The sequence below is a fragment of the Pongo pygmaeus genome, chromosome 12 (genome assembly GCF_028885625.2).
Source record: "Pongo pygmaeus isolate AG05252 chromosome 12, NHGRI_mPonPyg2-v2.0_pri, whole genome shotgun sequence".
NCBI lineage: Eukaryota > Metazoa > Chordata > Mammalia > Primates > Hominidae > Pongo > Pongo pygmaeus.
Genome location: NC_072385.2, coordinates 58,545,161 through 58,689,339, shown reverse-complemented (window position 1 = coordinate 58,689,339; position 144,179 = coordinate 58,545,161). Strand labels below are relative to the sequence as shown.

Below are 144,179 nucleotides of genomic sequence, written 5' to 3'. Positions count from 1 at the left end.
CCCCGTCTCTACTAAAAATACAAAAAATTAGCCAGGCATGGTGGCGGGCACCTGTAGTCCCAGCTACTCGGGAGACTGAGGCAGGAGAATGGTGTGAACCCAGAAGGCGGAGCTTGTAGTGAGCCGAGATCGCGCCACTGCACTCCAGCCTGGGCGACGGAGCAAGACTCCATCTCAAAAAAAAAAAAAAAAAAAAAAAATTCTAATGTTTAAGATAACCATATCCCACCCTATTTAGAAATTCTCTTTTGCTCACCAGCATTTAAGAGCTACCAATACGGTGGCACAACACTGCAAATGTAATGTATGCCACTAAATTTTACTCTTAAAAATGAGTAAAATTTTAAATTACTCATTTTGTAATTTTTATGTTATGTGTATTTTATTACAAGAAAAATGATAAATTGAGATAAAATATAAAAGTGCATATTTATGTTACATTTATTTTACCACCACCAAAAAAAAAAAATCACTGAACTGGACAACAGGATGTGAACTCTGTGTGGATGTGGGCATTTAAAGAATTACCCTTTTACTCTCTAACAGGAAGGTGGGTGGACAATTCCAAAGAACTTTTGCTTGTCTGCAGGAGTTATTCTATTCTGCTTTTTTTTTTTTTGACGGAGTCTGCAACCTCTGCCTCCCAGTTTAAGTGATTCTCATGATTCAGCCTCCTGAGTAGCTTGGACTACAGACATGCACCACCATGCCTGGCTAATTTTTGTATTTCTAGTAGAGATGGGGGTTTCACCATGTTGGCCAGGCTGGTCTTGAACTCCTGACCTCAAGTGATCTGCCCGCCTCAGCCTCCCAAAGTGCTGGGATTACAAGCATGAGCCATCACACCCAGCCCTCATTCTGGCTTTTTTCTTTTTGAACTTTTTACTATGGAAATTAAAAACAAAACAAAACAAAACAAACAAACCAACAAAAAACACTCAAATAGTGAAGAGAATCCAGCAATGCACCGTCTTTGAGTCTAGGACCCAGCTTCAACAACCATTAAGGTTTGTTCTTTTTTTTTGGAGATGGAGTTTCACTCTGCTGTCCAGGCTGGAGTGCAGTGGCATGATCTCGGCTCACTGCAGCCTCCGCCTCCTGGGTTCAAGCGATTCTTCTGGGTTCAAGCGAATCTTCTGCCTCAGCCTCTCTAGTAGCTGGAACTACAGACATGTGCCACCACACTCGGCTAATTTTTTTTTTGTGTGTTTTTTTTTTTGAGACGGAGTTTGGCTCTTGTTGCTCAGGCTGGAGTGCAATGGCATGATCTCGGCTCACCGCAACCTCCGCCTCCCAGGTTCAAGCAATTCTCCTGCCTCAGCCTCCGGAGTAGCTGGGATTACAGGCATGCACCACCACCATGCTCAGCTAATTTTGTATTTTTGGTAGAGATGGTGTTTCTCCATGTTGAGGCTGGTCTCAAACTCCTGACCTCAGGTGAGCCTCCTGCCTTGGCCTCCCAAAGTGCTGGGATTACAGACGTGAGCCACCTCGCCTTGCGTTTTTTTGTGTTTTTAATAGAGACAGGTTTCACCATGTTGACCAGGCTGGTCCTGAACTCCCGACCTTAAGTGATCCACCTGCCTCAGCCTCCCAAAGTGCTAGGATTACAGGCATGAGCCACCGCACCCGGCATGTTGTTATTGTTAATGTACCCCTCCAATGTTTTTCAAAATTCTCTCACTCCATCCAGAGCATGTCAGGAAAAGCTCAAGCAGAGGTCTAAGGTGTGAGCGGGTGAAACCTATTCTGCAGGGAGGTAGATGAAAAATGATCTGAGCTGGGAATAGAGTGAATGCCGGTAGTCACTGGGCAATGGGACATAGAATCCCAGCTGTCTACATCACCCAGCTCCTGAATCTAGACACTTTCAACTTCGAGTGTGGTCTTGGGATTGGCAGCATCCATACAACCTGGGAGGTTGCCAGTCTTGCAGAACCTCAACCCCTGCCCAGACCTGCTGAATCGAAAACTCTGCGGGTGGGGCTCAGAAACCTGTTTCCACACACCCTTCGGAGATTCTGTTGCTTGCTCAAATTAAAGAGCATCTTCGACAGCAAGTGAGGCATATGGGAATGCAGGATAATATCCCCAACTACATGATTCATAACAAGTTGCTGATAGATGAATAAAGAAAAGACAGTTGGAATAAATCAGCAGTTGAAGTAAAATTACTGCATTATTGGGGGAATAAATGAGCAGTTGGAGTAAAATTACTGTATTATTGGGGGAATAAATGGGCAGTTGAAGTAAAATCACTGTATTATTTATTCATTTATTTAACACACATTTGTTGGGCCAGGTGTTATTCTGGCACTGTGGATATAACTAAACAAAATGGACAAAAACTCTTGGCCTTGTTCTCGTGGGGAAACTTAATAATTGAGATAAAAGAATAAAAGATGTGGGCCAGGCACGGTGGCTCATGCCTGTAATCCCAACACTTTGGGAGGCCGAGGTGGGCGGATCATGAGGTCAAGAGATCAAGACCATCCTGGCCAACATGGTGAAACCCCGTCTCTACTGAAAATACAAAAATAATAATTTAAAAAAATACAAAAATTAGCTGGGCTTGGTGGTGCGTGCTTGTAGTCCCAGCTACTCGGGAGGCTGAGGCAGAAGAATCACTTGAACCCGGGAGGCGGAGGTTGCAGTGAGCCAAGATCCCGTCACTGCACTCCAGCCTGGTGACAGAGAGAGACTCCATCTCAAAAAATAAATAAATAAATAAAATAAAAATAAAAGATGTGGTATTTAAAGGGTGAAAAGTGATAGAGACAAACAAAGCAGGGAGGGGAAATGGGCAGCATGTGGGTGGGGACAGAGAAAGGGTTTGCTGTGTACCAAAAAGTGGCTAAAGAAGGCCTATGGAGGCTGGGTGCGGTGGCTCATGCCTGTAATCCCAGCACTTTGGGAGGCCGAGGCAGGCAGATCACGAGGTCGGGAGATTGAGACCATCCTGGCTATCACGGTGAAACCCTGTCTCCACTAAAAATACAAAAAATTAGCCGGGCGTGGTGGCGGGCGCCTGTGGTCCCAGCTACTCGGGAGGCTGAGGCAGGAGAATGGCGTGAACCCGGGAGGTGGAGGCTGTAGTGAGCCAAGATTGCGCCACTGCACTCCAGCCTGGGCGACAGAGCGAGACTCCATCTTGGAAAAAAAAAAAAAAAAAAAGAAGGCCTGATGGCCGGGCGCAGTGGCTCACGCCTATAATCCCAGCACTTTGGGAGGCCGAGGCAGCTGGATCACCTGAGGTCAGGAGTTCAAGACCAGCCTGGCCAACATGGTGAAACCCACGTCTCTACTAAAAATACAAAAAATTAGCGGGGCTTGGTGGCGTGTGCCTGTAATCCCAGCTACTCGGGAGGCTGAGGCAGGAGAATCGCTTGAACCCAGGTGGCAGAAGTTACAGTGAGCCGAGATCGCACCACTGCATTCCAGCCTGGGTGACAGAGTGAGACTCTGTCTCAAAAAAAAAAAAAAAAAAAAGTTCTGAGTAAGAAAGTGGCAATTCAATAAAATCCTGAAGAAGTGAGGGAGGAGCCATATGTGTACCTGGGGAAGCTCATTTCAGGAAGCAAGGGGACAGCTGGTGCTAGAGTCCTGAGGCATAGCACTAAGGAGGCAAGTGTGGCTGGAGCACAGTGAGTAAGTGGGGGAGAGCTGCAGGAAGTGTGGCCAGATTGCTAACAGCGGATGTGCCATAAAGGGTCTCACAGACATTACGAGGACTTTGGCTTTTACACTGTGTGAGATGGGAAGTGTATTCATTTTCTTGTTGCTGCTATAATAAATTGCCACAAATTTCGTAGCTTAAAGGAATGTAGATTTATTCTCTTTCAGTTCTGGAGGTCAGAAGTCCAAAAACGAGTCTTCTCGGGCTAAAAGCAAGGTGTCTGCAGGGCCAGTTCCCTCTGGAGACTTCAGGGGATGATCCAGTCCTTGCACTTTCCAGCTTTGAGAGCCCACTGACACTCTTTGGCTAGTAGCTGCATCACTCCAAACTTGGCTTCTGATATATCTCCTCTGACTTGGACCCTCCTGTCTTCCTCTTATAAAGACACTCATGATGACATTAGGTCCACCTGGATAACCCAGAATAATCTCTCCATCTCAAGATCCTAAATCACATCTGCAACATTTTTTTTTACTGTGTAAAGTGACATCATCTCAGGTTCTGTGAATTAGGATGTGAAAATATTTGGGGAGAGCATTATTCAGCCTACCACAAGAAGCCATCAGAGCTGTGACAGTGTGATGTGCTTTCTAAGAGTCATTACAGATACTGTGTTGAAAATTGTTTTGGGCAGGCAAGAGTGGAAACAGGAAAATTAGTTATTATATCAAAGTCTATCTACTCTTTAACTCCTAAGGACCTTGTAGGCTGTTCCCACACAAATGAGCATGTAATTCTGTTATGGGCTGAATTAAGTTCTCCACCCCAATCCATATGTTGCAGCCCAATCCCTCAGTACCTCAGAATGTGACTGTATTTGGAGACTGGGTCTTTGGAGAGGTAATTGAGTTAAAATGAGGCCATTAGCTAGGGGTTCCTAAAACACTCTGACTAATATCCTTATAAGAAGAGGAAATTTGGATACACAAAGAGACAGCAGGGATACGAGTGCACAGAGAAAAGGCCACATGAGGACAGGGCGAGAAGGCGGCCATCTGCAAGCCAAGGAGAGAGGCCTCAGAAGAAACCAAACCTGCCAACCTACACCTCGGTCTTGACTTCCAGCCTCCAGAACTGTGAGAAACAACTTTCTGCTGTTTAAGCCACCCAGTCTGGGTATTTGTTTATGGCAGCCCTAGCAAACTAATACCAATTTTAAATGCTTTCCTGAAACCCAGACACAGACCCTCCTCTTAATCCCCTAGTCCAGGATTCCTGTCAGGAAAGGAAGTCACCTAGTTGGCCAGATATTTTTGAAGCAATCCTACCTACAGCCTAGGAATGAACAATTGAAAAGTCTTTTGCTCTTCAAAAGACACTGTTCAGAAAATGAAGACAAATCAGACTGGGAGAAAATATTTGCAAAACACGTATCTGATAAAGCACTTGTATCCAAAATACATAAGCCACCTAAATAAAACACCTAGTTAACCAAGTAGGTAAAAGATCTCTACAAGGAGAACTACAAAACAATTCTGAAAGACATCAGAAATGACACAAACAGATGGAAATACATCCCACGCTCATGGATTAGAAGAATCAATATCATGAAAATGACCATATTGCCCAAAGCATTCTATAGATTCAATGCAAATTCTATCAAAATGCCAACATCATTTTTCATAGACTTAGAAAGCAATCATAAAATTCATATGAAATAAAAAAAGAAGAGGTTGAATAGCCAAAGCAATCCTAAGCAAACAGAACAAATCTGGAGGCATCACGTTACTTGACTTCAAATTATGTTACAAGGCTGTAGTAACCAAAACAATAGCATGGTACTGGTATGAAAGTAGATACATAGACCATTGGAACAGAATAGAGAACCCAAAATAAAGCCAAATACTTACAACCAACCAATCTTTGACAAAACATACAAAAACATAAACTGGGGAAGGGATACCCTATTCAATAAATGTGCTGGGAAAACAGGATAGTCACATGTAGAAGAATGAAACTGGATTCATCTCTCTCACCATATACAAAAATCAAGATGGATTAAAGACTTAAATCTAAGACTTGAAACCATACAAATTCTAGAAAAAAATCTAGGAAAAACTCTTCTGGACATTGGCCTAGGCAAAGAATCTGTGACTAAGACCCCAAAAGCAAATGCAAAAAAACCAAAAATAAATAAATGAGATCTAATTAAACTAAAATGCTTCTGCACAGCAAAAGAAATAATCTTCAGAGTAAACAGACAACCCACAGAATGAGAGAAAATATTTGCAAACTATGCATCTAACCAAGGACTAATATCCAGAATCTACAAGAAACTCAAATCAGCAGGAAAAAACAAATAATCTCATCAAAAAGTGGGCAAATGACATGAATAGACACTTTTCAAAAGAAGATATACAAATGGCCAACAATATATGAAAAAATGCTCAGCATCACTAATCATGAGGGAAATGCAAATTAAAACCACAATGAGATACCACAGCCAAAATGGCCATTATTAGAAAGTCAAAAAACAATAGATGTTGGCATGGACATGGTGAAAAGGGAATGTTTATACACTGATGGAATGGAAATTAATACAACCTCTATGCAAAACAGTATGAAGATTTCCCAAATAACTAAAAGCAGATCTATCATTCCATCCAACAATCCCACCACGGGGCATCTACACAAAGGAAAATAAGTAATTGTATCAAAAACACGTCTGCACTCATATGTTTATCACAGCACAATTCACAATTGCAAAAATATGGAACCAACCTAAGTGCCCATCAATAGATGAGTGGATAAAGAAAATGTAGTTTATATATACCATGGAGTACTACTCAGCCATAAAAAAGAATTAAATCATGTCTCTTGCAGCAACTTGGATGAAGCTGGAGGCCATTATTCTAAGTGAAGTAACTGGGGAATGGAAAGCCAAATATGGATGTTCTCACTTGTAAGTGGGAGCTAAGCTATAGGTACACAAAGGCAAAGAGAGTGGTATAATGGACTTTGAAGACAGGAGGAGGGAGGATGGGAAGGGGATAAGGGATTAAAAACTACATATTGGGTACAGTGTATACCACTCAGGTGATGAGTGTGCTAAAATCTCAGACTTCACCACTACAAAATTCATCTATGTAATAAAAAACCACTTATATTACAAAAGCTATTGAAATAAAAAATATGTATTTAAAAATGTGGGCAAAAGGTTTCAACAGACACTTCACATTAGAAGAGATATGGCTGGCAAATAAGGGCAGAAAAATGCTCAACATCGTTAGTAATTAGCAAATTGAAATCATAATGAGATATCATTACATACCTACTAGAGGACATAAAAAAATCTGATGATATCAAGTGCTGACAGAATGCAGAGGTGCTGGAATTCTCATGCATTGCTTATGGGAATGCAAAATGGTATAGCTGCTTTGGAAAAGCAGTTTGGCAATTTCTTATAAAGTTAAAGATATTCTTTACACGTAACCCAGAAATCTCAGTCTTAAATATTAAACCAAGAGAAATAAAAATATATTTTTACTGTATGGGAATAGCAGCTTTACTCATAATATCTCAGAACTGGAAACAAACCAATGTCCCTCAACTGGTGAATAAAGAAACCATGGTACATCCACAAGATGGAATCCTACTCAGTAATAAGAAGGACTGAACTATCGATAAGTGGAACTACATAATCTCGAAAGCAATATGCTAAATGGAAGAAAGCAGACATAACTGGCAGCATACTGCATGTCCCATTTATAAGATTTTTTTTGAAAAAACAAAACTATAGGGGCATAGCTCAGGTTATTGGTTGCCAGGGGCTGGGAGAGGATAATTACCCTAATTAAGACAACATACGCAGCCGGGTGCGGTGGCTCATGCCTGTAATCCCAGCACTTTGGGAGGCTGAGGCAGGCGGATCACCTGAGGTCAAGAGTTCAAGACCAGCCTGGCCAACATGGGGAAACCCTGTCTCTACTGAAAATACAAAAATTAGCCGGGCGTGGTGGCACATGCCCGAGGCTGAGGCAGGAGAATCGCTTGAACCTGGGAGGCGGAGGTTGCCGTGAGCCGAGATCATGCCATTGCACTCCAGCCTGGGCAACAAAAGCGAAACTTCGTCAAAAAAAAAAAAAAAAAAAAGGCAACATATGCAAAAGTGTAAAATGCTACATGAGAAGATATTATAGTATTGTGAAACATCGACAAACCTTCCTCAGGAAGGCAATCCGTGGGAGAGAATGTCTTTTACCACCTTTCTTGAGGCAATGGTGCCTGCTGTCTTACACTTTGGCATTTAAAAGGAGGCCCTTGAGAGATTTATTTGCAAGCTTTGCGCCAAAGTGACTTACTAGCAACTTACAAGGTAACTTCTTTCACTAAGTTCTTTCTTTCCAGGCAGTTATCCTGTGGCAGTTATCCTCCATTTCTGCTCCTCTGAGGAGCAGAATTAGAATTGATTCTTTTTTTTTTTTAATTTCTTTTTCTCCCTATACTTCAATGGATGCAAACCTTATTTTATTTTTTATATGGCTCTGCATTTAAAAAAACAAAAGCATAGAAATGCATATAGTTGGGGAGAGTTTGGGAAACCTCAAGAAGTCAGGTGTGGCTAGAAGTTGGATATATGGGGAAGTGGCAGGAGATACGGCAAAAGCTCCATGATGGCCGTAAAGGAGATTGTGTCAGTGGGGTCCTTTTTGCAAGGTCCTTACAGCCATTCTGCTCCGGGTTTAAAGCAGTGGATCTCAATGTGTTACACCCAGACCAGCAGCATTAACCTTGCCTGAGAGCTTGTTAGAAATGCAAATTCTCAGGCCCCACCTCAAACATTTTGCATCAAAACTCGAATCAGGTTCAGCTCTGTGTTTTAATGAGCCTGCCAGGTGATTTTTATCCATGTTGAAACCTGAAAACCATTGGTTTAAAATATTTCCAATTTGAGATTGGAAATCTCCCAATTTGGCTAGCTCCCCAGTGAGCTAGCCAAAAAGCCAGCTGCCTTCCTGATCTCTTAGCCCATCCTCTTGTACAGGGTCCCCTGTCTTGGTTCTCTAAACCCCAGAGAAGCCCTCTTCTCTGAAATAATGGCAAGGAGGTAAGGACTTGCCTCTGAATGAATAGATGTGATTTTATTTACAGGCAAAGAAGCGTCTGGGAGGGCCGCACTTCACAGTGCTTGCCCAAATCCAGATACTTCTCTCTTTGGGTTAAAAAGACCTGGAAGTAACCCAGAAGAGGTGCTCAGGAGGCACTGGGTCATCTAGTGCTAGGATGTTACAATGTGTTCTCTGCTGTTTCTCCAGATTATGTGGCTCTTTTCTGTCTGTTCCCATTATCTAAGGACAGAGCATCCACCCTGACCTCCCTGCAGAACAAGGAGGCCGTGGCTGTTTGAAATTGCCGTGAACCCTCAGGGGTAGCTCCAATGCCTTTGACTTTCAGACCCCTCACCTGGAAGCCATCTCTGCTTCACCAGAACTTACTCTACTCCCAAACTCTACCTGGGATTACCGCCTGTGTGTCTTGTTTTCCTTACAGTCTAAAGTGCTTAGCATATGGGAAAGAACCCAATAAATGATAATTACTATTTTTGGTGGTTTTTTTTTTTTTTCTTCATTAAACAGGGAGAAAAGAGGGAGGAAACCCTAAGGAGAGGGACCATTAGGGCCAGCTACATAATTTGCGGGGCCCAGAGCAAAGTGAAAATGTGAAGCTTGGATGCTGGAAAAACACTCTGTCCTTCCCATGAGCCCACTCTTCCAGGCCATGTCTAATAGGTAACCCCCAAGAGGTTGCAACCTCCTTGCAAGGACATGCTTGGAAACTGAGATGGTTGAGAGGACCCACTGAGTGACTTGCCAAACACATCATCACCAGGGCACTTGCAACCGAGGGCACTTGCAACCCAGGGCAGGGTTGGCTGTTACCTTGTCCGGCAAGGAGCATGCCCAACTCCGATCCTCCCCATTTATGCACCCAATCCCTTGCTGAGGCTGGAGGGCAATGGAAAAATAACATGGTTGTCACTCCGGCAGAGGGTGGTGGCTGTCACAGAATAGGAAGGAAAATATTGGCCTCAGGTTCAAGGATCAGGTGGCTAATAACTCATCCCAGGGAGGTGCTGGGAGGGGACCACACATGAATCATCTGACCATATCACCTTGTCTCATTAGTGACATCTATGGCTTACCAGATAGAGCCACCCTCATGGGCATATGCCCCTGGTAGTCACACAGGGCCATGCTCAGAAGGGCCCCATGCTTGATGTAATACTCTGCTGTTGCCATCTTGAAATTCTAATGATTTTATCTTTGAACTTGTGTTTATTTAGTGAAGTCCAACAGGACAATGAAGCACACGTGTAAACAGAGGAGGAACGTGTGTCCGCCATTCCTTTCTGCCCCATTTGCCTGTAGTATTCACGAGACCCCATGAGCATAGAATCTGGTGGACTCATGGCATGTAGGAGTTTAACGAATACAAGGAAGTGCACGTGAGTGCAAGTTAAGTGTGGTATATCTATAACTGAGTAAGTGGGGATATTACAGCCCTAGATGCCACACCTTCTGTTCCAACTAGAACTTGCTTCAAATACAGACAGAAGGCATTTTAAGAAACAAAAACAATCAAGGAATCTATCATCTTTTCTTACTGTACCAGTCAACCACTTATGCTGAAGAAGATGACATAGAAGGAAAGGAAAAGATTGCACAACCCATAGTTCCTCTTCCCTTCAGTCCTTCCTTCCCCATCAGTAAGCCTAAGATAGAGTATTAGTAGAATGTGCATGTATTGAGAAGTGATATAAAAATAGTTGAGTTCGTTTTGCACAGCATTTCTACTGTCCTGGTAAGAATGAAATACACATGCACATTTGAGCTTTGAAATACAAACTGTGGGCCGGGCGAGGTGGCTCATGCCTGTAATCCCAGCACTTTGGGAGGCCAAGGCGGGCGGATCATATGGTCAGGAGATCGAGACCATCCTGGCTAACATGGTGAAACCCCGTCTCCACTAAAAATACAAAAAAAAATTAGCCAGGCATGGTAGCAGGCGCCTGTAGTCCCAGCTACTTGGGAGTCTGAGGCAGGAGAATGGCATGAACCTGGGAGGCAGAGCTTGAAATGAGCCAAGATCGCGCCACTGCACTCTAGCCTGGGCGAGAGCAAGACTCCGTCTCAAAAAAATAAATAAATAAAATAAACAAACTGTGTAATTTTAATGATTTCGAATATGAGTTAAATGTGCTTCTTTGCATTTAAAACTGGCATTGCCGGGCGCGGTGGCTCATGCCTGTAATCCCAGCACTTTGGGAGGCCGAGGCAGGTGGATCACAAGGTCAGGAGTTCAAGACCAGCCTGGCCAACATGGTGAAACCCCATCTCTACTAAAAATACAAAAATTAGCCAGGCGCAATGGCAGGTGCCTGTAATCCCAGCTACTTGGGAGACTGAGGTGGGAGAATTGCTTGAATTCAGAGGGTGGAGGTTGCAGTGAGCTGAGATTGTGCCACTGCACTCCAGCCTGGGTGACAGAGTGAGACTCCGTCTCAAAAACAACAACAACAACAACAAAAACTGGCATTGCATAATATAAAGATGAACAGTAAAATTTATGCTAATAATTTAAATTTTCAATTTTCTGTACTTAGAATGACACTAGTAGTAAATGAAAAACACCATGATGAATCAACAGAGAAAGTGCAAGAAAAAAAAAGCCTTATATTTTATTATCTTTAATGGCCCTTACTCTTTGAACAAAGGGTCTACATTTTAATTTTACACTGGGACCCACAAATTATGTAGCTGGCCCTGCCCCAATCATCCAGGACTTACCCTCATGTCCCACAGGCTTCCTTTCTACCAAGACCTGGCATCATGCTCTGCAGTTTCGGCACTCATTTGACTGATCCATATTCTAGGTACATAATGCTTTGGAAAAGGGAATGTGTTATATTAAGACACAAAGTTGTATATGCATGAAAAACTTATAAAAACGATCTGATTTTAGACAAGGATATTTATCTCAACACTTTTTATAATAGCAAAAATTTGGAACAACATATCTGTTACAATATGGGAGATCAATTTATTAAATGAATTTATATCCATGCAGTGGAATATTTTGATCCTTTAAAACTGATGTCAAACTACGTATTTATTGAATGGAAAAACATTCTTGCTATATTAATAAATTTAAAAAGTAGGTTACAAACCAGTAAGGATAGTGTGCTGCCAGTTTGCTATAAAAGTACAACTGTGGCTGGGCATGGTGACTCATGCCTGTAATCCCAACACTTTGGGAGGCCCAGGTGGGTGGATCATCTGAGGTCAGGAGTTCTAGACTAGCTTGACCAACATGGTGAAACCCTATCTCTACTAAAAATGGAAAAATTAGCTGGGTGTGGTGGCCCATGCCTGTAATTCCAGCTACTTGGGAGGCTGAGGCAGGAGAATCACTTGAACTTGGGAGGCAGAGGTTGTGGTGAGCTGAGATCACGCTATTGCACTCCAGTGTGGGTGACAAGAGCAAGACTCTCTCAAAAAAAAAAAAGGAAAACTGTAACCATACGCTACATATGCATTTAAAGTATCTGAAAGGACAAATATAAAAATATTTACAGTAATTGTTCTAGATTATAAGGTTATAGCTTTTAAAAAATCTATGTCTTCTAGCTTTTTCTCAATGAACATGTATTACTTGCATAAATAAATAATATGTTTGGTTTTTGGTTTGAAGTCTCTGTTTCAGCTTCATTAGGCTAAAGATGTTTGTACAAACTATTCTTTCTTTTTTTTTTTTTTTTCTTTTGAGATGGAGTTTCACTCTTGTTGCCCAGGCTGGAGGGCAATGGCACAATCTCAGCTCACCGCAGCCTCCGCCTCCCAGGTTCAAGCGATTCTCCTGCTTCAGCCTCCCACGTAGCTGGGATTACAGGCATGTGCCACCAAGCCCGGCTAATTTTGTATTTTTAGTAGAGACGGGGTTTCTTCATTTGGTCAGGCTGGTCTCAAACTCCCGACCTCAGGTAATTCGCCCGCCTTGGCCTCTCAAAGTGCTGGGATTATAGGTGTGAGCCACTGCGCCTGGCCAGACAAACTATTCTTTTAAATGTGATTATCACTTAAATCAGTAGACTTTGAGTAAAGCAGATTACCTTTCATTATGCAGTGGGCTTCATCCAATTAGATAAAGTCCTTAAAATTTAATAACATAAGGCCGGGCGCAGTGGCTCACGCCTGTAATCCCAGCACTTTGGGAGGCCGAGGTGGGTAGATCATGAGGTCAGGAGATCAAGACCATCCTGGCTAACATGGTGAAACCCTGTCTCTACCAAAAAAAAAAATACAAAAAATTAGCCAGGCGTGGTGGAGGGCGCCTGTAGTCCCAGCTACTTGGGAGGTTGAAGCAGGAGAATGGCGTGAACCTGGTGGGGGCGGAGTTTGTAGTGAGCCGAGATCGTGCCACTGCACTCCAGCCTGGGTGACAGAGCAAGATTCCGTCTCAAAAAAAAAAAAAATTAATAACATAAAATTAACTATCCTAGTTGAGTAGCTGAAAAAATTCACATTTTTATTAAGAAGTATTTATTAAGCACATAGAATATGTGATGTGTTGAGAGCACAAAGTTGGATAAAACGTAGTCCTTTCCCCCAAGAAGCTCCTCATTTTTTAGAAGAAGGTGGTCAAAGAAGCAGACAATAATAATACAAGATGATAAGGGCAATGGTGGAAAGGCTCCTGGAAGTGAGTGGGGTATTATCCTTTTTTTGGGGGGAGCTACAAAATTTGATATTAGTCTATGAAATGAACCATAAGATCGAGGAGCTTATGTCTGAATCCAGACACAGAATGAGCCAACCTCATGACTAAAGTTGTCTAGGATGACACAGAACTTGGCTTAGACAAAAAGGTGACACTGAACTGCATCTAAAGAATAAGTAGAAATGCTAATGAAGGGGGAAGAGGACAGTGCATTCCAGGTTGAGAATGGGACGATGGGGTAGCACACAGCATGAGTCATGAATCAGAGATAGCATGGTGCATCAGGAATTTGTGTTACTCAAGTGGGAAAAGTGGGGAGAGCCACAGGAAAGATTCTTGAGATCCACGAAGCAACCTAAATTTACTGGGAGTCTGCTATTGCCAGGTACGGAGTGTGTGTGTGGATGTTGGGGAGGGGGGATGAAGTATGAAGAAGAGTGTGGTGTTTCTGCCTTCAAGGAGTTAACAGATAGGCCGGACACACGCACACACACACACACACACACACACACACACACAGCATTCTGCATAGGCTGGGGTGATCAGAGATGGTTTTGTCCATTGTAGTTATATATGTCTTGTGTCTGGGGTGGAAGATGGGAGTAGACCAGGGTGAAGGGGAGGGACAACAGAGAAAGAGTGCAGCCATACATAAGCAAAGGTTCAAAGAAGGCTCAGAGGAGCCCAGTTTCCACTACCCTGGGAAGAAATCAAATTTGCTGGATGGAAGAGTTTGCATCAGGAAGGAGGCTAGGGCAGGGTGGAACTGGGAGAGTGATAAACACCAGCTGAAGTAAGTTGGACTTCATCCCGTGGGCAGTAAGGCTTGATCAAAACAAGAGTGTGGCAAAATTTTAGGTGTGTAAGATGGTGATGTGGGTGTAGGAAGAGCAGCTGAAGTGTAGGGATTTTGAGGGAGGGAGCAAGATCAGGGATGGGGCAATATTATAAAGAGCTTTGAACAATAAGCTAAAGGCTTTGAAGTTTATCCTTCAGACTACTAGTGTTTTTCCAAAAAGTTTTAAAGCAGTGGCACCCGCCCCCCTGTTTTTTTTCAAAATAATCTTAGCAGAAGTTCAAAATATCAAACAGAAACCAGCAGCCATCAAGTTTGCTTGGTTCAAAAACTCCTGCTGAAAGCAATGGAGATTCCACGAAGTTGTAAACTCTGATGGCAGTGTAGGATCTGATTGACAGGAGAGAAGCTGAAGGCTAGAGGCAGGTTAGAAAGAGATCATGAAGGTGTGGATGGTGGAGAAGAAGGGAGCAAGATGGATTTGAAGGGTTTAGGAGGGAGAAGCAACAGGGAGGAGAGGGGAAGAACCCAATCCCAGCCAGGAAAGAGAAAGCAGAGCCCTTGATGGTGGTTGTGGGGTGCGGTTCTTGGCTGCTATCAGGGAGGGTAACTTGAAAACATCTGGTCCAGTTGTGTGGCCTCTGCTACGGATGGACAGTACTGCCTGTCCCCTAAACTTTGTTCAGTGCTGAGACTTTTTGGAGGAACTTTTGGAAGAAGATTTGAATTTTGAGTCTTACAAAAAGTACAATACTGTGCATGTGTCCATGCAGCCTGACAATCAGAAGTAAAACAACTCTTCCATCTGGGCTGTCAGAAAAGTTTTGTTTGAAAATTCCAACACAGCGCCTTTTTTTTTTAAATTTTTATTTTAAGTTCAGGGGTACATGTGCAGGATGTGCATGCTTCTTACATAGGTAAACGTGTATTAAGGGAGTTTGTTGTACAGATTATGTCATCGGCCAGGTATTGAGCCTAGTATCCATTAGCTATTTTTCCTGATCCTCTCCCTTCTCCCACCCTCTGCCCTCCAGTAGGCCCCACCCAGTGTGTGTTGTTCCCCTCTGTGTGTCCATGTGTCTATGTGACACAGTTCTTGGTGTTGCTAACAACAATAATCTTGAGTCCTGGGCTAAAATGACCTATACAGATCCCTGACTGTCGAGAATTGTGAAGGACTTGAGATTTTGCTGTACTTGCAAGCTAACAAGCCTGACTCACAAATGCCAACAGAAGACAGAAGACTCCTGGGTCAGAGGCAAAGAACAGCTTAGTACTTAAGTAATAGCAGCAGCCTAGTATCCCTATTTTTGCGTTGGTTCCTCAAACCCCAATTTCCACAGGGTGACAAAAGACCAAGACCCAGGTAATTCTTGCACTTATTGTGAGTTACATTATAAGAGAGGAATTCCAGGCTTAGTGAACTCAAATCTTTTGTGATGGGCCAGGTGCGGTGGCTCACATCTGGAATCCCAGCACTTTGGGAGGCTGAGGTGGGAGAATCGCTTGAGCCCAGAAGTTGGAGACCAGCCTGGACAACATGATGAAACCCCATCTCTACAAAAAATACAAAAATAGTCAGGGGTGGTAGCATGCACCTATGGTCCCAGCTACCTGGGTGGCTAAGGTAGGAGGATGGCTTGAGCCAGGGAGGTTGAGGTTGCAGTCAGCTGAGATTGCACCACTACGCTCCAGCCTGGGTGACAGAGGGAGACCCTGTCTCAGAGAAACAAAATGTTTTGTGACAGACAATAAGCCTACCTGAACTTTGCCGTGAAAAAAGATACTATCTTTGTTATACTGGGCGTAAACAAACCTGACCCTGCCCTGGAGGGAGACACTATACCTTCCAGGGCTGTTAGCTGCACAGACATCCTTGAAAAGATAGTCTGAAATAAAGGCAGGGAGTGCTCCGACTCTAAGATATGCACAAATGCCAGAGACCTGTGAAGAATTGTCTCCTAACATGACAAGGCCCTGATAATGCTGAGCTGAAGAGAAGACACATTTCTTTCACTCCTTATCTTTTTCCTCCATGGAACCCATAATACTAGATGACTTTTCCAGTTGACCTAAAAGGTCAAGTCTTCTCTCACAATGGAATTCTTTGAAGTGTCTCAGATATCTGACCACTAGGTATTTGAAGTTCTACCCTAAAGGGAAGTTCTACTTGTCTATGCGTGGCTAGTTTAATGATTTTTCACTGACCATGCCTTTAAGTTACTTTGATTCTTCTTACCTCAAAGCTCTCAGCTTCTTTAGTAGCTTGAAATTTTGTAAAACTGAACTGATCCTATTTACTTGGACCAAACTGCTAAACTCAAAATTAAGAGGTCTATGTGGAATGTTCAGAAACTCTCCTAAATAATTTTCTCAAGTTTGAAAGAAATAAAATGCATGTAGAGCTTTGCAGAAAGCTGTTGTAAAATAGAGCAGCCAACACATCGTGGTGAAAGATTTAATGAGCCAATTGGAGAAAGTACTTCCATATCTTGTGGGTTCTTCTAAGCTACCAGTCTTGTTACTTTATAATCTCACCACACTGAAGAGTCACACTCTGGCACCTACAGATATGATGAGTTTTGTCAAAACAGCTCTGCAGATGGGACGAGGAACTGTAGTTCCTTTGAGCCAGATCTCTAAAGGGGATTCCCTTACCCGCTTCTGAGTCTAGAGGTCTCCAGCAGAGGCTGCATCTTATTGCAGTGGACCTGCCTTGTATATCAAGTGAAACTAACTTTGTTTCTGCTACAATAACTGATTGAACCAGGGATCATTACCCAAACCCAAAGGCAACTGGGTATAGATTGGACATCATGGAGCTCAACCCATTGTGAGGTGGCTTGGAGAAAAATTTAGCTCTTAGTACAGGTGACCCACATTGGATGGGACAGAAAAACCCAACCAAATCTTCTCTATAAGGCGTATAAATGTCAGATCCACAGAGGGATGTCGGCATACCCTTAGTAAACAAAGCTGTCGGTGGTTCAGTTCTCCTTGAGTCCTGGTCATCAAACCCAGGATACACTGGGACTCAGACAAACAGAAGAGTTAAGAAGAATAAACAGATCCCGCATGCTCTCACATTCCCTTGTATGCTCATCTCTATTTCCAAGCCATCCTTGAAATAGAAAAACATCATTATGTCCTAAAACAATTTAAGGACCTTTTAATCAATGTGTAAACAGACCTAGGATTGGAGTTAAAGAGGTGGAAAGTAAATCCCACATGCAGAAGATCTGAGACCCTGGAGAAGAGTCACTGTGCTCTAGCCCAGCACTCTATAAGCATCAAGTTAGGCAAACATCTGCTGATGAGGAGAGAAAGGTAGCTTCCCTGTCGGTACTGCCAAAGACAAAGGTGAAGACTTGCTCCCAGCTGCTGCAGGAAAACATTCTATAGTGTGGTCCACAATGTATGAGAGACTAAAAAAGTTCAAGCACATTAGGAATGAAAGCTTCTTTGTCTACACCCCCTCAATAGAGGACCTCATCCTTTCCCATGCCTCTAAATATAAGTTAACTTGACAACTCCCAAATTTTACCTGCAGCCAGATTTCTGATATGAACAGAAACTCATGTAACTGTCCACTTGTGATCTCCACCTGAGTTATCACAGGCATTTCAGTTTAGCATGCCCGAAATGGAACTCCGGATCTACCCATTAAATCCATTCTTCCCCATATTTCTGTCTCAATAAATGGTACTTCTCACTTGCTTACATCAGGAACCTGGAGTCGCTCTTCATTCTTCATATCCAATCCACCAGCAAGTGCTATCAGTTCTATCTCCAAAACATGTCTTGACTCCACCCGCTTTTCTCCCTCTCTACAGCCATCATCCTTTGCCAGACCACAATCATCTTTTGCCTGGTTGGCTCAGTGGCCTCCCAACTGGTTGACCAGTTCCCCTTCTGCTCTTTTCCAGTCCATGTTCCAGACAACAGCCTGAGTGATTAAAATATCACCCTCTGTATCTGCAGATTCTGCATTCAGAAATTCAACCAACTGCGGATCAGAAATATTTGAAAAAAAATTTAAAATAACAATATGACAATAAAAATAATGCAAATTAAAAAACCAATACAATACAGTATAACTGTTTGCATAGCATTTACATTGTATTAGGTATTAAGGGTAATCTAGGGATGATTTAAAGTATATGGGAGGATGTGTGTAGGTTATATGCCAAAACTATGCCATTTTATATCAGGAATTTGAGTATTTTGGTGTCCCTGGGGAGTTCTGGAAACAATTCCTTGAAGATACCTAGGAATGCTGTATATATACACAGTCAACGTGTCTCTTAACAATGAAAATATGTCCTGAGAAATGCATCATTAGGTGATTTTGTCATTATGGGAACATCATTGAGTGTTCTTACACAAACCTAGATGGTAGAGCCTACTACACACCTAGACTGTATGGTATAGCCTCTTGCTCCTAGGCTACAAACCTGTACAGCATGGTACTCTATTGAATACTGTAGGTAGTTGGAGTACAATAGTATTTGTGTATCCAAACATAGATAAGGTACAGCAAAAATGTGATATTATAATCTTATGAGACTGCTGTTGTATATGCGGTCTATTGTTGACTGAAATATCATTAAGTGGCACATGACATGTATATACACACACACATACACACACACACACACTGAACCATGCCACTGACCTGCTTAGTACCCTTTAGAGGCTTCCCATTGAACTTGGAATAAAAATCCCACCCTCCTCTCATAGCCTTTCAGATTCTCCCTGCAGCTGAGGTTCATCTCATGCCCCCTTCATGAGATGCTGGCCCCACTCTACTTCTCGCAGCAGCATGTTCTTGCCAAGATCTTTCCTGCTCCAGTGCCTGTGAGCATGTGGTTCCCTCTCCTGAAAGGCTTTTTGGCCCCCACTCTGCCTGGCACTGGGGCATGTCATGCACATTGTATTTTCATGAGCAATGTCCCTTAGAGCTGTCCATCAAGGCAGCCCTCTTTCCTGACCACACAACCTAAAATCAGCTGCCAGCTTCTCACTCTCAGAGCACCACATTTTTTTTTCCCTCATAGCCTGTAACACAACTTGTAATACATATTTATTTGGGTATTTACTTTTTAAATCTCTCATGCCTCCTTAGACTGTAAGCTTCCTTCAGGTAAGGATCACACTTGACATGTTAACCACTGTATATCTATGGGCTTGATCCAGTGCTTGGTGTAAATCGGTGTTCTGTAAATTCTTGTGGAATGAATGAATGAAGGAAAACCCACAGGGCAAGGGGAACAGGGTCTAGTAGGGCTGAGTGAGAGTGAATTAAGCAACAATATGACACCAATACTGAGCAAACTCCAGGCTTGAGGGCATGGCATGCTGGTGCTTCTCTGAGAGTCCCATCTGCCAAGGCTCTTAGAACTGTGTGGTGATAGCTCTTTAAGTGAGGGTAAATATTAACACACCAGGATTACCCCAACTGTGAACTCAACTTATGTGGTCCGAGTTAAAGGCCTTATCTCTTGCTACGATCACCAGACACAAATGAAGAGAGATCAGTATTCTCTGCTTCTCTCCCTCCTCCCACACTTCCACTCCATATCCTGGTATTCTTTGCCCTTTCAAGCTTCTGTGCTCTGCCTTCACTATTTATTTATTTTTTTGCTTCTCCTTTCTCCATGCCCAGGAGGCTGCCCTTTCTTTTTGGCCCCTGTATTCCAGAGGGATCTCAGGCATTCTAGCCCTTGACTTGGGTCACCACTGCTGAATCACCCGCCCCATTCTCATGTCTTTCCTTCTGGTCTTTCGGACAGTCTTGGCTAGAGAGCCACCTGCATGCCCCTGCTGACCAGCACAGGCTCCCACCGATCAGTCTGTTATCTTTGCTCCCTGATCCTCACTCTCTGAGGCTGCACGTACCTGTCTCTCTAGAGGGAGGGAGAGCCATTTCTCATGCTCCTGTGATTTAAAAAGGCAGGCATTACTTTATCACAAAGCGCCCAGAAAAACCATAGCCCAGAATAAAAACAGATCCCTTTCTCTGCAGTCTCTTTCTGCTTCCTTTTTAAACTTCTCTTTTTTTGGTTGTACATATAGTCAACAGAAATTAAAACCATCAGTCAGTGGATATCAAGTTACTATTGGAAAAACTACTGGTAGCATTATGTGTATATACTTTTATTCAAAATGTCATTACATGTTATCATGATGCACATACTATAAACTTCAATGGGTGTGAAAGGTAGACATGAAATGTTAAATTTCCCTTCTATGTCCACACTGCCCCACTTCCCCTTAGCAAGTTTCTTGCATAACATTCTGAAGATCTTGTGCATTTACAAACATGCATATAGCTGCACTTTCCTTCCCCTCCTCCCACTCTTCCATTGTTCTGCACCTTGCTCTGTTCTCTGAACAATATGTTCTGCATCAGGAATCCAAAAGTGTTCTAACTTTTTTTTTCTTTTCAAGATGGAGTCTTGTTCTGTCACCCAGGCTAGAGTGCAGTGGCTCAATCTCAGCTTACTGCAACCTCTACCTCCCAGGTCCAAGTGATTCTCCTGCCTCAGCCTCCTGAGTAGCTGAAACTAAGGGCACGTGCCACCATGCCCAGCTAATTTTTGTATTTTTAGTAGAGATGAAGTTTCGCCATGTTGGCCAGGCTGGTCTCGAACTCCTGGCCTCAAGTGATCTGCCCGCCTCAGCCTCCCAAAGTGCTGGGATTACAGGCCTGAGCCACTGTGCCCGGCCTCAAAAAAGTGTTCTAAGTTTTTATAGCTACGTAGTATTTCATTTTTTGGACAAATCATAATTTACATTAAGAAAATGGCATGAAATTTCACACATATATTACAATATGTTTATGAATAAATTCCTCAAAATCAAAGGGTATAAATACATTCATTTTTAATTTGATAGAGATTGTTGAATTGCCATCTGGAGTAATTTATGACCATGCTGTTCTATACATCTTTGTCAGTATAGTTTACAAAATTTTTCTATTTTGCTAATCTGTGAACTGAATAATGCAGTTATTATAATTTTAATTTGCATTTTCTTTTTTTTTTTTTGAGATGGAATCTGGCTCTGTCTCCCAGGCTGGAGTGCAGTGGTGCGATCTAGGCTCACTGCAAGCTCCGCCTCCCGGGTTCACGCCATTCTCCTGTCTCAGCCTCCTGAGTAGCTGGGACTACAGGCAACTGCCACCATGCCAGGCTAATTTTTTTCTGTATTGTTAGTAGAGATGGGGTTTCACCATGTTAGCCAGGATGATCTCGACCTCCTGACCTTGTGATCCGCCCACCTCGGCCTCCCAAGGTGCTGGTATTACAGGTATGAGCCACTGCACCCGGCCGCATTTTGTTATTTGACCTTAAGCATATATTTGTATGTTTAGAGCAGGGGTGTCCAATCTTTTGGCTTCCCTGGGCCACATTGGAAGAAGAAGAATTGTCTTGGGCCACACAGAAAATACGCTAACACCAACAATAGCTGATGAACTGAAAAACCAAACAAAACAAAAATCACAAAAAAATCTCATAATGTTGGCCGGGCGGGGTGGCTCACGCTTATAATCCCAGAACTTTGGGAGGCCGAGACGAGCGGATCACCTGAGGTCAGGAGTTCAAGACCAGCCTCAACATGGAGAAACCCCGTCTCTACTAAAAATACAAAATTAGCTGGGCGTGGTGGTGCAGGCCTGTAATCCCAGCTACTCGGGAGGCTGAGGCAGGAGAGTTGCTTGAACCTAGGAGGCGGAGGTTGCGGTGAGCCGAGATCATGCCATTGCACTTCATCCTGGGCAACAAGAGCGAAGCTCTGTTTCAAAAAAAAAAAAAAACTCATATTTTTTTTTTGAGATGGAGTCTCGCTCTGTCACCCAGGCTGGAGTGCAGTGGCGCGATCTTGGCTCACTGCAAGCTCCGCCTCCCGGGTTCACGCCATTCTCCTGCTTCAGCCTCCCAAATAGCTGGGACTACAGGCGCCCACCACCACGCCCGGCTAATTTTTTGTATTTTTAGTAGAGACAGAGTTTCACTGTGTTAGCCAGGATGGTCTCGATCTCCTGACCTCGTGATCCGCCTGCCTTGGCCTCCCAAAGTGCTGGGATTACAGGCATGAGCCACCATGCCCGGCCCTCATAATGTTTTAAGAAAGTTTATGAATTTGTGTTGGGCCACATTCAAAGTTGTCCTAGGCCGCATGTGGCTTGTGAGCCGTGAGTTGGACAAGCTTGATTTTGAGCATTTATATTTCCTTTTCTATGAACACTTCATAATCTATTTTTTCAAATAGAACAATAATTTTTTCCTTATTGATTTGTAAAAGTTATTTATATTTTCAGGAAGTTTGTTTATGGTGGGCTTGTCTTGAGTAGTTAAAAAAATTTTTAATGTAATTCAATTCAGCTTTCTTTTAAGGCATCTGGGTTTTTGTGTGATACTTAGGAAAGCTTTAATTGGAGGGTATTACGTACATTCTCCCATGATTTTTTCTAATAATTTGATTTTTTACACATAAATCTTTGCTCCATCTGTAATTTATCTTGTTGTAACCAATAAGATAGGAATCCAAAATAAATTTTTCTTCCCAGATGGTCACCCTGATGTTCCTGATGTTCCAACACCCTGATGTTCCAACATCATTTACTGGTTAATCCATCTTTTCCCTGATGACTTGAAAAACCAAAACTTTATCGTATACTAAGCCACTACATGGCTCTGGGCTTTTTATTCTGTCCACTAGTCTGTCTAATCATGTCTGGTGTCATGCCTTAAACTCTTTAACCTCTACTATTATGTCAAGGGGGTTACAACAGTTTTTAGGCTAGCGTTGGGGATGGTGTTGGTATCTGGCAAAGCTAACAGGGGGCTATATGGAGACTGAATCCTTAATTCTGGCCTAAATAACTCTTCATTCAGCTCAGTGCCAACTACTATAAAACAGGTCCTGATACTTTTAAGGAACACACTGGTCTGAGATGTCTAGACACCACATCCTGCTTTCAGTTAAGCCCCACAACCATCCTATGAGGTAATGTGTTCTTTGGATTATTTTAGTTTCAAGAAACAGATTCACTGAGGCTGGTTCAAATACTAAGAGATATTATACTGATATGTGTACATGGGAGACAAGAATCTCAGCCATTTCATCAGAAGCCATGTCACAAGACCTCATAGGAAGGTCTCTCTTTTATTTCTTTATTTATTTTTATTTTATGAGCTTGAATACTTGAATATAGTTTTTTTGTTTGTTTGTTTTTTGAGATGGAGTCTTCCTTTGTCTCCCAGGCTGGAGTGCAGTGGCCTGATCTTGGCTCACTGCAACTTCTGCCTCCTAGGTTCAAGCGATTCTCCTGCCTCAGCCTTCCGAGTAGTTGGGATTACAGGCACGCACCACCACACCCAGTTAATTTTTGTATTTTTAGCAGAGATGGAGTTTCACCATGTTGGCCAGGCTGGTCTCGAACTTTTGGCCTCAAGTGATCTGCTCGCCTTGGCCTCCCAAAGTGCTGGGATTACAGGCATGGGCCACTGTGCCCAGCCTTGAATACAGTTTTGAGGCAGAGTCTGGCTCTCACCCAGGCTGGAGTGCAGTGGTGTGATCACTTCTCTCTGCAGCCTCAACCTCCCTGGCTCAAGTGGTCCTCCCACCTCAGCTTCCTGAGTAGCTGGGATTACAGGCATGCACCACCATGTCCTGCCAATTTTTGTGTTTTTTGTAGAAATAGGGTCTCCCTATGTCTCAAACTAGCCTGGGCTCAAGCAATCCACCTACCTCACCCTCCCAAAGGGCTGGGATTTCAGGTGTGAGCCATTGCACCCAGCCTGAATAGATGTCTATTTAAAGACCTACTTGAAACATATTAGAATTCTAGCCTATGACAAGGGATAGGAAGAAAAAAGGGTACAGGTATCAGATTTGAAGGGTAAAAAGAAAAAAAATGAAAAGAAATAACTACAAATAGAGGGGCCCTCCCTGGGCAGATGACAGTGTGCTATGCATTAAAGAATAGTGAACCACTTACATCTGAGGTCTTTTAAAAAATTAAAAGTCAAAATGTAAAACTCCAAATGTTGGGATATGAAAAGAGAAGTAGGAAATTAGACAGAGGAGAGCAAAAATGGGGCAATACAGGGAGGAGATGTAGGAGGAAGCAGATGACTGGAGGAGAATCAGCATTTCAGGTATTGTATCAGTCATGATAAAATAGGTTATACTGAGTTAACAAATGACCTCAAATCTCAGTGGCTTAAAATTAAAAGGATTTATTGCTACTTGTCCATTGCAGGTGGATGGGGACTCTCTTCCATGTTGTCCTCACTTAGGGATCCAGGATGACAAAGGCTCTGTCTCTGTGCTTCCACGATAGCCAAAGCTCAACTTTTTGTGTGCACTTGCTCAATTTTTCATTGGCCAAAGCAAGTCACATGACTGTATCTAACTATAAAGAGATATGATTATGCAATCCTACCATGAACTTAGAGAGAAGACTAGAAATATTTGGTGAATAGAACTAATGATTACTACAGGTAGTGACTATAGCTTTTAGGGATGTGAGACATAGGGTGAGTTAACCTGACTTTAAATGTTAGGACAGAACTCTGGGATGAAGTCATGTTGGCTCAGAATCAGCTGATGTCCACTGGGGAGCGGTTGAGTCCTGGTGACACCAGCTGTCTGCACCTGTTCTATAGGCATGAGTTAGTCCTCAAGGCCTTGCCAAAGGCTTAGCAATCAGTAATACACACATGCATACACAATTCCTAGGATGGCATGTCAACCCTGATCTTTGCCCTAAAAAGCTGGTCTCTATAATTAATGATTTTGTTTTCAGTCTAAAGAGATAGTGGATAAGTAACTGTCGCAGAAAAAAAAAAAAAAAAAAAAAAGAACAGGGACATATTGTTCTTTTGGGTGTTTCAGCTGATACTTTAGTCTTAACTCCCTGAGCTCCCATGTCCCCTTGGGATACCAAACAATGCTGCAAATGGGAGCAGCCAACCCCACATTTTCCTTGCTGGCTAAATTCTACCAATAGTGATGTCATGCTTTGCTCTCTGATAAGATTAGAGAAGCAATTTTGTAATGTTCTCAGACTGGCCAATAAGTAAGTGTCTCAAGGCCATTTTGAGCGACTGTCTTCTCGTTCTGCAGAAGTATAAATATTAAATAAAGAATGTTAGCCTCACTGGGTTCTGGGATGATAGAGCCATATAATCTGTTGTAATTAACCACCAATTTCTAAATTTTCTGTCTGGGTTACCCTGAAGGAGGCAGATGCTGAACCTCAGCAACTGTGAAGCACTGACATGGGGGACATTGCTGGCTGTCTACTACACCCCTTCTTCTCTCTAAAAACCCTAATATTGTTTGGGGTCCATCAGATCACTAAGGGGAAGGTGACCCCATCCTCAGCTCTCGGGGTAGGTCCTGATTAGTCTAAGCCAGGGTGTTTCAGTCTCAGCACTGTTGACATTCTGAGCTGGATAATTCTTTGTTGTGGGGGCTATAGTAGGTATTAGAGGATGTTTAATAGCATCCCTGCCAGGGGCATGCCCCAGTGCAGTTTAACAGCCCAAAATGCCTCCAGATATTGTCAAATGTTCCTGGGAGTCAAACTCTCACCGAGTTGACAGCCACTGGTATAAGCCCACCATGGTAATCCTTTTCCTCTTTCCAGGTAACTGGTTTAAAAATGGGTATGTGACAATTTGGCTAATGAGATTAACGAGAAAGAAAGCTGCTGAGGGGTTTCAGGAAACATTTTTTTTTCCTTATAAGAAAGAGACTCAGGAGGAGATGGTGTCCTTCTCTTTCTCTGGATCTTGTTGTTTACATTCGAAACCTGGTCACACTGCAGTCGTCTTAGCACCGGTTTGAAGATGAAGCCAACTCAGAGGGAGGCAGAGCCAAGAGATTCTCTGAGAAGCAGGGCCAGAGCCCTGATGCACCAGCCTGGAGCCTGGCCTGGAGCCTGGCCCACTGCTGGGCAGCTTTTTGTTTGAAACAACAAATATCCTTATTGTTAGAAGCAAAGTGTCCTGTTACTTGCATCAGAAGTGACATTCTAACTGAAGTCATTGAAAAGAAGTGTCACAGAGAGAGGTCCTGCTGGAGCTGCCAGAAACAGGGCCCTGGCTCATTCCTGCTGGGACAAGTGCCTTCCTAATTAGAAGCAATACATTGCCCATCTCTAAAGTGACAGGAGGTTAGGAAATTAACTTGGGTTTTGGCAAGTTCATAAGAAGGAAACTGAGCTCCCACTGTCTGGAGGGGAGGGATGAGGCAGCTACGAAGATAAGAAGCAGATGCTACTTATGCAGGAAGAGATATGGGCTCAGAGAAATGCAAAGGGATCAAACTAGTGCTTAGGGGGTGGAGGAGTCAGATTTAGATGCTAAGACTGACACTAACTCGACAGATCTCCCAAACTCTGAAACCAAAACACTCGCAGTCATGTGAGAGTCCTGGTTTTTACCACTGGCTGCACTTTGGAATTGCCTGGGGAGCTTTAAAAATATTGATGCCTTGGTCCCACCCACAGAGTTACTTATGTATTGGACTGGGGTGTGGCCTGGATATAATCTTTTTTAATTTTTAAATTATAATTTTTTGTGGATTCAGATGTCTTTACTACTCTCGTCCTTTCTACTCAATTGTGCTGCCTTCACACCAGTAGGTCCTTTTCTTAATTTACTTCAATTCTGTGTGTGTGTATGTGAAGAGATAATACTTGTGACTCATACAAGGCTATACAATAAGATCTCTCTCCCATGCCTGTCTCCCAGTCCCCTAATTCTTCCACCTAGAAGACAGTTTATGACTATACACAGGTATATGTTTATTTTATTTTCAGTTACTCTGTATATACCAATGGTGACTTCCTATGCACATTGTTCTACATCCCCTTTTTAAACTTAACTGTATTTTATAGATCATTCTATATTAATATTTTGAGAGCTTCTTTTTATTTTATGTGATGACAAGTTAATTTTGTGAGTATGCTGTAAGCTACCTACCCAGTCCCCAAATGATAGCATTTAGCATGGTCTCAGTCTTTCTATGGCAAAGGATGTTGCAATGAATAACCTTACACAGCATGTATGGGTGTACCTATAAGAAAAATGGAGGCCAGGCGCGGTGGCTCACGCCTGTAATCCCAGCACTTTGGGAGGCCGAGGCAGGCAGATCACGAGGTCAGGAGATCGAGACCATCCTGGCTAACATGGTTAGACCCCGTCTCTACTAAAAATATAAAAAAATTAGCCGGGTGTGGTGGTGGGCGCCGGTAGTCCCAGCTACTCGGGAGACTGAGGCAGGAGAATGGCGTGAACCCGGGAGGCGGAGCTTGCAGTGAGCAGAGATGGCGCCACTGCACTCCAGCCTGGGCGACAGAGCGAGACTCCATCTCAAGAAAAAAAAAAAAAAAAAAAGAAGCTTCTGAGGTTCAAGTGCACAAGAGTCTACAAAATAAATTCTCTTATTTGGCTGGGCGCGGTGGCTCATGCCTGTAATCCCAGCACTTTGGGAGGCCGAGGCGGGTGGATCACCTGAGGTCAGGAGTTCAAGACCAGCCTGGCCAACCTGGTGAAACCCCATCTCTACTAAAAATAAAAAATTAGCTGGGCGTGGTGGCACATGCCTGTAATCCTAGCTACTTGGGAGGCTGAGGCAGGAGAATTGCTTGAACCTGGAAGGCGAAGGTTACAGTGAGCCGAGATCGCCCCACTACACTCCAGCCTGGGCAATAAGAGCAAAACTCTGTCTAAAAAAAAAAAAAAAAAGAAAAAGAAAAAAGAAAAATGGGATTGCTGGGTCAAAGGGCAGGTGTACTTATAATTGATAGTGTCAAACTGACCTCATGGAGGCTGTGTTCTCCCACCTACAATGGATTCTTCCATTATAATAGTGAACAAGACACAATGCTTGGGAATTTAAACTGTACAAGGAACTCAGAAGGCTAGAATAAGTAGAGAAGGTTAACAGTGCTTCACGAATTTCATTTCCTCTTAGGGAAATCTGTTTACTTTAAAGAGTGCCTCTTTCCCTATGGTAAGGTATGTTGTCATTATTTGATTTTTGTTCAGCTGATGGGCAAAAAATGGTATGTCGATATGGTTTAAATTTGCATTCATCATTATTCTGGGTGATGTTAATTATCTTTTCATATATCAAAAAGACATTTCTTCCTTTCCTGTTAACTCTCTAATGTGTCCCTTACTCAAGGGTTGGATTTCTTTTTCTTAATAATTTGAAAAACTCTTTTATATAGCAGGAAAATGAGCCTTTTGTTTCTGATATATATTTTTGTCTAGGTTGTTTTTTGACATTGCTTAATAGAGACTCTTTTGTGGGTCTTTTATGACACTTAGGTTTTTAGTCTTAGAAATGACTTCACCAGTCTAATATTTATTTATGTATGTATTTTTTTTTTTATCACCAGTCTAATATTTAAAAAGCAAATGAACAAGCTTCTTGCTATGGTTTGCAGAAATTTTGGGGGTAGTCCTACTTGTTTACTTTTCCATAGGAACATTATAATCAGCCTGGTTTCTTTTTAAGTTCATTATTTTTACGTGGATTGCATTTAAAATTTACAGATTAACCTAAGAGGAGGTGAAATTCATGAAGTACTGTTGGGACTCCCTATTTGTCCTAGTTTTCTTCTGAGTTCATTGCACAGTTGAAGTCCCCAGGAATTTAATATATTTTTCCACTATTATAATAGAAGAAAAGATGCTATTAACATCTTAAAAAAATTTTTTTTAAGAGACAGGGTCTCACTCTATCGCCCAGTCTGGTGTGCAGCGGCTCGATCATAGCTCACTGCAGCCTTGAACTCCTAGGCTCAAGCGATCCTCTCAGAGCCTCAGCCTCTAGAGTAGCTGGGACTGCAGATGCACACCGCCACGCCTGGCTAATTTTTAAATTTTGCGTAGAGATGGGAGTATTGCTATGTTGTCCAGGCTGGTCTTGAACAATTGGCCTCAAGCTGTCCTCCCACTTCGGCCTTCCAAAATGCTGAGATTATAAGCATCAGCAACCGCACCCAGCCCTCATTAATATCTTTTGGTTATTAATTTGGCATCAGGATTATTAAAAGCTCTTCAGGTGATTCTGATACAGTAAGTGGACAAGGAGCAGGAAGGGAGGGATAAGCCGGGTGCGGTGGCTCACGCCTGTAATCTCAGCACTTTGGGAGGCCAAGGCGGGTGGATCACAAGGCTAGGAGATTAAGACCATCCTGGCTAACACGGTGAAACCCCGTCTCTACTAAAAATACCAAAAAAACCAAAAAATTAGCCGGGCATGGTGGCGGGCGCCTGTAGTCCCAGCTACTCGTGAGGCTGAGGCAGGAGAATGGCATGAACCCGGGAGGCAGAGCTTGCAGTGAGCTGAGATCACGCCACTGCACTCCAGCCTGGGCGACAGAGCGAGACTTGGTCTCAAAAAAAAAAAAAAAAAAAAGGAAGGGAGGGATACTCTGGGTCAGCTGGCTGTAATTCAGGAAGAAGTATTTTGTCACTGATATTGTTTAGAATTGCCAGCCTATGGTGATAATTAAAAAAATCAGACAGGGTAAAGATTTTATTATTGTTTATAAATTCTCTGCAGCAAGGCACCCATCATTGCCTGTACCCAGGGCCAACCACTCACTCCCCTTTGTACAGCCTGTTCCAAAGAGCAGTCAGGGTTGAAAAGTGTTGTCTTGGAGTCTTCCAACTCTCTCCCACGTCTCTCCACACTCAATCACTTCATGTGTCCCGTTCAGGCTACCTCTTATATTTTCTTCACTTTTTTCCCCTCTTCTCTGTCCTTCTGCCATGAGTCTAGTAGAGGCCTCCAGCATCGTTTCTCAGGACTCTGGTTTCACTCTTTACTAATCTATCTTCCACATTGCTTCCAGCCCAGATACTGTGTCTTTAAGCACTGATGGGATTCTATTACCTCCCATCCTTTCAGCTGAGCCCTGTCTACTTGCCCAGCATCCTTCCTGCCATTCCCCACTAAATTATCTCTCTAGACCACAGCACTGCATTTCCATTTGGAACAAACCAGTCTCTCCCATGTACCTGAGACTCCACATTTGCTAGGCTTGACACCTGGACTTTTTTTTCTTCTATTCTTTTGAGACAGAGTCTCCCTCTGTTGCCCAGGCTGGAATGCAGTGGTGTGATCTCAGCTCACTGCAACTTCTGCCTCAGCCTCCCGAGGAGCTGGGATTACAGGCACCTGCCACCATGCCCGGCTAATTTTTGTATTTTTAGTAGAGATGGGGTTTCACCATGTTGGCCAGGCTGGTCTTGAACTCCTGACCTCAAGTGATCCAGACACCTGGGCTTTTAATCACTGAGTTCTTATAGAATAGGGGACTTGATATTACAAGCAGTGTGTTTAGGAAACTAGATTCAGGATCTACTAGGTACCAGGCTCTGAACTAAAGATTTTGCCCATTCTACATCATGATATCCACTGTGCTGATGCAGAAACTAGGGCTCAGAAAGGCCCAAGACCACAGTGTTTCCATGCCAGCCTCAGCATGCCACCATATGGCCCTTCTCATGCGGATTGTTGGAGGGGTATACCTATGGCTCTATGTCCATTAGGATGAGAAGATCAGGCATGACAGGCATCACATTTGGGATGGCCTTGGATGGGACCCCCTGGCAATATTTCACAGTGGCCTTTTCCTTATCTTCTGTGACACTGACGGCATCTGTGGACAGGTGCTGGGTTACACCTTGTGTGTGGAGAGGATAAATAATCCAGTTCCGTGTCAATTGATTTATAGTCAGATTTCCTGGTGCTGATTTGCCTGCTGACTACTTTTCCCCTGAATTTAACTCCAATCAAGTACAAATGTCTTATTTTTTAATCTTTCTGATATATTTTGGATGTCATAAAGCCAGTTTGTCTAAGGGCATTTTAAACTTAGCACATTCAGTGACTGTTGCGAGTGGTGGAGGTTTGCCAGGCTTTGAGACTGGCCAGCCCCTTTGAACATCTTTCTTATGTTTTGGAACTTTTCTGCATTATGGCTCCTCACCCCCTGAGCCCACTTTCCCAGATTCTCTTGCAGCGAGGGCATGGGAATATGATCCAAGCTCTGCCAACCAGCTGTAAAGTGCCAATTTGGAAATAAATACCATAAAAAAGGAGGTGCCATGCGGAATTCCTTTTATCAAGGGTGCTGAGAGACAGATATTCAGCTGTCAAAGGTGGCTGTGGCACCTCCAGGCTAAATAGCATCCCATGTTCAGTGTCAGGAGTGTGGGCAGAGATGCCAGCCCAGTAGCCATAGCAATAGGATCTCCCCTGGCAGAGTTTCGTGGTATAACTCGAGCATCACTCTTGGCTCAGTTAGCCACTGAGCCTGATCCTCTGGCCCTCCTGAAGAGCCTGCAAGGGACTTAAATATTCTTCAAGGGACTTAAATATTCTTCAATAAACTCATTTTCTGTATAAATTAGCTAGCCTGATGGCTAGGCTCAGGTCAGTCATACGTGGAACCAGCACCAGCAGTAGCCTTGTGTAAGATCAGGAAGCTGCATTTGCATTTGTCAGACCACCCTTGGCCAACTCTAGCCTGTGGCTGTGTCTCTTCCTCCTTCAGAACTCCACCATGTATAAAGACAGATACATGTTTGGCTCTTAATGATAGGCTTTTCTATTCTGTAATATTTGTTTCATGTGTTCGTTTATATCTCTGACTAAACAGTTAATCTCTCAGATGCAAGACCCACATTTTGTGTTTCTTTTTGTATTTCACTTTGAGGAGAGTGTCCTGAACACCGTAATGGTTTACTAATCTTTGCTGACTAATTTCCTTCCTAGGGCTGTGGAATATAAATTACATGACTGTCTGTCTCTTCAATTTTCAACACCTCTGTGTGTGCATGTGTGTACATGTGCACGTATGTATAAGAGAGAGAGATTTGAGATTCAATAAATAGTAAACTTGAGGAATGGAGTTTGGAGGCAGAAGAACCACAGAAACAAGTCAGCCTTATGTGGGTAGCCTCCCCTCAGTTTGTTGTGTATCAGTTGGGGTTTATAACAATTTTTTTTTTTTTTTTTTGAGACCTGTCTCGCTCTGTCCCCTAGGCTGGAGTGCAGTGGCGTGATCTCTGCTCACTGCAAGCTCCGCCTCCCGGGTTCACACCGTTCTCCTGCCTCAGCCTCCTGAGTAGCTGTGACTACAGGCGCCTACCAACATGCCCGGCTAATTTTTTTGTATTTTTAGTAGAGATGGGTTTCACCGCGTTCGCCAGGATGGTCTCGATCTCCTGACCTCATGATCCGCCTGCCTCGGCCTCCCAAAGTGCTGGGATTACAGGCGTGAGCCACTGTGCCTGGCCTATAACAATACTTATTCCAACCACCTACCAGGATTACTGGGAACTTTGTAAGAGATAACATGTACTTAAAGTTCCTTATGATTATTATCCGGTTCACATGAAATGGGACCACAGAGGGGAGTGGAGAAGAAGCATTAAAACTAGTGTGTGAAGAAAGGATCATAGCTGACCCAACCCCACTGGCTTTGGTTCTACCTGCCTGGAGACAATGCATTTTGTAGCACCAGGCTATTGAATTTCCATCTGATTCTAGGCAGCAGGCATCCTCCTCTTCATTTCCTTCCACCCACCCCAGCCAAAGCCATCAGTTCTACCTCTGACTTCACAATACCTAAACCCATAACCTTCCTCCCTGCCCCACTCTCATCTTGGCTTAGGTCCTAGTCTTACCTTATAGCTTCTGCCTCTTTCTGCCTTTGGTCTCTGACCTCTTTCCCTCCCCATCCACATGGAGGGCAGTTATGGCCCTAAAAAAGCAAACGTGATTGTATAATTTCCTGCTTTGAGAATCTTTGGGTCGGGTGTGGTGGCTTATGTCTATAATCCCAGCACTTTGGGAAGCTGAGATGGGCGATCACTTGAGGTCAGGAGTTTGAGACCAGCCTGGCCAACATGGCAAAACCCTGTCTCTACTAAAAATATAAAAATTAGCTGGGCATGGTGGTGAGTGCCTGTAATTTCAGCTACTTGGGAGGCTGAGGCAGGAGAATCGCTTGAACCCAGGAGGCAGAGGTGGCAGTGAGCCGAGATTGTGCCACCGCACCCCAGCCTGGGCGATAGAGCAAGACCCCATCTAAAAAAAACAAAAAACAAGCAACAAACAAACAAACAAAGAATCTTTGTTAACTATCTAAGTCTATATATTTATGGTGTGTCTATATCTGAAGAGGGAAGCCCAGTTATGAGACTGTTCCAGTCAGGTGAGAGATATTGGGCATATGATCTAGGGTAGACAGAGAAATGGGAAAAGATTTGGGAAGTAGTATATAAAACTATAAACTCTATGTGTGTGTGTGTTGTTACACAACATGTGAACAGTAGTCATCTCTAAGATTCTTCTATGAATTCATTCAATAAATGTTTATTGCATGTCTGCCATGCGTCAGGCACCATTTTAGGCATTGCAAACATGAAGGAATGACATAGACACAGACCGTGCCGTCTTTTAGCTTATCATCTATTGAGGAGAGGAAGAACATAGCGAAAATAAATAGGAAATAAACTAGGGCCAAGTGATAGTGACTTGGGGAACTATTTGAGATAAACTGGTCAAAGAAAACCTTCTGATGAGGCAGAAGGTGGGGACTTGACTCTGGAGGTGGGGTCTAAGACTCGGGACCAGACTCTAGATTAGAGTTCCAGATTTAACACCTAGAAGTCACTGCCCCTTTCCATGGCAATGACTCAACAACCCGTTACCAACCTTTTTCTAGAAATTTCTGTATAATCTGCCCCTTAATTTGCATGTTAACTAAAAGTGGGTAGAAATATGAGTGCAGAACTGCCTCTGAGCTGCTACTCTGGGCACATGGCCTATGGGGTAGCCCTGCTCTGCAAAGACCAGTGCCTCTGCTCCTGATGTACGATGCCACTTCAATATAAGCTGCTGTCTAATGCCACCTGCTTGCCCTTGAATTCCTTTTTTTTTTTTTTGAGATGGAGTCTCTTTCTGTTGCCCAGGCTGGAGTGCAGTGGCGCGATCTCGGCTCACTGCAACCTCCGCCTCCCGGGTTCACGCCATTCTCCTGCCTCAGCCTCCCGAGTAGCTGGGACTACAGGAGCCCGCCACCACGCCTAATTTTTTGTACTTTTTTTTAGTAGAGATGGGTTTTCACCGTGTTAGCTAGGATGGTCTCGATCTCCTGACCTCGTGATCTGTCCACCTCGGCCTCCCAAAGTGCTGGGATTACAGGCGTGAGCCACCGCTCCCAGCATCCCTTGAATTCTTTACTGGGTGAAGCCAAGAATCTTCCCAGGCTAAGTCCAAATTTTGGGGCCTGCCTGCCCTGCATCATGAGGAGGTATCTGAGTGGAACCTCAATGAGGAGGAAGAATGAGTTGGAGACAGGCCTGGAGAAGAATATTCTAGATAGAAGGAAAAGGAAGAGCAAAGACCCTTGGGTGAGAAAGAGTTTGCATTTTTGAGGAAAGCATGCTAGTGTGAATGCCAAGCAGTGTTCTGTGGGAAGATCTCAGGAGGTGTCTAAGGGCATGGAGAGAAGTGGTCAGATGCAGGGTCTGTTTTATAGGTGGAATTAACTGCCTGCTGATGGATTGACTGGCTGTGAGGGTGAGTGGCAAGAAGGAATTGAAGATGAGTTAGGGTGGATGGCGATGCCATTTGCTGAGACAACTGGGAAAGAAAAAGATTTGGGAAAAAAAGTTGAGTTCAGCTTTGGACATGTTAAGTGTGATATGCTAATCACTTCAGTGGAGATGACAAATGGCAAGCTGGAGAAATAAGCCTGCAACTCCAGGAGAGGTCCTCGCTGTAGATTTACTATGGTGAGTCATCAGCATGCAGATGATATAACAGTCATGGCGCTAGGAAGTTAGTTTCTCCTCAGGGAGTTTGAAACTGTAACTAGTTCAGAGAAGAGGGTGGAGGGCATCCCCGAATACCCCAGCATTTACCAATAGAGCAAACAGGGACTCAGAAGCCTGGGGAGTGAGGTTAGCCGGAAACCAGCAGAGTGGAGCACTGGTGCTCTTACTGAGCGAGGAAGGTGTGTCCAGATGGAGGATGTGATTAACTGTCCTCAACATCCCTGAGAGGAGGAGTAAGACAAGGGCAGGGAAGAGAAGAGAATGCAAGATTTGGCAACATGTAGGTCATTATGATGACTATGACAAAAGCAGTTTGAGCTCAATTCTGTCTGGAGTATAGGGAAGGAGGGTTGAGGACGTGCATTTAGAAGGGTACATAGTTCTCAGGAAGTTTTGCTGAGCACATGTGTAATCCCAGCTATTTGGGATGCTGAAGTGGGAGGACTGCTTGAGCCCAGGAGTTCAAGACCAGCCTGGGCAACATATCAAGTTCCTGCTTTAAAAAAAAAAAAAAGGAAGTTTTGCTGAGAGGCTGGATGGATCATGATTTTTGTTTATTTTTCCTGTTTATCCATATATTATTTTTTAACAATGAGTATTGATTACTTATATAATAATTTTAAGCCTGTACACATTGCAGACAGCACCCCACTGTTTGAAAAACTCCTCAGTAGAACATGGCAGACCTTCATCTTCCTTCCCTGAACCTTTTCCAACCTTAGGCTTGCCATTCTCCACCAGTGCTAATGTCATGTCTCTTGAAATCAGTATTGAAGTCAGTATTTCATTCTTGCCAGTTTCCACTGTGTGTTTAAATTTGGAGTCTGGTGTCTAGCATTAGCCGGGGTTGGGGCTTCCACTCCTCTCAGCATTGGTAAGCTCCCTCACCCACCCCATCCCATGTCCAAGATCATCCAGTTACACACTTAAGATCTACCCAGTTCATTCACATCATCAGTCCCAGAGCTGCAGAGATGCTCTTTTTCTACCTCCTACTTCTCTGGCTCTTAGAGATGCAGCATGGGATAATGGGGCAAGTGAATAGGGCCTTAAAGTAGAGGGACAGGTGTTCTCTTCCCTATCTGCCACTTATTAGCTATGGGACCTCGTGCAAGTCTCTTTTTTTTGAGACAGGGTCTCCCTCTGTCACCTAGGTTGGGGTACAGTGGTATGATCATAGCTCACTGCAGCCTCGAACTCCTGGGCTCAAGCTATCCTTCCACCTTAGCCTTCTGAGCAGCAGGGACTACAGGCACACGCCACCGTGTCCAGCTGATTTATTTATTTTTATTTGGGAAGATGGGTGTCTCACTATGTCGCCCAGGCTGGTCATGAACTCCTAGTCTCAAGCAACCCTCCAACCTTGGACTCCCAAAGTGCTGGGATTACAGGTGTAAGCCCTGGCCTTGCCTCAATTTCCTCATCTGTAAAACTCACATCCTATCAGTGGTGTGAAGGATGGGCCAACTCTTGTATTGCCTGCTCTAGTACAATCAGCAGCTAAGGCGGCTCACTTGCCGGCCGTGCTACGATAGGTAAGAACTAGGATGCTTTAGACGTGTGACTGGGCAGTGGGAGCCCCTCACATGATCCCGAGATGCCAGACAGTGTCTCTCCGCACAGGGCGTGTGCTGGTCCAGTGGCCCGTTTTTCCAGTTGCCCCACACCCCGGGTCTGCGATCACGCTCCCCCCACCCATAGCCGAGCCTGACGCGGCGGTGGCTCATGCGCCTTTCCGTCCCAGCCTTTAGCCACGGACCACACGTCCCATCTCAGGCGCCCCGCCCCTCCCCCGCCCCCCGCCCCCGGCGCGCCTCCCCAGGCTGCCGGCTCCGGTGTCTGAGCGGCCGCGCCCGCGAGCCGTGAGCGATGATTGGCTGCGCCGCGGCGGCGGGCGGCCCGCGGGCGCACACACCCTCCCCGCGCAGCCAATGGGCGTGCGCACGTCACTGATCCGGAGGCCCGCGGGCCGGCAGCCCCTCAATAAGCCACATTGTTGCATGAAACTCCGGCGCAGGAGTCCCGGGCTGCCGCTGGCAACAGCGTGTCACCCAGCTAAGAAAATCCGCGGGCCGGAGCCACGCGCCTGTGAATCGGAGAGGTCCCATTGCCCGAGTGGAGCCGGGCTGAGATTCTTCTCAAGTTGAGCCTCAGTGATCCTGTGGCCGAAGTTAGCGCCTTGACGTGGGACAACCGGACACGTCGCCAGGAGAGAACTGAGACGCCTTCTAGCAGTTGTGACGCCAAAATCACGTCTCTGGAGACCCGCGCTCTCCGCCAGCCGGGCGCACCCTAGCCGGTAGCCTTCTTTGTGCGCCGTCCGGACTCCCAGCTCCCGGCTCGGCAGCCGAGCCCCAGCACAAAGCAGTCGGACCGCGCCGCCCGCCTCCCCGCTCGCGTCCTCGCCTCGGTTTCCCAACTCTGCGCCGTCGGGCCGCGGCAGGATGATTGCCTCGCATCTGCTTGCCTACTTCTTCACGGAGCTCAACCATGACCAAGTGCAAAAGGTAAGTCAGCGCGGGCGGGGCGGCAGGCTGGGCTCTGGCAAAGTGGCCTGGCCTCCAGCAGTCTCTTCCTCGACCCTGCGGGGACCCGCTTCCTCCCTATTTGGGGCCTGGGACGCGGAAAAAGTTTGGGCAGCCGGGACACTCCTGGGCGCCAGGAGCCACGTCCGCTAGGCACAGCCGGCGAGTGCGCGCGGGCGGGGAGCCGAGGTCGCGCTCCGCCTGGCTCCCTCCTTTCCTGAGCTCCGGCACGCGCTCACGCTCTCTCCCCCAGTCCCTTTTTCCCTGTTACTGGAGGGGCGGGTCACCCCGCAGGTAGTCCGGGATTGCTGCGCCCACGTGGGAGGGAGCCCCCTTCTGCAGCGCGAGTTCCGGCGAGAGCACGTGGAGAGAATCGTGGCTGCTGGAGGCTGCTCCGCTGCCGCGTGGGGCCGCCGGGGGCCGTCCGTGCTCGCGGACCGCGTGTAGGAGATGAGCGGTTCCCTTCTCCTTCCCCGTGGCCCTGCGGGGGTGGGCTCGAGGAAAAGCTGACCCGGGAAGGAGTAGGAAAGGGGCAGAGGAACTCCGCCCGCCGCGCCCCCTCCCCGGAACTGTGGCGCCCGGAACTGAGGCTTGGCGAGGGGCGTCCCCCATTAACCCCCGCCCTTCCAAATCAGCCTCGAGACCGCCCAGCCTGGTGTCCTCAGGGCCTGCCTCCGAGTAAGGGGAGGACTTTGGTTGTTACTTTCTGATTTGCCCCAAGAGTTACTCGGAGAGGGCCAACGCGCCGCGTTCCTGGATTACTTGAGATTCTTTTTTTTTTTTTTTTGACGGAGTCTTGCTGTCCCCCAGGCTGGAGTGCAGTGGCACGATCTTGGCTCACTGCAAGCGCTGCCTCCTGGGTTCACGCCATTCTCCTGCCTCAGCCTCCCGAGTAGCTGGGACTACAGGCGCCCGCCACCACGCCCGGTTACTTTCTGTATTTTTAGTAGAGACGAGGTTTCACCGTGTTAGCCAGAATGGTCCCGATCTCCTGACCTCGTGATCCACCCGTCTTGGCCTCCCAAAGTGCTGGGATTACAGGCGTGAGCCACCGCGCCCGGTCTACTTGAGATTCTTGAGATTTATGTCCTTCCCAAAACGAGCTTTTTTTTCCTTAAGCCTCGACCTGTCTGTTCCCACCTCGCTCCGCGGCTCCCTACGGCTGAGCGCTCACCGCGGCCGGGTCATTTACATAAGACAGAGCCTCAGGCCAAGCCGGGAATCTCTCATTCCCCGCCTCAGGGTATGGGGGTGGGGATGGGGCCGGGCAGGGCCAGGGGCGCGCTCAGAATTAAGTTTCTGAAATGCCCGGGATTAGGGGATTGGCTCCTGGCCCGGGCCTGGGCTACGATTTGAGGTAGGGGACAAGTTGGGAAGGGATTAGAGGGAGGGAGGTTGTTTTAGAGCTGTGAGGCAACGGAGCGTTGCTCAATTACATACTTGGGATTTCAATATCTGATGGGAACACGTTTTTGGGAAAATGTCTTGCCATTACCGTTCTGTGCGACAACCTGCTTATATTCCCATTCTGGCGGTCCCGAGGGCATAGGAGGCATATTAATGTAGTGATGGCGCGTGAACCTCCAAGAAAAGCAGGAGTTACCCAGCCTCAAGTCTGGAGGAGCGAGCAGAGGCGGTTGATTTACTTGGGTTTTACTGTTTGTAAATGGCTGTTATTCTCTAATTCCTGAGATGTGGCTCTGCACCTTGATTCAGTTTACTTAAAAACGTGCCTTTGATTTGAGCTGGCAGGATCTTGGTAACTTCTCAATTTCTAAGAACTCTTGGGGAAGGCTATCATCTCTTGGCAAGTCCTAAAATACACAGTGGAGCATCATTAATCTCAGGGAGTTCTTCTCTTTTGGGTATTACCCCAGGACATTTGAATCCTTGCATAAATTTACTCTTCCTCAATCCAGAGGAGGGCAGTAGGGTTGGAACCCCGTTGGAGTTATACCACTCTCAATCTTGGAATGGGGGTCATCTCTCTGCCCCCAGAGTGGAACGGGAATTAACCAGGGTATCTGGAAATGAGTTGTAATCCCTGTCTTGTGGTTTATTAACCATAGCACCCTGAGCCTCTTTGGACAGCCCGTTTCTTTTTTGTAAAATGCAGTAATAACAGTAGGCTTGTCCACTTTATGGAGTTGCGATGATTAGGCACTGCAGTGTGCAACTGTCATTCCTGTAGGCTTCTTTTCTCTACCCTTGCAGCCACCTGTCAGTTTGAGAAGTGTCCCTGAGGACCTTTGGGTGTATTTCCTCTAAACTACCAATAGGGGCAGAATTGAATCAGGCCTTTAACTCAGTAGTTGTCAGAACCTGGGATTTGACTACCAGCTTAGGTGAGCGAAGCTGTTTGATTCCAGTGGCAGTTACATAGAAAGCAGAGAAAGACTCAGAGAGTATCTTGCAACCATCTTTCTGAGCTGCCATTGGAAAGAAGAATTAAGAGAGAAGAATGAAAATTTCGTATAACTTTAGAGTCTTTTGAAAAGACCTTTTGATTTGGACCCTTCTGAAATCCCCCTGTGATAAGATAATCTTACATATTCTGGGTTGTAGTCTGAGGACATGGAAGGCTTGGGTTCACCTGCCCAACGAGGTCACTTGTCATCTCCTGATGGACAAACTCAGTGTTTTGGGGCATTAGAGATGAGAATAAGGGTTATTTCCTCACTTTTGCCAATTGACACTTTGGAACTCAGGAGCGACTGCAGAGCACCTACTGTGTACCTGGCACTGTTCTAAGCTCTTTAGGTATGTCAGCTTATTAACATTCAAATCAGTCCCATGAGGTGAAGACTGATTGTTATTAGCATCCCTGTTTAACTGAGGCCCAGGGGTAACTTGCCCAAGGTCACCAGCTTTTCTGTACGAGCTGGGAATCGAAGCCATTCATTTGGCTTTAGAGCACCACACTCTTGAGCACGTACTCGCCTGTCTCTGGGGAACGTGAGCGGGCTCCTGGCCCGGGCCTGTGCCCACTCCTGGCTGCTGGTAGCACCCCCACCCATCATGACCACAGATGGAACTAGCTCTTCTGTTGGTTTGATCAGTGGCACCAGTACCCTTTGTCTATTCCAGCTGAGAGTCCTGGATTCATTTTCATCAACTCTCTAACTTTGTCAACTGGTCTCGGGGTTACTTTGGAGGCCTGCTAAGGGTGTCCCTAAAACTCTTTCTGGAGCCAGACTGGATCATTTCAGGAGCTGTCTACAGCTCTTAATTGCCTCCCACTTCTACCCCCCAGCGTAGCCTCATCTTCCTCTCCATCCTTTCACTCCTCTGTCCTGCCTGTTCACACTAGGTCCTTTTGCCCTTGCCTTTTTTTTTTGAGACACAGTCTCACTCTGTCACCAGGCTGGAGTGCAGTGGCGCTATCTCGGCTTAGTGCAACCTCTGCCTCCCAGGTTCAAGCGATTCTCCTGCCTTAGCCTCCTGAGTAGTTGGGACTACAGGCATGCGCCACCATGCCCAGCTATTTTTTGTATTTTTAGTAGAGACAGGGTTTCACCATGTTGGCCAGGATGGTCTCGATTTCCTGACCTTGTGATCCGCCTGCCTCAGCCTCCCGTAGTGTTGGGATTACAGGCGTGAGCCACCGCGCCCGGCCTGCCCTTGCCATTTTTGTGGCCCTGAACTCTGCTTGGCTTCTTTCCATTTAACCCCTTCCAGCTCAAATACGGTTTACTCTCTTAATTTTCTTTCTGCTTCCTTCTCCCCTTCCTGTGTGCCAACATTAGTGTGTTTGAACCTTGCATGACATTTGTTTCATTCCACCATCTGTTAGAGTTGATGATTTTCAGTTTGGGTTCCTTCCTCAGGGCAGGGAGAATCTTGGCTGTTAGGTTTGTCGCTGCAGTTCCTGGCCACTGGTGAGGTGCTCAGTGAGTACAAGAGTAAAGGAGGAGAACTTTCTGGAGAAAGAAGCTAAACCAGGGCTGCAGGAAGTGGAGGAGCTGGGCAGGGGCAGCTAGTCTTAGGCTAAAGGGATGGTATATGGGTGGACACTTAGAGGGAGGGGCAGTTCGCAATTATCTCTTGATCCAAAGCATGACCTGAGGCCAAAGCATGACCTGAAGCCGGTCCTGAGGAGGGAGAGAGAAAGGGAGGAGAGTTTCCTGTCCTTCAGCAATCAAGACTTGTGTGTCCTGCCTGTGGAGAGACAGAAGATTCTATTTTTTTTTTTTTTTTTTTTTGAGATGGAGTCTCGCTCTGTCGCCCAGGCTGGAGTGCAGTGGTGCAATCTCAGCTCACTGCAAACTCCGCCTCCCGGGTTCACGCCATTCTCCTGCCTCAACCTCTCAAGTAGCTGGGACTACAGGCGCCTGCCACCACGCCCGGCTATTTTTTTGTATTTTTAGTAGAGACGGGGTTTCACTGTGTTATCCAGGATGGTCTCAATCTCCTGACCTCGTGATCCGCCTGCCTCCGCCTCCCAAAGTGGTGGGATTACAGGCGTGAGCTACCATGCCCGATTCTTTCTATTGATTGAGATAAGTTAGTATATAAGATGCAAGATTTTGTCTCTTAAGAATGGAGAATCAGGGTTAACCATAGAGATAAAATGAAGTATATACTCCTTCCTCTGACCATTGACCAAATTGTTTTAATATGCATAGACTGGTGACATTTGCACTGGAATCCTGTAATAGACATGGCTCATGTAGATTCCTTGTTGTATGAGCAAGGGGTGACCTTCAATGCTGGGCTTGAGAGGAATATCTTGGAAGCAAAAAGATTGAACAGAGACCCCAAGAGTCAAGAAAGCCAAGAATTTTAATGTTTTTTTAAGAACGGCCCTCTGAGTGTGATGTGGGAGACAGAAACCCAGACACTTTTCAGTTGTCTAGAGAGATATGGCCACTAAGTCAAAAGAGTGAATTACCATGGGTGGGGCTGGAGTTAGAGGCCTCAAGGAACCTTGGCACATTTTGGACACCTACTGTGTGCCAGTAGTCTGCACGTATGGGATTAGAGTATCAAGAGTAAATTGCTGATTGAAACCTTAATAATATTATTTTTGTCTATGTTAATTTTGATTGGGCAAACTGACATTGACAGGTATAAGTCACTCCATTTGTTCAATTTGTAACATCTTGGTAACCTAACTCTGTCCCTTTCTCTGCTCAGAAGACAACTGATAGTAGTAGGAATACTTTGTAGCTTTTGTTAACCATCCATTTGTTTTATATTGCCAAACTTACATTTCAGAGAGAGCTAAAAAGCACTTTTTCCTCTACCTTTGAATGAATTAACTCCCCTGAGCTCAGCCAAAGCCAAATTTTTTTTTTTTTTTGTGAGACAGAGTTTCGCTCTGTCACCAGGCTGGAGTGCAGTGGCACAATCTTGGCTCACTGCAACCTCCACCTCCTGGGTTCAAGTGATTCTCCTACCTCAGTCTCCCGAGTAGCTGGGACTACAGGTGCGCACCACCATGCCCAGCTAATTTTTGTATTTTTAGTAGAGACGGGGTTTCACCATGTTGACCAGGATGGTCTCGATCTCTTGACCTCGTGATCTGCCCACCTTGGCCTCCCAAAGTGCTGGGATTACAGGTGTGAGCCACTGCGCCTGGCCTTTTTTTTTTTTTTGAGATGGAGTCTCGCTCTGTCGCCCAGGCTGGAGTGTAGTGGCGTGATCTCAGCTCACTGCAACCTCAGCCTCCTGGGTTCCTGCCATTCGCCTGCCTCAGCCTCCCGAGTAGCTGGGACTACAGGCGCCCGCCACCACGTCCGGTTAATTTTTTTATATTTTTAGTAGAGATGGGGTTTTTCACTGTGTTAGCCAGGATGGTCTCGATCTCCTGACCTCGTGATCCGCCTGCCTAGGCCTCCCAAAGTATTGGGATTACTTTGGCGTGAGCCACTGCACCAGGCATTTTTTTTTTTTTTTTTTAAACATCACTTTTCAAAGTTGAAGTTTTCCAGTACTCTGGGGAGTTTGGGGAAATTGGAGGTCCTTTTCCAAGGGGGGGAATCAGAGCAACACAAACCACAGTTGGCAGTGGGAGTAAGGAGATCTGATGAACTGAAAGAACTTGCAGCCCCAGAAAACTGGCTTCCTTTGTTCAGATACTTCCAGTTGAAAAGACCAAATCTTGATAAGACGTTCCTCATTATCATCGTTGAGCTTTGAAGTCAGCAGGTTTGGTTTGTTTTCCAACACTGTACCTAGTCTGTCTTTGCCTTTTCAAAGCTGTGGGGTTACGCCGGGCGCGGTGGCTCACGCCTGTAATCCCAGCACTTTGGGAGGCCGAGGTGGACGGATCACGAGGTCAGGAGATCGAGACCATCCTGGCTAACACGGTGAAACCCCGTCTCTACTAAAAATACAAAAAAAAAATTAGCCGGGCGTGGTGGCAGGCGCCTGTAGTCCCAGCTACTTGGGAGGCTGAGGCAGGAAAATCAGTTGAACCCGGGAGGTGGAGCTTGTAGTGAGCCGAGATGGCGCCACTGCACTCCAGCCTGGGTGACAGAGCGAGACTCCGTCTCAAAAAAAAAAAAAGCTGTCGGGGTTGGGATGTGGCAAATTAAATCCCACAGCTCACTGGACACGTCTTCATATCACACTCTGTGGATCACGCACCATGCTTCCTTGTGCTGGAGTGGCTCTTTCTGCTTATCTTTGAAGCAGTTTTCTCAGCCTTGGTGCTATTGACATTTCGGGACAGATACGTTTTTTTGTGAGGGGCTATCCCAGCCTATCATAAGGAGCAAGAATTTCCACCTTACTCAAATTTCCAGAGACAAAGCCTATCTTTTAAAAATTCTTCATTTAGAGCAGTAGTTTTCAACTACGAGTGATTTTGCCCCCCAGTGGACTTTGGCAATGTCTGGAGACATTTTTGGTTGTCACAAAGGTTTGGGTGAGTGTGTGTTACTGACATCTAGTAAGCAGAGGCAGGTTTGGGCGAGTGTGTGTTACTGATATCTAGTAAGCAGAGGCTAGGAATGTTGCTGAGTATTCCACCATGGATAAGATAGCTCCCCACAACAAAAAATTACCTGGCCCAAAATGTCTACAGTGTCAAGTTTGAGAAACTGCTTTAGAAGAACATGGTCCTTCCCCCCCATCCCCTTCAGTTTTCAGGTGTATTGCTGATGGTCATACAGCAAGTTAGTAGCCCTAGTTGGGATCAGAGCCCTGAGTTCTCAACAGTGTGCCATGTCATGGGACCGTCATAGTGGGAAATGGGCTTCTACAAAAGATGAACTAAAGATGAGGTCTACAGTTCACAGCAGTCTGCAGATGCCCACAGTCCCTTGCTGGGGGGCAGGTTTCCAGGGCACGGGAGCTAGTTGCTGTTTCTGTATTCTCAACCAGAGAAATGTGGGCAATACAAGTGCTCCAGAAAGCCAGCAAGAGAAGTTTACTCAGTTGCCCTTGGAAGATGCTCACCCTGGTGCTGCTGTAGTTTCCATGGAGGCTGGGCATGAGCCAGGCTTCCCAACAAGGCAGGCATGTGAGCTGGTGTAATGCGAGCTCAGAAGGCACTTGAGCTGGGGAGCAGAGGAGATAGGCCAGTGACATCCACTGAGGGACAGCCTGACAGTTACTGGGAGAGGCTGTTTGATGAGCTGGAGTCAGGCTCCCTGGGGTTGAACTCTGGCTTTCTGCATAACGCGCAGTGTGAGCTTGGGTCAGTTATTCTACCTGTCTAGGCCTCAGTTTCTTTTCCCTATAAAATGCAAAGATTGTTTTGATAACACTTTAATTGAGTAGTTGTCAGAATGAAAGAGAAAAGGGTTAACAGGTGTGAAGCTCTGAGATCTGTGCCTGACATATAGTCAATGCTTTACGTATTATTAAGTATTGGTACTTAACAGCGGTTCAACTTAATGATTTTTTTTGACTTCACAATGGCGCAAAAGTGATACGCATTCAGTAGAACCTGTACTTTTAGTATTCATATAACCATTATGTTTTGTACTTTCAGTACAGTATTCAATAAATTACATGAGATATTCAACACTTTATTGTAAAATAGTCTTTGTGTTCAATGGTAGGTTAGGTGTATGAAATGCATTTTTGACTTACTAATCGGGACATAACCTCATTGTAAGTCGGAGCATCTGTACATAGGGAGAGACACAGTCTTAGATGTCCCACTGCACCGTCCGCCTGGACAGGAGCAAAAAGAGGCCCTGCTTTACCCTGGATAATTCCCAAGAGCTTCTTTTAGAGTAAGTGGTTTCAGGTCCATTTGTGTCTCTGTGTGACATTGGATTGAATCAGAGGACACAGAAGTCAGAAGGATGGAAAGTTCCTGAAGCCAGGGAAGAAGGATGCGTCCACCCTGCTTCTAAAACCTTCTCTTTCCTGGGCGTAGGAGATCCATCCTTAAGCTCTTCCTCTAAGTTGCTTTTCTTCTGGTCGTCTACAGAGGTGGCTCCTCCATTCGAGGTCTCTGGGATGCCTGGGACATTAGTGCACTTCAGGTTGAAGCATCCTTGTGATGCCGCAGGAGACACAGCTGTGCTGAATGATCACAGGGTTAGTTCCAGCTCCTTTTCCCTGGAGAAGCCTAACCTCTCTCTCCCCGATAACTAACCCAGAGAAGAGCAGAGGCTTCAGAGGGCATTGTGGAGGCTGCTTACTTGGGATTTCATATTCTTCTGCTGTGGAGTTTGTCAGTTAAATACTTGCTCACTCATCCTCACAGCTCTCCCAGACCCTGGCTTTCCACAGGGGAAATCCTTTGCAGTGCCCTGTGCTGAAGAGTCATAGGACCCGCCATGATAGGTTTGGCCCCACTGACCCCTGGAATTTCACAGAAGGGAATGGCCATTCTCACATTCTTTCAGCAGATTGGGTGAGGTTCCCTGGGCATCCTGGGCTTTGGCAGACAGCTCTTTGCCCCTCATATACAGACCCTGGGCTGTTGAGTGTGTTTCCTCCTGCTGAGCCCGGGGTGCCCTGGGTTCTTCACGAAGCCCAGGGGGATTCTGCCTGTGGAACCCATACCCTCCATCCCACCTCTTGAACAGCCATTGCCTTATCCACGTCAGGAGTCAGGAGTCTTGGCCCTGTTCCTGTGAACAGAGAATCTCATTTCCCCTAAAATGCTGCCCTCTTTTAGGGTGGTCACTCATTTTGTTTGCAGATGGATCTCTAAGCATTTCCTGGACATTCTTTCCCGCCTTGGTTAAATCTTATCTCAGCGTTAACCAGGAGAGTGAGTCAGGCTCTGAGAAACTGGCTCTGGAAGCCCTTGGGGCCCACCCACCTCCCTCCCACTCAGCCTTCCTGCCTTTCCACCATTTCTGCCCTGGATGCTTGGAGGTGGTCCATGTTCTTAAAAGGCCTTTTTCCCAATCCCTTCCTTCTGGCATCTCCATATTGTCTGAAGGAATAAAGCCAGATGAACCATCTGACAGCTTTAATTAGGGTTAAATGAGGGCATTCGAAGCTGCCACTTTTCCTTCTTACCCATTTGAGGGACTTCCTCTTCCTGCTTCCTGTTTCCTCCCAAACTTTTCTGTCTCAGTCCCCTCCACGAAGTCCTGTAGCCTCTTCCCATCAGCTCTATGTGTAGTAACTCAGGCCACCCTCAAGCTGCCCTCCAGGTAGGTCCTGTTATTATCTGTTATTCAAATGAAGAGACCAGGCACAGAATAGGATAGTACCTTGCCCCAGGGCAAGCCAGAATCCAGACCCAGGCAATGTGACTCCAGAGCCAGTGCCCTTAACCCTCAGCACAAAGCTGCTGGGACAACTATGTTTCAGTTTCACTTATGTTTCAGTTTCATGGGGTTATGAGTCAGGTGTCAGCTGGGAAGGGAACTTTGGGACCATGTAGTCTAAACAAACCCTTCATTTTACAGTTAAGGAAACCAGATGTTGTGTACTAAGGGACCAGCCCAAGCTCACATAAGATAAGCCCCAGACCTGGAACCCAGTTTCTTGATCCCCATAATGTTTTTTTAAAACACCGTTTGTGCAGCATGAACTCTTATCATTTTAAGTGTCAGTTTCCCAAGATCAAAGGCAGGATTTACTTAGCTGTATCTAGGGGGATGCCCTAATTGTCCAAACTGTGCCGCTTTTGAGAATGGAAGAAAGCACTATCAGTAGTTATGCCATGAGCACAGGTGTAAACTGAGATTGTCTTGGGTAAGCAGGGAAGTGTGGGTACCTTGCCTGTGGTGGGTATGATCTTGGGGTGGATGGGGCAGACTGGGACAGACCCAGAGGTATTTGATCCACCAAGTGGACCGCTGGCAGCAGACAGGAGTGGTGAGTTCAGATGCCACTGTGGGGCAAGAGGCTCAGAGGCAGATTCTGGTCCCTGGCCTGGGGCTGTCGAGGGGTAGGCAGAGTCTGACTTCTAGGGACCTAGCATCCTAGGCAGGGCAGACAGGTAGACTGGGAGGAAACCGTGCTGCTGCGGGGATCCCATGCAGTGTGGGCACTGGCCTGAAGAGCAAGGTCCGACACAGAGCACCTGGTCAGTTGGGAGTAGCCAGCTCTTCCCCTTCACCAAGTTACTTGTCCAAATTTTCTCTTTGGTGTTCCCATAGCCCCTTGTGTATAACTATAACAAAGGTTTCTTGAGCACCTATTATATCCTAGTATTGAGATAGCTGCTGCTATGACTGCAAAGAGGCCATTTGTGCTGGGCTGTGGAGGGTCAGTGGGAGTTTGTTAGACAAGGGGAGGGGACATTCTGGGCAGTGAGGCCAACACATATGCATTTCTAACCATTTCAAGACAAACACTCCTCAGATTCACATTGATGTATGTGATTTAAGTGATTGTAAATCCATATTTTATTAATGTAAAAGAAACTGCCCACTGTTCTGCCCTTCCCGTCAGTTTGTAATTACTTGTTAATGTATCTGTCTTCTGCCAATAGACTGAGCCCCTTCCTGGCAGAGGCTGGTTTCTCCTTTATCCCAGTATCCTCAGTGCCCAGCCCTGGCACATTCAACTTGGCACTCAGTCAATATCTGTTGGCAGGTGAACTGTGCCAGGGTCACGTGCATCTGGGACATAATCCCCCTTTGCTCTGCTGCTCCGCAGTCAGAACAGAATGTCTGAGGACAGGAGGACCCCGGGCCGGGTGTCCCAAATGCCCATCTCCTGGACCCTGGACAGGTGCTGCTGCCTAAGGTCTATCTGGCTGTAACTTGATGCAGCTGAGAGTGAGAACTGGAAGAACAGGAAGCCCTGTGACTCACAATGCTGCAACAGGATCTTGGAGGAGTGGCCCGTATGCCTCCCTGGTCAGCTCTGCGCTTACCCGCCGCCTTGGGTTTGTGAGTCTGCAGTGTGTCAGAGCTGGCATTGGCCTGAGGTGGCATGGCTGCCCTGGCAAGGATAAGTTCCTTGTCCTGTCTGAAGAAGTGGCATAGGAGATCTGTCAGTTTCAGTCCGTGGGCTTTCAGAGGACAGGAGACTTACAGAATCCATGTTCTGCTGTATGTCTTCCCCCCGGCTCATCTTTTTTTTCTTTTATCAGAAACATCTGGCCCTGCCCTGGCAACTTTGTAGAATAAACTTGCTGCTCTTTGTACAGCCTCAGACTTCCCAGGAGGAGTCTGTGAGGGCATTATTATTAATGAGGTTACTGACAGCAGTTGCTTGGCTTTCCCAGGATGGGCACACCTGTGCCCTAGGTTAGGGCACTCGGCTGGTCACTGGATGCTGTGGGCCTTCAGGGACTAGGCCTGTGATTTGGGGAGGCTTCTTCAAGCCTTGGTTTCCTTGTCAGAGATTTGTGGTAAAACACTGGCAAAGAAATAATGCAAAAATATGAAATTCTTTTGAAATTAAGTTGCAAGCATGTGTCAACACAGAGTCACTGGAAGCCTTTGTGTGGCCAGATTTAAATGATGGATCTCTCTTTGTTTGGCCTCTTTTGACTTCTTTAATCTTCTTTGGCTCCTTGACCGTGTATAGTGGGTAGACTTGGGCCAAGTCAGTGCCACCTGCCTTTTTTTTTCCAGCGTCTTTTGAATTGAAGTATAATGCACATGGGAAACTGAAAGCAGCAGGTAACCACCATCCAGATCCAGTAACAGATCATTACCTGAACCAGCCCCATGTTCTCCTACCCACCACCACCATCAAGTGTAATCACCGTCCTGACTAACAGCATAGGTCTGTTTTTGTACTTAATATAAATAGACTCATACAGGATATAAAAGACGCCTTTTGTGACTGGCATTTTTCACCCAGTGTTTTACTGTATTTTGAGATTCACCTGTGTGGTTGCATGTGGTGGTAGGTAGGTGCATTCTGGTTGCTGTATACTATCTCTTGCTCCACTCTGGCTTGTTTGTTTGTTTTTTTTTTAAGAGGCAGAGTCTTGCACTGTTGCCCAGGCTGAGTGCGGCAGTGTGATCATGGCTCAGTACAGCCTTGACCTCCTGGCTTCAAATGATCCTCCCTCCTCAGCCTCCCAAAGTATTAGGATTACTGGTGTGAGCCACTGTGCCCATCCCACCACCCTGTTTTGACTGTGGTTGATTAAAAGCAGACGAAAGTAGTCATAATAAGGCCCCTGACTTGCAGAAGGTATGGTCCTTTCTAAGTTTCTGTCAAAGGGGCCAAATAGGAGTGTTGACCTAATATATAGATGACCTGATTGTATCTTCAGGACAAGAACATGCATGTTAAGAAAGGTGAAGTTCAATCAGTTGGTCTTCTAGGGTCTAGAAATGAAAAGGTAGGATTTTTAGCTGTGGTCATCTAGGGCGCCTGGAGAGATGGTTCTAGATAATCAATTAGAAATATCCCAAGACTGGAGAGACGAAGTTCAGCTGTGCCACAGGCATCCTGCATCCTTTGCTTTGATGCTTCTATGCTTGTGGAGTAACTTTCTTATCCTATTTGATCACTTGAATTCAGCCCTCTACCAGGAGGGTGTGCCCTGCAGACACAAGTGATGAACATTTGCTTATTCATGTATTATGTATTTTCTGCTTGCTTACTAAAAGGATTTGGTGATTTGGTTCAGCTTTCAGTAAAAAGATTTCTAGAACAAGAGTCATCAAACTGGCGAGATGATTACTGAAAAACTTGACAGGCCGGGTGTGGTGGCTCATGCTTGTAATCCCAGCACTTTGGGAGGCCAAGATGGAAGGATTGCTTAAGGCCAGGAGTTTGAGACCAGTCTGGACAACACAGTGAGACTCTGTCTCTACAGAAAAAATAAAATAAAAAAATCAGCTGGGTACGAGGGTGCATACCTATAGTCTTAGCTACGTGGGAGGCTGCAGTGGAAGGATCATGAGCCCAGGAGTTTAAGGCTGCAGCCTAGGAGTTTGAGGCTGCAGTGAACCATGATTATGTCATTGCACTCCAGCCTGGGCAACCGAGCAAGACTCTGTTTCTAAAGTTAAACAAATGTGACGGAGCTCCAAGCTTCCTGACAGTCAAGGCAAAAAGGATAGTTAGTTCTCTTTGAGTCAGTCGTTTTCATCCCATAGGCCTATAACAGATAGCACAGTGTGTCTGGGCAGCCAGACTTTCTCCTGACACTAAACCCTACTGGGGACTGAATGGCTAGGGAAGCATTAGTGAAAGACACAGCAGCTTTACGTGGTGCGGTGGTCTTTATAGTCTTTCCTGTGAGCCCTTGATTAAAAATGATAGAATTAAACCTATGAAGCATTTCATGGGGAGCTAATGTAAGGTTGTGAAGATGAGGAGCTTTCTGTTCCTGGAATTGGTAATTTCCCAGGGTCTTGGGGGCTTGCCCACGCCTCCTGAGCCTTTTCACACTGCTGTCTCTAGGTGAGCATTTATCTGCTAAGATGGCTGAGCTCCAAAAGCATCCCCTTTGATTGCCAGTCTCTCAGGCCACTTAAATCTGTGACACTTCCCATGGGCTGCCTTGTATTGTGCCCGACATTCTTATTAGACAAGATTCATCTCTCCACGCATTCTAGAGACACTCATTGGTCTATAATATGAGCCAGCTTCTTTGATATAAAGTCCTAGGGAGCAGGGCTGTTGATTTCTTAAAATTTTTAAAAATTGTAATAAAATATTAATCACAAAATTTACCATTTTAACCATTTTAAGTGTACAATTTAGTGGCATTAAGTGTATTATTCACATTGCTGTGCAACTACCACCACTATTCATTTCCAGAATTAATTTCTTGTAAAATTATGTTTCTGTACATTAGTGCTTTGTATATAATAGCTGTTCCATAAATGCCATAACATGGAAGATGCTGGGGTTGCAACAGTAGTCAGGATTCAGGGATTGAATGATACGGATCTTACAGACTCAGACATTGAAATTTAAGGTTTCGTTTCTTCTACACTTCCCTTTTAAACCCCTTGAGTACCTTACTCAAGGTAGGATCTGTAGTACTTCATATAAAAACTGTCAAAATTGGAATATTGCTGTCTTCTGGATGTAAATAATTTGATCAAGGCCAGGTTCCCACAGGGACCAGATGGGGTGGGCTCAGGATCCAGGCAGTGGCACCAGTCTTTCAGTTGCATTGGGCCTGCAGAATGAGATGGGTGCTTCTGGACCAGAAGGGTTGATATTCATCCAGGTAATCCAGATTCTAGTTTCAACTGTGTGACCTGGGTTGAGGCTGCTCCCCGATGGGCCTGGTTTCTCTGAGATCCCTTTCTTGCACTCACCTCCAGGCCTTTCCTTCCTGGGCTTCCCCATACCTGGCCAGGACTCTGTATGGCCCACCCTGCACACTGCATGCTTCGAAGTGGAGCCTCCATGAGTGTCCCCTTTTGTTTTCTCCATTTGCTGCTTTGTGACAGTGACACAATTTCCTCTCCTTTTTTAAGTGCTGGTCTGGAGGAAAATGCAGGTACTTAAGGGGATGGGTGTTAATGGCTTCCCATTTTGGGTATTATCTTATTTCCTAGAGAGTATGGGGTTAATTTGTCTTTAGGGCTTCCCCTGACACCAACCCCAATTCTGTAGAGGAAGTGGGCATGTCAGACTGATATGTTATGGGAAAAACTGAAACTGACCAAAATTACCCAATGAGGAAGCTCTGATCTAACCCTTCCTGAAGAGATATCAACTAACAGTGCTATCTCTTTCTGTCTAACAAGCCCTCGCTTCCTGGGCTGGCAGCTTGGCAGGCAGATGGGAAGGTAACCCGTTCCTCAGCCAGGCTTTGCTCTGGCCTGCCTCTGATTCCCCAGCCTGGAATGCCCCCTCCTTCTCTCCTCCTCTCCCAGATAGAGATTTAAAGAGAAGCAGCCTCGTCCATGCCCATCACAGAAAGAGAGGGAACAGTTTGGGGAAACAGCCTCTGCTTTGTGACTAAGGAGGGTTGAGAAATGTCTGTGATTGCCTGAAGGTACCCCTGGATGGAGAAAAGCCTAGAAGAAAGAAGGGGTGGAAAGAAAGCGGGGGTGATAGAGAACTCTTTTGTCCCCACAGTTATGCTAATGACTCTGTCATGTGGGGCTATTCATCTTGTTTTGTGGCGAGGAAGCTGGGGTTCAGATGAAGAGTCCTCTAATGTCACACACCTGTACGAACGGTACCACTAGGATTTGCATACTGGTGTTTCTAATGCCAGAGCACTCCCTTCACCACCACCAGCTACAAATCAAGGGCTGACCTGAATGAGTCTGCTTCGATAGTATCCAGAAACTTACATCTCTTAACAACAAATGCGGAGTTTGTCTTCCCAACTCCCAGCAGGCTGGATCAACACAGGATTACTTCACAGGGTCACACCTGGCCTAATATCTTAACCACCGACTCTCAAAGATCCCAGGCAGAAAAGTGGTATGCAGTGTTGATCAGAACAGGGCCGACCACGATCACGTTATTGGCATATTGGAAACCTGCCAGAGGAGAGGGGAAGGTGTTTGAGCCCCAGCCCTAGAGGTGTCATTTGGTTAGTCTGGAATGGATCCTTGGAATTCTTACTGTTTTTTTTAAAAGCTCCTCATGTGATTCTATGTGCAGCAAGTTTGGAAACTCTTATCAGAAGTGACAGAATGGAGATTAGGCAGAAGTATCAGAAAGCAGATTTATCTTTGATTGAGGAAACTCTTTGAAACAAGTAGAGCTGTTCAACAATGGAATTTAGAGAAATAGTGAGCCTCTCAGGCTTGGAAGTATTCAAACCTAGGCCACATGACTATCAATTGGGTGGAGAGAGACAAACTAGATAAACTAGTTACCCTAAGGGCCTTTCCTTTCTAAGGATGAATACTTTTCAGCTGCAGTCCCACTGCTGTACATTTCCTTTCTAAGGGTGAATGCTTTTCAGCTGCAGTCCCACTGCTATGTGTACATCTGCTATCAACTGCTTGGCTTTCTCCCTTGTCTTTGGGCCTGGTGCTCCCTCCCACTGATGGCACTGTGGGTGAAAGTTGGCAAGATTCCGAAAATTGCATTCATCTCCTTCTCAATCCAGGAAAATCGTCTTTGTATGGTGGCTGCTTCTTGTTTCTGACTTCCGCTTCCCTTGGCTACCAACACAGCAGTGCCCACCAACACAGCAGTGCCTATCAGGGCTGGGTGGGCTCCACTGGTATGTTTAGGAAACTGTGGAATTAAGTGATTAATTATTAATTATCCCTTCCTGAGTGGCCCTAATAAGCTGAGTGGACACATCATCATGCCCTGGTGCCATCTATTCTCAAGTTTTGAGAGTTCAAAGAGCTCCGATGTGAAAGAGGGGAAGTTTGGGCCGAACTGCTGGCCACAGCTGTTTCATATCCTCTCTCTTAGTCTCCTAAGATGGAGAGGAAAGTAAGGTCCCAGGGTCATCCAAGAAACCACAGGGCAGGCAGGGAGTGCCCATCCACACTAAGAGGGGCCCACAGGACAGGCGAGGGTGGCTGTCCTGAGGGCCTGGCATTGGGGCCAGACAGACCTCTGTGGAATCCCATCTCTGCCCTTTGTCACCCAAGTGATCTATAAAACAGAGGTGCAGAAGTTTTACAAAGACAATGGAGAACAGGTCAGGAAAGCAGGAAATGCCTGACAGGTGAGAAATGCTTGAGGAATGCTTAGCCGCTGTAACTATCACTCCACTACTGTTTTCATCTGTCATTGAACTTGTGGAAGATGGTTATCTATGGGGCAAAAGGCAACGTGGATACAGGGTGACCGTTTAACTTGATTCTTAAAGGGTTAAGGATGAGAAGTGTCTGACTGGATTTCCAACAAGTCTTGAAGCAGTTTAAACATCGAAGATAAACTAAGATTGGCTGCTGTAGAATTTGCTCTTTTGTGTGCATAACCTCATGCTTCTGGACATGATGATAGGACCATTTAATGAGGTGGAACAGGCTCAGCTCCTCAGTGCAGGAACTCCTGTGCCCTTTGCAAACACGTGAAGCCTTCTATAGAGGCTGGAGCTGAGGCGGGGGTGGGGGCATCAGTGAAGCTTCTGGGCCTCTCTTCTCTTTGGGAAAGTAGTGAGGTGGGAATGTCTTTGTCAGGTGTCACCCTCATGACAATGTTCAGAGACATGTCTGCTGCCCCAGACCTGCTCAGTCACCTCTGTGGGCCTCACTCTCCACTGTGTGCCGTTCATGTCTGCATTGGGAGGTGACTGGAATAGAAGATGGCCTTTTGATGGATATGGCCAGCCTGCATTCACTGCAATGCTGTTTGACCTGTATAGACCCTGCTGTATCCAGGCAGGCAGGGAGCAGTCATCTAGCAGAGTGGACAAGAGCACAGAGCAGCCAGACTTCTCTATCAAGCCAAACATGGCCCCTTGTGTCTGTGTGACTTACCCTCTCTGTAGAATAGAGGTGCTGGCACATCCTACCTCAGAGGGCTGTTCTAAGGATGAAATGAACTAATGGGAGCAAACCTGGAGAATAGGATCTGGCACAAAGCAGGAGCCACGTGAGGGCTTGCCATTACTACTGTTGCCCACGAGGGCATCTCAGGCTTTTCCTGGATGTGGCCTCGCATTGGCTTCTGGTCTGGGTAGCCCCAGACTTTGTACATTAGCCCTGAGATGTGAAAGTTGTGACGTAGCATTCCTGGGCCAGTCAGTGTGTCATTGGATCTGGAGTGGGAAGCCTCTGGGGTGGTCAGAGTTACCCTTGAACTAGGGTCACTGGAGGTGGCTAGAGACTTGTCTGACACTTCACCAAAAAGAAAGGGGGGCTTATCTAGTGTCAGGCTGAAGCTGTACCCTTTTTCCTCCTGGGGAGCCTCAAATGTCCTCATGGGGGAGGCCCAGGCCTCCTCAGGAGCACCTTGGCTCCCAGATATTGTAGGAAGTAGAGGTCAGAGACCCAGCCTGTGGGATGGAGGGTGGGGGGCTAGTGCCACACAGCCCTGGAGGTTGTGGTAGATTCCAGGAGTTGGAAACAAGCTGGGCAATATAGCAAGACCCTGTCTCAAAAATAATAAATAAAAGATTAAAAAAAACAAAAAACAAGTGAGAGTTATCTGATGCTTCTCATTCTTCTGGTATTAAATCTGGGAAAAGTTCATGTGAATTTATGTGGGAAACAGGATCAGTGAAAGAACTAGGGAAAGTTGCCTCCGCATGAGCACAGAGGCTGCATTATCGTTTACATAGAGCCTCGCCATTGTGCCAGGCACCGTGCCAGCCTCCAGGTATGCAAAGGTGAACAAGTAGACATTGTTCTTCTAGCCTTTGGTGCTTATGATTTGGACCATAATAAATATTTAGTTCCAAATTGTGGATAGTGTTGTGAAGGGAAAAGCTCAAGTTCTTAGAATAACAGGGAGGCCTGACTGTTGTGATCTGGAGGATGAGAAGAGGCCTCTATGGAGAGAGGCCTGAAGGAGTGGTAGCAGATTGGCAGGGCATATACCTGGAGGGCCTGTGTGCATGAGCTCCAAGGCAGGGATGGGCAAGTTGGGGAAGTTGGGGAACTGAACCAGGGAGAGAATCTGCACAGAGTCCAGACCTTACCATAAGATTAGGAGATGGGGCCGGGTGCAGTGGCTCACTCCTTTAATTCCAGCACTTTGGGAGGCCGAGGCGGGTGGATAGCTTGAGTCCAGGAGTTTGAGACCAGCCTAGACAACATGGTGAAACCCTGTCTCTGCTAAAAATATAAAAATTAGCTGGGTGTGGTGGTACACCGCTGCAATCCCAGCTACTCGGGAGGCTGAGGCACTAGAATTGCTTGAACCCCGGAGGCAGAGGTTGCAGTGAGCCGAGATTGCGCCACTCTACTCCAGCCTGGGCGACAGGGTGAGACTCAGCCTCAAAACAACAACAACAACAACAACAACAACAACAACAACAACAACAATTAGCCAGACATGGTGGCACGTGCCTGAAAGTCCCAGCTACTCAGGAGGCTGAGCTGGGAGGATCACCTGAGGCTGGCTGAGATCTCATTGCTGCACTCCAGCCTGGACAACTGGAGCAATACCCTGTCAAAAAAAAAAAAAAAAAAAAAAAAAAAAAAGATAAAAAGATTAGGAGGTGGCTAGAGGCCCGATCATGTGGGGCCCTGAAAGGATTTTGAGCTTTGTTCCAATGGAAAGCCCTGAAAGCTGGGGATCAGCGGAGTCTGGCTGGGTGTGGAAAGTGGATGGAAGAGGTAAAAGCGGAACTGGGGATTGTAGGCGTCCAGGAAAAAGGTGATGGCTACCTGGCCTAGGGTGAGGGGCAATGGGATTGATGTGACTGGCCGTGTCAGGTGCTGGGGGAACAAGAGATGAGGGTAATGAACCCTGGCTCCAGTGATGTTGTCACAGGCCTTCCGACTCAACCATTCTGAAAAGAACTCTCCTCTGTCCTAATAGGCCTTTCCTCAGGTATGCACCAGTTCTCCAAAGATTAGGTCTATTTTTATAATTTTAATTTTTTGGTTTTTTTTTTTAAAGACAGAGTCTTGTCAAATCGGTTCCTGGTAATGGTCTTTAATAATAACTTTCTGTACATAACAGATTTTGTTCTTTTGAAGGGCTGAGTGGTGTTCCATGACATACACCTATGCCATAATTTATTTAACCAGTGGTCTCTGCTCTTGTCTTCCTCCTTTTTCAGGTTGACCAGTATCTCTACCACATGCGCCTCTCTGATGAGACCCTCTTGGAGATCTCTAAGCGGTTCCGCAAGGAGATGGAGAAAGGGCTTGGAGCCACCACCCACCCCACTGCAGCAGTGAAGATGCTGCCCACCTTTGTGAGGTCCACTCCAGATGGGACAGGTACTGCATCTGGGGGATGGCTCTAGCTGCTGCGTTACTCAGGGGTGATTTAGTTGGCTTTGCTCAGGGACCCAAATAACTCAAAAGCCTCAGAAACCAACCCTGCCTAAGGGAAGCATCCAGGGAATTGAATGGAAGGCTGTGTGACGGATGGACAGGAAGCTTGGGAAAAGCTGGCAGTCCTGGCAGTCAAGGGAGGGCAACTTTGTCAGCCCTACTGTGGCATCACTGTTGGCCATTTGTTTTCTACCTGTGTGCTGAGAAAGGCTGCTTGGCTCGATTGGCATTTTACGGTCCCACTGAGATTGCACGCAGTGACGGTGATGAACTACAACAAACGTACCTCACATGGCCACAACTGTAGGCCATGGGAGTCGCTCTCAGGCTAACCTGTGCATGCTCTAACTGGGACGCCGGACGTCGTGTAGGCATGTGGGAGGGACAGTGTAGTGCAGATTGACCTAGATTTTTTTCTTGAGCCCCATGTAAAAAGTACTAGAAATCCAAATAGACTTGGGGAAAGTATGGAGAGCCACAGTGCATATATATATTTTTTGAGACAGAGCTTCACTCTTGTTGCCCAGGCTGGAGGGCAATAATGCGATCTTGGCTCACCACAACCTCCGCCTCCTGGGTTCAAGCGATTCTCCTGCCTCACCCTCCAGAGTAGCTGGGATTAAAGGCATGCGCCACCACACCCGGCTAATTTTGTATTTTTAGTAGAGATGGGGTTTCTCCATGTTGGTCAGACTGGTCTTGAATTCCCGACCTCAGGTGATCCGCCCGCCTCAGTCTCCCAAAGTGCTAGGATTACAGCCACTGTGCCTGTTGCCACAGTGCATATCAAGGAAAGGCTCAGAAGTCCTGCAATACGAACCTATTAAGCTTTGTTTAATCATCTTATTTGCATACAAAATCCTTTTTTTTGAGATGGAGTCTCGCTCTGTTACCCAGGCTGGAGCGCAGTGGCGCGATCTCCGTTAGCCAGAATGGTCTTGATCTCCTGACCTCGTATCCGCCCACCTCGGCCTCCCAAAGTGCTGGGATTACAGGCATGGGCTACCGCACCCGGCCCAGAATCCTTATTTTATGGTCCACCACCCAGCAAGTGATTTAATCAGGTAGGGGAAAAAGGATCACGGTGGAGATTCAAGTTGGAAAGGTCCAGTGGATTAGGGCTAGGTCACTGAAGGCCTTGAATGCAAGCCTAAAACATTTAGTCTCTGCAGTAGCATTGGGGAGTAAATGCAGGGTTTTGAGGGGTGTCTTGGTAATGTTATGTCATTGGGCAGTATAGGTAGAGTGGAGGGGGAGCGAGGCCCGGCTGGTAGAGCACAAGACATGGCTCTGGTGGGTGGTGGGTGGGCAAAAAGAGGATCAAGTTTGGGGCCCGGGCGTTGAGCCCAGCTGCCTGGGAATGGCAACATCCCAGAGAAGGAGACCAAACAAAGTTGTGTCAGAGCTTTTATTTAATCCTCATAATAGGTGCCTCCATTTTAGAGATGAGGTGCTTGTGAGGCCCATGAGGGATGGTGGGTGGGGGGTAGGTACTCACATCTAGAGGACACGAGAGAGAGCCCAAGGGGCAGCTGCCAGGGCAGAGGAAGAACCAGGAGGCACAGTGTCCAAGAATCTAAGGGGGATGAGATCTTCAGGAAGCTGGCAGGTCGCTGGTGAGGCATCTACAGGGGCGTTGTTGGGAGGGGAGTAGGGGCAGGGCATGGGTCAGGGCTTGATAATGCCACACGCCTGTGCTATTTCCAGCACATGTGTGTCCTTGAGGCTCATCTCCCTAAGTGCCTCTAGGGACCTGGTTCGTCTAATGAGACTGTATCGTTCCCAAAATAAGTGTTTGCTGAAGCCTTGGGACCCAGCCTGGACCCGTGCTGAGGGTATGACCTTGCTTAGGATTGTTTCCTGAGTATGTTTCTTGGCCCTTCAAAGAGCCCCTCAAGGTGAGGGGCCTCTTATCTCTTCCATGTCCTCTAGATTGGCATGTTTACCTACCACTCCCTCTGACTGGAAACCACACCCATTTCTGAGATTTTTATTTGACATTCAGATAAATGTACACACTCCTGAAGGCCAGGGCCTTGTCTTTATTTCACCCAGCACTAGCGCTAAGTAAGTACCCTAAATCTTTTCTAAATACATATGGGCTAAGGACTCTTTTGGGCACCTCAGTGTATTAACTCATTTACTTTTCAAAAACCTTTATGGTAAGTACAAATTTTATCCACAATTTTTAGATGAGAAATTTGAGGTTTGAATGTCAGACAAGTTGTCCAAAATCATACAGTCAGTGGGAGGCCGAGTTAGGAATCAAGCTTGTGTAAGCCGAAGTTCAGGCATCAGTACTGCACGTGATGTGTTATATGTGTTCATGTATGGGTTAGCCTGTGCACTTGGCGCTGGAGCACACTGCAAATGCTCAACTGAAATTTTTTTCGAATGGAGTTGGGACTGATTGTTTGGACTGCATTATAGGCAAGTGAATTAAGTTCGTTAAGGAGAACTAATTATGGGGCAAGCTTTCAAAATTCTCATTGCTTTCGTGAAGCTGGAGGCTCCAAGACCTCCCATGCGCCTTGAAGCTTGCACTGTTTGCAGCACATACTGGAATGTCTTACTCACTGAAACAAAGGAAGTGGCCCCTGGAATAATAGAGACCAGATTGCAGGAAACCCACACCTAATCCCTCCCTCCCCATTTGCAGGGGGTGCATAGGTTAGCTCCTCACCTCCATACTCTCTGGGACTCAGCCTTTGCTTTTGTAAAGTAAAGAGGTTGGACCCAGCAGTTCCAGTCTGTTCTGCACGTTTACTAGAACTATTTTGCTAGTCTATTCACACAAACACTTCTGAGATCCTGTAATGGGAGATAAACCCTTGGTGTTCATTGGATGGTATCTTAGTTCATTTTTGTGTTGCTGTAAAGTAACATATGTATATACGACAACTCAGCAATTCCACTTCCAACTATATGCCCTGAACAGACTCCTGTATGAATCCAAGGAGACATGGCGGAATGATGTTCATTACAGTGTTGCTTATAATGGCAGTGTATTGGAGTTGTTTTTTTTTTTTTTTTTTTTAAGATGGAGTTTTGCTCTGTCACTCAGTGGTGTGATCTCAGCTCACTGCAACCTCTGTCCAGGTTCAATTGATTCTCCTGTCTCAGCCTCCCGAGTAACTGGGATTACAGGCACCCACCACCACACCTGGTTTCACATAGTGAAACCCCATCTCTACTATAATCCCACCTACTATAATCGCACCTATAATCCCAGCTACTCAGGAGGCCGAGGCAGAGAGAATCACCTGAACCCGGGAGATGGAGGTTGCAGTGAGCCGAAATTACGACACTGCACCCCAGCCTGGGTGACAGAATGAGACTCTGTCTCAAAAAACAAACAAAAATAGATAAATTTTAAAAAAATAAAGTGGTCAGCATCAGGGCTTTCAAGTTTTGTTTTGTCAGTTGGGGGTATGAGTTATGGAATATGGCAGTGAAAATAGGTGACTCCTAAGTTGATACAGACTATCAAAAATGAAAATTCTCTGTTGTCAGCACCCCAGTGAAGTGCTGCGAGGAAAGGCCGAGGTGATGTTGTGTTAGCAATTCCCCCCATGTGGTCGCACACAGCCTGGGTGCTTGCCGCTGCTGCTGGGGGTGAAGCTGCATCCCTCTCCCACAGAAGGCTCAAGGCCTTTGCTCCAGGGGCACCTGTTCAGTGCCACCTTTCTCAGAACATTCGTTTCTCAGCCTGTTCATGGCTAGTATTCTTTTCAAATCTGAGAAACCAAACCCCAGATATAGAGGGGAGCCAATCTTTAAATCCATAGCTTTCTAACTTTTCTGGGCTATATCTTCACAGCAAGAAACACATGCATATAAATATTTATATGAAAGGAAATAAATTTGGGGACCAGAATTTATTCTTAAACATGATGAAGTTGGGTTTGTCTTCTATTCTTTAAGAAAGTTGCTAGTCAGAACCTACTAAATGTTTTTCACCTTGCAGTTTGAAAGCCACTGCCTTAAATGATCCTTGGCCCAGTTTGGTTCTAGATGAGCATTTCATTTCTCGCTGGCCTGAAATACGTAGTTTCAGGACAGTGTGGGGTGAGAGGTGAGAATCAGAATTATAGCTTCAAATGGGTTTGAATTCAAGCTGTGTGCTTCAGGGCAATTTATGCTGTGATCCTCTATTTCCTCATTTGTGAAAAGGGGAAACTTCAGGGGGATCGGTTTTCTGAGAATTAAGGGAGAATCAGATATGTGACTTTCTCACATGTGCTACAAACACTCCTGCAGCCGCAAACCACCACTGCAAAAGGCACTCTCATTGCCAAATTTACTAAGAAAAGGTGTGTGAGACTCCCAAGTTTTAATTTTGGAAGAGATTGGCATCAAGGGAGCAGGTGTCAGGGTTCATCCCCATCACCAGGGGCCCTGCATTTTGGAGTGAAGACCAGGCCCCAGGTCTTATACCAGCTCCACTTATCTAATTGTAATCAAAGTCCTATTAGAAAAGTGGAGAAACCAGAAAGTTTCAGGCCATTTATTTGTGGTGGAGGCCTCCCCATCATGGCTTATGGGCTCCTGTGTGAGAAGGCAGAGAATGTCAGTAGCCACTGAACCCCGTAGGGGTGAAATGTTCAAGGTAAATCGTGAAGTACCTGTGCTTCATGGGTTGTGTGGCCTACACAGTGTGAAGAAACACAGTTGGCATAATTAAAAGTACAATAGACATAAATGGTCCAGGAATGTCTTACTCAATGACTGAATTTGGTGTCAGCCAGAATATATAAAAAATGGTCTCTATTTGTCGTTTTGCTTCTTTCCCAAACAGTTTTAAGAAGTTGAAAGAATTCTATAGTGGTCATCTATATTTTACTTCGGTTTGCTTTATCAACCCCCCGTCCTTCTATCCATCAGTCCAGCTTGTTATAATTGATGCATTACAAAACATAAATTGCTGAGAAAGTATAGTAAATACTAATACTGAATTCTAGTTACTGTGTATGCTGAAGTTTTAGGGTTCAGACATATACTTACATAGTAACTAGAGTTCAATATTTGCTGTATTTTCTTGTGATGTAAGATCTAGATGAAGTGAAATAAATCTTAAGAGTATTATCTGATAAAAAAAACAAATAGAAGGCCGGGCATGGTGGCCCACGCCTGCAATCCCAGCACTTTGGGAGGCTGAGGCGGGCGGATCACGAGGTCAGGAGATTGAGATCATCCTGGCTAACACGATGAAACCCTGTCTCTACTAAAAATACAAAAAATTAGCCAGGTGTGGTGGCAGGCGGCTGAAGCAGGAAGAATGGTGTGAACCCGGGAGGCAGAGCTTGCAGTGAGCCGAGATCGCGCCACTGCACTCCAGCCTGGGCCACAGAGCGAGACTCCATCTCAAAAAAAAAAAACAACAGTATTATCTGATGAATTGACAAATACACCTGTTTAATACAATCTCCATCAGAAAAGGGAATGCTTATACACTGTTGGTGGGAATGTAAATAAGTACAGCCTCTATGGAAAACAGTATGGAGATTTCTCAAAGAACTAGAAATAGAACTACCATTCCATCCAGCAATCTCACTATGGAGTATCTACCCAAAGGAAAAGAAATCATACCAAAAAGATGCCTGCACTTGTATGTTTATCACAGCACCATTCACAATAGCAAAGATGTGGAGTCGATGCCATCAATGGACAGATGATTGGATAAAGAAACTGTGGTATATATACATAATAGAATACTGTTCAGTCTTAAAATAGAATGAAATAATGTATTTTGCAGCATCATGGATGGAACTGGAGGCTGTTATTTTAAGTGAAACAGCTCCAGAACAGATAAATACAGCATGTTTTCACTTATAAGTGGGAGCTAAAAAATGTGTCCACACGGACATAGAAAGTGGAATGATAGACCATGGAGACTTAGAAGGGTGAGGGTAGGAGGGTGGGGGGTGCTGTGGATGATGAGAAATTACTTAACGGATGTAGTGGGTGTTGGATACACTAAAAGCCCTGACTTCACCATTGTGCAGTATATCCACGTAACAAAATTACATTTGTATCTCATAAATTTATACAACTAAAAAAAAACCTCCATCAAGATACAGAACATTACCATCACCCCAGAAAGTTACCTTGAGCCCCTTCCCAGTCAGTCTGTGTACCTGATCCCCCCAGAGGCAATCCCGTTCTACCATTTTCCACATATGTGAGTTATGCCTGTTCCAGAACTTCACATATAAATCGACTCATACAGTATTTGCTTTTTACGCAAGTCTTTTTTTACTTGTCATAATGTGGGATTTATCTGTGTTGTGTCTATCAGTGTCTTGTTCCTTTTGGTTGCTGATTCCATGGTATGATTAGAATCTGATATGAATATTGATGGACACCTGGGCAGTTTCCAGTTTTTGGCTATTTGAGTAAAGCTGCTATGAACATTATCGCACAAGCCCTTTTGTGGACACGTTTTTAGTTCCTTGTGTAAACAACTAGGAGCGGAATTACTGGGTCATTCATAGAATTTGGTACATGTTTAATTTTTAGGAACTGCCAGACATTTCCCCCAAATTGTTGAACCATTTATACTCCCACTAATAATGTATGAGAGCTCTGCCTGCTCCATATCCTCAACAGCGTTTGTTGTCTGTATGTCCTTGTTTCTTTTTTTCAGTGGAGAGTTAATTAAAGAAAGCATTCATTTGTATTTGCCAGGAATCACACCATCTTGACCTCTCTGTAGGCAGCCCTAATCTGTGCCACAACCCTGCATGTGATTGTGGTACCAGCCCTAACACAGTTCTGTCAGGGGCCCCACCACACACATAGGGGCCTGGCTTTCAGAGGACAGTTCCATCTTAAAAGGGAATGCAGGGGTCGGGCACGGTGGCTTATGCCTGTAATCCTAGCACTTTGGGAGGCCAAGGTGGGTGGATCACTTGAGGTCAGGACCAGCCTGGCCAACATGGTGAAACCCCATCTCTACTAAAAATATAAAAAATTAGCCGGGTGTGGTGGCATGGGCCTGTAATCCCAGCTACTGGGGGGCTGAGACAGGAGACTCGCTTGAATCTGGGAGGCAGAGGTTGTAGTGAGCCGAGATCATGCTGCTGCACTCCAGCCTGGGCGACAGAGCGAGACTCCAAAATAAAAAAAGGGAATGCAGGAAGAATTGATAGCATTTAATGAGCACCCATGGTGTCTGTACTATGCCATTTACATAAATCTGTTTTACTTTCCACAAAAACTTTACAAGAGAGTCATTCTCACTTTAAAAATGAGGCAACCAAGGCTAAAAAAGGATTGATGGTTGCCAAGGTCACCTGTGATCAGATGGTGACAGTTGGGATGTAAACATAGTCCTGACTCCATGGCCATAAGATACACAGTTTACATTGGCTTGTACTGCTGAACAAAAGTTTCTAGGGAAAATCAGATGATTATCTTTTTAAATGGATCCTAAATACGAGTTGGCTTTGTAGCATTAAAATAAGAAGCTCAAGTACAACCCAACTGAAAATGTGTCAGCCGCATATTCTAACTTAGAAATGAAGTAACTTTGTGGTGTCTTTATCACCCTTGTCTTGGCAAGATCGTTTGGTTATAACGATGCCTTATGAGACAGAGTGAGGGTAAGGCAGTGTCAAATTGATCATTTGACTCTTCTTCACCTCTGAATTGTGAATTATGTTCACAGGTAAGTATACCTCCATCCTCTAGCCAGATTTAAACCCTCTAGAGAGCAGGGAACCATGATGCTGATGGTGACAGTGATGATGATGATGATAAAAATTGTAGACATCGTTAGTGCCAGGTACTGTGCTAAACGCTGTGTTTGAGCTATCTCATCATTTCTTACAGTCATCCAGTGGTAGGTACGCTGAACTTCACTTTACAGAAAAAGAAAATAGATTTGGAGCAATTAGGCAACTTGCCCAAAGTCACATAGTGAGCAAGTGGCAGCATTGGGATTGGAACTTGGCCAGCCGAATTGCTAATGCCTGGGCTTTTAAGCAAACCACCAGTGGCACATTGGTGGTGTGCTGCTAGCACAATGTGTGGATTCTTCTCTTACTAACCCAGGCCTAGCTGTTCAGTTCATTCAACAGTCCTCTCCGAGGCTTGGTCCTCTGTGCAGCAGCAGTGTGCTAAGCTGCCTCGTGCCCTTTGAAGAGTGAAAGTTGTGCTGGGGAGATAAGGCCCATGTAGACAAAACAATTAGAGATATCGGGCCATATAATGCAAGCACATGATATGATAAAGGGAGACCGGGCTGGTGATACGTTGCATGAAAGCTGGTTAAACCCGAAGGAAGCCCTTATCTTGGTTGCTCTGCATTATATTAACAACTGTACAGCGGAGACATACATCCAGAGATAGCACACAGCAAGTTAATTAGTGGACTTACGTAGTCCGGGCAATATAAATTGAAGATTGTACTGATAGATAGCCTCAGTAGAGCAGATGGCACTTACATTGTCAGGCGTTGTGCCAAACGCCTTACACTTCCTTGCACTGAATCTTGACAAGCTGTGTGTGTGTATGTGTGCATGTATATGTGTGTGTTTTCCTGTGTTCTTGTTCTGGGTTGTGGAGGGAGGTGCTGACTAGAAGGAGGTTATCGTTACCCTTTTAAAACAGATGATGAAATCTGAGTGTCAGATTTCTAATAAATTGCCCACAGCCACATGGCTAATGGCATGTTAGAGTGGGATTTGAACCCAGGTCTGCCTGCCTAAAAAGCTGAACATGCTCAAAGCCTACACAATATTGAAACATAATCATGTTTTAACCCTTTGAAGAGTGGTTTCACATCTGTGGGGCTAATTACACTTCTCTGTGACTGGCACGTATTTTGAGCTTAAGAAACACTTCCTGGGTAAAAAGAGCACCAGAGTGGTGGTTTCCAAGAGGTGTCCTATGAGCTTTAGGGTGCCAGTCATGTGTTTTACATGTTCCACACCCCTCCCTTCAGTTGGAGCAGCTCTGTTTTTCTCTATTTTACGTTGTGGCATTTGGCCCACCAATTTTATTTGGAAATAAGCATTCTGTTGCTTAAAATGGTTTGAAAACAAATGATGTAGAAGATCAGATCACTCCATTCCTAGTCTGTACCAGACACCAGCATTAACTGATTCAATGCCTTTAATGACACGGAGTATTGAATACTTCTGTATGGCTGAGCTCTTGAATGGTGGCCGGCATTGCATTGTAATAGAGTAATTGGAATCCTGGGGTTTAAAAAGAGGCTGCCAGGTGTGGTAGTGATCATGGCGATTCCGGGTACATGGAAAATACGTGCATTGAGACCTGTGTCTTGCCGCATTACCTGCTTAGGACTTGGAGATGTATCTTTTCAGTCCTCGTTTCATTTAGAGTATATGCCATACATTCTCAGAGCAGTCCACTGTTGTGTGCTAGCAGGTGTTTGAAAACAAAAGGAAAAAAACAAGATCCCTTCAACCCAGAGTCACCCCATAGAGGATGATTGGAATGTTCAGTGCAGTTACCTGGGGCCACTGGAAATGATATTGTAGGGCAGAAAGGGCAGGTCCCTTTAGGGGCATTAAGTTATAAATATAGGGCTGGTTCAGGAACTGAATGTGAAAGTATGTGTGTGTGTCTTTGACCCACCTCCAAGTTTACGGCTGCATGCCTCAGGCATTGAGTGACAAGGAAGAGCCAGAGGCTCTAAGGTTGGATCAAATACAGTCCAGTGTTCTGATTTGCCCGAGCCTTTCCCAGTTTTGGCATTGAAAGTCCCATGTCATAGGAAACCCCTCCATCCTGGGCAAACTGGGATGGTTGGCCACCCTACATGGCCCTGGAGCTCATACCCTCACTGCTGCTCAACTCAACTATGGCAGCAGCCTTTAAGCTGCCTCCTTGTGCTATCCCTGCCCTCCACAGTGCCATTAGAGCCACTAGAGCCCTTTTGGAAACAGATCTGACCTTCTTAAGAACGAAAGAAAGTCCTTGGCAATGGTATTTGCTGTGCGTTTATAGCCACGTCACGTGAGCCCCATGTTGTAACTACTCTGGACATGCCATTTTTTGGCACCCACAAATTAATGCCAACTTGTAGTTATACCAAACCTCTGTCCTGCCTTACTGGACACAAGAGCATGCCACAAACCTCCATGGCCTTGACAGGGAGAAAGGGAACAAGTACCTTGATAGGATCTATTAACGGAGGAATAATTTACTGTGTTTCTTCTTTGTTGTTGTTGTTGTTTTTTTTTTTTTTGAGACAGAGTCTGGCTCTATTGCCCAGGCTGGGGTACAGTGGCGAGATCTCAGTTCACTGCAACCTCCACCTCCTGGGTTCAAGTGATTCTCTTGCCTCAGCCTCCCGAGTAACTGGGATTACAGGGCTATGCCACCATGCCCGGCAAATTTTTGTATTATTAGTAGAGACAGGGTTTCACCATGTTGACCAGGCTGGTCTCAAACTCCTGACCTCAAGTAATCTGCCCGCCTTGGCCTCCCAAAGTGCTGGGATTACAAGCATGAGCCACCACACCCAGCCTGTGTGTTTCTATATGTTCACATACAACATAGTCCATGTTTCACGTAAGCATCACAACTGCTGGGAGATGTCGGCATTATGAATCCTGTTCTACAGGTGAGGTGACATGCTCAGAGAGCCCTGTGATGTGCCCACACCACACAGGTAGTGAAGCTGCTGAGCTGGAATTCAAAATGAGGCCTGCCCACCTGTCTGAGGTCCAGTGCCTAACCACTGCTCTGTGGGGGCGTCTCATGCGTGGGCATTAGGAGAGGGGCCGTCTCAGGATTGCCGAGTCACAGTGCTATGCCTGCCTCAGATTCTGGACTTGGAAGGAATGCAGTCATTGGCTGTGGTGGTTGTGGCTTCCTATGTGTGTGGAGGAGGGCTGCAGGGAGGAGGGGTGTCAGGGAATGTGTGTTCCAGAGGAGTCCTGTAAGCAAAGCAAGAGAGGACCTCCTTCCTGGGAACAGGGTCATCAGCAATACTTTCTTATTTGTGTTTTCCCTTCAGTCCATCAGAAAATCCTGCACACCACCCGTTCTTGGTGGAGCTGTGGCCTCTGGTGAGTCCAGCTGGGCTGGCCTCGGATGATGACCCACCAGGGGCAGCCTCACCACCTCAGTCCACTGTGGTCACTGATTCAGCGGATCGCGTGTATCCTGGACTTGAGAGTGCTGATGAGGCAGTTCATCTTTGATATCCCTTTCATCCCTCATGACAGCCACCACGTTGTGTTTCCTAGAATTTGGCTGAGTTCCCACTACCAGGGAAGGCTCAGAGCTGGAGTGTCTGGAAAAGCCACCCATGGCCATGAGGCAGGCAGGCTAACCCCAGATGAGGGCGATGTTGCCGTAGCTAGCCCGCAGCTGTACCTAGTGGTGGGGCCACTTCTAGTCACTGGGCAGGAAATGGAAAATTAGTGCCCCTAAGGAGGAATGCTGCTGTCACTGGATCCAATTCCAGTGACTTTTCTTGGACAGGTTTCTGCAATCCCTTCTGCTTTCATTGGCCTGGGAGAGTCAAGTGAGGCTGTGGGACAGGGTCTGCCTAGAGCCCGGAGAGACAGTACCTAGTACTTAGTGAGTGTGTCCTGAGTTCTTGGTCCCACACCACACTTGTGTGTCTAATTTTTCCCCTCACAGCAACCCAATGAGATGCAATGTTCCCATTTTAGAGATGAGGCAGCTGAGGCTCAGAGGTTCAGGAACTTGCCTCTGCTAAATAGTGGCCGGGGTTCTGGAGCAGGTGATGTGGGCTCCAGAGCCAGTCTCCGTGTGTCACATCGCCTGACACACTTCTGATTGTGTGGTCTCTGGTGGATGATGTCTACCGTTTTCCCCCTTGGGACCCTAGGGACTGTGGGTGGTGTTCTCAGGGAGCTGGGCAGATGTGACTTTTCTCAGGGCCTAAGTGCTGGAGGTGCTGAGTGGACCTGGGTGTAAAACAAACATTCTTGGGTTATTGAGTCAGAGCATCTCCCTGACCTCTGACCCATTCCGCTTCACTTCAGTGCTGTTGTCCCACCAGGAAAGGGGTTGAGTGTTGACAAACATGCCAATAAGTGAACCCCCCAGGAAATTGCCTTGTATCCTTTGAGAAGGTTGTGGCAGGGCAGCAGAAGACTGGCGGTGCTGCTCGCGGTTGGGGCAGTCACCTGCGGATGCGCCTTGCCTGCTCCGCCAGCCCCTGCCCCGCTGCAGGCTCCGCGCCTCTTCAGCACTTTCATTCTGTGCCACACAATGGGGCCCTTCCCCATAGTCGGTGGTATTATCACCCAGGATCTGGATGTTTCCTGTCTACACTGCTGTTTCCTGGAGGGTAGGAACTGCACCTTCCCGGTGACACTGACAGTCTTCACCCATCTGTGTCTGTGGCTCCTTTCTGGAGTCTCACTCGTCCTCTCTCCTGCTCCCTCACAGCTTTTCTGTGGCTTGAGTGGCCTGACTCTTGTGGTACATACACGCTCTGGGGTCAGCATTCTCTTGCATTCTAATAAGCCTGAGCTCCTTTGAGGGGGCACCTGCTTGCCTTATTCACCAGGCCTCAATGAGTTGGACCTCATTCCACTCCATCACATGACCCCTCTGATCTTGCTGCAGGACATGGCCCTCATAATATGCAAACATTAGGAAGTAAATTTAATACTGTGCTTGCAATTTGGTGTTCTGGGGCTATGAGGAACAGGGTGGAGGCATGGACCCCTGGCATGGGGCTTGCTGAAAGCACTGAGGAGATAGTCGGCTCTCAGGAGGGGGCGAGCACATCGTTGGATGCGAAACTAATTGTTGATTGAATTATAAAAGTAATGTATATGCAATGGAATACTACTCAGCCATAAAAAGGAACAAATTAATGGCATTCATAGCAACCTGGATGGGATTGGAGACCATTATTCTAAGTGAAGTAACTCTGGAATGGAAAACCAAACATGTTCTCACTCATAATTGGGAACTAAGCTATGAGGATGCAAAAGCATAAGAATAATACAATGGACTTTGGATGGGAAGGGAGTGAGGGATTTAAAAAAAACAACCCTGTGAGTTTCCAGTTTTAATAAAGCTCTGAGAATTAAAAAAATAATAATGTAAAGGTATATAGCATGAAATTAGACTATATGTAATGTCTGTAGAGAAGTGAATCCCACTGGCCTTCCCTTACCCACAGATATTCCTGGGGACTTGGAGTTTTAAGTCTCGGTTGGTTCCCGGAAGAATTTTGCCCAAAATTAATAGTGGCCCTTCCTTTCTCTGCAGAACACGGAGAATTCCTGGCTCTGGACCTTGGAGGGACCAACTTCCGTGTGCTTTGGGTGAAAGTAACGGACAATGGGCTCCAGAAGGTGGAGATGGAGAATCAGATCTATGCCATCCCTGAGGACATCATGCGAGGCAGTGGCACCCAGGTATGACCCTTCTCTCAGGGCGGCCCCTGGTGACAAAAAACTTCCTTGGCATGTTCTTTCTGTACTTTCTCCAGCCGCTCCCAGCGTGTGGATAGGCAGTCATCCAAGACACTCATGGATGCCAGCACAGCTGTAAGGGCTCCCTCTCAGTCGGAGCTCAGGCTGTTCTGGTTGTATTTTATACCCAACATGTACTCAGTATTAGAAGGAGTGACTAGAGAAGAAGCATGAAATCCAAGTAAGACGCTGTTCAGTGTTGTCACATTCGGGCCTCAGGGCTTGGAAGAGGTCAAGCCCTCTGATTCCTGGTCTGCTGTTCTCTCTCCCACACAAGGCTCCCTCCTGGGAAAGGAATTTCTGACCATGAGTAGAACACGCTGGGGAGATATTTTTAGATTCATTATTTGTCTTTGGGGTGGCCTTGAGGTAAACCTGCTTTCCTTGTTATCATTCTGGGGTTGGAGAAGGGAGGCTGCATCCCTAGGGCTGTGGGCATTTGAGCTTTACAGAAGTTGTCACGTGGCTCCAGCATAACGTCAGGAGGGACACAGAGGGTAGCGGCCCTTCCACTGCCACTCCTATGCCTGCACCAAGCTGAGGTATTAAAGAGGTTGGGCCCTGTATTCAGGCACTCTAGCTGTGTGATTCTGGGCAAGTGATAGACCTCAGTTTATTCATCTGTAAAAAGAGATGATAGTATATGGATTGTGGTGTAGATTAGAGGAGATCATACCTGTTGAGTATTTGGCATAGTGCTGGTGCATAATCTAGTACTCTTACTGTTTTTTTCACAGTGGTTTTAGTCTGTTTATCTAATTGCTTCTTGTGCTGTCACTTTCTGTGGCTAGTAATTGCGTTGTTCCCTGTTGTGGGGGATGTGGTTGCCTTTTCTTCCCATTGCCTCAATCTCCTGCCTTGGGCCACATCCCCCAGATGATAAATATTTAAGAACCAAGTAAACAAGATAAGACAAAACAAAACAAACAAAATAACATCTAAAGTTTGGCTGTGATTATGTAAAAGACTTGTAACGTGATGGTGATGTATTAGGTGGATTTTTAAGTTTTACAAGAACAACACTCTCCCTGTTGCTTGTATCCTGACAACATGCAGGGCCCAGGCACCTTGCAGTCCCTGCAGCGTCATCCCTAGAGCCTGGCAAGGACAATGAAGTGTGTCTCTGCCAGTTGAGAAAAAGAATCCATTTTAAACATTCAAGATGTGAGTGAAGTTCTTCTTGAAAAAACCTTAAAATCGCTCAGACGACCTAGTTAGAGGGTATCAAGAAAATCTACTCTCTATGCAATATATAAGAAAAACATTATAGTCCAGATTAAAAAAAAAAAACAACTACGAGACCCACCTTGAAGAACATTAAAACTGTTGGGATATTAGAAAGATTTTAAGTAAGTGAAAAATGCTATTTAAAAATGAAAAGGAAAGCTAGAAGAAAATATAGGTATCTTTGATCCTAAGGAATAGAAAGACTACTGTGTACCTAAAAGCAGCAGAAAACACTTGGAAAAAAGGCTGAAAGGAAGTTCATTGTGGCTATTTTAGTGGTGGAATTACTGGTGCTATTTTCCCCATATTTTCCCCCTGTTTGGGTATTTGGTATCAGTATTTTACTTAAAGGAAAACAAATGGATTGTAAATATACAATTTAGTTAAGAACAAATCTTGAAATCCCAAACTTGCAAAGGTTTTTGAAGAATTGTGAACCTGGGCCATGGGGGTCCTTGGGTAAAGTCTGTCTTCCGGCACATTAATTTCTCCTGAAGAGCAGTGGATTGCAAACCTGAATGGCAGCCACTTAAGATTTTAAAAGTATATCTCGTGGAAAGGGAAGTGAGCAGAGTTTCAGACCAGTAAGGAAAAGGAAACCATTTTAACTTCATAAAACGATGCCCTTTGAGCCTTTTTATGACAGGAAGGTGTTAGCTGTTTCTCTGCACCTTACCCATAGATCCTCCTCAAAGAGAACGAGATAGTCTTCCAATTCAAGGAAGCAGAAGGTCTCCTCTTCCCACTTGAGAAAAGATGTAGGTTCTATGAACCCAGCACTAGCCATTGGAACTTCTTGCAGCAATGGAACTGTCTCCTATCTTCCCTGTGCAATACGATAGGCACTGACCCTGTGGCATCGAGCCCTTGAAGTGTGGCTGGTGTGACTGAGGAACTGAATTTTTAAGGTCTTTTCTTTTTTCTTTCCTTTTCTTTTCTTTTTTTTTTTTTTTTGAGACAGTCTCACTCTGTCACCCAAGCTGGAGTGCAGTGGCACCATCCCGGCTCTCTGCATCTTCCGCCCCCCAGGTTCAAGCGATTCTCCTTCCTCAGCCTCCCGAGTAGCTGGGACTACAGGTGTGCACCAATAGGCCTGGCTAAGTTTTTGAATTTTTAGTAGAGACAGCTAATTTTTTGAATCACCATGTTGGCTTTGAGCTTCTGACCTCAAGTGATCTGCCCGCCTTGGCCTCCCAAAGTGCTGGGATTACAGGCAGGAGCCACTGCGCCGGCCTGTTTTAAAAATTCTAATTAATTGACATAGCCACAGATGGCCAGTGGCTACTGTATTGGGCAGAGCAGTATTTAATGCTTCTTCACAGCCTATTTTTCTCTACCTTCCTATGTTAGGAGCGCAACTGGAAAGAAAGCAGTGATGAGAGCTGGGGGAGGACAAACCATTTTGCTTTCCCCCCTTCTAACCACCCCCTCCTCCAGTCTTTGATGATTGGCCTTATCTCTTTGCACAACTTCTGCAACTCTTTTTTTTTTTTTTTTTTTGGATAAAAACTATTTGTACTAAAGATCATTTTGACTAGAGTACCAGGAAGAAGGTGCTGGGAATTTGTTTAATATACGTATCATATAATTCATCTCTAGTCACCTTCCCGACAGAACAGAATTTGCTGAATATTTCCCTATTTTCATGTTAAAATACTTGAACTCTGTTCAAGGGAGTTGGCTCACCTGTACTGGTGATCCCCATGGCAAGAGAGCCTTGTCCTCCCCAGCCTTTGCTCTTGAAAATGTTTTGGTTTGGAGGTTGAAGGTTCAGCCTCAGCTGTTGTTAACTTTGCATGGGATCAGACAGAGGGACAGACACAATGGATGTGGGAAGTTTAGTTAGATCTGGCCATCTTCCAGACTGGGGTGGCCTTGTCTTCCTGGGTCCCTCCTGCTGACCATACCCTAGGCATCAGGAGATCCAACAGGTCTGTCAACTTCCCTCTCTCAACTTCTCAGTTCCTTTATAAATGTAAATACTTTCTGTGGTTTGGCATAGTGGTTCTCAAACTACTGCTCCAGGATCACCTGGAGGGCGGAAGCCTTGCTAACAGATGGCTGGGCCCCACCCCCAGAGTTTCTGATATAGTCGGTCTGTTGGGGGGGGGGGGGGCTAGACCCTGGAATGTACATTTCTAACATGTTCCCAGGTGATGGGGCTGAGGTTGCTGCTCCAGGAGCACACTTTGAAAAGCCATGGTTTAGTCAAATCTTCTTGCACCTTCCTGGATAGGAAAAGGATAGTTGACTTCTTACCCACCTTGACTTTTAGATTTTGCCACTTAGTCAACCTGGCCCTTGGAATCTGCCCAGCCTCTTTGGCCTCTGCTTACTTTTTATGCCAGAATGCCTCTGGTCTCAGTCTTCACCTAAAGGGTCAGCAGCTTCTCTTTGAGGGTGTAGGGTGGGGCAAGAAGGAAGCCAGGGGATTGTGGGCTTTGGGGCTGATTGAAAGCCTGGCTTATTATGAATACAGCTTTTCTAAGGCTTAGGAGCTCTGGGTCCCGCACAGTGAATGTGTGTGGTCACGGTTGTGAGGCTGCTCACCCACAAAATGCTATTTATTTCTCAGCGCTCTTCATGGACTTACTGGATGTTCTGTTTAGAAAGTTAGAAAACAAAGATAACTTCTTTGAATTGCCCTCAGGAGATTAGTTTTCTAGAATGGAGAAAAAAATATAAAAATTACTTGTTTTTGTTAAGTCGGTTCATAGAATGCCAACAGAAAATGTTGTCCCTGCAAACCACCCCCCACCCCATCACCAGAGACAGGGATACTAAAATACTTCTTGGCAGCAAGATGGGCTGGCCTTTCTGGTATGATCGTCAACTGGGCTTCCATGTCAATGGGTTTCTGACAGGGCCACCAAAGAATGTTCTGTTCCCCGGGCATGAAGCGACTTTCTGATTAATGTTGGCCATGATTTCCCCTACCTCACAGGGTTATCTTGACAGCAGTTTAGATAAATGGCTTAAGTAGAGGACAATATTTAGTGGGCAAAAACTAATGTTAAGCCTTTACATGTATTGACTCATGTACTCCTTTTCATAACTCCATGAGGACAGGTCCAGTTATAATTCCCTTTTTGTAGATGAGCAAATGAAGATATCAGAGGAGATATGGGTTTTGCACACATTCAGCTGGTTACGTGTTGAGCCAGAAGTGCATGCCCTTAATCTCTATGCTGTTTGACCTCTCTGCTTACCACCCTGTGTCATGTAACCTTAGCTGTTTGACCACATTGCCGAATGCCTGGCTAACTTCATGGATAAGCTACAAATCAAAGACAAGAAGCTCCCATTGGGTTTTACCTTCTCGTTCCCCTGCCACCAGACTAAACTAGACGAGGTAAGATGGGCTTTTCAGACACTTGTTGCTTCACTCTTGGGGCTGGGAGGGCTGAGAGGGACTTCTGAGCCACCTGCTGTGGTGTTGGTGGTAGCACTGGATGATTGTGGAGATGAAGTTCTGCCTTTCTGGGTGACTGTGTATGTCGATGTGGGGGCTAGTGAAGAAATATCTGGGGGGTTGGGAGTGCTCTTTATCACCCTCTCTCCCACACACATTGCGCAGTATCCTTATCCCATCCACGGAAACAGGAATGAGAAATCAGGAACTCCCCAGTCTAAAGTGTTGTGATAAAGACCCTTGGAAGAAAGATACTTGGAGAGTTAATGATGTAAGGACACAAGTACAGTCATGTATTGCTTAACAATGGGGATATGTTCTGAGAAATGCTTTATTAGGTGATTTCACTTATGTATAAACATCATAGAGTGCACTTACACAAACCTAGATGGTATAGACTAGTACACACCTAGGCTGTATGGGACAGCCTGTTAACTCCAAGGCCACAAATCTGTATAGCATGTTACTGTACTGAATGCTATAGGCAGTTGTAACACAGTGATATCTGTGTATCTAAATAGGTAATAGGAACTTTTCAGCTCTATTGTAATCTTGTTACCACCGCAGTATACACAATCTGTCATTGACTGAAACATTGTTATGTGGCACATGACTGTGTCTTATAGTGACAGTTGTCCTGAGTTTCTTTTTCGTAGGCTAGCCAGGAAGTAATACACAAATTCAATCATGACTTTACCCCAGTGGCAGAGGTCTCTGCTAATGACGGAGGTTTGAGGGGTGTGGTGTGAGTTTCAGTTTTAGTGGGAAATCAATATTCACTTCTTGGTCCTTTTCCAGAGTTTCCTGGTCTCATGGACCAAGGGATTTAAGTCCAGTGGAGTGGAAGGCAGAGACGTTGTGGCTCTGATCCGGAAGGCCATCCAGAGGAGAGGGGTGAGTGGGGTGGCAGGAGCTTGGGGTCTGTGGGCTTTTCTGGGTCCACCCTGAAGACTCCCTGAGTGTCCTCGACTCGTCATCGTTTGCTTATGTGGAGCTTAAGGAGAGTTCTCTTTTCCCTGACACATGTACTCAATAATTTTGTATGTGATCTGCTGCTTTGGGGGTTTTTAGATTATCAAATGGATAAATAATCTTAGCCTTGGCACAAGAAAAACTTTTTAGTTCTTAACCTGAAGAAGACTTGAATGTGATTTCCAAGTAAGAAAGTTGGAATGATGTTGACATGGGAGTGGAATGGCTCAGAGAGAGAATGAGTTAAAAGTCTTATCACAGGGGGAGTTATGGGGAGGGAGGGGGGAGAGAGAGAGAAGAAGAAGAAAAAGGAGGAGGAAGAGGAGGAGGAGTGATGTACAGCTGGTGTTAGGAAAGTCTCCCTCTGTGATGATGAAGGTCAGAGCCCTCCCGTTTATCTCCACAGGACTTTGATATCGACATTGTGGCTGTGGTGAATGACACAGTTGGGACTATGATGACCTGTGGTTATGATGACCACAACTGTGAGATTGGTCTCATTGTGGGTGAGTGAACACCATGCATGAAGGGCCCATGCTGGCCAAGGGATGGGGGTGTGGGTTGGAAAGGGAGAAGGGGCCCATGTGCTGGAAAGGGAGAAGGGGCCCATGGGCTGGGTGTTCCTTTGTAGTTCATATTAGAAGATAATGGTCCAGTCACTTTGGAGAGCCGAGCAGGGACTCATGGAGTTGGGGGTGGCAGAAGATTAGACCATGTATTGTGATGCCCCCAGAGTCTGCAGTGAGAAATCCCAGGCACCCTGGCCAGGCAGTCTCGGGACAGTAGTATAAGAGGGAAGAGAGGTGGGAAGGGGCCGGAGCAGGCGTGTGCATAGCCGTCCCTTGTTTTGGTAGGCACGGGCAGCAACGCCTGCTACATGGAAGAGATGCGCCACATCGACATGGTGGAAGGCGACGAGGGACGGATGTGTATCAATATGGAGTGGGGGGCCTTCGGGGACGATGGCTCGCTCAACGACATTCGCACTGAGTTTGACCAGGAGATTGACATGGGCTCACTGAACCCGGGGAAGCAACTGTGAGTAGGCCCTTCCTGTGCGAGTGGGCTTGGAGGGGGCCTGGAGCTGAGTCTGGGGCTGGTCGGGGCCAGGGGGTTGTTTCTTTACAGTCTTACATCCCCAAAGTTTGCCAAGGCGGCCACTGGTCATAGGAATGTCTGTGACTATAAATTGCTGAGAGGATCTAAAACAGAGAGCAAGCGGATACACCAGATTATAGCTAATAATGTGTTTCCTTCATGGGAGTCATTTTGGAAGGTTCTATTCTGAGTGTAAGTGGGTGGCCCTGCTCTTTCTTTCCACCTTCTATTTGTAAATTGTCCATGGGAACTGTGAGCCACCTAAGAAAAGTTGTGCTGAGGTGGCCAAGATTGGGGTCTCTGAAAGCTCCTTTTACAGCTCCAACTCCATCACCACCCAGAGGACAGGCTGACAGCTGGCTGCACATTGCGGCTCCCTGGGGTCCCAGGGCCTCCTGCTGCAGCTGCAGGCAGACCCATGGCCTCTGGAGACATTGGCTGAGGAGCTTCCTTGGCCTCCTTCACTTGGACCTTGGCCCAACTATGTCCTGGGATGGATTGGAGGAGGGGCATCTGGCATTTTGGATCCTGAATATTGTATTCTCCAGCCTGGCCTGCCTTTGTTTTTAGTTGCTTTTATCTCTTACAAAACCTTATTTCACCCTCACAAACATTTGCCAAATGTGCGTGTGAAAGATCTTGAAACAGGGATTGCTTCAAGGTCTGAAGCAGTTGCAAAACATTTTGAGCAATACAGATCATCTCTGGTCTTGTGACTGTGGTAGAAAAGCTTTTCGTGCAGATCTCTACTTGGAGAGGAAAATTGAACCCTATAAATCAAGTCAGTGGTGGGTAACCTTTTTCTTTCCAGGAGAGTCCTTGCTTTCTTTTTCTTTTTCTTTTCTTTTTTTTTTTTGAGACAGAGTCTCGCTCTGTTGCCCAGGCTGGTGTGCAATGGCGCGATCTCGGCTCACCGCAATCTCTGCCTCTCGGGTTCAAGCGATTCTCCTGCCTCAGCTTTCTGAGTAGCTGGGATTACAGGCGCCTGCCACCACGCCCAGCTAATTTTTGTATTTTTATTAGAGACAGGGCTTCACCATGTTGGCCAGACTGGTCTCGAACTCCCGACCTCAGGCGGTCCGCCCTCCTTGGCCTCCCAAAGTGCTGGGATTACAGGCGTGAGCCACCGCGCCCGGCCTGAGAGTCCTTGCTTTGTCAAAGCATGGTTTATTTATCTAAGTCACAAGCTTGTTTCACATGTTGAAATGAGTCCTTTACTTGAACTTTCTGAGGATCATACTGGTTGTGTCTGCCATGGCTGATGAGAGGTTTATGAGCTGAAAAGTCACTCAGTGTCTGCCTCCATGAATGAGGCACACCCAAGTCATTCCGAGGAACTAAAGGCCCTTTCAAGTGTCAAAAGACAAATTTGCCAGCCAGACCATGACAACACACCCCCGGCTTATCCTTAGACACCCACCAAATTGTCATCCATGGTAGCCCTGAAGTCACTATAGATAATTTTTGTCCTCTCTAATATATTTCCAAGTAAGTATCTTCCAAATGTTGACTGGAACAAAGTGTTTTTAAAAACTAGAATAAAAACTTAGCAACACGGAGTTCCTTACTGTTGAAGCCAGGCTCGCATCCACGCTGGTTTCCTTCTCCTGAAGCTCTGCCTGTGTGGGTGCACTAACATTTAAAATGCACGCTGTCATCTTCACAATTTTGCCAGCTCTCAGCCCTGATGCTGCTGTACTTGGCCCTGGGTCTTGAGCAGGCTGCTTCCTGGAGGCCTGGGTTTCCTCTCGGAAGGGTAACCTTGGAATCCCTTCTGCATCTCAGTCCTGGGCCTCCTCCCCGCTGGGGTTCATCCTAGTTAGTGGCAGCAGGCCCAGGTACCTCCTCTAAGACACAGGTTCTTTCTCAAACACCCAGAAATGGGCCTTTTGTCAAAGAATCATCACCAGGGCTTGGTTTCCTCTCAGTTCTAGCCAGAAAGACCAATTACTAAAGAAAACAGTGCCACCCAGTGTTACAATTAAATCACCGCACCGCACTGCCGGTTTGGGGGCCGTCCCCTGCCTTTCTAAAACATCTTGTCACCTGCCTGCTCAGAAGCCTGTTTCACTCCCAGACCCCTGAGACCTGTCCTTTAGAGCTCAGATCCCAGTGCAGATTCCTCTATCCCAACCTGCCTTTATAATGTTGCCCCATCATCCCCTGCCCCGGGTGGTTTTCACACCATTTTCTCTGGAGCCCATGAACGGCTTGCAGGGGTGGACAGTATGAGTTGATGAGTTTCTAGGCCTGTGCTACATATTTAATCAGATCGCCTTTTTCTCTTGTAAATAAATATTGGGCTATGTAAGATTTTAATTTTAAAAATGATTTCCTGGCTAGAGAAGAATTTTAAAGATTACCACCCTACGCATAACTTTACCTAAAATACAGGCTGTTCCAGAATGTTCCATACTCCCTGTGTGTTTCATTTGGCTGCTTAAGGTTCATTTATTCTTCTCCATAGGTCAAGGCCCACCAGCCTGCAGGGACAGCCCAAGCCAGCCCCTCTGAGCTGTCACCTCTCTATGTATCTTACTCCTGGGCCGTGCTGCACACATTAACCCTTAGTTGTGAAGTTGCACGTGTGCGCATCTTGCTTCAACAGGGAAGCTATGAGTACATGGACAGTGGGGACTTTATGTTTTTGGTTTGTGTCTTCCGGCAGGTTTGAGAAGATGATCAGTGGGATGTACATGGGGGAGCTGGTGAGGCTTATCCTGGTGAAGATGGCCAAGGAGGAGCTGCTCTTTGGGGGGAAGCTCAGCCCAGAGCTTCTCAACACCGGTCGCTTTGAGACCAAAGACATCTCAGACATTGAAGGGTGAGCTTCTGGCCAGCCCCCTCTATTCACTGGATCACCACACGAGTAGACGGGTAGTTGGGGAATGAGGAGGGGCTGTAACTTTTGACTCTTCAAGTATAGACTGCAAGAGGGTCTCACATGATGTGGACCATGGCGGGCCTGTGGCTTCACTTCACTTACCAGTCTCCACTCTTGTCGATTTTGAGTGTGATCGCTACCAGTGACTCATTGTACTGGGAACGGTGGTTGGCCTCCATATGCAGGGACTTGGGCTGTTGCACTGGGTTTAAAGCTGGAGGATCCCAGAGGGCCCCTGAAAGACTTACCTGCACCTGCCTCCTTTTCCTTCTCCGGAAGCTCTGACATCTGATTCCCTATTGGCGATTCTCAAAAAGGACTCTATCATGACCCCTGCTTCATAATAGAAAGCTAGGTCTTTGGATTGGCCAGAGATATAGCTACCCAATTAATTCTAATAAGCAGAGCTGGGGCCTGCATTTTCACAGCCCAGCAGGGGCAAGAGTGAGGATGGCTTGATTTTTGTTGTTGTTGTTGTTAACAGTATCCCAAGAGTCAGGCGGGCCTCATTTGCTATTGTTGAGATTTCCACTTGTAGATTGAAGAAGTCCTGGTGTTTCAGGGACCAGATGGTGGAGAGGAGGTGTCTTCAGAGCCAAATGGAGCAGTGGAACAGTGCAAATGACTTTGTTTTAAGGGGAAACTCTTGAAGGATGGGGCCTACTTGTTGCTATACCCCAAGGTGATGCAAGTACCCCAAGGTGATGCAAGATTTAGTTCCCTTGAGAAGGGTGCTGAGGTTATAGCACTAGCCCCTTACCAACCATCTTTAGACACAAGCTAAAGCAGTGCCAAGTCCATGGTGAAATGCAATAGACTCCTACTGCTTTAGAGAGAGAAACCAGGTGGGCATCACTGCAGGGTTCACATGTTGAGAGTGGCTGACAGCAGAGACACTGTCTGTCTCCCCTAACACAAGCAGATGTAACACAAACTCTCACACACACAACTCGGTGGTAAAGCACCAAGAACAGGGCCTTGTTTTTACATAGCACGTGCATAAGAAATACTTGTTTTTCTCAACTCCATGTGTCTGTGTGTGTGTGCACGCGCGTGCGTGTGTGTGTGGTGTCTGGGAGAGGAACCTCAGGGTGGCTGTGCTATATTTTGCACCCCCTTCCTCCTCCTCCTGCCCCTGCACAGGTGGATTGAGCAATGAAGAGGGATTCTGTCCCCACTGGGCGATGAATTTGCTGGAGCTAAAGGGCTTCCTTGCCACCCCCCGACACACACACTGGCCACAGTGGGTCAGACACGGGCCCACATGCTGTCTTTCTGTTTCCCAGGGAGAAAGATGGCATCCGGAAGGCCCGTGAGGTCCTGATGCGGTTGGGCCTGGACCCGACTCAGGAGGACTGCGTGGCCACTCACCGGATCTGCCAGATCGTGTCCACACGCTCCGCCAGCCTGTGCGCAGCCACCCTGGCCGCCGTGCTGCAGCGCATCAAGGAGAACAAAGGCGAGGAGCGGCTGCGCTCTACTATTGGGGTCGACGGCTCTGTCTACAAGAAACACCCCCAGTGAGTCAGTGTGCAGGGCCTGGAGACGCGGAGTTCCTGGAGTACCTGGGGCTGAGTGACTCCTCATGCCAGCTCCATTTTGCATTTCAGGGGTGGTGTGGAGAGACCGTAGAGCTGAGGGTCTTGGTGGAATAAAAGTTCCCACCTGAGCAAGGGGGAATGGAAGGAAGTCATATCTGGCATGGGTGGAGGTGATTTCTGAAGGCTACCGATGACTCGGGCTCTCCGCAGAGCTCCTCTGGCTGCTGGACACTCTCTTTGCCCCCCTCTTGTATGCGTTATTGTTCCTGTCTTTACTTTTAGAATTCTTGGTGATTCCTGCAGGTGCTGTGTCCTCTGCCAGGGGCCACTCCAGCCCAGTGAGGGTTACCAGCTTCTCTGGCTGACCTTGGTATTAAATTGATCCTGCCCTGTCCACATTTTGATCCCTTAGGTCATAGGTACCACAATGTTCACATTTCAGCTGAGACCTGGAAGATGTCTCTTTATTGTGCCTACTTATTTCCCCATCATTTTCACCTAATAAGAATGCCAGGTCAATGTGCCTTTGTTTTCTTAACTGGTCAGTGCAGGAGGCCTCAGCCCTGAGATTCCCTGTTCCTACCCAGTGTTGCAAAAACTTGAGTGTGCACGTGAATCACATGGGGATCTTGTTAAGAGGCAGATTCTGATCAGAAGGTCTGGGGTAAGCCTGAGATCCCACATCTCTAACAGCCCCCAGTAGGCTGCAGCCTACTCCTACACTTGGAGTAGGAAGGCCCTGGAGACCATGGCTCCAAGTGGCCACTACCCAGAGAGTTCCTGGCTGAACACATTGTCTTTAGCTGTGCAGACACCTTTGGGATCATTGGCAGAAACTGGCAAAAGAGATGCTAAAGTCCAGAAGAGCATCTCTAGCTTTTAATTTTGGGTCTTTCCCAGACAGCAGCTAGTGAAATGAGTGATGGAACAAGACAAGCAGGTGGCATCAGAACCACCTAATACCACAGGGCTGCTCTAGCAAAGAGGCTGATGGTACCATGTTGGGCAGAGGAGCAGCGGCCAGGGGGCCTTCTTCAGTGAGGAAGAGGAGGTCTTGTGTGGCTGCATGTAGGGGACAGTGGCTTATTAAAAGGTCTTTTCCTTTCATTGGTGGGGTGAACCAATCCTGGGTGGTCATAGTTGATGTGGTTCTTGTAGTGGTTCCTAACTTGGGAGAGTGGAGAGAGGATGTTTAGGGCAGCACCCACTCCTGCAGGTGCCTTTTGGCATTTGGGTTAAGGTGGTGGGCAACTGTCTAACCATTTGCACCATTGACCCTAACCATGGACACCTGTCTCTTACCCACCCTGGGGAACTGCAGTTTTGCCAAGCGTCTACATAAGACCGTGCGGCGGCTGGTGCCCGACTGCGATGTCCGCTTCCTCCGCTCCGAGGATGGCAGTGGCAAAGGTGCAGCCATGGTGACAGCAGTGGCTTACCGGCTGGCCGATCAACACCGTGCCCGCCAGAAGACATTAGAACCTTTGCAGCTGAGCCATGACCAGCTGCTGGAGGTCAAGAGGAGGATGAAGGTAGAAATGGAGCGAGGTCTGAGCAAGGAGACTCACGCCAGTGCCCCCGTCAAGATGCTGCCCACCTACGTGTGTGCTACCCCTGACGGCACAGGTACACGGCAGGGTTGCCACCTGGCTCACATGGTGGGCCTTTGTCCTGGTGTTGATACCCTGGGAGGGCTCCCTTAGCATTAGCATTGGACATTTGAACCAGAACACGTTTCTTCAGCCATATTACTAGGGAGTTCTAGTCTTTGATAAACTCAAACAAGGTGCTCCTCTGCAAACAGTAATAATGGTCAACACTTATTGAATGCTTACTGTGTGTCAAAGCACTTTATGTGTATGAACTCATTTAATCTTTGTTAACTGTTAAAAAATATTAGCAGTTAATTTATGTATTGACCTATGTTTGACAGAAAACTGAGGCGCAGAGAGGTTAAGACGCCTACCTAAATTCACACAACTAGAAAATGTCAGAGCTGGGATTCAAACCCAGGAATTCAGGTTCTAGAATCTGCTCTTGGAATCACCACATTGGTCTGAGTCAGGGTTGGCAAACTATGGCCCATGGGGTGAATCTGGCCCACCACCTGTTTTTTTACATAAGGTTTTATTTTACACAGCCATGCCCATGCGTCTGCACGTTGCTTATGGTTGTTTTGTACTGTCTTGGTAAAGTTGAGTGGTGGCAGCAAAGACTGCATGACCCACAGAGCCTAAAATGTTTGCTGTCTGGGCCTTTACAGAAAAAGATTTCTGACCCCTGCTGTAAGTCTTGTAACCTCAGAAATGGTGGTCTTATTCCAATTCAGAGAAGACAATCGACGAGCAGGCCAGCGTAGCACAGTTGTTACAGGTTCCAGAGACAGAGACTGGGATTTGGTCCCTGCTCTACCCTGTCCTGGTCGTATGGCCCTGGGCAAGTGATTTAACTATCAGCCAGATCCCAATCATCCTTAAGAGAGGAATGCAGTGTCTCCCTCGCAGGGCTGCCTAAGGGTTGAACGAGGACTGTGTGTGAGGCACGTGGCACACTGTAATTGTCCAACAAGGGAGGGTTTCTCATTTTAAAAGATTTCCCTTCAGCTTCCTTCAGGGAGCTGGACTCTTCTGTTCCTTCTGTATTCTAGAATGTAATATAAGGTGGCATTTGATGGAACAGGAATGGTGTATTTGGAAAGTTTTAAGTGTGCTGTCTCTGCATTCCCCACGTTCTGCCCCAACTTATCACTTCCTCGGGCTTATTTTCCAGAGAAAGGCGACTTCTTGGCTTTGGACCTTGGAGGAACAAATTTCCGGGTCCTGCTGGTCCGTGTTCGGAATGGGAAGTGGGGTGGAGTGGAGATGCACAACAAGATCTACGCCATCCCACAGGAGGTCATGCACGGCACCGGGGACGAGGTGAGCAGGGCGGCGCCTCCAGGAAGGGGCCCCTGGTGGACGTCACCTCTTACCTTTGAGGACAGTGCTTTCTCTGCTCATCTGTGACCCTGGGGAGGGCTGGCTGGACCCAGGGCTCCAGGCTGGTCTTGACTCAGGTTTGTGCCTGAGCTTGCATTTCTTCTGGGTGGAAAGAAACATTGATGTCATGTGCAGGCCCTACTGGGGGCAGCCTGCCCTGCCCAGGGCCCCTCCCTCAGTGTCCTAACTTCTCCCTGCAGCTCTTTGACCACATTGTCCAGTGCATCGCGGACTTCCTCGAGTACATGGGCATGAAGGGCGTGTCCTTGCCTCTGGGTTTTACCTTCTCCTTCCCCTGCCAGCAGAACAGCCTGGACGAGGTAACAACACCTTCCTGGAGGGCTCTCCTATGGGCTTTATTGACTCTAAACAAAACCAGCCATGTATGGAGCAGGGGAGAAAGTTGAGCTAAGACTAAGGAAAGAAGGACGTGAGTGACCAGTAGTGGGGAGGGGCCCCTTGATGGGAATGAGTAAGTTGAGGCTGGTGGAGGTTAAGTAGGTTAGCTCAGCTGTGACAGCCTTTGGGGCAACGATGATGATGCTACTCAGTGTTAACAACTGCTGGGCGTGGTAACTCACACCTGTAATCTCAGCTCTTTGGGAGGCTGAGGCAGGAGGATTGCTTGAGGCCAGGATTTCAAGACCAGCCTAGGCAACATAGGAAGACCCCATCTGTATTGAACATACAGATATATATATAGCATTTTTAAGCACTTACTTTATGCCAGGTACTATGTTAGGCTTCTTATGTGCATTATCTCGTTTAACCCTCACAGCAACCATATAAGAGATGTGTTTGAATACCCATTCTACAGAAAGGAAAATAAGCCCCATAAAGGTGCTGGGTATCTTGCTCCAGGTCATAATAGCTTGGGACTGGCCAAGCCAAGATTTGGATTCTGAGTTCCTGATGCCTGAGCCTGTGCTGTCAGTTATGCTGTGGGGCTCCTGAGGCCCTTGTTATGGGCTCAGGGCATTTTCATGCCTTCTCCTGTTGTTTGGATGCCCTGGCTCTTCTCTGTTCTCATCTTGCTTCTCACTCCTCTTCAGCTTACCTTGGGTGAATGAAGTAGGTGCGTGAGGATCTGGCACTCCTGGCTGTTCTGGACATGAGTGCCCCGAGAAGTGGAGGAGAACTGATTAGGCAGTGCTGGATCTGCTGATGACTGGTAGCCCTAAGCATTAGGTATCTGGAGACTGTTTTTAAGCAGTTGTGTCTCTGTCTCAGTCATGTAGGAGTGCACGTGTACGCTGCTGGTGTGTGGTATGTTGCACATGCCACTGCTAGGTATAAAAGGCATGGCTCCTACCTTTAGATGCTTACAAACAAGCTGGGCTGACGAAGCAAGCTCAGAAAAAAATAGAGCTGCTGTTTGGAATGTGGCCCTAATGGGATGGATACTGAAGCCCCCAGGACAGGTAGTGAGACAGATGTTAATCCGAGTGCATACCTGGGAGATGTCAGGAGGACTTGGAACAAGTCAGAAGAATGAGTTGATGGGAAAGAAAGGTGAGCAGGCTGCCCAGTGTGGAGAGGGGCATGTAGGTGGGAGCAAGTGACAGAAAGAGCTGGGCCAGCACAGAAAAGCCTACCCCAGTGACAAGGAAAGACCAGCATTTCCCACAGGGTCCCTGCAACAGTGGCCCTCAACTTGCTTCACTGAGTTTTGTAAATGCCTCCTTCTCCTCCTTATCTGAGAGAATTCCCCATGTGCATTAGTATAATTAAGGTTTTAGGAAGTTCTGCAATAAAAACTCAGCTTAGTCTGGTATTTCTCAACACCTATTAACATTCATCTAGTGTTAACCAGACCAGCGTTGCTTTATGTCTCATGTGGACAAATACTTATGTACTATTTATGGACTCTTACTTATTATAACAAAGATATTAGAAACAAACTTGTTTAATAGTGAGATAATAGTTAAATAAATTATGACCCACTTATTAGCTAATATCAGCCACTAGCTATTTGTAAGAAATTCTAATCACATGAAAAAATACTGGTGGTATGACTAAAAAGTTTTAAAACTATTTTTCTTTAGAAATGGTAATCTCTTTATAGAAAAATATAAAATACAATTAACGGGATGATAAAAGCATAACACTCCAGTGTATATCCTTCTTCTAGACTTCCTACCAAAATATTTTCAAGTAGACACTATCTTTATATTTGCCAGGGAAACCAGAATGTGTGTTAACTGTTTCTGTCTGAATTGTGAGATTCCAGGCCATTGGATTAGGTTTTATTCTGTGTTCCAGGTTTCTGTAAGGAGCACGTGTTAGGTCTAGAGCCGTAAAAATTAAGAGCAAATAAAGCAGAAGTCATTTCTCTGGCAAGATCCTCCTGTGATGGGGAAATCCCGCCAGTGCAGAGGCCCCTGGGCTTAGAGGCCCCAGTGCTCTATGAACCCCAGCTGTGTTTCCCAGCTGTTGGGCCTCCACTTGCCTTATCAGTAAGGATCACCTGAAATAATGATCACCTGAAATTATGTTATTTGAACATCCCATAAACACAAACTTGCGTCAGCGATGTGAAGCTAACTTGTAGAGAGCTGGGTAGAGATCAGCACACACTCGTCAGCCAGCTGTCTGAGGGTATGTGCTTTGTTTTTCTGAATCTCCTGGGGTCTGAACATAGTGTGACACCTCCATGTTGATGTGAATGAAATGCCAAGCTGATGGGCATGAATCCCTGAGCAAGGCCTGGAGAAATCATGCAAGTGGGTGGGTTATGAGCACACAGCTCATTTATGGAAGCCGAGTTCTTGGGTAAGGAGTCTGAAGCCCTGAGGCTTGTTTCCTGGTGGGCTGTGGCAGCAGAGAGGGCATCAGGGAATAAAACCCAAAGTATTTCTCCCAGGTTCAAAGCCATCAAGCATCTGCTCCCAGAGGACCACACTGAAGGCAAGGGGCCACTGAGGATGCTGAGGAGGAGATTGGAGTTGTTTTCCTCACTGAAGACGTGGGGTGGTGGTGAAGCCTAGCTGTCACCCAGCTGTGGGCAAAGCACTTGTTCGCCAGATGCTGGAGTTTGAAAATTAGGAGACATACACTGACCCTTCTGATGTAAAGGATAGGGACAGAGCAAACTGCTTTGCCCAGTGAGCGAACCAAGCACATAGGAAGAAGTTGCACAGCAGGGGCAGCTGCATGTTGCTTATGAGCCCAGTCACTGGGGTTGAAGGGCCTCGGAGTGCATCCTGCTTCTCTCTTCCAAGCTGTAGGCCTTCAGCAAGTCACTCCAGAGCCTCAGTTTCTTATAAAGTGGCCATAAACATGATAGATGTTCCACAAGGGTGCTGTGAGGGTTAAATAATGTAATGCATGATTTGTGCTTAGCCCAGTACCTGCTACACAGTAGGTGCTCAATAAATCCAAGTAAGTACCTTAGGAACAGTTTAGACTAATTTGTGGGTGAGATGATTGGTGACTCTGGGAGATCCATCTGACCTGTGAGGTTGAGAGCTAGAAGCACAGCTGGACCCCCAGAACTGACCTGGGACCCTTTCCCTGATGTCCTCTCCATGCTCGTGTGTGATTTTTAGAGCATCCTCCTCAAGTGGACAAAAGGCTTCAAGGCATCTGGCTGCGAGGGCGAGGACGTGGTGACCCTGCTGAAGGAAGCGATCCACCGGCGAGAGGTAGGAGACACCTGGCACGAGGTCTGATGTGTCAGCTCCTCAATGATTGACCTGGTCTGTGTGTTCAGAAAGTGAGGGCAACAGTAAGTGTGGCTGCACAGGTTGGGAGGAAGATTAACTCAAGTGTCGTTCAGCAAATTGTTGAGTGTGCACTGTGTATCAAGCCATGTTCTCAGCATTGGCGGTTCAGGAGTGACCACAACAAAGCTTTGTTCTATAAAGTCCATGACCTAGTGGCAGGTGCTGTTAAGAGCTGTGAAACACACACACACACACACACACACACACGTAAAGGAATAAAAGAATGGCTACTCCATAAGCAGAGCAGCCATGAGGGCTGCTGGTTGCGCATTTTTATGGTTATTTCTTGATTATATGCTAAACAAGGGGTGTATTATTCATGCCTTCACTTTTTAGACCATATAGAGTTAAAAAAAAAAAAAAAGAAAGAAGTGAAGTGGGGTGAGGAGAGCAAATGGAGCAAGTGTGCTGGAAAAGGGCACTGTTAAATAGCACAACTTGGGAGGGTCTCGCCAAAGAGGTGACATTTAAGCACGGACCTGAATGGAATGAGAGGGTCAACCATGGTGTATGATATATATTTTATATACCTATAAATCTCCCATGCAAATGTCTGGAAGGAGAATATTGGGGTTCACCTGTGAACTGGGCATCTGCTTCTGCCTTCTCAGGAGTTTGACCTGGATGTGGTTGCTGTGGTGAACGACACAGTCGGAACTATGATGACCTGTGGCTTTGAAGACCCTCACTGTGAAGTTGGCCTCATCGTTGGTAAGGACCTAGACTGCCCTTTCCACCTGGGGATGCACAGCCTCGGGTGTGGAGGGGATGGTGCTGAGTGAGGCCCTGGTATCCTGTGATTGGCAGGCACGGGCAGCAATGCCTGCTACATGGAGGAGATGCGCAATGTGGAACTGGTGGAAGGAGAAGAGGGGCAGATGTGTGTGAACATGGAATGGGGGGCCTTCGGGGACAATGGATGCCTAGATGACTTCCGCACAGAATTTGATGTGGCTGTGGATGAGCTTTCCCTCAACCCCGGCAAGCAGAGGTAGGCACCCAACTGGGGCCCTGTTAAGTATATCCCAGGACTGGATGGCAACAAGTGATCAGAGCTTCCACAATGGCATCTCCCAGGATGCTCGTTCTGTGAGATGTTAATAAAGGAGGTTTTCTTGGAAAGGGTTTCTTGTCGAATGCACCTGGAAAGTTCTGAGTTAGTAAATGTAAGAAGCATCTCCCACCCAAAAGCCTAGGAGAACAGGTGGGAGAATACTAGACCCTAGGTCTGACACTCTAAGGAGAAACAAATAGAAAGTTGAAGCACCTGCTGCTGCCAGGCTGAAGAGCATCTCTTGGGTGATGCAGACAGGAGCAAATCCTCTCCCTCCTCCATCTTCCAGTGCCGAGCACCACCTACTGTCAGAATTGAGCAAGGGGCCAGCCCCAGTGTCACAAGGCCCTGTGCATGGTAGGGGAGCGGGGTCTGAGCTGAGAGACAATAGCTTAAGATCTAACACACTTATCATTAAGGTGTTGTCTGTAGTGTTTCCTAACTAGATTAATCAAACACCCTAGTTCTGCAGAATACACTTTGCAAAACATGTGTCTAGAATAGAAGTTACAGACTAAAATGCCTCTAGGTGCCAGGCAGGCAACATTAATGAAGGAAGCAGGCTGGGCCAAGACAAGATTGGGGTGGTGATGGGGTATTTGTTGAAACTAGGGACCTCGATTTTTTTTCAAGGCAGGTTTCAGGACCAAAAGACCCTCAAGCCACTGCATAATCATGTTTAGTTCCAGTGGCCAGGACGGGGTCCCTACAGCTGGCAGTAGTTGCTTGAGTAATGATGATTAGGTCCAAGAGAATGTATGCCAAATGCCTAGTGAGGTTAAAGATTAAGACTCAGCATTCTCCCCTGCTCCGAGAAGTCCGGTGGGGTTGTGGTGTGTTCCTTCTTGAGTTGCTTCTTGAAATTTCGAAATAAGCCTTGGAAAGGAAATGAATTCCTTTCCCTGTGGATTCCTTTCCAAGGCTTATTTCCCCAGGAGCCCCACGGGCCTTGGGCACTGTGGTCAGTGTTGCTGAAGGTTGTGAATTAGCATGCAAAGACACCAGGGATCCTGCCCAAGTGAATCAAGTAGCAATTCCTTTCCCATCAGGGGTGTCTGCCTGTCTGCCACTTCTGATGCACTGGGGGTGACTAAGCTGGCCTGTCCTGTCTCAACACATCCCTCTACCTTCCTACTTAACCTCCATGAATGTTACTCACATTGCAGGTTCGAGAAAATGATCAGTGGAATGTACCTGGGTGAGATTGTCCGTAACATTCTCATTGATTTCACCAAGCGTGGGCTGCTCTTCCGAGGCCGCATCTCAGAGCGGCTCAAGACAAGGGGCATCTTTGAAACCAAGTTCTTATCTCAGATTGAGAGGTGAGAGCTTAGGGCTCAGGGTAGCGGGGGGCCATGTCCTTTTTTCTCACTGGCAGACAAACTGAAGGATTTCCACAGCTCAGGGCATGACTCATACAAAAGTCAGTTTAGTGGCAAACACATTCATGTCTATAGTGTTTACTAAAAGCACATTATGGGCAGTTGTCATTTTAAGGGCAAACAGAGCATTCTCATGAAAGTTTGTGCTAAGCCTGGCCTGAGGTCATGCAAAGTGATATTGTTGGCTTTTAGGCCATGTATCAAAGGTAGAAAGATATCTGCTCGTAGCATGTAGATTGAAACGCACAGAGGAAGATAACCTATTAAAGCATCCACACTCGGCTTGAAAGCCCTTCCTAACTGCTGGCTGCAGTAATCAGGCAGCCAGGATTGAGTAAAGGTTGGAACGTCAGGCAGTGCAGACACATGCCACACAGTGGCTCATTAGAGCAAAGCCTCACTCCTGCAGTCAAATGGTGGAAAATCTCCAAATTAGAACAATGAATTTCAGAGCCCTTTAAAAATTAATGCTGTGCCATTACTCTAAGGGCAGAGAAGAACAGGAACTAGACAACTGATGTGAGTAGACCCTTCGGGCATCTGCACCAGTGAATAGAAAGATATATTCTAGCTTATAGGTCTGTTATGTTCAACGAGGTGATTCCAGGCTTCTAAAATAGCTTTCTTTATATAGGAGGGTTTATTTTCTTTCTATAACTTTATTTATACTTCCTTCTTAAATAGCATATAAATACAGTTCAGACCACCCAGAGCAGCAGAGCAGAAATAAAGCACGAGTCTAATGCTGCTTGGTTAGTTCCTGCCCTGCAAACCCATGAACAGCAGCGAGAGAATGGACATGAAAGAGCTTTGTAACTGACCACTGTGATAAACAGTGAATTTGCTTTGTTTTGAGTATCTACTTTGTAGTAGTAATGGTCTACCTGGAGTAGGGAGAGTGGAATGAGGAGCTCTTTGTATTCCTGTCATCCTCAGGAAGAGTCAGTGTAGTCCAGTAGGATGAGCAGTGGTCTGAATTTAGGAACGGGAACCACCTCGAGGGGCCAGCTCCTGGAGAGCTAGACCCCCACAGAGCCTCCCCTGTAAGGAGTCAGGCCCTGGTGTGGTAGGCTACCAGGCTTCTCGGTGCATGACTGAACACTTGCTGTCTCCCTCCCACCCCAGTGACTGCCTGGCCCTGCTGCAAGTCCGAGCCATCCTGCAACACTTAGGGCTCGAGAGCACCTGTGACGACAGCATCATTGTTAAGGAGGTGTGCACCGTGGTGGCCCGGCGGGCAGCCCAGCTCTGTGGCGCAGGCATGGCCGCTGTGGTGGACAAGATACGAGAAAACCGTGGGCTGGACACTCTCAAAGTGACAGTGGGTGTGGATGGGACCCTCTACAAGCTACATCCTCAGTGAGTGCCTGATCCCAACCCTCCCTGCCTACCTTCTTTCTCTTTGTTCTTTCCCTTTTCTTTCTCTCTTTCCTTTGTTACTTTATAGTGAATTATCAGGCATTCCAAATAGTGTATATAATACATGGATTATAGTTTTAAGATTCATAATCAGAAATAGGCCTGTGTTTCACCCTCCACCGTGGGAAGCCCCCTCTGAGCCCCTCCACAATTGTGTCCTCACTCTCCCATGCCAGGGGTAAGTGTTGTGCTGCATCAATCCCTTGCTTTTCTTTTCCACCCCGTATATCTAGGTATGCATCCATATTGTTTAGTTTTACTTATTTTTGAACTTGCCACAAATAGAATCACATGGTATCTCTTCTGTGGCTGGCTTTTCTCACACAGTGTTTGTTTTGAGATGCATCCGCATTGAAGTATACAGTTGGCAGTTCATTAATTTTCAGGGCTGTATAGCGGACCTTTGAGTATATTGTTGTTTTTTCTATCGTTGATGTGACATTTAGGTTACTTCTAGATTTTGACCATTACAAACAGTGCTACTGTGAACATTCTGGCAAATGTAATGCTAGAACTCTGGAGCAAGATTTTTTTCAACATTCTAGAGCGGGGGTTGACAGGCGACAGGCAACATCCACAGGCTGTTATTATACATAAAGTTTCATGAGGATTGGGAGGGGGACAGAAGCCCAGCCACCAACCCTGGGACATGGCATCCTCAGCTTTGTAGATGGGGAGGGTGTCCTGACCCTGCTGTATTGGGGCAGATCACAACTCTCTCTTTCTCTGGTCCATATAAGAAGGATCTGTGATCACTGTGATATCCTAGCTGTGACTCTGTAAGTCTGCTTCTTTTGCCTTCAATGACATTTTGGAGCAGATGTGGCTCTGATATGAGGCTATGCACCAGGAAAATAGAAAATCACATTTATGAGTCCTGGTCTCCCCCTCCAGAGTTTGTGAACAGGTTGTGCTCCTCTGTTAGGCACACTTGTGGCTTCCATGGTTGTTGAACTTCTCTTTTACTATTAGTTTTAAGAACACAATTTGCCAGGATCTCAGACATTTGTCCCAGAATTGAATCCTACCTCTCCTAATGGCTGATGTGATGTGGAAATTGAGCATAGTACTAGTGTCTGCAAGCCACGGTTTTCTGGTACTTAATAATATATAGTAAATGTTTAATACATTATAGCTGTCATCCTTCTCCTCTTCTTAATTATTTCTGTGTTTCCAGCATCGCTTCTTAGCTTTCATTTCTAAGTGCAAATACAAACCAATCATGACTAAGATGGTTTTTCCTGTGTCTTCCTCCCACCTTTTCCAGCTTTGCCAAAGTCATGCATGAGACAGTGAAGGACCTGGCTCCGAAATGTGATGTGTCTTTCCTGCAGTCAGAGGATGGCAGTGGGAAGGGGGCGGCGCTCATCACTGCTGTGGCCTGCCGCATCCGTGAGGCTGGACAGCGATAGAACCCCTGAAATCGGAAGGGACTTCCTCTTTCTCTCCCTCTTCCCTGTTTTAAATTATAAGATGTCATCTCCTTGTGTCACAGACAGACCTCTTGGCTTTTCCTTGGCAGAGAGGACCCCACTGGACTGGATTTTGTCTCTGCATCTCATTGTAGAGCTTGGTGGCTGAGCTTGGCCCTATTAAGATAAATACCGTTCCAAATAAGGATTTGTTCATATGCATCATAACCATTCCCATTGGTTCTCTTAAAACATGAAAATTGTCACCCTTAGTAATCCCCCTTGCCAAATTCCATGTCCCTGTATAATTCTACAGGATGGGGACACTAATGAAGATATGGTTGCTTCACCTTGGAGCCTGAACATGACATTTCTAGGTGGGGTGCATCCCCCAGCACTGATGTTGTTACTGATTCTCCTGTCAGAGATCTGGGAGGTCTCCACTGAGGATGTGAGCCTGATTGTCCTATAGGCAGACGTGGGGAGAGTGGAGGGGCGACAGTGGAGGGAAATCCATGGATATCCACGCAGCAGCCCCTCTTTAACCTCATCTACAAGCATTTGCCCTGTGGATTCCAGCATTTGCTATTCCTGGAATCAAGGAATCCTGAGTCTGGGCAATGAAACCAAAGCCAGGAGTTGACGCAACCTGCAGTTGGGCCAGCCGTCGCATCTCAGCGGGGTGCACATGTTATCCACGAGCAATGGACCTTTGGGGAAGGGGGAGTTTTTAGTTTGTTTTACAAATTTTTCCTGCAAAAGTGGAAACACTGTATTTTCATTTTAATTTATATTTGAAATTTTATTTAGTTCTTGAAGTTGATCTGCTTCTTCATCTTGACATGTAATGGTCAGTTGTATGTAATGTATTTATATGTTAATTTGTTATGTATATAGATATGCAAGTCTTGTCAGAATTGGCCTCAGTGTAGTTAAAGGGCAGAAGGGGAAGATACTGACTAGTCATAGAAATACCTCATTCGCCTGTGGGAAGAGAAGGGAAGCCTCTTCAGGGTGAGTGAATGGCAAAGCGGTTGCTTCTGGCTCCTCGTTCCCCTGTGGTCTTGGAAGTGTGTGGAAGGCAGGAACAGAGATGGAGGCCGAGCCAATAGACTGAAGAGACCACGGCAATTGGCTCCTCCATCTAGAGATTTTCTTGGCAATATTCCATGGGATGTTAAGCAAAGGAAACCAAAGGAATCGTTTCAAATGGACTCATGGCTTAGAAATCTTTATTCTTAAGGCAGTCAGTAGTATTCTAAAGCTTTCTGACAAGATAAAGGAAGTCACCAAAATTTCTTTTTTTAAATTGTATCTAATCCTCAACAACAAACCAAAACAGAACAATTAAACAACCAAATAAAACCTCAGGGACAACATTTTTGGTGTATTTGAGCCCTCCCAGCAAGTTTCACCTTGGGTTTGTATTTTAAATGTTTTAGAAGAATTGTTGTCCATGTGCTTCCCTAGGCTGAGCTATCATTGGTCTGCTGACCTGCTTTTGTGTTTTTCTTTTTTTTATACACAACATTTATTTCAAACTATTGGGAGGGATGAGAGTGGCTTAAAAACTTCCATCCCTACTTTTCAAGAGTGCAGTTGATTCTGAATCTGAAAGCCCGCCTCTGCCCTAAAATACACACAAGCACAGACATTAAACCTGGATACTATATAATAAAGAGGGATGTAACTATTGAATTGGATACAAGGATCAGAATGGAAAGAAACTCACGATGAAATTGCACCCGGTTTTTGTATATTTATCAAACTTGTGCTGAGAATAGTGTCTGATTATACGACTTTTAAGCCAAGTTGGGTGTAATTAGGTGAAAACGGCCCAGCTCCTCCCGGGAGCACAGAGGGGCGAGGGGCTGGTCCTTCTCGTTTGCTCTGGTCTCGCTTTGCTGTCTGGTGTAGCTCCTCTGCTGCTCCCATCTGCACTAATTGACCCAAAATGTGGGTGTTTCCTGCTACACAAAAGCCAAAAGGTTTCATGTAGATTTTAGTTCACTAAAGGGTGCCCACAAAATAGAGATTAATTTTAACTTAAATTTTAAGCTTGAAGATTAGGTACTATCTATGAAGTTACACTTTTTTTTTTTTTTTTTTTTTAAAGGTAGAGATGTGTGTGTGTGTGTAGGTATTAAAGATGTGTTGTTGGTTTCCAAAAAGGAACACTGGAAAATAAATTTTGAATGTTTGTGTTCTCAGAATCAGGTTGACAGTCCCTTGCTGACATGGCTTTGGTTTGTGTAAATACAGTGGATCTCAATCTTCGGGGTGTGATGAATAGCGAATCATCTCAAATCCTTGAGCACTCAGTCTAGTGAAGATGTTGTCATTATGTACAATACATAACTAGTTTAATTAACTGTGATGTTAACTATTATTAATAAATTTTAACATTTTCCAAAATAATCAAATGTGTGATTCATGAGTGTTTTTAAGAGTGTGGTCATCTTCTGGTCATCTCAGTACTTCCTGGCCAGCCCGATGAGTAATTTATGGGTGTCTTGATTTTGAGTGTGTGTGTTTGAGAGGCATGTGGCTTTTCCAGAAACTCAGTCCCAATGGAACTAGAAGGCAGCTTTTCCTGGACCGCCTCTGACCCCTTAGATTTCAGGCCACTGAAGAGCTATAGCTAGTCCTGCGGTCTACTGTTTAAATAGCTTGGCTGAAATTAGCACCACCCTGAGGGCCTCTGGCTGGTCTTGGTTGGCAAATGTGATTCATATTCAGGATATATAGCTCTCATGTGAACATCCAAAAAGCACTTGCCTCTGTCCTCTCTCTACCAAGCTTTCCCTTCTCCCCAATAAGCAGAACACAGGTCTGGGGAGTAAATTCATCAAAAGTCCCTAGTGATACCCATTAACATTCACATGGCCCTGTTTGACAATAACTGAGGGAAGAAGATGACCACGGCTAAGAGGATAATGGAGATAGCCAATGGGTGAAGGAAAGATTAAAATTAGACCATATTTTTTCTGATATCAAATTGGTGAGATTATGGGAACATTCTCCTACACTGTTGGTGGAAGTATGATTGGTATAGCCCTTCTGTGGGGAAAACAGGCAATATGCCTCACAGCAGGCTTTTTGTAATTTTCCAGAAATTTGTGCTAAGGAAATACATACAGTTGAAGACTAAGATTTAACTTTAAGGATATTGACTATCATATGGCTTATAATAGCTAAAGAGAGAAACCGTCTCTATGTAATAGATCCACTCACCCTTTATCAGGGTACAGTCAGGAAAACAATCCATTCCAGTCGTTGTAAACATTTTAATACTGTGACTTGGTTACATAGGTGATGGCAATGCTGAGAAGCCAAGCAGTACAGAGAAGCAACCCAGGGATTAGCAACATCAAGAAAAGTAGCTTCAATCCCACTGGCTGGATCCGAGTCCCAAAGCTAGGGTAAGGGGGCAAGTACTGGGACCGTGGAATGGGGTGGGAGATGAAGAAATTCTCTGCCTTCTCTCCCTCCCACCCACTCATTTTCTGCAGTGTTTCCATTGGCTGAACCTAGCAGGAAGTGTGTTGGCACAGGGAGCCTGGGAAATGGAGCCTCCTGTGATATGGGACAATTAGGAAAGTAACTGGCATGCGACTTATAAAACCACTATGTGGTTTTATAGAATATTATTGAGCAGGGTTATAGGAGAATATTTAGTAATATAGAAAACGTTGCCAGTATGCTGCTTCATGCCAAAGAATATTTCAGAACAGTGTATTATGATCCTGTTTTTGTTAAAAAAAAATACTTGTTAAAAATTATGATATATGACATAAGAGTTGTAATGGGTTTCCCTGAGTGCCTCCTCTGCCTTGTTGAACTCTGGTAGAGGCCTCAGCCCCCTTCCTCAGCAGCTCTCCTTCAAATGACTCACCCCTCTGGGAGTCTGCGTGCTGCAGTTCAGCTTGGTGGTGTTCACCAGCCTTAGCCAGGCTGCTGCTCAGTGCAGTTTTGATGCCACCTACCCTCCCTAGGCCACTGCTGCCCCCACTTCACAGCCTGAGGGAAGAGCTGCACTCCCATTTCCCATTGGGGGCTCGAAGTGGACATAGACACATTCTCCGCAGACCATAATACTGGACAAAACATTCAGAAGATAATTTTTGAGATGGTTTGGCTCTCTCTCCCTACCCATATCTCATGTCAAATTGTAATTCACAGTGTTGGAGGAGGGGTCTGGTGGGGGGGTGATTGAATCATGGGGATGGACTTCCACCTTGCTGTTCTCATGATACAGTTCTTAGGAGATCTGGTTGTTTGAAACTGTATAGCACCTCCCCCTTCTCTCTCTTCCTCTTGTTGGCCATGTGAAGACGTGCTTGCTTCCCCTTACCTTTTGCCATGATTGTAAGTTTCCTGAGGCCTCCCCAGCCATGCTTCCTGTGCATCTTGCAGAACTATTAGTCAATTAAACCTCTTTTCTTATAAATTACCCAATCTCAGGTAGTTCTTTGTAGCAATGGAAGGATGGATGAACACACTTTTTTTAGTGTATAATTTAACACAGGGATTTGCACTAGAATGCCCTCCAAACCCTGGATTCCCCATGCTCATGGCTTCCCTTGGGCTGCCTCCCTGCCCAACTCCCACCTGCTCTGTGGGATTCCTCACCACAGGAGAAAGCCATGTCCTTTATTGGGACTCAGAAAACGATATTCCAAAATAATGGTGCTTTGACATGCTGAATAAAGAGGCAACCTCAAGGTCTTTATATCCTCCCGCCCCACCTTCAACCCTCTGTTTCTCCCAAAGCAAAGGATAAGGCTTTTCTCTGATATTCCCTGATCTGTGTAAAGACTGAACCCCCTCCTCACAAGGAGAACACAACTGCCTTCTGTCCTTTCCCTGAAATCTCTTAAGGACCGGACCCACCTAGAAGAACACAATTGTCCTCTGTCCTGTCTCTGAAATTTTCTTATCTGTTGCAGAAAGGAAGACTGAGGAATGTAACCACAGCTGGATGGATTTTTTCACAAGATAATGTTTGTGGATTCCAGCACTTCATTCAAATTCCAAAGAGAATCATTTACAAGTTAATTTCTGTCTACCTGGCACATTCATTCTCTCTAATAAACATTTACTGCCCCTTGAAAAATCATCACGTTTCCCCTATCTCTCCTTCCCCTATGAAGGAGGGTATATAAGCATCTGGACTTCACTGCATTATTGGGTAATCATTCTGTGATTCTTCCATGTTATGTATGTTAAAATAAATTTGTACACAAAATAAAATTGCAATAGAAGAACAATCCTATTAATCTGCCTTTTGTCAGTTCATCTTAAGAAAACCTTTAGAGGGTGGAGGGGTAAGTTTTCTCTCTTTGCTTCTGCAGATTTGAGGCTGTGAGCAGGATAAACCAAATCTACTCTGCTCTTCCGGAAACCATAGTCAAGGGAATCTAGGACCTGACAAACTGGCAAAAAGGGTAAGAATTTCTCACCAGTCAGATTCCCAGGTGACTGTCTGTGGAATCCAATAGAGCAGATGGTAAAAATCACTGTCTCTGTTTCCTTTCCAAATTCAGGTTAGTGGGGAGAAAAGCATTTGTACAGACTTGCCTTAGGTTTAGTGACTGTGGTATATTTTTATCATGGGGGCTGCATTTTTTGCACCCATTTAAAAAATGCCGCATGTTGTTGTAAATCTGGAAAGTTACCTTTGGGACTTTCCATAAAAAAGGCTTATTGGTTTGAGTCACTTATGGGATAAATAAATCAACCGTATTTAAACAACTGTTTTGCCAGTTTGTCAAGTCCTAGGTTCCCATGACTGTCTTCTTAGCACCCATGAAAAGACACAAAAGAAATATAGCCTTAGAGACTTATTTGACAAGAATAAAAGAAAAACAGATATTAGGTTTAAAACAAAGTTAAAATCCTTCAAATGCTCAAACTGTCTACTTCGGATTTTATAAGCAAGGCACTCTAGCCTGTGGTCTAGTGGTTAGAATTCAGTGTTTTCAGTGCTCCAGTCCAGGTTCAATTCGTGGTTAGGGAACCAGCTCCTTGGAAATAAAAGTCCTTTGACTCAGGAGGCAGGAAAAAAAAAAAGCATTTATGAGAGTTTAAATTATTTGTATTGAATTTACATTTGTATGACTCTTGATTTTTGGAGGTATCCAGTCATTTGTAATCCTTTCTTCCCTCATGAACAGCATTAGATTTCCTGCTTCTATTTTCCATCCATTGGGTCACATGTGTTGTTGGGTCTTTGATGCAGACGACCAGCGGAGAGGTTGGGACCCTAGAGAATACGTCCAGATGGAGGTGTGAGTTGCACCCCATTTGCAACTGGTGAAACTCCTTTTTTTAAGTTGTCGTTGGGAGTAGTCTGGATCTTGGAAATGTTGCAGCTTCTCGCTCCCCTTTTGGAGACCTTGGTTAAAGCAATAAAGGGCTTCATGGTTTTAGTCTCATATGTGTTAATTTGTTTCAGTTTTGAGTCATTTGAAGTTATGCATTTGGTTTAAAACTTTGGTTTGTGTTTAGAGTGTGATGGCAACTCCCCACCTCCCACTCCCCGCCGCCGCCGCCCCAGTTATTTTACTTTCTGGGCAGGAGAGCCAAAGCCATGAGCAAGCATGGTGCCTCTCCCAGGCAGAAGGGGGAGATACTGCTCCCTCAGCCACGGCTGCCACAACTACCACCACTCCTCAGCTCCAGGGAAGGTCGGTTGCTCATAGGGCAGAAAGTTTGCCGCTCGTATATTTAAAAGGATTTTTGTTAAGACCTATATGGTATGGTCAGAAGTCAGCTTAATTAAAAGCTGATATTCAGGTATTTTTGTAAAAGTTATCTTTTAGGTCCTATTTCTCCTATGGGAACTTCTTAGTCAACTAGGCCTCTTTTTCTGGGACCCCTGATAACTAGAACTTCATTGGCCTTCTGGGAAACTTAAAAACTCCCCAAACTGGCTCTTCTGAGACCTGTTCTTACACTTACTTAAGTCCAAGTGCTTTTCAAGTTCATGTCACTTCAATAAATCTTTGGTAAATAAAGTTAGTTCAAAAATTGTTGGTAAAATAAACCTGTCTAACCCAGGCAAAAATGTCAGAATTAATGTTGACAATTTTGAAATGTCACGTCAACATTCATTCTGACATTTTTGCCTGAGTCTACTGGTTAGACAGGTTTATGCTGTCTCTGTAGATGTATTAAAGTCATAAAACTTGCTTCTGTGATGTTTTTGATACTTGCTTGATTTGTTGGTAAGCTAAAGCTGTAAGGGCTGGCTTCTGGACTCCCCTAAAACCTTACACACGTCTTGCTGCAAGCTTATATCTTTGGTTTTGAGCAGCTGAATTCTGGGGTCTGGATAGGTGGCCATGGTGAGTACTTGAGATATGTGCGTGCACAGCACAGGACAGAGCCAAGCCAATATGACCACATCTTCCTTGGCTCAGCTCTACCTTCTGGCCATGCTGGGAGACACTGGATTCTCCAGGCATTGTCTTCACAGCTCCATCCTCTGTCTTGGGCTCTGCACTTGCTATGTAAATCCAGGACACAGATAGGCCCTACCCTTCATAACTGCTCTGGGTACCACATTGGTATTTGGGACCTAGGATGACTGGGGCTGAGGGGCACATTGAGGAGAGTACCTGTGTCCGGTATCTTAAAGATCTTGGCTTAAGATGAGATTGGCTAATACAGAGTTTGCTTTTTCAAAAGAAAAAATAACATAAATGGCTAACTTTTACATGGGCAATTCAAATATAATTGTTAAGAATGAGCAAATTAGGTAAGTGTAAATGGGATAAATGCTTTTATAAGCTTGCCATCATTTCAGAAATCTTTTTGGTAACTTAAAATCTTAAAGTCAAGTCATGTTCGATTAAGTAATAGATAATCATAAAATATCTCACTCATTTCTCAGTAAGTTAAAATACAGAAATATTAATTATTAAACATAAATTTATGTTTATACATTTTGACATATTATTGTACATGGTATAGAAAAGCTAAACATATCTGGATCTGTTAATAAACAACAGAAAAAAAATGGAGGGAACATATATTTCTCAAGCCCCTGGCATCAAGCACTCCTCCTGCCTCAGCATCGAAAAATGATGGGATTACAGGTGTGAGCCACCATGTCTGGCCAGGAACATATATTTCTAAAAAATACAAAATGTTTTTCATCCACAAATACTTATATAAAACAATTCAAAATAACTTACTTCCTAAGTTTTCAATAGAAATTATGGCTACCAAGAGTTAACATTATAATTAATATGTGTAATTAGAACTACTATCTATAAGAAACAATTCTGTATACAAAGTATATGAGGAAAGTAAGATGTTATAAGGTATGAAAATAGGCATTTTGTTGTGGAAAGAAATGTTTTTTTCTAGGGGGAAGTTATTTAAAGTTCATTTTAGAATAAATGAATAAAGGAAGAAATGATATAGATGAAACTAAATGAATATAAAAAGTTGGGGGAAAGAGAATAAAAAAGTTGTAAGAGATTATAAAAGGTTTATGAAAATGTTATTTTGTGTGGTCAAAACTGAGATTGAGTGGATTTATTAGGTTTCATTAAAATTAGCTTTAGTATTGATGAAACAAAAGTAAAATTTGTTTTTCCCTTTTAAATAAGATTTTCTTGCATCAATAAGATAATAAAAGACTGTTCACCTTTTGCACAAAGTACAAAAGAAATTTTAAAAGGGAAGAGAGAGACAGATTCTGTATGCCTCATGCTGTCTTTCTTAGTTCTTTTGATTACTTGAAAAACCAAGTATCTATTAAAGAGTAAAGAATTTTGCTTATTGAAATTTTTTTTTTTTGAGACAGAGTCTTGCTCTGTCGCCCAGGCTGGAGTACAATGGTGCGATCTCGGCTCACTGCAACCTCTGCCTCCTGGGTTCAAGCAACTCTCCTGCCTCAGCCTATTGAGTAGCTGGGATTACAGGCGCCTGCCACTATACCCATCTAATTTTTGTATTTTTAGTAGAGACAGGGTTTCACCATATTGATCAGGCTGGTCTTGAACTCCTGACCTCAGGTGATCCACCTGCCTTGGCCTCCCAAAGTGCTGGTATTACAGGCCTTAGCCACCGCGCCTGGTCCTATTTCTTGATTATATACTAAACAAGGGGTGGATTATTCATGAGTTTTCTAGAAAAGGGGTAGGCGATTCCTGGAACTGAGGTTCCTCCTCCTTTTAGACATATACGGTAACTTGCTGATGTTGCCATGGCATTTTTAAACTGTCATGGCACCGGTGGGAATGTCTGTTAGCATGCTAATGCATTATAATTAGCGTATAATGAGCAATGAGGACGACCAGAGGTCACTTTCATCGCCATCTTGGTTTTGGTGGGTTTTGGCCAGCTTCTTTACCACTTGCTGTTTTATCAGCAAGGTCTTTGTGACCTGTATCTTGTGCTGACCTCCTATCTCAACCTGTCACTAAGAATGCCTCACCTCCTGGGAATGCAGCCCAGTAGGTCTCAGCCTTATTTTACCCAGCCTATATTCAAGATGAAGTTGCTCTGGTTCAAATGCCTCTGACACTTATATTTGGACAAACTTTGTGCATGCAAACTACAAACAAAAAAAAATCTGTCAGATTGCCACAAATCTTCTTAACTGACTGCCTTCTAGACTCTAAAGAAACCAGCTTATAGACTACTGCAGACATTTTTTTTTCTTATTTCCATAGAAATGCCTCTTATTAAGGATCTTTTTGCCAAATCATATATGGAGGCCTACCTTTGAGATCCCATCTGCAATGCCAACCATTTATTGAACTGGTCTATTCCCAAGAGTGCGAGGCTGGTTGAATGGGACCCGTTGCCATTCAGCTACTAACTTGATTTTTCTCTCCACAGCTACTCACAAAAATTTTAATATATAAACCTTCCAGGAAAGTTTCAGACAGGGAATGTTGGGTCTCAGAAAACAATACCCCAATATAAGGTGCATGGACATGCCAAATAAAGTAGCAGCTTCAGGAGCTCTCTATACTCCCATCCCGCCCTAAGCCTCTGTCTGTCCAAAGCACAGGATGAGGCTTTTCTCTCATACCCCTTTATCTGCATAAGGACTGGACCCAACTGGGAGAGCACAACTGTCCTCTAACCTCTCCCTGATATTTCATTATCTATTTCAGATAAGAAGCCTGAGGAATGCAACCACACCTGGACAGACTTTTTCACAAAATAATGTCTGCCTCTTAGGCTCATTCAATTTCAAAGAGAATTATTTACAAGCTAATTTCTGTCTTTTGAGTCCACTCATTCTCCCTAATACCCATTCACTATCCCTCAAAAAAATTGCCACATTTTCCCCATCTCTTCTTCCTTTATGAAGAAGGGTATATACGCATCTGGACCTCATTGGATTATTGGGTAATACTCTTGTGATTATCCTGTGCTTATGCATGTTAAAATAAATTTGTATGCATTTTATCTCCAATTAATCTGCCTTTTGTCAGTTCATCTTCGCAAACCTTCAGAGAGTGAAGGGGAAAGCTTTTTCTCTTTTTCCTAAACCTTCAAAGAAATGGGTGGTCTGCGCCCAAGTTGTTTGTGGCTTGGAAATTGCTTTTCCACCTTCTTCCAAGCCTGTTCGGTCCTTTTCTTTCTTTCCTTTCTGCTTTGTTTTCTTTAGTTTGGGCCTCAGGTGCAGAAGGCTAAATTACTTATAGTTCTGCTTTATTCAGGGCCTTTTCTAGTCTTTGCATAAACCTTTCTTGCTTTGTAATTTTCTTATTCCCTTTTATCCTCATTTTCCATTCTCTACTTAACAATCAACAAATGTGTTATTGTGTTTGACATGCAACTTATTTTTGTATGTGTTTTTATAAAGCATACATTGTGTGCATGAAATTTTACATGCACACAAAATTTACAAAATTCTATTGGCTAAAAGTCTCTTTTCCATCCACTAAGCACCATACTTTTAAAGATCCACAGGTGCTGCTATGTGTATGTCTCATGCGTCCGTGTGAAGAGGCCATCAAACAGGCTTTGTGTGAGCAACAAGGCTGTTTATTTCACCTAGGTGCAGGCGGGCTGAGTCTGAAAAGAGAGTCAGCAAAGGGTGGTGGGCTTATCATTAGTTCTTATAGGTTTTGGGATAGGTGGTGGAGTTAGGAGCAATGTTTTGCAGGCAGGAAGTGGATCTCACAAAGTACATTCTCAAGGATGGGGAGAATTACAAAGTACCTTCTTAAGGGTGGAGGAGATTACAAAGAACCTGCTTAAGGGTGGGGGAGATTACAAAGTACATTGATCAGTTAGGGTGGGGCAGAAACAAATCAAAATGGTGGAATGTCATCAGTTAAGGCTATTTTCACTTTTGTGGATCTTCAGTTGCTTCGGGCCATCTGGATGTATACGTGCAGGTCACAGGGAATATGATGGCTTAGCTTGGGCTCAGAGGCCTGACAGTGTACATCTAACTAATTACTTCCAGTTGCTGCACAATGTCCCATTGTTTGGATGCACTGTGTGTTCCTATTCACTCCCTCAGTGGTAAATATGTGCATTGGCTCAACTCCAGCTACACAAACATCATTGCAATAAGCATCTTTGCACATGTTCTCTTAATTGTCTTTGTGATAATCTCGCTGGGCATCTACACAGGGGTACAATAAGGGGGATCACAGTGTGTACATTTGTTTCTTTTGACCCTGAACTACCAGATTACTCTTCTGAAAGCCTGCCCTACCCAGCCCCTAATCCCACCAGCAGCAAATCTCCACTAACACTGGCATTATCCACTTTCTAATTGCTGTTAATCTGTTGAGTGGGAAGTGAGGTCTTTTGGGTGTTTTAATTTACATTTCTCTAATTACTATGAACTTGAGCATCTCTTCATATGTTTCTTAGGCTTTTGGATTTTCCTTAATTGCCTTTTCATATTCACTGCTAATTTTTCAACCAGGATTCTTTCTTTTTCCTTCCTGATTTGTTAGAGTTTTTTGTTTAATCTAGATTAGTCCCTTGTTGGCTTTAGATAGTGCATGTATCTTCTCCTAACCTGTTGTCCGTGGTGTCATTTAGTGACCAGGAATCCTTTATTTTGGTGTAATTAATTCCACCGTTTTTTTTTGCTTTGTGGCTTGTACTTTGGACCTTTCTCAGTCTTAGACCACTAACATGGCCTTCTATTAATTTTATTTGTAGGTTTACTTTTTACCTTAAAGGCCCTGTTTCCAATCAATTAAATGATTAACAAAACCCTCAGAGAATCCATCTTTTTATGTAACATTAAGTAGGTTCTTTTTTTATTTTATTTTTTTCACATGATTAGCAAGTTATTAGATTTTTTATTACTGATCTGGGACATCTTTTCTTAAATATTCTAAGTTTGCAAGGGTCTGTTTCTGAGTGTTTTATTCTGTCTCGTTGATCTGTTTTGCTTGTTCTTGGGCCAGTAACATACTGTTTGTACTACCAGGGCTTGATAGCGTGCCCTAATATCTAGCAGGGCTAGACTCCCCTCTTCTTTTTCAAAGCTGACTTTTGCTATTCATGGCTCTTTATTCTTCCATGTAAATTTTAGAATAAGTTGATCTAGTCTCTGAAAAAATTCAGTTTAAGTTTTGATTAGAGGTGTAATGGATGTACTGACCTGGGGGTAGAATTGACTTTTACAATATTTGCAAGAGCATAGAATATCTCTCTGTATAAAATTATAAAATTATAAAATCTTTTCTGCCTTTTTATCAGTTTCAAAGTTTTCTCTATAGTTTTGTGAATTATTTAAGTTATCACACAGACAGTTCATAGCTGCTGTGCATGGTCCTTGATTTTGATTATTTTTTCTGGTTGGTTATTGCAGATTACAACACAATTTTTCGACCTCAGCATTATCGACATTTCAGGCCAGGTAATTCTTTGTCAGGGTGGGAAGGAGGTTCTGTCCTGTGCACGGCAGGATGTTTAGTGGCATCCTTAGCTTATATACATCGGATGCCAGTAGCACCCCAACCCTAGTTGTGACAAAATGTCTTCAGATGCCAAATGTTCCCATAGGATTGACAGATAAAATACAGGATACCCAGTGTTTTGTCTCAAATATTGCATGGGACAAAATTATACTAAATAATTACTCATGGTTTATCTGAAATTAAAATTTAACCAGGTATTCTATACTTTTATTTACTAAATATGTCAACTGTACCTGAGGAAAAAAATCATTCCTGGTTGAGAACAGCTGGTGTAGAGAAATTTTAGACATTTCTATAAGTTGATCTTAATCCTGAGAACCTTGCTGAATTTTATTATTAATTATAATGGGTTTTTTGCTCTGTTGGTTTTCTACATAGATAATCCTACCATAATGGCAGTTTCATCTCTTCTTTTCCCTTCAAGTAGCTAAACCTGCTTTTTTTTCTTTAAATATTTTCTTTTCTTACAGTAATGGTTAGGATCTCCAGTACCAAGTCATACAATAGAAGTCACAGGGCATTTTGGTCCCATTTCCAATCTTAAAGGGAATGTGCCTAAATTTTCTCTATATGAAAAATGTTTGCTATAGATTTTTTTTGGTAGCAATTTAAGGGTTTTCTTTCCCATTTTTAGTGTCTTAGTCTGTTCAGGCTGCTGCAACAAAATGGCATAAATCTGTGACTTATAAATAGCAGAAATTTATTTCTCAAAGCTCTGGAGGCTGGGAAATCCAAGATCAAGACACTGGCAGATTTGGTGCTTGTTCATAGAGGGCATCTTCTCCCTTCATCCTTACATGTTGGATGAGGAAACTATGGTCTTTTCAGCCCCTTATAAGGGCACTAATCCCATGTATGAGGGTTTTACCTCATAACTTAATCACCTCCAGAAGAACCTACTTCCTAAAACCATCACATGGGAAATTAGGTTTAAATCTATGAATTTTGGGGGTCACAAACATTCAATCTATAGAACTTGGTTTGCTAAGATTTTTAATTATAAAAAATTGCTGTTGAACTTTATTAAATGGTTTTTCTGCATCTATTGAAATAAATGTACATTTTTCCTTGTTTACTCTTTACTGCAATGAATAACATGGATGCATTCTCTGAGAAGTCTTCCTTATATTGCTGGGATAAACCATATCTATTGTTTACTACATTGTTGGATTAGTTCAGTTAATATTTTATTTGTTATTTTTGCAGACTTCTTGTATTAGTCTGTTTTCATGCTGCTGATAAAGACATACCTGAGACTGGGAAGAAAAAAGAGGTTTAATTGGACTTACAGTTTCACGTGGCTGGGGAGGCCTCAGAATCATGGCAGGAGGCAAAAGGCACTTCTTACATGGTGGCAGCAGGAGAAAATGAAGAAGAAGCAAAAGCAGAAACCCGTGATAAACCCATCAGATCTCATGAGACTTATTCACTAGCACAAGAGTAGCAAGGGAAAGACTGGCCCCATGATTCAATTACCTCCCCCTAAGTCCCTCCCACATGTGGGAATTCTGGGAGATATCGTTCAAGTTGAGATTTGGGTGGGGATGCAGCCAAACCATATCATTTTTTCCCTGGCCCCTCCAAATCCCATGTCCTCACTTTTCAAAACCAATCATGCCTTCCCAACAGTCCCCCAAAGTCATAACTCAGAAGTCCATAGTCCAAAGTCTCATCTGAGACAAGGCAAGTACCTTCCGCCTATGAGCCTGTAAAATCAAAAGCAAGCTAGTTACTTCCTAGATACAATGGGGGTACAGGTATTAGGTAAATACAGCCTTTCCAAGTGGGAGAAATTGTCCAAAACAAAGGGGTTACAGGGCCCATGCAAGTCCAAAATCCAGTGGGGCAGTCAAATTTTAAAACTCCAGAATGATCTCCTTTGACTCCAGGTCTCACATCCAGGTTTTGGTGATGCAAGAGATGGGCTCCCATGGCCTTGGGCAGCTCCACTCCTGTGGCTTTTCAGGGCACAGCCTCCCTCCTGGCTGCTTTCATGGGCTGGCGTTGAGTGTCTGTGGCTTTTCCACGTGCATGGTGCAAGCTGTTGGTGCATCTACTATTCTGGGGTCTGGAGGATGGTGGCCCTCTTCTCACAGCTCCACTAGGTAGTGCCCCAGTAGGGACTCTGTGTGGGGGCTCTGACCCCACATTTCCCTTCCACACCGCCCTAGCAGAGGTTCTCCATGAGGGCACTGCCTCTGCAGCAAACTTTTGCCTGGGAATCCAGGCATTTCCATACATCATCTGAAATCTAGGCAGAGGTTCCTAAACCTCAATTCTTGACTTCTGAGCACCCACAGGCTCAACACCACATGGAAGCTGCCAAGGCTTGGGGCTTGCACCTTCTGAAGCCGCAGCCCAAGCTGTACGTTGGCCACTTTCGGCCACAGCTGGAGCGGCTGGGACACAGGGCACCAAGTCCCTAGGCTGCACACAGTATGGGGACTCTTGGCCCAGTTTATGAAACCACTTTTTCCTCCAGGGCCTCCGGGCCTGTGGGAGGGGCTGCCGTGAAGTTCTCTGACATGGCCTGGAGAAATTTCTCTCCATGGTCTTGGGGATTAACATTAGGTTCCTTGCTACTTAGGCAAATTTCTGCAGCTGGTTTGAATTTCTCCCCAGAAAAAATGGGTTTTTCTTTTCTATTGCATAGTCAGGTTGCAAATTTTCCAAACTCTTATGCTGTTTCCCTTATAAAACTGAATGCCTTTAACAGTACCCAAGTCACATCTAGAATTCTGCTTAGAAATTTCTCCCACCAGGTACCCTAAATCATCTTTCTCAAGTTCAAAGTTTCACAAATCTCTAGGGCAGGGGCAAAATGTCACCATTCTCTTTGCTAAAACATAACAAGAGTCACCTTTACTCCAGTTCCCAACAAGTTCCTCATCTCCACCTGAGACCACCTCAGCTCGCACCTTATTTTCCATATCACTATCAGCATTTTGGGCAAAGCCATTCAACACGTCTCTAGGAAGTTCCAAACTTTTCCACTTTTCCTTGTCTTCTTCTGAGCCCTTCAAACTGTTCCAATCTCTGCCTGTTACCCAGTTCCAAAGTCACTTCCACATTTTCAGGTATCTTTTCAGCAATACCCCACTCCTGGTATTTCTTACCCACTGGGAAGAAAAAGAGGTTTAGTTAGACTTACAGTTTCACATGGCTGGGGAGGCCTCAGAATCATGGCAGGAGGCAAAAGGCACTTCTTACATGGCAAGAAAAAATGAGGAAAAAGTGGCTGGGCGTGGTGGCTCATGCCTGTAATCCCAACACTTTGGGAGGCCAAGAGGAGTGGATCATGATATCAGGAGTTCGAGACCAGCCTGGCCAACATGGTGAAATTCTGTCTCTACTAAAAATACAAAAATTAGCCAGACATGGTGGCGGGTGCTTGTAATCCTAGCTACTCAGGAGGCTGAGGCAGGAGAATTGCTTGAACCTGGGAGGCGGAGGTTGCAGTGAGCCAAGATTGAGCCACTGCACTCCAGCCTGGGTGACAAAGCAAGACTCTGTCTCAAAAAAAAAAAAAAAAGAGGAAGAAGCAAAAGCAGAAACCCCTGATAAGCCCATCAGATATTGTGAGACTTATTCACTATCATGAGAATAGCACAGGAAAGACCAAGCCCCATGATTTAATTGCCTCTCCCTGGGTCCCTCCCACAACACGTGGGAATTCTGGGAGATACAATTCAATTTGAGATTTGGGTGGGGACACAGCTAAACCATATCACTTATTCAGAAATACAATGAGCGTGTAATTTTTTTTTTTTTTTGTATTGGCCCAATCTAGTTTTGAATCAAGATTACATTAGCTTCATAAAAAAGGCTGGACAATTTTCTCTCTTTTTTCACTTGCTGGAACAATTTGTGAGATAAAAAAATCTGTCTCTTGAAAGTCGGGTAGAGCACATTTGTAAAGCTATCTGGGCTTTAGGGAGAGGAGCTATGATTAGCATTTCAATTTCTTTAATGCTTGTTAGTCTATTCAAGTATACTATATCTTGGCATTTAGTATTTCCCCACTAAGTTGTCTATAATATCTAAAGTTTCACATTATTTAGTATACAGTTGTCCATAATACTCTAAAAACTTTTTTTTTTTTTAGAAAATTTCGAATACATTCAAAAGTGGATTAATAGACCTCTGGTGCTTCAGCAGTTATCAATTCATGGCCAGTGTTGTTTCATCTGGAGCCCCACCCACATCCCCTCATAATTCTTTGAAGTAAATTTCTGACATTGTATAATGACACCTGCAAATGCTCCAGTAAAAATCTTCAAAAGACAAAGACTCTTTTTCAACCTGTTCATGATGTCATTACCTCCTCCCCAGATAATAATTTATCAACATCAAGAAACTCCCAATTAGTGTTTAAACTTCCAATTTTCTCACAAACTTTTTTTTTTTTTTTGGCGGGGGAGATAACTTTGTCATTTGAATCAGAATCCAAAGTTTACACATTGCACTTGGCAGACCTGCCTTTTAATTTCTCATAACCTCTGTTTCTTTTCAGCTTTCTGTTTTCCTCCCAGAGTTTCCTATGATTGCATCTCTAGTTTACACGTTCCCTTGTCCTCTGTATTCCTGTAAGTTGGTAGTTAAATCTCAATCTGATACAGAAGGGCTGGGCTCCCAGCTAAACCCCACCCCTAAGCCAGGAACCACGGCCCTAAGTGAAAACAGGTGATCCTGTTTTTCCAAGCAAATGTTGCCTTTTTGGCCTGCCCCGCCCCTAACCTGTGCCCGTAAAAGACTTCAGCTGGCAGAGCAATATAAGCGGCTGAGCGGCAAGGATACATGCGGCTGAGTGTCAGAGACAATGGATAGATGCGGCTAACTTCAGACGGTGCGGCTTCGGAGCGGGACCTGGCCGGAGACTGCCGGGCTTCAGAGAAAGATCACGTTCCCATCTCCTTTCCAGCCTCCCTTTCCGCTGAGAGCCGCTGACCGCTCAATAAAGTCTTCCGCATTCATCACCTTTCAAACAGTTCGTGTGAACTGATTCTTCCTGGACGCCAACGAGAACTCAGGTGCCAAGAGGGCGGGGGCTACCACCCTGACTCTCCACTGAGCTGGTTGGCACTTGGCCGTACCTGGACGGCAGAGCAGAAAGAGCGCTGGTTGAAACATGCTTGGACATTGCTGTGTAGCATGCATAGAGCCTGCTCCCTCCAGAGAGGAGCGACCGGCGGGTTCTGGGGTTCGCTTGCTCGGGTTCCTGCACCCGCTTGCTCTTACGCTCCCTCATGCGAGGAGTGGCCAGTGACGGGCTGAGTGAAACGAGCCGCTCCAGTTCCTGCCCATGAAGGGGGTCAAAGGAACTATCCCATCTCAAATCCATGATCAGCTTTAGGTTTGATATTTTGACAATGCTACTTCAGAAGGGTTACTGCAATTACATTATTCTTTCGTCTTTGTTGTGCCCGCAATTGTTTTCCCCCCTTTTTCATTGTAGGTTTTATCTATTGCAATTTCATTTTCTCACTCTTTTTCTTCTTTTTTTTTGTATCTCTATTGCCCCAGGCTGGAGTGCAATGGCGTGATGTCGGCTCACTGCAACCTCCGCCTCCCAGGTTCAAGCGATTCTCTTGGCTCAGCCTCCTGAGTAGTTGGGATTACAGGCATGCACAGCCACACCCAGCTAATTTTTGTATTTTCAGTAGAAACGGGGTTTCACCATACTGGCCAGGCTGGTCTTGAACTCCTGACCTTGTGATCCACCCTCCTCGGCCTCCCAAAGTGCTGGGATTACAGGCGTGAGCCACCGTGCCTGGCTTTTCTCACTCTTTTTCTTGATCAGTCTTGCCAGAATTTTATTTCATTAATCTTTTCAAATAATTAGCTTTTGATTTGGTCATTTTTTCCTTCTCCATTTTATTGATTTTTGCCTTTCTTTACTTATTTTTCCTTCTTGTTTCTTGAATCTGTTGCTCTAATTCCAACTTCTTGAATTTACAGTTTTACTTGTGTTTGAAGTTATAATTTCCCTCTACTGCTGTAAGTCCTACACATTTTGATACGTTGCCATTTCATTGACACTCTAAGTAACTAGCAATTTGCTATACTTTTTTTACCTTTTAAAATATATTCTGTTATTTAGTTTCCAGTAATATGTTTTTATAAACTATCCCTCTGTTATTCATTTCTAATTTTTTGGCATTCTGGTCTGAGAACATGATCTGTATGACACTGATTCTTTGGAATTTATCAAGTAATCCTTTGTGGCCTGGTATACGGACAATGTCATAACCCTTATATATGTGCTTGAAAACTGCTTTCTCTGGTGTTGAGCATAGAATTAGAAGGCGAGGGGGAGAGATAAGCACAGAGGCAGATATATTCCACAGCATTCACAGAAGTTATTTCTGGGGTGGGAAAATTACAGGTGATCTTTATTTTCTTCTTGGACAGCAGTAGTCTTTACTTGCCTATGATTCCAAACATGTTTGAAAACAATGTCAGAGATTTCATAGGCCTCCCACTGCCCTGGGTGGGTAAGAGAAATGGTGTGGACAAGAGGGAGCATTTGCCATTGCCCATCGTCTGGGTGGTTCATCTGACCTTCTGGGCCTGCCATCCTGTTCTATGAAATGAGGATATTGGGCTGGGTGCAGTGGCTCACACCTGTAATCCCAGCACTTTGGGAGGCCGAGGTGGGTGTATCACCTGAGGCCAGGAGTTCGAGACCAACCTGGCCAATATGGTGAAACCCTGTCTCTACTGAAAATACAAAAAATAGCTGGGCATGGTGGCATGCGTCTGTAGTCCCAGCTACTCGGGAGGCTGAGGCAGAAGAATCGCTTAAACCCAGGAGATGGAGGTTGCGGTGGGCCGAGATTGCACCACTGCACTCCAGCCTGGGTGACTGAGTGAGACTCCATCTCAAAAAAAAAAACACAAAACAAATAAAAATAAAAAATAATAATAATAAAGAAATGAGGATATTTAAGCTCCCACTCAACTTGAACATTTGTATTGTTATTTATAAGCTCCATCTGCTGCTGGCATGAATACCTGAAAATCCTGGGACTGTGGGATGTGGTCCAGGCTCTCAGGTGTCAGCATCGCAGGGAATCCCACAAACCTATCCCTGGAGGGAGTACAGAATCTCATGCATGAAGGGGCTGGGGTGAGGCCTTTCTCATAGTATTATCTGGAGAGGGTGTGGCCTTTCCCCTTCTTTCATTTTGGGATAAGCATGGTTTTTTTCTCTCACTGTACTTTGTTTTCCAGGCTGCAAGCCCATTTCCAGGGAAAGCAGACAAGAAGCGCCAATCAGAGCATTGCAGTAAAAGGGAATCAGTATCCTTGGCAGTGCCTGGACCTGCTGAGCGACAAGCGTGTGTTTTGTTTTATTAAATGTTTTCCTTTTTAATAAGCAGTGGGAAATGTCAGGACCATCTGCAGCTGCCTGGTGACCGTGGGACTGGAGTAGGGGATGCAGCATTCGGCCTCCAATTGTGTTTTTCTTCTCTGATAGCTCAGTTGTGCCGGGAATGTACTCGCCTTGGCGCTCCAGAATCATCCTAAGGAAGCAGCTCCGCCTTCTATACAAGCAGAATTCTACCTCTAGCAGGACCAGGCGACCCCTTCTTTGGCAACTTTCTATATATTTCTAAGCCCCTGATGTTGCCCTAAGGCCATTTTCCTATGCTCCACAGGATGAAAATATCAGGAAAATGGTTTGTGCATGTTTATTATTCAGTTTATACACATTATGCATGAAGCAAGTATGAAATTGCTGCACAAACACTGGGATGCAAGAAATGTCATACTACTTAAATCAGATTAGATCTAGTTCTGAGCCCTTCCTCACCAGGGGGATCAGATGTCCCAAATCAGGTATTCTCCAGGATGGAGCAAGAGTCCCTGGGGGATGACACAGGCCAGAAACACCTGAGAAATAGCCTCCAGTCTTCAGCCCATGTGGTCCCCTGATTTCTGAGCCCAAGTGGCCTCTTGGAGAGCTCCCGGTGACTGCCAGTCAGCTGCGACCCCTGTGCTCAGGTATCCACCCTGCTTCGAACCAGACACTGACCCAGACCCTGCTGAGAGATAGCACCCCTGGATGTAGCACTGGGCACTGCACGTGGCAAATGACCATTTTTTTTTTTGAGACAGGGTCTCACTCTGTTGCTTAGGCTGTGGTGCAGTGGTACAAACATGGCTCACTACAGCCTTGACCTCCCAGGCTGAGGCGATCCTCCTGCCCCAGCCTCCCATGTAGTTGGGCCTACAAGCGTGCAAAACCATACCCAGCTGATCTTTTGGTACTTTGTAGAGTCGGGGTTTTGCCATGTTGCCTAGGCTTGTCTTGAACTTCTGGGCTCAAGTGATCTGCTTGTCTTGGCCTCCCAAAGTGCTGGGATTATGGGGGTGAGCCACTGTACCTGGCCGACTTTTGGATTTTTGAGTGAAATGAGAAGCCACTGGAAATAGTTTTGAGCAAAAGAGTGCCAAGGTCTGAGTTAAATTTTAAAAAGTGCACATTAGCTGCCATGGAGACCACAGGGAGACACAGAAAAACCAGTCATGAGGCGATTGTGAAGGCCAGGCGAGAGATGATAGACCAGGGAGTGGCGACGTCAGCCGTAAGAAGTGGTCAGGGTCTGGGTGTGTTTTGAAGATGAAACCAATAGATTTCTTGATAGAATAGATATATGTGTGAAGGAAAGAGACTCAAGGCTGATGCCAAGGTTTTTGGTCTCCATTCCATGAAAGAATAGAGCTGCCATCTACAGACATGGGGAAAACTGAAGGAGGTGCAAGTTCTGAGGGGAAAATCAAGAGACTTATTTTGAACCAACCCAGGAGCAACAGTGACCCTAGCACCCTGATTGTGGGCTTTAACGCCATTTGCCAGGTTTGCGGATCCACAGTCTGGGGCAGAAAATGGACCAGATGTCCTGGAGCTTCTTGAAGTACCAGGTAGCAAGGAAACTATCAAAGATGATTAGGGTTCTGTTAATAGGACTAAGTAGCCAACTAGGAGGAGCTCCCGTTTGCTGAAAATGGGATAATGTGAGCATCAAAAGGATAAAACCACAGTGGATGGAAACATCATCGAATTTATGGTCCATGAATTTATGGCGATATTAACATTGGTCTCATAATTGGTATCTTTTGGAAAATAACAGGGAATCAATTCATTATTTTAAAAACTAGTTAAAAATGGAAAGAAAAACCATTTTGTACTGCCTTTCCTGTACAAACTTTACCTCAGGGTAACCAAGCAGTAGATGAGGGGACATTTCTTTGTATGGAAGGATCCCAGTTAATGAATGAAGAAGAATGATAGGTTTTGAATGTCACCATCTGGCAATCTTCGTGAGGTAATAGGCCCAGGCAGTGAACATAAACTGCTCAGGATACGGCAAAAAGAGAGAAAAGCAGACAATATGTGCCTCTTGATGGGAGACCACACCACCACCTCTAGAATCCAGATACCAATTTGCAGATACTAGAGCAGGAGGCGGGACATGTTAGACTGTAGCATGGGGTGCATTCAGCAAAAGTAAGGTAAGGAAAAGTCTCTAGGACCTTGTTTCAACAAACACATTGAAAAGAAAAAAGAGATGGAGAGAGAACCTATAGATTAAAAGAGATGTAAAAGATATATCATGCATTACACTGGGTGGGCCTTATTTGGATTCTGAATCAAGCTTACAAAAATTATGAGACAATGAGAAATTTGAACACTGTGGTTATTAGAGATGTTAAGATTTTTTAAATGAATATAATAATGGTATGATAATTATGTTTAGAAACGAGGCCTTATCTTTTTGAGATGCAAACTGAAATATATACAGATGAAATGATGCAACATCTATAGGACTGGCTTCAAAATAATTCAGGCCAGAGGGAAAACAGACAAGATTGACCATGAGTTAGCAATTGCTGAACCTGTGTGATGGGTATGTGGGGATTCACCGTACAAGTCTGTCTTTCTATTTTTGTGGATGTTAGAAATTCCCTACTATAAGAAGCAAAAAAAGAGAGAAAGGATAAAAAAGGAAAAGGAAAAAAAGGAGGGAGGATAGGAAGATGGAAGGAATGGAGAAAAGATGGCAAGGAAGAAAGGAGGGAGGAAGAAAGGAAAGCAAGGAGAAACTTGGGTGTGTTAAGTTTGTGCTGCTAATTTCATGTTCACACAGAGATGTTGCATAAGTAGTTGAGTCATGGAGGCACTGAAGTTCAGGAGAGTATTAAGGTAGACTTGAAAATTATGGAGTCTTAAATTGATAAATATTAAAATCACAGAAGTGTGTGAGATCACCTTAAAAATGAATATGAGTAAGAGACAGAGATTTAGTACGACTAAATCTTGGGGATTTCCAAAATTAAGAGGTAGGAAAGAAGAGGCAGAAAAGGGGCCATGCAGATGCAGCTAGAATGGGAGAAGAGAAGAAAGGGGTGTTCTGGGGACCAATGTGTCGGACACCATGTCATCAAGGAGAGGGGCATGCGCCATCATCTGTGTCAAATGCGGGTAGGGTGGAGTGGATGTGGCTAAGGGCTGATCAGGGCATTAGGCAGAGAGGAGTTAAGTGTTGACCTGGACCAGGGGAGTTTTGGGGGAGTTGGGGGGAGAAACCCTGGTGTGGATTCCTGAAGGCAGAGATGGAGATGAGAGCCATGAGCATTGTTGAGACCTTAGGGGAGTTTAGAATAAAGATCAGCAGAAAAATCAGATAGAGGTGTGGGTGGGATGTGAGGCCAATAGGGTTTTTTTTTTTGTTTTTTTTTTAAGAGATGAGATAAATTACAGCATGTTTTATTCTGATGGAAGTGATGAAGGTAGAGGGAGAGAAGAAGAGAGACAGAGAGAGAGGGAGTGAGAGAGAGATTGAGAGAGAACAGTAATCAGTGATGATGTGAGAGGGGGACAATTACTAGCCAGATGTCCTGGATCACCCAGTGGGCCTGAAACAGGTTTGTAATCAGGTCAACTCTGATGCATTTGGTGTCAGGACACATATATTTCACGGTCAGAGGCCTGAATACCACGTCCAGGTCTTCCCAGGGACCTCATGGAGGTGCTGATGCAGCCTTGATGCTCATGTGGCTATTCTGAATCCATGTCCACATTGAGGGGATGGGTTGGGCCCCCAGGTGTGGGGCTCACAGGCCAGCACAGGCAGTGTCAGCCCAGCTGAGCTCGCTTGGAGCCATTTTCTTGGTCAACTTATACATGTTCTTAGTAAATCCCTCACCTTTCACTCACTGGCTGGCACTGAGAAGCAGCTGATGCCTTCCTGTTCCAACGGGAGCATGTGCCTGCTGTTTCCAGCAGGATCCCGACAACTCCGGCTGTGCTCTTGCTCTGCCACTCCTTGTGGCTGCCCATCACTGAGGACAAAATGGTGAGGTGAGGCCAGACAACACAGACCACATAATGGGGAAGGGCCAGCATTTGGTGCTGGGGCCTGTGCTCAGGCCAGGCTCTTCTGGGGCAGGAGGGCGAGATGCTGCTTCTGGGTCTGAGGATGAGACCAGAGGCAAGGCTGAGGTGGAGCTGGGAGCAGAGCAGGTGCTGGGATGGAGCAGTTGGAGAATGCTGGTTGCTTGATCAACACAATGTCTCTTCCCACAAGCATTTCCCTGCATTAAGTCTCATTTAATTTCCACCATGTTAATAAGAAGAAGCCTGGTAGCCCCTTGGGTACCAATCACAAGGATCACCACTAGACTGATTCATCCTTCCCGGGTGTCTGCATGTGGTTTCTTCAGCACACAGAACGGAGCTCTGAGGGTTTCCCCCCAGCCACTGCCCACAGCCACATCCCATAGGGAGGGCCTTCAGTGCAAAGTGTGGAGCAGTCACTCCAGTTTTCCACACTCTGGTATTAGCTCTGGCTTAGGTAACCCGGCCAGCTCTTCATTCCCCAAGCGATCTGTGTCCTACTACATCCTTTCACAAATGCCTCATGGCACCATTGAGAGGTGCCCTGGACAGAGGGCCCAGAGAGCTACAGTTTACTTCAAGCTCTGCACTGACCAGCCTTGGGCTTCACTTCTTCACGTTTGACACATTTTTGTTCTAAGCATTGGAGATGCAGTAGTGACAAAAGAAAATTCCTGCCTGCATAAAATGTATATTCTAGTGGGGAAACAGATATTAAGCAAATTAAATCAAACATATAATGTGCCAGACAGTGACAAGGTCTATGAAGAGAAACACAACAGGATAGGAGGCAGGGAGGTGTGAGTGGAGTGTGTGTGTGCATGTGTGTGATTTTACATAAGGTGATCAGAGAAGGCTTCTAGGAGGAGATATTTAAGCAGAGGCCTGAAGGAGAAAGGCATATGGTTACCTGGGGAGAGCATTCCAGGAAGAAGAAACAGTGGGTGCAAAGGCCTTGAGGCTGAGCACGCTTGATGTCCCAGGAAGAACTGGGGCCCTGTGTGGCTGGACAAGAGGGAACAAACAGGAAGCTGGCAGGAGATTAGTTTCCAGAAGTGCGGACAAAGTGGGCAGGTTGTGTAGCATCATGGGTCACTGGAAGGTCTCTGGCTTTCATACTCAGTCACATAGGAAATATTAGAGAGGTTTGAGAAGTGGAGTTACATGTTTAAAAGAATTGCTCTGGTGCTGTGTGGAGAACAGGCTGTAGGGGGTGGGAGGAGGCAAGGGCAGGAGCTGGAGGTCCAGTAAAAGCTATTGTAATGACCCAGGTGGAAGATGTTGGTGCTTTGGAGGAGCTGGAGAAGTGGTCAGATTTCTGGATAATTTTGGAAAGTCAGAAAAGGTTTGCTGGTGGATTGCACGTGCAAGGGGAGGGGCAAAAAGGAGTTGAGCATGATGTGGTCATCATTAGAGCTGTTCACAAATATTTTGGTTGTTTTCTCTTTTTTTTTGAGATGGAGTCTTGCTCTCTTGCTCTGTCGTCCAGGTTGGAGTGCAGTGGCACAATCTCAGCTCACTGCAACCTCTGCCTCCTGGGTTCAAGCAATTCTCTGCCTCAGCCTCTCGAGTAGCTAGTATTACAGGCACCCGCCACCAAGCCCAGCTCATTTTCATATTTTTATTAGAGATGTGGTTTCACCATGTTGGCCAGGCTGATCTCGAATTCCTGACCTCGTGATCTGCCTGCCTCGGCCTCCCAAAGTGCTGGGATTATAGGCGTGAGCCACCTTGCCCAGCCAGTTGTTTTCTTTTTTGAGCACTTAGTAAGTTTATGCTTCCAACCCTCCTTTAAGTTAGGTGTGGCCATATGACTTGTTTTGGACAATAAAATATAAGCAGAAGAGGTGCACGGGGCTTCTGGGCAGAAGCATTTCACTGCAAGTGCAAGACCCTGCAACATGCCCCTTCCCCTGTCTCAAAAAACATGAAAACATTTTGTCAAGATACAGCCTCCATCAGCTTTAGTCCCTCAGTGAAATTGATGAGTAGAGTCTCCTGTCAACTCAGCCTGGACATCAGCAAAAACACGAACATTTGTGGTGTTTTTGGGGTTCTTTGCTATGGAAGCATCACCTAATTTGTATTGACAAATACAGATAACATGATGAAAGCATTTATTCTGAACAACTGGAAGATTAGAGTTTTCATTTATTGAGATGGAAAAGGCTGTGGGAGCAAATGGGAGCAACAGGTTTGAAGGGGGAGGATTAGGAATTTGCTTTTGGACACGCTACATTTGAACACATTAGGCATCCACGTGCAGATGATCAGTCAGCAGTTGGGGATGTATGGGTCTGAAGTTCAGAGGAGAGTTCAGGCTGGAAAGAATGCATTCGGAGTTGTAAACGTGAGGCCAGGCAGGATCATGAGGAAGTGAGTGTCAGTAGAGAAGAATGTGCATAGCCTTAGGCACTTGAGTGAATAGGCTCAACTGTGTGGAAGGCTGCTGACAGGTCATCTAAGATGAGGACTCTCAACTGACTGTTGGATTTGCAACGTGGACCTGAAGAGTAATTGTGGTGAAGTTGTGAGAATGAAACCGATTGAAGTGGATTCAAGAAAGAACGAGAGGAGAGAAAGTGGAGTTTGAGTATAAATAACTCTTTTGGAGAGGATTGGTGTAATTGAATGGCGGGGGTATGAAATTTGAGGTCAAGGAAATATTTTTATTTTTATTATTTTTTAAGATGAGAGAAATTGTAGTACACATGTATATTTATGGGAATGACTCAGTAGAAAGACCAAAAATTTCATATGTGAGAGAAGGACCAACTGATGCAGTGATGTTCTTGAGTGGGCGTGAGGATGGGATCCAGTGCAAAGTGGAAGGCGGCACATAGGAGCACACAGCATTTGTCCATGTCAGCAGGAGGCAAGGCAGAATGGTGAGTACAGACACATGTGCGCTGATGTGGTGCTGGGAGTGTGGGTAGAATAGCAGGTTGTTCTGGATGATGGGTAAGGTTTTCTCAGCTCTTAAAAATGTATTATTTCAAAATCAAACTTTTCATTGTAATCTTGTCTTCAGATCTTTCCTATTCTTCATCTTGCAGATCTAGATTGTCATTAGGCTCTGTTGATTTCACCTACTGAGTGGGTCTTGTCTGTAACACCCATCTGGCTTCTTCAGCTCAGTGCGATGGAAGGGCTCTGTTCTGTAGTGACTAGAATTTAAAGCTAGCTCAAATTTATCAGGCATTTGATGGCTACCTGTTTAGGGGCCCTAGCAGGGAAGTATTCCAATTGGGATAATAATATGCTTACCCCATAGGCCCATTTAGAGAATTAAGATAAATATCAGGTGCTAAGCGCTCAGCATTTCCCTGGCACATAGGAGGTTGAGCTGTTGGTATCTTCATCCACCATCACTGCTGTAGGTCATGGTGAGCTTTCTATAGAGCAGGTCTCTGCTTTAGAACCTCTGACTCTGCCAGCTACCTGGATCAAATTTGAACTTTTTTCACCTGTTAAACCAAGGCCTTCACGATCTGGCCCCAAACTCCTTTTTTTGCCCCATGTCCCAGCACTTCTCTTTCATGTTCCTTCTATTTCAGACACAGAACTAGCCCTTCTTCAACCTATATCCTTTCTTTTCAGTTCCACGATTTTACAGAAGATATCTTGTCACTAAGCCTGGCAAAATCCTGCCCATTCTTTAAGATTTAATATATGACGTTTTCCTGAGGTACTTCCTGGACTTCCCTTCGGACACCTCTGGTCCCCAGTCTGGCTCCTTCTTAGGCCTGTCCCGTACTTCTAAGCTTGTCTGGCTGTCCTTCCACTATGAGCTCTTTGGGAGCAGGACCTCTGTTTAGTTTCATTCTTTCTGGTGCCTTGAACAGTACCTGGCACCAATAAACACCTTAAGGAATGACTGCATTCCTTATTCCTTCCTTTGTATCCACCTCTTTCCTAGCCCTTAGTGTTGCACATTGTTGATGGCCTGTCTTCCCCATCACGCTATTAATGCCGTGGGAGACAAGACATTATCTTTATTTCTCCCCACGTCACCAGAGCCTAACACACAGTGGCTCCATCTCGGCTCACTGTAACTTCTGCCTCTAGGGTTCAAGCGATTCTTGTGCCTCAGCCTCATCATGAGTAGCTGGGATTACAGGTGTGCGCCACCGTGCCCGGCTAATTTTTGTATTTGTAGTAGAGATGGGGTTTCGTCCTGTTGGCCAGGCTGGTCTCAAACTCCTGAGCTCAAGTGATCCGCTCGCCTCGGTCTCCCAAAGTGCTGGGATTACAGGCGTGAACCATCGCACCAGGCCTCGATAAATGTATAATGAATAAAACGATGAAAGGACCCGTCGCCTCCTAAATGCAGATCTCGAGGGAGCCTCCAGGTGGCGCTCGCCGCTCGGAGAAGCGGGGAGTGAGCGCGCTGCAGCTCCGGCAGGCGTCTGGGAGGTGGTCGCCTCCTCACCTGCCCAGAGCACAGCCTCAGGCGGCCGTCCCCCGGGAGCAGGTGGCGGTGACCTCAGGACTGACGCGCTGCCTCCTCCGGGCGGGTGCGCAGCCTGCGTCAGGGGCGCTGTTCTCCCTGTGCTCTTGGACCTCGCAGATGTTTTAGGAACGTTCACTGGGGAGAGAGAACGGGGCCGCCTTCCGGTGCCCGGTGGGCAACACCTAAGCCGCGGTGCTTACTGGTAAGGGAGTCGGCTGTCTGCTGGCGGCTGTGACAGCTGCAACACGCCACACAAAAAATGTTATTTACCTGTCATATTAATGATAGTGTTAGCAAGTGCGTGGCATGTCCAGTACTTTTTTTTTTTTTTTGAGACGGAGTCTCGTTCTGTCGCCCAGGCTGGAGTGCAATGGCGAGATCTGGGTTGACTGCAACCCCCGCCTCCCGGGTTCAAGCGATTCTCCTGCCTCAGCCTCTCGAGTAGCTGGGATTACAGGCGCCCACGACCACGCCCGGCTAATTTTTTGTATTTTTAGTAGAGATGGGATTTCACCGTGTTGGCCAGGATGGTCTCGATCACCTGACCTAGTGATCCTCTCGCCTCGGCCTCCTAAAGTGCTGTCCAGCACTATTCTAAGTGCTATGTACACATTTACTCAAAGGTACCTAAGATAATACAAAATAAATATTTCCATTTTATAATGAGGAAACATAGGGGCAGAGGTTGGATAACTTGGCCGAGATGGTCCATTTAGCAGTAGCAGAGGCAGGGTTAGAACCCAGGCAGTCTATACCAGAGCTGGCAGATGCCCCTTTTATGCACCCCTGCCTCCCTCTCAATGTCCAGCAGGGCTACCATCCGTGTTCCAGCCGGCTGGCACTCAGCCAGCCAGACACCATTTATTAAGCACCTACTATGTGCCAAACACCTTGCTTAGTGTTGGGGATGAGCAGGTGAAGGGGAGAAAGTGTCTCCCTTTCAGAAGCTTCCAGGCTATCAAGGGAGAACAATGTGTTGTGGGGGAGGGTTGTGCCAAACGGTAATGACGGACAGAGTAATAATGGGCACCCACAGGAGGAGCCGTGGCAAAGGAGATGCTGGCCTTCCCAGACAGCCCACCTGGCCCTTTTCTTGTGTGCCATTCTTGTTATGGGTTTTCCTGGGGGAGGCGTGGGGACACTGGTGCTCTAGCCTTGGTTCTGAGAGCCTGTCCAGCCCCGAGTCCCTCTAGGGCTCGGGCACCCCCCACTCCAGTCTTGTCCTTGAATCCCTGCACAGTGGCTGGGACCCTTGTCCTTGGTGCCAACTTCTCTGGTGCTGCCTGCCTGCCTAAATTTCTGAATATCAGGGACTGTGCTCCACTTGCTGCTTAGACACTGCTCCCATCCTCCACCCGTTCCCATCCTCAGCCTGGTCCCATGATCAACAGCCACAGTTTGCCTGATCTTCCCCTAAACTCTGATTTTTGTGGCCCCAGACTAGCCAGCTCCCTGTCCTTCTGGTGCAATCACACTTCTGCCTCTACTCCAACTAGTGGTGTCTATGTGTAAGACCCCCAGATCCCAGACTCTTTCCTTTTCCTCTGATACATCAGTCCCCTGCTGACTCCACCCATCCTAGATGCCTTCTCGGTTGATCACTTGAACCACTTTCTTGCTGGCCCCTCAACTTTTCTGTCTCCTTGTAAACACTTGCTCTAGAAACCCCCTCCTTTCTCCACTTCTTCACCTGGGGTGCTCAGGGATGCTGCAGGAATTCACAGAGCTGGCAGGTTGGTGCTGGGCAGTTTTGGGAACATGATTTTCAGGCCCCAGTGTAAAAACATGTGGGGCCAGGCACAGTGACTCACATCTATAATCCCAGCACTTTGAGAGGCAACTCAGGAAGATCACTTGAGACCATGAGTTTGAGACCAGGCTGTGCAACATAGTGAGACCCTGTCTTTGCCAAAAATTAAAAAAAAATTAGCCAGGCATGGTGGTGCATGCCTATAGCACCAGCTACTCGGGAGGCTGGGGTGGGAGGAAGGCTTGAGCCCAAGAGGTTGAGGTTGCAGTGAGCTATGATTGCACTTGGGTGACAGAGTGAGACCCTGTCTGTTAACAACATACTTTTTATTGTCTAAAAAATAAATAAACAAACAAACAAATAAATAAAATGAACACATGGGGCCCTTGTTCAAAAGTTGTAAGAATTTCAAGATGCCAACAGTAGACAGCAGTTAAACCAAGTTCAGGGCCCTTCTATGCATGGAGCCTGTGTGACTGCATGGTCATAGCCCCCCGAAGCGCTGGGCCAACGCCCCCACCTTCTCAGAGCTTCCAGGGCTATCTGATTACCCTGAAGTCTCAGACTTGTGGTCTCCCCTGCCTTCCCAAGTGGCCTGCCACCACAGTTGTCTTTAGCTATTCCATCCCATCCCATCCCATCCCATCCCAGTCCCAGACAACATTCCCTGCAGCCTCACTTGCATTCACATAGGCTTTCTAGAGTGGAGGAGAAAGCCTGGAGTTCCCAACAGTGGGAAAGCCACCTGGACCAGGTAGTGTGGTTGACAATGACTGAGAATCTGTCTTCAGGGATCCCTGCAGAGGCTGGTGTCCTCAACTGTACAGGGATTGGATCTAGATGTCAAGGGAGAAGACGGAAGGTAGAGAAGGAACCAACGAGCAGGCTCCTTCCCATTCTAACTAACTGGGCACTTTCCACAATTTCCTGAATCTAATTCTCTAGGGGCCTTTTACATTTCCTGTTTCATAATTGTAGAGATGAGGAAACAGGCTCAAAAAGGTTAAGCAGCTTGCGAGCCCACACAGCTAGTAACTAGTGGCAGCAGGCCTTAAGGCTAGGTTGGTGTGAGGGCAAAATCCTACCCTTTCCCTCTTGAATCTTGCTTTCCTAAGGGGCAGAGCTAGGCCTTGACAGTTATTCCCTAATCAAATCCAACTTCCTTTCCTGCCCCGTCTCCCCTGCCACCATCACAATGATTGCCTCCTGAGGAAATTTAATCTCATCCTCAGAACCTGCCAAGCTGAACACTTCTGCTTGCTGATGATAAAAAGAATACCGAGCTTTCAGGAAGAAAAAGTCACTTGGCTGTTCTCTGACAGTCCCTCCTCATCTGAACCTCACCTTTCCAGAGTGGGAGAGAATTTTGTCCCTCTCTGCTCCCCACTTGCCCCTGGCCCCGGTTATCTCTGGGCATCTCTCTTTTTCTTTTCTTTCATTTTTATTTTTGGAGATGGAGTCTCGCCCTTTTCCCCAGGCTGGAGTGCAATGGCGTGATCTCCGCTCACTGCAACCTTTGCCTCCCAGGTTCAAACGATTCTCCTGCCTCAGCCTCCCAAGTAGCTGGGATTACAGGCACCTGCCAGCTAATTTTTGTATTTTTAGTAGAGACGGGGTTTCACTGTGTTGGCCAGGCTGGTCTCGAACTCCTGACCTTGTGATCTGCCTGCCTCGGTCTCCCAAAGTACTGGGATTACAGGCATGAGCCACCGCCCCCAGCCATCTCTCACCCTTTTGTCCTCCATTTGAAACTTTACCACCAGCCTGGTCCTGGCCACAAGCAGGGCCACCTGTTTTCCTGTCTTACTTCATGCCCCTTTCTTTTTTTGTTGAGTTGGAGTCTCACTCTGTCATCCAGGCTGGAGTGCAGTGGTGTGATCTCGGCTCACTGCAACCTCCACCTCCTGGGTTCAAGTGATTCTCCTGCCTCAGCCTCCCGAGTAGCTGGGACTACGGGCACCCACCACCACACCCAGCTAATTTCCATATTTTTAGTAGAGACGAGGTTTCACCATGTTGCCCGAGCTGGTCTTGAACTACTGACCTCAAGCAATCTGCCCTCCTCAGCCTCCCAAAGTGCTGGGATTAGAGGTGTGAGCCACCATGCCTGACCACCCCTTGCTTTTTGATTGTGCTTCAGCCAGCGCCCCTCCCGAGGCAGGTAAAAGTGGTATTTAGGAGACTCTTGGAAATGAGATCACTGACCAGATACTTGATAATGTTAGGAATTTGTGTTATCTAGGTATGGTGGAGGCATTGAGGTTATATATATATTTAAAGGAATCAGTTTTTGAGATATAGCTCAAAATATTAACTGATGAAAACAAAATATTAATTGATGAAACCAATCCCAAACCAAATATTTGGGATTTGCCTCAAAATAATATCAGAGGGGAGAAATAAGTAGGGTTTTTGGGTAAAACAAGATTAACTATAAATTGATGGTTGCTGAACCTTGGTGCTGGGTACATGAAGGTTCATTGTGCTATTTAACCTACTTTTGCATTTGTCTGAATTTCTCCATGATAAAAAGGTTTTTTTTTTTTTAAATGTTAGGCATTAAAATGAAAGACAGTAAACTCAAGAGCTCTGTGTATGTAAGAGTGAGAATGCGGTGGGCAGAGCTGGGAAGGGGCCTAAAGTAGGTGAGTGCAACAAGGCAAAGTACAGCACATTTCTGTTTTCCTGGAATAAGTCTGTAAGCAGCCACAGCTCTCCCGATCCTGCCCCAGGCCCGCTGTCCTCAGCTATGACTAGCAGGAGCCCAGGGTCCACCGCTGCGAGCCCACCTCCTCCATCATATCTTACTGGAATCCTGGGGGCTTATGCAGGCCTGAATGGGGCTCCCCGAGACTTCTGTCTAAGGAAGCCATGCCCCGGCCAGCTTTGTGACTGTGGCTGCTCTTTCCCTGTCTGACATGGGAGGCTTTTGCTGGGTGATGTCCCCTTTCCTTGGCTTCTGCTGTTTTCTTTTCCAGCAAAGGGTGCTTCTCTGGGTGGGGCTTCAGAAAGAGGCTGGCTCCATAGTGCCTCTCCCTTCTAGGATCCGCTCTGCCCTGGTAGTCTCTTTTGTTCTATCAGGGTGCAACCCTGGGCTGTGGTTTTAGGAGCCCTGCCCTGGTCTTTGTGGGACTGGCCCCGCCCCATAGGACAAGAAGTTCGTGAGCTTTGTCTGTGTGCCACCCAGGGCCAGTCCTCCTTTTGGTGCATGGTTCATAACCCAGGGCCCAGAATTCCCTGCTTAAATGTCCCAGCCTCTTCTAGGGCTGCGTGAACCTCTTCCCATCTGTCCCGTCTGTGCTGAGCTTACTGAGGCCTCAGGGATAGCTAAGGGGTGGCTCTTATTAGCGGCCTTTGCACAGAGTTTGGGCATGTGGGCTGAAGTGTTTGTTCAGTGCCTGCTGGTGGACCTGAGAGGGGAAGAGAAGGTGGGGTGCCGACCAGCTGCCTTCATTTATACTTTTGCCAATATTAGAGGCAGATGTGGGTCTGGGGTCTATTTAGGAAAGGGAAAAGTGTGATTCATTTTTCCAACTGTGTCACCACTTTCCCTACCCTTCCTTTCTTGTAGGGTGGATTAACAGTTTTTTTTTTGCAGAAAAACACACCAACCAACAAATGAGCAAAAATCAACACCCCAAACTATACATACAAAACAGCAGGCCCAACCCACACACCAAGAAATCGGACACTCAGCAGGCCACTCTGCCAACATGCTTTGAAAGGATACTCTTAAGAAGTTTTGGAGGTAGGGTTAACCTCCGAAGGGGACAATAGGGACTGATATTTGCCTCAGGCTGGTAGGGACAAAGGGCATCGTAGAGGAGAAGACAACGGAAGTGAGCCTTGTGGGCTTATTTGGTGGCTGGCAGCTTGAAGGTTTCTCCTTCTAGGGCAAGGTTTCCAAGCTATTGTTCACTGAAGAGCCTCCTCTTCAAACATAAGCTTACCTGGAGACCCAGTAAGAGAAACAAATGCTAGTGGAGATATTCTGGCCAAAACAGGGTTGGGGGCAGGGTTACTGTCCTGCTTGGTGACCTGCCTACTTTGCCCAAGAAACAAGTTGAAAACTTCCACATCTTGGGAAATGCCCAGATCAGGCTGCATCAGGGCTGTTCCTTAGGAGCTCAGGGACAAAGTGAAAGCAAAGGACACCAATGCTGGGTGCTTGGGACAGTGTACTGTTCTCCTCATGTTGTGGTCAGTGCCAGTACACATAGGCAGTTTTCTGCCTTTAAATAAGATAACATAAGAAGCTCTTTGTAAAGTGTAAAGAACCGAGCACGCATTAGGTGATTTCTTTTCTTTTCTTTTTTTCTTTTCTTTTCTTTCTTTTTTTTTTTTTTTTGAGACGGAGTTTCGCTCTTGTTGCCCAGGCTGGAGTGCAATGGCGCAATCTCGGCACACCACAACCTCTGCCTCCCAGGTTCAAGCGATTCTCCTGCCTCAGTGTCCCCAGTTGCTGGGATTACAGGCATGTGCCAGCACGCCTAGCTAATTTTGTATTTTTATTTTTTTTGAGATGAAGTCTAGCTCTGTTGCCCAGGCTGGAGTGCAGTGGCACGATCTTGGCTCGCTGCAATCTTTGCCTCCCAGGTTCAAGTGATTCTCCTGCCTCAGCCTCCCGAGTAGCTGGGACTACAGGTGCCTGCCACCATGCCCAGCTAATTTTTTGTATTTTTAGTAGAGATGGGATTTCACCGTGTTGATCAGGATGGTCTCGATCTCCTGACCTCGTGATCCACCTGCCTCAGCCTCCCAAAGTGCTGGGATTACAGGTGTGAGCCACTGCACCCGGTCCTATTTTATTTTATTTTTTTTTAGTAGAGATGGGGTTTCTCCATGTTGGTCATGCTGGTCTTGAACTCCTGACCTCAGGTGATCCACCTGCCTCAGTCTCCCAAAGTGCTGGGATTACAGGCATGAGCTACCACGCCCAGCTGCATTAGGTGATTTCTACCAGTGAAGGGTAGGTGTGGGTGTTTTGGGCCTGGCTGTTCTATCTCAGGGCCTACCATTGTCATCTTGTTCACACTCCCTGTGCTGGTTATGAAGCTGATATCTCTAAGGTCAGACCCACCTGTCTGTACTCTACCCTGTGATTCTGGGGCTGGGACTTGGTGAACCACACTGCTCTGTGGCCAGCTGGCTCCATGTGGGGCTCTGTCAGTAAGGAGGGATGGCAAATTGGCAGAGCATGGACTTGCCTCTTCCTGGGACTGCTTCTTGTCCCTGTGAGCATCACCCCAACAATGACTTTTCACCTTGCAGTGGCAGTTTACCTCAATAGCAATGGGTTCCAGTCTCCAACATTTTCTGGACTCTCAACTCCAGCCTCACGGATACTGTGCAGTCGCCCCTCCTTGGAAGCCTAGGTCCCAGCTCTACAGGGCTCCTCTTCCGAGCTTCGAAATTATTACAACCCCAGTATCTTCCCTGTGTTCTTCAGCCCCAGAGGTAGAGCTGCCTCTGGCAGTTACCATCCCTGTGTTTATCTTGATACTTCCTTTTTGCCTTTCAGCCTCTAATACCTGCTTACTCAATTGCCTAGATTAAATTATTTCTGTTAAAATACAGGTCATTTTCCTGTTTTCTTTCCTAACTAGATCTGACTGTTAACATGCCCCTTGGAGGCATTGCCTGAGAAGCACATCAGGGTGTAGCCTTACCTCGCTGTGCTGCTCTGAGGACCCTGATGTCAGAAACCCTGCCAGTGGCCCCAACAAGTGAACCATCATGGTAAAAGAACTCTCTCATCACAGGAAAGTCCCCTAATCTAAGATAATGTTGATAAACAAGCTAACTCCAGGAGAGAGGGTTTAATTTAAGAAAGCCAGTAGGGACCCTAAATCTTTTCATTCCAATCGAAGCTGTCAAAGCCAGTTATTGTCAGAGCCAGTCAGGTGGTCCTAAAGCTGCCATCTACCTGGCAGGTGTCCTGTCACCACGGAAACCACAAGTTGGTGAACAGGGCCCCAAGGAACCCTGCTGAAACTCAGTTGCTTGACATATTTGTCATTATCGAGTCTGCCAGAGTGCAGCATCTCTTGCAACAGTGATTCTCTGAAACTTCTCCTGCTTCAATCCCTCTACCCATTGTTTCCCAAATAGAGAATATGCCCACCTCTGAGAAAGACATGTGCTGGCAGGCATCACAGGCCCAAGAGGAGGCACTTGTTTACTCAACAACAGACAAGGTGACTGTCTGCTACATTGGCACCAGGACTAGCATTCTTTGGGCACCCCCAACTACCTTTTCAGGCCCCCGTGTCTTCAGGCTGTCTAGGTTCTGGACTGGTGGTCGTCAAGTCTGCCCACCCTCCCTGTCCAGCAGCACCAGTGGAGCATGCTTCATAACTACCCTTTCCTCTCTCCGAATTGAATTTGATGTCATCACCCTGCAAACGATGAAATAAATCCCCATTTTATTGATGACTGATAACTTCAAATGTGACAAGAGGATTCATTCCCTTATTCAATCATTCTGCAAATATTCACTGAGCATCTCCTATGTGCCAGGCACCAGGCTGGACATTAGGATCAATCATAATAATTTTTAGGTTATGGATAATGCCAGTGGGCACTTAGACAGGATGATCAGGGAGGGCAGTTCTGAGAAGGGGCATATGAGCTGTGTTCCAGTTGTCTATTGCTATGTGACAAACTGCCCCAAAACTTAATGGCTTAAAACAATGACAGAAATTACATTACTCATGAATCTGCAGTTTAGGCAGGTGGGGACAGCATGTCTCTGCTCCACCTAACATCAGCTGAAGGTGGGAACTGGAATCATCTGGAGGCTTCCTCACTTACATGTCTAGTGGTTGATGCTGACTGATGTTGGCTGTTGGCAAGGACCTCTGACAAGTCTGTTCCCTGAAACACCTGCATGTGGTACATGGCTTTGTCACAGCATGATGGCTGGGTTCCAAGGGTGAGCCTCACAAGACAGAGAACCAGGTGGAGGCTGTGCCATCTTTGGTTACCTAGTCTAAGAAGTTACACAGTCACTTCTATACCATTTAATTCATTCGTAGCAAGCCACTGAGGCTAGTCCATGTTCAAGAGGAGGGGAATTGGATTCCCCCTTTTTGTAGGATAGAAAAGAGTTTGTGGACATGTTTTCAAATGACCACAAACTATGACCTAAAGAAATTAGCGGAAGAGCATTCCAGGAAGAACTGTAAAGTCTCTGATGCTGGAAAGGCTTGGTGTGTTTAAGGAAATGAAAGGCCAGAAAGGCTTGAGCACAGCAAGGGCGGAAGGTAAGATTTGAGATTAGAGGTGGATAAAAGCCATATTAGGCAGTTATAGGTGCTTGGATTTTATTCTGGATGCAGTGAGGGCTGTTGAAAGATTTAAGGTTTGTATTCACTTCTTGAAAGGATCACTCCAGCTAATGTGCAGAGAATGGATTGAGGTGAGATAAGAGTAGGGAAAACCAGTTAGGATGCTATTGGAGTGGTTCGGGGAGAGACAGTGATGTCTTGGACAAGAATGTTGGCACTGGAGATGAAGAGAAGTAGATAGAAATGGTGGAAGTAAATGAACAAATCTACCAAGAGACTGAATGTGAGAGAAGGAAAGGAAGGCAGGAAACAAGAAGAATTCTTGGCTTTTAGGCTCGTGTCCATCTTGATGGTAGAGCCCTTTCTGTGATTGGAAGACTAAGAGAGGAATTTGTTGATACGGGCAAAAGATAAAATCCAGAGTCCTGTTCTAGGCACGTCAAACTTGAGAGGTTTGTAAGATATACTGAAGGCAAGAAGTAGACATTTGGATATACACGAGCCTGAAACTCAGTGGAGAGCTTGGGACTGGAAACATAAATTTGGGAATTATCAGCATATGGATGGTATTTAAAGCCGTAGGCATCGGTGAGGTCAGCAGGGGAAAATCTAGAAAGAACAAAAGAGTGTGGAGACTGAGCCCTGTAAAGGGTAGCCTGCAAAGGAGATTGAAAAGGAGTGGCCAAAAAAGACAGCAGGGAAACTAGGGCATTGGATGTTATAGATACCTGAGAAAGCATTGGTCTGAATGACTGTTAAGGCTCCTCCAGATATGAATTTCTATAACTTTATGGATGTTTCAAATCCCTTCAAGCTGGGAAATTCTGTCTCTGTTGCATCTTTGGGATAACAAACTTCCTGAAGAATCACTGGGTCTTTTCAAAGACTGAAAATGGATTCCCAGCAATGTGAAATCTTGTGCCTGAGTCCTAAAGTGATCAAAGGTAAGGTTGAGCCTAGGACAAAATGAGGACCCCCTGGAGGGAAGCTAGGGCAACACAGTAAGTGGCAAAAGAATACAAGTGAGGTTATTTGACTATCCTCTTCCAGTAGGGCTGGCTCAGCTATGGCAGACCCCAGGGTTGTTAGGACAAATGGCAGCCCCATACAGGGACATACATGGACCCTGATCCTTGTTTTTTTTCCTTTTTGAGGCCTTTCTGAATCTCCACTCCATATGCAGGGTTGACCTGTTTCCTTGAGGAACTCTAAGATTTGCATCAGTGGAGTTATCTGAGGGCTCTGTGGCTTGGGCTCTGTCCAGGAGGGCAGCCTGGCAATTGGATTGTTCCTGCTGGCTGGTGCCATTGTGTGATATTGAGTCACCAGAATGGTGCTGACACACTGTTTTTGGGTGATCCTCACATCAGGCACAGGATTAATTCGGGGCATTGGGCTACTGATGGTCAACTGTTAGCACCTGGGCTTGGGCTGTGTGTGGGAACCCATGCCTCAGCTCTCACCTGTTCATGTTCCTCCATGGTACCATCTCTGATTTGTGGCGTTCAAAGGCGTAGGATGGCAGCAAGCCTCCTTCACCCTGTATATCCATCCCCTTGCTGTTGGCACCTAAGATTGTCACCCCATGCCCTCATCAGTCTCTGTACCACACATCAGGAAGTCCTCCAGTGGTGGCTGTGCCTGCCTTCTCTGAAGGTACTCTAAAGACCTTGGCTTTGCCACACCAACAGGCTCTTCCAACCAGTGCCTTGCCTCCAAACGATATGGCGATGTTTTGCTTTCCCAGGTCGATCTTAAGCCATTCTCAACAAGGAATGGATGTCCTTGTGTGAAAAATACTGTTTTTCTTGCTCCAGTCATGACTCCTTGCATTTCCTCTCTTTTGGTGGTGGTGTGCAGAAGCAGAGGTGCAGGAAATGTTGAAAGGGATCACATTCTAAGAATGTAGTTATAATGGCCTGAAGAATTCAAGAGAATACATGGTTGGAAGATGTGTCACTTTATGGTAACACTATAAAACTCCAAATGAAAAATAAATTATCATTCATACTTTCCTGAATATTCTGGGTAAGGCTTGCATTTTGGTCATTATTAATGAAGTACAGAAACAACCTCTGAGAGAGTGGTTGGATGCCAGTATTTGCAGGTGCCATGATGAATGATGCAGCACCATCAGTAAAGATGCAACCAACATTAGACAAACGGTGTCAGAGAACCACAGAGGCAAAAAATCAAAACCAAAACCCAAAACTATATTGTTTCAATACAAACAGGTTCCAAAAGCCATGACATTGTGAGTGACAACAATGTTGCTGCCTCTTTCTCACAATAGGAAATAAAACATTAACCAGAACAGCGTGGGCAGATATTTCCCGGATCTGAACAGGAATAGCTGGTGTCTGGACTCTATGAAGAATCTTCACGTACAGTGATAGAACAGTAAACACATTTGTAAGTACCTCTTCTCTATGGATTATTCTAAATCTTCACTGACAAATGTCAGCACCTCACATAGGCCCATACATTTTGAAATACCTTTTTAAATTAATTGTTTAGATAGGCAAGGGTCCTATAAAATATTTTTTCAGGGCTTTGTGTACTAGGGGTGGCCCTGGTTACTGGTGACCTTGAAAATACTGTCTCAGTGGTCTGGTGGTGATAAATACCTCACTGGAGTAAGTGCAAGGGGAGTTAGAAGAGAAAAATTGGAGACAATGAATAGAGACAAGTTAATAAAAAGGACTTGTTCTATAAATAAGAGCAAAGAAATGAGGCAGAAGTTGGAGGGGTGTGGGGTAAAGAGTGTGTGTATTTTTTAGATGCATTCATGTATTCTGTTAGGAATGGTCAAGTGGAGGAGAGAAATTGATGCTGTAGGGAAAGGAGAGAGAGAGAGAGAGAGAAAGAGAGAGAAGCAGAGTAATTTTCTTGAGCAGGCAAGAGGGGATGGGAGTCCGATGGGAGAAGTAGAGGGGATGTCCTTAGAGAGGAGCCCTGACATCTCAGTCACTCAGCTGGTGGGAAGGCAAAGGATGTGGGTACAGATACTGGTAGGTGTGCAGGTGTGGTGGTGCGAGCTTGCAAAAGTTCCCAATGCTTCTATTTTCTTTGTGAAATAGGAACCAAGTTCATCACGGAGAGAGTGAGTGGGTTGGGGAAAAGGTGTTTTATGTTTGAGGAGTGAGGAGAAGGTGTCAAATAATCATCCAGGTGAGCAGATTAGTGAGCAGCATGAAAATGTGATAGGATTGCTGGCCACACTAGTGACCATTTGAGACCTAATGACAAGACCAGTTGGACCAATCAGTTGGGTTGTTGTTGTTGATATTGTTGTTGTTTTCTCTAGTCGCATATAGCTGCATAGGGGCCGGTGTGGAATAGACATAGAATTTGATTTCACCAGGGTTGGGGTGCTGGTTATCACCTCTTGCCTCTCAGCTCCAAATCCACCTTCATTGCTTGCTTGTGATATTGGAACCTTTCCCCTTGGTTAGCTAGTATGATGTTATATGCCTCATCAGTAGGGGACACCGGAGGATGAACAGTATTTCCTAGTTTAATTTTTTTTTTTTTTTCTAGGCAGGCTTTTGTAGTGCACAGTGGCCAGTGACCAGCAGCATGTGTTTCTGTAGGCATCTTCTCTCAGGACCCCAGAAGGTGAATTGCCAGTGAGTCCTGCCAGGGGGCCCCTCAGTGACTGCACCACCCAGTAAGTCATGGCTGTGTACTTCCCATCAAGGTCTGGATCTCAGCTCAGGTAGTGGGGGCTGCTCTTCCATAGTCATTCCATCCTTGTGTGCTCTGCCTCAGCCCTGGGGATAGTGGCCGCTTTCTGTACATGTCAGTCCTCTATTCTTTAGACTTCTTGTTACCCCATTAGCAGCCAATTCTCTTTTGTTACTGCTTAGCAGCCAATTTTTTTTTATATTAAACTTTCCCCAACCAAATTATAGTGTGGCTTCTGTGTCTTAATTGGACCCCGGGTGATACAGTTTGGGTTTTGAAAGTGAAGAATTGTCGAAGTGATGTTCATAACTTCTTTCTTCTCATTTCTGTATTTTTATTGCTCCTACTTTCTGTCTCCTTCCCCAGTAATATATAAACTTACTCAAATGTCTCCTACCTGAAAAATAAAACAAAATGGAAGCCATAGTTGGTTTCGTATCTTCCTTTAGTTACTGCTCTGTTTACTTTTAACATCAAGTTCCTCAAAAGAGTACACTCTAAATCTGTGGTAGAAAGAACTGTTGCTCCCAACTCCTAGTTTCCCCCTGTAATAGCGTGACACAGCCCTGCCCATGGTGTGACTTGCCCATTCTCCCTGAAGGGACACGTGCACCCCTGCTCCACTGACATGGGGCTTGGCCTTAATTGTTGCTTTGATCCGTGGAACATGGGTGGAAGCGACAAAGTGCCAGTTCTAAGCACAAGGTTATGAGACAAGGCATATTTTGGTTCCTCCCTCTTGAGCTTCTGCTCTCTGCCATGAGAAAAGAATGTCCCACAGTATGGCTGCTCCTTAGGCCTGGGACCTGGAATGAAAAGACAGGCAAAGGCCAGCTGAGGGCCTGCTCTGTGGATAGGGCTGTGGCCACTCTCCCACTCTTTTCCCTGGCACCATCTTAGGTCCAGGAATAAAGAAGAGCAACAAAAGTTTTCATTAGACTTTCAAAACTTTGAGTCTTACTCATATTTAATCCTTAGTTGCTGAAGAAGTGACTTTCATATATAGGAGACACTAAGGGGGTACATTCTCAGTGAAGTGACAGCCATGGGGGAGGGAAAGACTGATCCATATGAGGACTTCAAGGTCCTGGAATATCAGGACAGGTCTTTAGGAGTCCTGTTGACATAAATAAAATAGGTAGATAGGATATTGAGACTGAGGCCGGGCCCTAAACACTAGTGTATTAATTTGCTAGAACCGCCATAACAAAATACCACAACTGGGTGGATTAAACAATGACATTTGTTATCTCATAGCTCTGGAAGCTAGACTTCTGAAATCAAGGTGTTGGCAGGATTGGTTCCTTCTGAGGGCAGTGAGGGAAAGATCCATTCCAGGCTTCTCTCCTTGGCTTATTGGTGGCTGTCTCCTTGTTTATATCATATTCCTGCTGTATGTATGTCTGTCTCCCTATTTCTCCTTTCTATAAGGACACCGGTCACACTGGATTAAGGGTCACTCCTTAATGACTTCATTTTAACTTAATGATCTCTCTAAAGACCCTCTATCTAAATAAGCTCACATTCTGAGGTACTGATAGAACTACAACATGAATTTTTGCAGAGACAACATTCAACCCATAAAAACTAGAATTAATATTCCTGAGAACAAGGGGTGGCAAAGCCTCCTCCTTCATCTGGGGTGAGGGGAGTCTTCTGAGTAGATAAATAACTCCTTTTAGGGTAGAAAAGAGCTGAAGTTCATCCAGTGCAAGTACTGAGTGAATTTATTCTAAGGTCCCAAGACAAGAGAAAGATAAAACAAAAACAAAAACGGATATATCACTGAAGGAGATGTGCTCTGTCAGCTTCCAGCAGCAGCAAGAACAGTGGGTATATAAGCTCCAGTAGCCAAGGTTGCCCAGGTTATCCTTTTCAGGGGCAGCAGTAGAGGCATAGTGGGTTCTGGAGTCAGAAAGACCCAGCATCTTCTGCTGATGCTCATGCTGCATGTTTTTTTCAATCTTCGCAGTTACACATTTTTATCCCAATAGGGAGCACTGTTTATAGGTTGGAGGATTAGGTTCCATAGGAAAGAAAGAAAATGAGGAGAGACACATTGGACAAGTTGGTGGGAGACTGTGCCATTCGCCCTCTAGTCTTTGACCATAGACAAAGATTAAATAAGATTATATAGATAGGAAGAAAGAAGTAGAGGGGGCAAAGAACCAGGTAGGTGACTCATTTAATCCTCCCAAAAGGGTTTTTCTTATCGCAGCTTCTTTGCAACTCTGACCATATTGTAATATTAATCAATCAATCAATCACTTGCCTTTGCTGATATTTGTGTACCCTCCCCCTGCCCTAAATTTATATGTGGATGCCTTAACCCCCAATATGACTGTATTTGGAGATAGGGTCATTACAGAAGTAATTAAGGTTAAATGAGGGTATACAGGTAGGGCATCAATCCCACAGGATTGGTGTTCTTATAAAAAAAGACAACAGAGAGCTCCTGCTTTCTCTCTCTCTCTCTCTCTCTATCTCTCTCTCTTTCTCTCTCTCCTCTCTTCCTTTTTGCACATGCACAGAGAAGAGGTCTTGTGAGCATGGAGCCCGAAGGTGGCCATCTGTAGATGGAAAACAACCCTCATCAAATTGGCTGACACCTCGATCTTGGACTTCCCTCTCCAGAACTACGAGAAATTAATTTCTGTTTAAGCCACCCAGTCTCTGGTATTTTGTTATAGCAGCCCAACTGGACTAATGAAATTTATTTAAATTATATTTCCTCCATTAGAATGCAGAAACCAAGCATCTCCATTTCCCAAATATCACCAGTACCTGGCATGGTAGCTTTCACATGGCAGGCACTCAATAAATATTTGTTGGATGAATGATTAGTAAATCAATAACATAATAGGTAGTATTATCCTCATTTTAACGTGGAGAAAATGGGCAGATATGAAAGGATGCTTAATACTCACAACCTAGGGACACAAATGGCATTTCCTTAACCAAAGTTAGCTGAAAGTGGGCCACGATAAAATAACGTCTTCAGACACAAACTACACTAAAGATTGCTTTAGCTGATCCGAGAGAAGAGTCATATTTGTTCCAATTTCAGTCTAGTGTCCTCTCTGTAAAAGGGATTAGAGATTCGCCAATCCACATCTGGTTCACTCCCTGTAAATCAATGCCCTCAGAATCAGTAGACAGACACAAAGCTTAGAGGAATTTAATTGCCAAAGGCAATGTGGGGATATGAGAGGATGAGCATTTGCTGTCTCCTGAGAGACCTCACAGGGTGGCACTGCCTCGGTCCGGGGTCTGGTCTATGCCCTGCAGGTTTAGAAACTGGATCTGTCAGCACGCTGAGTGTGGATCCATCTCTCAGCTTCAACTCTAATTAATTAAGCTCAGAGAGCTGATGCATGAAACCAGCATGTCAATTTATTGATTCACAAGAGGGATAAAACTGCCACTGCGTCTGGAACACTTGTCTCTACACAGCTTGCACATTCTTTCAATGAAGTCAGACCTCCAAGGAGTGCAACTTATCAAAAGGTTGCTTAGTGAGCGTGGAATCCAAAAGAGCGAGCTGGTTAGATGATTCAAACATTTAATGGCATTAAGCTAGGAGACCGATACTGCCACATTTACTGTAGGAATGGCCTTTCCAAAGGTGTTGGATTATTCAAAGCCATTGGCTGAGGCACCATCTCCAGTGGGCATTTCTTACACGGGCTCTGCTGATGTTCACCATCCTCATGCTCCTGTTTTTATGCTTTTCATGGCTGACTAACCCTGCTTTGACTGGCTCTTTTAGTCTTTTTACTTGCTAAGCTTTCAGACATATTCTGTCTGTTTCAGATGACTTTATCCATTGGTTTTGATCTGTTTTGTGTAGAACTTAATTCTCAGAGGATAATCTTATTTCTTTAATTTACTCATATTTGTGAAAGGTCTCACCAAATTCTTCAATAGCCATATAGATAGATGGCTTCTTGTAGTTCTATCTTACTTTATTTGAAAGATATATTTGAGAACACTTATCAGAGACTTTATGTCTCATCTTTGTACTGTGCCCAAATCAGTTACTTTCTCCATTTGTAGATAATCTTCAACTTAATTACTACTTGTTGATTTTTGAAATTGGCTCATTGAGTACCACAGACCTTGGAACAATGCAGGAGTTAGAAGCGTCATTCCCCCCCATGCAGTTGAAAACCCATGTATAACTTTTGACTCCTCCAAAATTTAACTACCAGTAGTCTACTGTTGACCAGAAGCCTGGCTCTTAACAGAGTTGGTTAACATGTAATTTTGTATGCTGTATGTACTATATACTGTATTCTTACAGTAAAATAAGCTAAAGAAAAGAAACTGTTTTTAAGAAAATCGTAAGGAAGATAAAATATGTTTACTATTCATTAAGTGGAAGTAGATAATCACAAAGATCTTCATCATCATTGTCTTCACATTGAGTAGGCTGAGGAAGAGGAGGAAGAGGAGAGGTTGTTCTTGCTGTCTCAGGGGCAGCAGAGGAAGAAGAAAGTCTGTGTATAAGTGAACTCACGCAGTTCAAACCCATGTTGTTCAAGAGTAAATGGCAATGTGATCCATAATCTGGGACACTCTAAAAGATAACTCAGTTGGATATTTCAAAATATTAATATCAAGAAAGAATGGGGGGACTGTTCTGTTAAAAGAGTCATCATAATAAATATAATGCATGAAACGTGATTGGGTTCAGGTTAAAAGTATAAATGCAACTATAAGAGATATTGTTGGGAAGAAGGTGGAAATTCAAATACGAACTTGTTATTCAGCGGTATTATGAACAATTGCTAATTTTATTTGATGTAATAATGGTAATGTAGGGGACTGTCTATGCTCCAGAGACGTAGGCAGGGTGTTTAGGGTTGAAGAGTTACAATGTCTGAAACTCAGTGTTAGATGATTCAGCCAAAAACAAACAAACGATGTCTATCTATCTACACAGAGAGGAGCAAACATGGCAAAATATTAGCAATGTGAAATCTAGGTGGAGAGTAAATGAATATTTATTTTACTATTTTTTTTAAATTTTACTTTAAGTTCTGGGATACATATGCAGACCATGCAGGTTTGTTACATAGGTATACATGTGCCATGGTGATTTGCTGCACCTATTAACCTATCATCTAGGTTTTAAGCTTTGCATGCATTAGGTATTTGTCCTAATGCTCTCCCTCCCCTTATTTTACTATTCTTTCAACTTTTCTCTATGTTTGAAATTTTTCATACTAAAAAGTTAAAAAAATTATGTATTATAATAAGTGGTTTGTAAATGTAGTGGTAAGAATAAAAATTGAGCAATATTTACTAAAAAGTAAAATTTGAGAACCTAGGAGATAATTGTCTCTTGGGAAATTGGGTAATTCCTTCACCTCCCTAGGCTTCTGCTTTCTTACTTCAAATCAGGGAGGTAGAGTTGGATTAGGAAAATCTTTAGTGTCTATTGAGGTGTAATATCCTAGAGTCTGAAGTAAAGTATAAATGTACCCAATTTTGTTTGCTCTGTCTTCTTAGGTAAAAAGACATCCCTTAACTATGGCAAAACAACAACAACAACAACAAAAAACAAAACAAAACAAAAGAAACCCTGCATCAATTTGATAAATAATCCTCCCCATTGATATCACTGTTTTTTTTCTGCACATCTTCTCACTGATATTTAAATGCTGAGCTTACACTTTCCACGGGCATGCTTAATGACTAAACAATAGTTGAATTCTAAATTAATCAACTGACCAACCAGTAAGCATTTATTAAGCAACTCCTTCGAAGCCATCTATCTGTTAGGTGCTGTGGGAGCACAAAAGAAATAGGACATCATCTCTGCCTCAGGGAATTTAGTGTTTTGGGGAAAACCTGAGTGGTATACACAAAGCAATCGAGGAACAACCTAGGACCTTGTAGTCCATTAGGATTTCCAAAAATAGAAAGAGAATGGAAAGTCAGCTGGCTAGGAGAAGCCAGTGGAAACTTGACACGAAGAAAAAAGAGCAGCTAATTTCATTCCTGTCCACCAGTTATTTATGTGTTTATCCTTAATTACATTTGTTTGATTTCTCTTATTAAAGTCTGATGTCTTAAAAAAGCAGAAAAGTGAGGCAGGTCAGCAGGGGATGTAAATTGGGAGGAAAGACAGGTGAGGGCAAGAATTTAGGCAGGAGCCACAGTGTCGGTTGTGCAGGTGAAGGTCAGGTGACGGAGGGTAACCAGCCGTGGATGACCCAGGCAGGAGCCATAACCAAAATGTTAGAAAGAGTTGGTAAGAAATTGTTCCTATTCAGAACATAGGCATGGGCAAGGACTTCATGTCTAAAACACCAAAAGCAATGGCAACAAAAGCCAAAATTGACAAATGGGATCTAATTAAACTAAAGAGCTTCTGCACAGCAAAAGAAACTACCATCAGAGTGAACAGGCAACCTACAAAATGGGAGAAAATTTTCGCAACCTACTCATCTGACAAAGGGCTAATATCCAGAATCTACAATGAACTCAAACAAATTTACAAGAAAAAAACAAACAACCCCATCAAAAAGTGGGCAAAGGATATGAACAGACACTTCTCAAAAGAAGACATTTATGCAGCCAAAAGACAGATGAAAAAATGCTCATCATCACTGGCCATCAGAGAAATGCAAATCAAAACCACAATGAGATACCATCTCACACCAGTTAGAACGGTGATCATTAAAAAGTCCGGAAACAACAGGTGCTGGAGAGGATGTGGAGAAATAGGAACACTTTTACACTGTTGGTGGGACTGTAAACTAGTTCAACCATTGTGGAAGTCAGTGTGGCGATTCCTCAGGGATCTAGAACTAGAAATTCCATTTGGCCCAGCCATCCCATTACTGGGTATATACCCAAAGGACTATAAATCATGCTGCTATAAAGACACATGCACACGTATGTTTATTGCGGCACTATTCACAATAGCAAAAACTTGGAACCAACCCAAATGTCCAACAATGATAGACTGGATTAAGAAAATGTGGCACATATACACCATGGAATACTATGCAGCCATAAAAAATGATGAGTTCATGTCCTTTGTAGGGACATGGATGAAATTGGAAATCATTCTCAGTAAACTATCGCAAGGACAAAAAACCAAACACCGCATGTTCTCACTGATAGATGGGAATTGAACAATGAGAACACATGGACACAGGAAGGGGAACATCACACACTGGGGACTGTTATGGGGTGGGGGGAGGGGGGAGGGATAGCATTAGGAGATATACCTAATGCTAAATGACGAGTTAATGGGTGCAGCACACCAGCATAGCACATGTATACGTATGTAACTAACCTGCACATTGTGCACATGTACCCTAAAACTTAAAGTATAATAAAACTTAAAGTATAATAAAACTTAAAGTATAATAAAAAAATAAATAAAATAAAATGAACCCCTCCCAAGGTAGGACTCCCACCTACCTTGGGAGGCCAAGGTAGGTGGATCACTTGAGGTCAGGAGTTTGAAACCAGCCTGGCCAACATGGAGATACCCTGTCTCTACTAAAAATACAAAAACTATCTGGGCATGGTGGCACGTGCCTGTAATCCCAGCTACTCAGGAGGCTGAGGCAGGAGAATCGCTTCAACCCAGGAGACAGAGATTGCAGTGAGCCGAGATCGCGCCACTGCACTCCAGCCTGGGTGACAGAGTGAGACACCATCTCAAAAAAAAAAAAAAAAGATTTTTTTTCAGGAACAAGGGCAGAACTTAGCTACTGAGTTCTACCGAAGGCCAGGATCTGAGTCAAGCACCAAGGTTAACTCCCAGGGAAACCAAATGTTCATGAAAGGAAATCTTTCCAAATCACAAATATCAGGGCCTGCTAGGTAAATTCTAGCTCCTCTGTGCCAGGGTGTGTGTTCCCACTCTCAAGCGCCACTCACTGACTGTCTGTGGGTGGTGCTGTGGGCTTCTGTACTTTTACCTTCATCAGCTTCACCTGTTCTCTTTTCCCATAAGACACCAGGACCCTCAGAATCTTCCCTCTTACCAGAAATTTGGGTTTTGGGCTGGGTCCCTGGACTGAATTCTGACACTCTTAAGTGTTTGCAGACTATTTTGATAGAGGTAGTGGTTATGATGCCAGAAAAGTGAAGCCAGTTTTTATTAGAATGTTGGCCATCTTGAATAATCCATTCCCCTACTTCCATGGGACATCTTCAAAGAGATTTTTAAAAGACAAATATGATCTCTACTAATGACATATCTTCAGAAGGTAGAATTAAAGCAAAATTAATGCACACAGAATTCCTATTTCAATATATTTATTATTCACAACATTTCTACACACACACACACACGCACACACACACACACATGC

At 45.3% G+C, this 144,179-nt stretch overlaps 1 protein-coding gene across 1 annotated transcript; it reads left to right on the top strand.

The window, feature by feature from the left end:
* The first annotated feature begins 36,905 nt into the window (after positions 1–36,905).
* HK2 (hexokinase 2) lies at positions 36,906–96,751 on the top strand. The gene is made up of 18 exons (XM_054474837.2): positions 36,906–37,584; positions 57,563–57,725; positions 71,019–71,167; positions 75,684–75,803; positions 76,662–76,757; positions 77,242–77,341; positions 77,690–77,873; positions 80,602–80,757; positions 82,104–82,337; positions 83,680–83,984; positions 85,128–85,276; positions 85,537–85,656; positions 88,885–88,980; positions 89,673–89,772; positions 89,869–90,052; positions 91,282–91,437; positions 92,623–92,856; positions 94,184–96,751. Exons 1-18 carry the CDS (start codon positions 37,522–37,524, stop codon positions 94,326–94,328), a joined length of 2,754 nt encoding a protein of 917 aa, XP_054330812.1. The 5' UTR covers positions 36,906–37,521; the 3' UTR covers positions 94,329–96,751.
* Positions 96,752–144,179: the final 47,428 nt, after the last annotated feature.

Bases quoted from the DNA above. Each gene is read 5' to 3' on its own strand.
- HK2 (XM_054474837.2), top strand. From the start codon at position 37,522: ATGATTGCCTCGCATCTGCTTGCCTACTTCTTCACGGAGCTCAACCAT. The intron at 85,277-85,536 runs GTGAGCAGGGCG...TTCTCCCTGCAG, and splicing joins TGCACGGCACCGGGGACGAG to CTCTTTGACCACATTGTCCA. The intron at 91,438-92,622 runs GTGAGAGCTTAG...CTCCCACCCCAG, and splicing joins TTCTTATCTCAGATTGAGAG to TGACTGCCTGGCCCTGCTGC.